This window comes from Zea mays, chromosome 3 (assembly GCF_902167145.1).
Source record: "Zea mays cultivar B73 chromosome 3, Zm-B73-REFERENCE-NAM-5.0, whole genome shotgun sequence".
Lineage (NCBI taxonomy): Eukaryota > Viridiplantae > Streptophyta > Magnoliopsida > Poales > Poaceae > Zea > Zea mays.
In genome coordinates, this window is record NC_050098.1 from 15,121,747 (window position 1) to 15,264,400 (window position 142,654).

At 46.1% G+C, this 142,654-nt stretch overlaps 8 protein-coding genes, 2 long non-coding RNA genes and 2 pseudogenes across 21 annotated transcripts; 5 read left to right on the forward strand and 7 right to left on the reverse strand.

The window, feature by feature from the left end:
* Nucleotides 1–20,332: 20,332 nt before the first annotated feature.
* Nucleotides 20,333–35,567, reverse strand: LOC100284309 (uncharacterized). Its single transcript, NM_001397564.1, has 9 exons — nt 35,009–35,567; nt 34,791–34,886; nt 22,960–23,052; nt 22,758–22,843; nt 22,400–22,663; nt 21,274–21,401; nt 21,044–21,139; nt 20,831–20,936; nt 20,333–20,699 (listed from the first exon to the last, which is right to left on the reverse strand). The coding sequence occupies exons 1-9, from the start codon at nt 35,427–35,429 to the stop codon at nt 20,535–20,537; spliced, it is 1,455 nt and encodes a 484-aa protein (NP_001384493.1). The 5' UTR covers nt 35,430–35,567; the 3' UTR covers nt 20,333–20,534.
* LOC103649731 (26S proteasome non-ATPase regulatory subunit pseudogene) lies at nt 24,908–33,880 on the reverse strand (annotated as a pseudogene). 2 transcript variants are annotated; one of them, NR_173994.1, is made up of 6 exons: nt 33,666–33,871; nt 33,315–33,585; nt 27,506–27,579; nt 26,154–26,312; nt 25,900–25,968; nt 24,908–25,065 (listed from the first exon to the last, which is right to left on the reverse strand). The product of NR_173994.1 is annotated as a 26S proteasome non-ATPase regulatory subunit pseudogene, transcript variant 1 (transcript). The 2 variants fall into 2 exon arrangements; NR_173995.1 differs by lacking the exon at nt 33,315–33,585 and having other exon boundaries at nt 33,666–33,880.
* A 3,905-nt stretch (nt 35,568–39,472) lies between the features above and the next one.
* Nucleotides 39,473–40,156, forward strand: LOC103637387 (uncharacterized). The gene is made up of 3 exons (XR_002268309.1): nt 39,473–39,595; nt 39,671–40,011; nt 40,093–40,156. It is a non-coding gene; the product is annotated as an uncharacterized lncRNA (long non-coding RNA).
* Nucleotides 40,157–40,449: 293 nt separating this feature from the next.
* On the forward strand, nt 40,450–40,858 carry LOC109944925 (uncharacterized). The gene is made up of 2 exons (XR_002268310.1): nt 40,450–40,482; nt 40,558–40,858. It is a non-coding gene; the product is annotated as an uncharacterized lncRNA (long non-coding RNA).
* Nucleotides 40,859–51,475: 10,617 nt separating this feature from the next.
* LOC103649733 (zinc finger protein 4-like) lies at nt 51,476–52,090 on the reverse strand (annotated as a pseudogene).
* On the forward strand, nt 51,926–58,941 carry LOC103654164 (peptide chain release factor PrfB1, chloroplastic). Of its 10 annotated transcripts, none has more exons than XM_020550106.2 (14): nt 51,926–52,033; nt 52,120–52,321; nt 52,389–52,448; nt 52,694–52,916; nt 53,633–53,725; nt 54,060–54,107; nt 54,815–54,912; nt 55,006–55,183; nt 55,734–55,765; nt 56,593–56,673; nt 56,767–56,914; nt 57,589–57,804; nt 57,920–58,106; nt 58,491–58,941. In XM_020550106.2, the coding sequence occupies exons 8-14, from the start codon at nt 55,157–55,159 to the stop codon at nt 58,781–58,783; spliced, it is 984 nt and encodes a 327-aa protein (XP_020405695.1). In that variant the 5' UTR covers nt 51,926–52,033; nt 52,120–52,321; nt 52,389–52,448; nt 52,694–52,916; nt 53,633–53,725; nt 54,060–54,107; nt 54,815–54,912; nt 55,006–55,156; the 3' UTR covers nt 58,784–58,941. The 10 variants fall into 10 exon arrangements, with proteins under 10 accessions (XP_020405695.1, XP_020405696.1, XP_035822044.1 ...); XM_020550107.2 differs by having other exon boundaries at nt 52,721–52,916; XM_035966151.1 differs by adding an exon at nt 56,223–56,421 and having other exon boundaries at nt 52,120–52,916.
* Nucleotides 58,942–65,012: 6,071 nt separating this feature from the next.
* LOC100194102 (cell number regulator 8) lies at nt 65,013–68,567 on the reverse strand. The gene is made up of 3 exons (NM_001352979.1): nt 68,142–68,567; nt 65,690–65,892; nt 65,013–65,447 (listed from the first exon to the last, which is right to left on the reverse strand). The coding sequence occupies exons 1-3, from the start codon at nt 68,395–68,397 to the stop codon at nt 65,205–65,207; spliced, it is 702 nt and encodes a 233-aa protein (NP_001339908.1). The 5' UTR covers nt 68,398–68,567; the 3' UTR covers nt 65,013–65,204.
* Nucleotides 68,568–69,507: 940 nt separating this feature from the next.
* LOC103651775 (2,3-bisphosphoglycerate-independent phosphoglycerate mutase) lies at nt 69,508–73,678 on the reverse strand. Its single transcript, XM_020550719.1, has 7 exons — nt 73,610–73,678; nt 73,363–73,479; nt 72,097–72,177; nt 71,919–71,992; nt 70,352–70,481; nt 70,067–70,270; nt 69,508–69,981 (listed from the first exon to the last, which is right to left on the reverse strand). The coding sequence occupies exons 1-7, from the start codon at nt 73,676–73,678 to the stop codon at nt 69,523–69,525; spliced, it is 1,134 nt and encodes a 377-aa protein (XP_020406308.1). The 3' UTR covers nt 69,508–69,522.
* A 7,728-nt stretch (nt 73,679–81,406) lies between these two features.
* On the forward strand, nt 81,407–86,646 carry LOC100280541 (mitochondrial import inner membrane translocase subunit TIM14). The gene is made up of 3 exons (NM_001153460.2): nt 81,407–81,653; nt 84,007–84,185; nt 86,277–86,646. The coding sequence occupies exons 1-3, from the start codon at nt 81,651–81,653 to the stop codon at nt 86,431–86,433; spliced, it is 339 nt and encodes a 112-aa protein (NP_001146932.2). The 5' UTR covers nt 81,407–81,650; the 3' UTR covers nt 86,434–86,646.
* LOC103649736 (probable glucuronosyltransferase Os01g0157700) lies at nt 86,573–88,199 on the reverse strand. The gene is made up of 3 exons (XM_008675467.3): nt 87,311–88,199; nt 86,963–87,131; nt 86,573–86,873 (listed from the first exon to the last, which is right to left on the reverse strand). Exons 1-3 carry the CDS (start codon nt 87,889–87,891, stop codon nt 86,679–86,681), a joined length of 945 nt encoding a protein of 314 aa, XP_008673689.1. The 5' UTR covers nt 87,892–88,199; the 3' UTR covers nt 86,573–86,678.
* Nucleotides 88,200–88,452: 253 nt separating this feature from the next.
* Nucleotides 88,453–89,391, reverse strand: LOC100278548 (uncharacterized). The gene has a single exon (NM_001151788.2). It carries the CDS (start codon nt 89,349–89,351, stop codon nt 88,581–88,583), a length of 771 nt encoding a protein of 256 aa, NP_001145260.2. The 5' UTR covers nt 89,352–89,391; the 3' UTR covers nt 88,453–88,580.
* A 323-nt stretch (nt 89,392–89,714) lies between these two features.
* Nucleotides 89,715–90,534, forward strand: LOC100276897 (uncharacterized). The gene has a single exon (NM_001150596.2). It carries the CDS (start codon nt 89,727–89,729, stop codon nt 90,309–90,311), a length of 585 nt encoding a protein of 194 aa, NP_001144068.2. The 5' UTR covers nt 89,715–89,726; the 3' UTR covers nt 90,312–90,534.
* The last annotated feature ends 52,120 nt before the right edge of the window (nt 90,535–142,654 follow it).

A 142,654-nucleotide genomic window follows, 5' to 3' on the forward strand; every position in this document is an offset into this window, starting at 1 on the left:
TTCTTATACTCGGCGGCGGCGACAAGGTCCGCGTTGGTGGCGTCGCGTTTCGCTTGCGACTTCTTCTTGCCTTTCTTCTTGGCGCCGCGCGGAGTAGACGCCTCGGGAGCATCTTCCGATGGGCGGCCCTGGGGCTGCTTGTCCTTTCGGAAGATAGCTTCGACCGCCTCCTGGCCAGAGGCGAACTTGGTGGCAATGTCCATCAGCTCGCTCGCCCTGGTGGGGGTCTTGCGACCCAACTTACTCACCAGGTCGCGGCAGGTGGTGCCGGCAAGGAACGCGCCGATGACATCCGAGTCGATGATGTTGGGCAGCTCGGTGCGCTGCTTCGAGAATCGCCGGATGTAGTCCCGGAGAGACTCTCCCGGCTGCTGTCGGCAGCTTCGGAGGTCCCAGGAATTCCCGGGGCGCACGTACGTGCCCTGGAAATTGCCGGCGAAGGCTTGGACCAGGTCATCCCAGTTGGAGATCTGCCCCAGAGGCAGGTGCTCCAACCAGGCGCGAGCGGTGTCGGAGAGGAACAGGGGGAGGTTGCGGATGATGAGGTTGTCGTCGTCCGTTCCACCCAGTTGGCAGGCCAGGCGGTAGTCCGCGAGCCACAGTTCCGGTCTCGTTTCGCCCGAGTACTTTGTGATAGTAGTCGGGGGTCTGAACCGGGTCGGGAACGGTGCCCGTCGGATGGCCTGGCTGAAGGCCTGCGGACCGGGTGGTTCGGGCGAGGGACTCCGATCCTCCCCGCTGTCGTAGCGTCCCCCACGCCTGGGGTGGTAACCTCGGCGCACCCTCTCGTCGAGGTGGGCCCGACGGTCACGATGATGGTGCTCGTTGCCGAGGTGGCCCGGGGCCACAGGCGCGGTGTTGCGCGTGCGCCCGGTGTAGACCGAGGCTTCCCGCATGAATCGGGAAGTCGCGACATGAGGTTCCGAGGGGTATCCCTGCCTTCGAGAGGCAGAGCTCTCGGCCCGTCGGATCGCAGCGCCTTCCAGGAGATTCTTGAGCTCTCCCTGGATTCGCCAACCCTCGGTGGTTGATGGCTCCGGCATCGCGCGGAGAAGCATCGCTGCTGCAGCCAGGTTCTGACCGACCCCACTGGATGCGGGTGGCGGCCTGACCCTGACGCCGCCGGCGACGCGGTGTTGGAGACCCTGGGGCAGGTGACATATTTCTCCGGCCAGGGGTTGGCCCGCCCATGCCTGCCCGACATCCCGGTGGATCGGCTCAAGCGCTCCTGCTCCCTCGTCGAGCCTGGCCTGCGCCCCGCGGACTTGCTCGAGCTGTGGGTCGTGACCCCCCGCCGGAACGGGGACCACAACTAGCTCCCGTGGGATGTCAGCGCGAGGCACCGGGCTAGGGAGATCACCGTCCTCCGGCATGCCGAGATGATTGCCTTCGGAGGGATCCCCTAGATCGACGTGGAAACATTCGCGGCTTGGGCCACAGTCCTCGTCGTCGAGGCTGCGGCTCCCGTCGGAACAGTCGGAGAGGCAGTAGTCACATGCGGTCATGAAGTCCCGCATGGCACTGGGGTTGCCAAATCCAGAGAAATCCCAACAGATGTTGGGGTCGTCATCTTCCTCGGACCCAGAGGGCCCGTAGGTCGAGACGTCCGTCAGCCGGTCCCAAGGCGACCGCATGCGAAACCCCAGAGGGTTTGATCTCGCCTTTACGAGAGCGCCCGCCAAAGCAAGGTCGCTAGGCGGGTTGAGGCTGAGTCCAAATGACGTAGGATGGGAATCGGTCGGTACCTTTCGGTCAACGAGCAGCGACATAGTCACGTCGGGGACTGATTGCACCGCCGTCCCAGGTACGAGGGCGACGTCCTGCAAGCTCTCCGCGAGCGCACTGGCGTCGTCCACTTGCTCGGGATTGGCGTGTCGCGGGGGGATGGCGCTCGCCTTCGTCTCAAACGCGAGGTCGATGCCCGACGCGCCCCCCGTTGGGGCGCTGGGGACGTCGACTCGCTCGACAGCCGACGAGGCGCGGCCTCCCGCTTGGCCTTAGTTGCCCCGCCTCCTCCTCCGTTGGCGGGGGAGAGGACGGGGCGAGCTCGAATGTTGTTCTTCCACCACGCGGGGAAGACGTCGTCGATTCCGCCGCCGGCGGGCGGGCTGTCGGCCGCCTTTGTCGTTGTCACGCGGCGGTGGAAGGAGTATCATGTCGTAGCTGCCGTCGAAGGACATGAACTCAAGACTCCCGAAACGGAGCACCGTCCCGGGCCGGAGAGGTTGCTGGAGACTGCCCATCTGGAGCTTGACAGGAAGCTGTTCGTCAACACGCAGCAGGCCCCTACCTGGCGCGCCAACTGTCGGCGTTTCGAGACCGGGGGGTCCCTCGGGCCGACGAGTGAGTGTCGCTGTGTGCCCCAGCCCAGATGGGTCGAGCGCGTGGGCGAGCGCGAAGGGGGGAAGGAGCGAGGCGGCCGGTGACCGGCGTGAGAGAGGTAGGAATCCCGCGGCCTTCGTGTTCGTCCCGCGCCCAGGTCGGGTGCGCTTGCAGTAGGGGGTTACAAGCGTCCACGCGGGAGAGGGAAGCGAGCGGCCCCAAGAGAGCGCCTGTCCCGTCCTCGTCCCCGCGCGGCCAACCCTCTCTGAGAGGGCCCTGGTCCTTCCTTTTATAGGCGTAAGGAGAGGATCCAGGTGTACAATGGGGGTGTAGCAGAGTGCTACGTGTCTAGCGGGGGAGAGCTAGCGCCCTAAGTACATGCCGATGTGGCAGCCGGAGAGATTTTGGCACCCAGCTGGTGTGATGTCGTGGCCGTCGGAGGAGCGACGGAGCCTGGCGGAGGGACAGCTGTCGGAGCGGTTGAGTCCTTGCTGACGTCCTCCTGCTTCCGTAAGAGAGCTGAGAGCCGCCGTAGTCACAGAGCATGCGGGGCGCCATCATTGCATATCTGGCGGAGCTAGCCAGATGGGACACCGGTCTTGTTCTCTGCGGCCCGAGTCGGCTCGGGGTAGGGTGATGATGGCGCTTCCTGTTGACGTGGCTGGCCTGCGCCCTAGGTTGGGCGACGTGGAGGCTCCTCCGAAGCCGAGGTCGAGTCTGTCTTCCATGGCCGAGGCCGAGCCCGAGCCCCTGGGTCGGGCGAGGCGGAGGTCGTTCGGCAGAGGCCAGGGCGGAGTCCGAGCCCTGGGGTCAGGCGAAGCGGAGTTCGTCGTCTTCCGGGGCTGAGCCCAAGTCCGAGCCCTGGGTCGGGCGGAGCGGAGTTCGTCGTCTTCTGGGACTTAGCCCGAGTCCGAGCCCTGGGTCGGGCGGAGCGGAGTTCGCCGTCTTCCGGGACCTAGCCCGAGTCCGAGCCCTGGGGTCGGGCGGAGCGGAGTTCGCCGTCTTCCGGGACTTAGCCCGAGTGCGAGCCCTGGGGTCGGGCGGAGCGGAGTTCGCCGTCTTCCGGGACTTAGCCCGAGTCCGAGCCCTGGGGTCGGGCGGAGCGGAGTTCGCCGTCTTCCGGGACTTAGTCCGAGTCCGAGCCCTGGGTCGGGCGGAGCGGAGTTCGCTGTCTTCCAGGACCTAGCCCGAGTCCGAGCCCTGGGTCGGGCGGAGCGGAGTTCGCCGTCTTCTAGGACCTAGCCCGAGTCCGAGCCCTGGGTCGGGCGGAGCGGAGCTTCCTATGGTGCCTTTGGCAGGGCCTGACTGTCTGTCAGTCTCACTCTGTCAAGTGGCACTGCAGTCGGAGTGACGCAGGCGGCACTGTCCTTTTGTCAGGCTGGTCAGTGGAGCGGCGAGGTGACGGTGGTCACTTCGGCTCTGCCGGGGGGCGTGCGTCAGGATAAAGGTGTCAGGCCACCTTTGCGTTAAATGCTCCTGCGATTCGGTCGGTCGGTGCAGCGATTTAGTCAGGGTTGCTTCTTAGCGAAGGCAGGGCCTCGGGCGAGCCGGAGATGTGTCCGCCGTTGGAGGGGGGCCTCGGGCGAGACGGAAATCCTCCGGGGTCGGCTGCCCTTGTCCGAGGCTAGGCTCGGGCGAGGCATGATCGAGTCGCTCGAATGGACTGATCCCTGACTTAATCGCACCCATCAGGCCTTTGCAGCTTTATGCTGATGGGGGTTACCAGCCGAGAATTAGGAGTCTTGAGGGTACCCCTAATTATGGTCCCCGACAGTGGTAGACTCAACAGAAGAAGATGAGTAATTTGCCATTTTATTAGGTTTGTAGGATGAGTGTACTTCTAGGCCAAGTACTCGGGATGATGTGGTCAAGGATGAGTACATGTATGGGCATAGTATTGAGGCCATTAGTGGCTCAGATGTGGTAGGGTTTACAGAGTCATTTTGATGCCTAAGTGATGAGCTACTAATAATGAAGTACAACAACATGGAATTGAATCAATTGAAGGTTGTCATTGTCCATGTGGAGGTACCCTTAGTACCAAATTCCATGGACAGTAGTTTGGTTGACCATGCAATTTGTGACATCGATTTGACATTGTTGGTCGATGCAATACTAGGGAGCTAGGAGGTGGATATTAAGAAGGGAATGGTATTTGATACTGAGAGCACCTAGAGGGGGGGTGAATAGGTGATCCTGTAAAACTTAAAACTTAAGCCACAAAACTTGGTTAAGTGTTAGCACAATATTCACCAAGTGGATAGAGAGGAGTCTTAACAAAACACAATAACCACAAAGATATCAATCACAGAGATGGCACGGTGGTTATTGTGACACCTCAGGTGTCTATTTCGCGTTATGACGGGAGATTTATCCTAATCTCGGATGCTCAGTGAAAATTTCTATTTCTCGATCGAATCTATCTCTGTCTATCAGGCTTTCTCATGGAAGTTCACCGAATTCAGAGTTAATCGATCGCGAGAAACAGCCAATTTTTGAGCGTATTAAAACTTTTAATTCTTGGCACGAATGCAAAACTCGATACTCAATCTCGATTTATAAATCTCATCTAAAGCTCATGTAATCAAACGCTCGACAGTTGCTAGTCGAGCTGTGCCCAAATCCAAATTCCTCGGACTTCGACTGATGCCCGACTATTTTATCTGGATCCGTACTCTCAGACGGAATACTCAATATGTCGTCCTCTAATCAATTTTATCTGACTCGGCCAAATATCTCATGTCTGGACCGAACTCAAAACCCCGTATCGACAGCGATTTTAAAAATATCACGATTCGCCTTCTCTGACTAAAATCCAAAGCCGATCGAATCTCAGGACGATTTATTTTCGAATCACGCGTAGGTAATTATTTTCGAGCCAAATCAAATTAGACTCTCGGTCGAATTAATCGCTCAATCTTCCGTTCGTCCGAACTCCAGCTCGCTCTGTTTTTACACAGGCGACTTCCGCGAGAGCATTTTATTCCGGAAAATAAATTTAGCGCAGCCCGATTACGTGTTTGGGCCAGCCCGACCCAGCCCATTAGGCCCACTAAGAAACTCTAAACCTAGGGCTCCATCTATAAATACAAACCCCTCTCCCTTGCACTTGGCTATTTTTCACTCCCACCCCTAGCCGCCACTTCCATTTCTCCCTGGCTGCTTCCTCCCACGCGCAGCAGCAAGCGCCCTTCTTCCTCCCTGCCTTCTTCCTCGCTGCTCACGGCAGCAGCAGCCAGCGCAGGGAACTTCCTCCCTCCTCCACGCAGGATGGCCGAGCCTCTGCTCTAGCCGAGCTCCCACCCAGGGCGCCCCTCTCCCTTCTTCCCCCTACTTGGAGCTTCCCATGGCGCCCCCTGCTCTCTCCTTTTCCATGGCAGCCGAGTCCAGCCATGGCCGAGTTCCCTGGGAGCACGCCGACGCCCTACTCTCCTCCATGGCCGGCGCTCGAGCTCCACTCCTCCCCATGGCGCCACCCCCCTGCAGTTTCCCCTCTGCCTCGGCGCCCTCCCTGCTCCATTTCTTTTTTTTCCCCTGCTGTTCCCCTGCGTGCAGGGAGCACTAGGGCCGGCGCCCAGCAACAGCAACCGGGTCTTCTTCCTCCCCTGCTGTCCACGGCGCGCAGCAAACAGGGAGCTCAGCTCCATCTCCCCTCACGGCAGGACACAGCAGCAGCTCGCCCCGCCTCTCCTCGCAGGCGCAGCCCTCTCCCATGGCGCGCTGCAGTAGATGCCGTGGAGCATTCCCTCCATGCCTTGCGACTCGGTTTCCTTCCTGCGTGTGTGCTGCTGCGCCTGCGCCGTTGATGCTTGCTAGGCGCTCGACAAAATGTGCAGCAGCCCCAACGTCTCCGCGCGGCTCGCTGCTTTTTGCTGCGCAGTGAACAGCACGCCGTCGACGCTCGTCGGGTGTTTGCTGTTTTTGCGCAGTGAAGAGCACGCCGTCGACGCTCGTCGAGTGTTTGCTGTTTTTGCGCAGCCCCAACATCATCGTCGTTCACCCCGGTGAGACCGCGACGCTCCTTGTTCGATTCCGCATTGACGTTATTTTCCTATGATTAATTATGTATGTGTGCTGCTTTGTTTTATTTTTGTGGAGGAGAGAAACCCCGTGTTTGCGTGGAGGAGGCAAGTCGTTCAACGCTCGTCGATGTGCGAAGCTATGCACAAATCGGAATCACCGTCGTTCTTGCAAACGCCGTTTGGGTTTGTTTATGGTGAGCCGATGCATGTCACTCTCGATCGACTCGATTAATTATTTTGAATGGATATGTGTAAAATGTTTTGGTTATATGTTGTAGCAAGTTCGCCTTCACGTTTTGGTAAGCAAACGTGTCGTGCTTGTTTTATGTGATGAGTAAGTTTGGAAATATATGTGATGTGAGGATTGAATTAGTACACGTATATGTGTGTGTGCCGTGGTGTATTATAGTGGTAGTGGCGTAAGGTATTTGATTGAGGTGTGCGGGTATATGCCGTAATGTGGTTATACTCGCAACGAGGAAAGATGCCTGTATGGTGTAACACGATGCTTAGGCCGCTATTATATAAACGTGTGAAGGATGCTCGTGATGGGTGTGTGATTGAGGAGTGATGTGATGGCAAGCGAGGAGTAAGTTTAATTTTTCAAACGATTAGTGGATAGTATCTCAGTGTTGTCTTGATTTTTGTTGTATGGCAATGTGATGCTTCGCTTTGTCAATCATCACATTCCATGCCCCTTTGGATAAATAAATATCTTGTTGATCGATTAGAGGTCTTATACGAGTGTTATCGCAGCCAAATAATTATTGGGGCAAGTAGCGTTCATAAGTCAATCCTTGTTAAAATTGAAGAACAATCTGATAACATATGCACCTAAGTGCTTTAGGTCCTTCAGTAGCAAATGTAAGACTTATGGAGTTTTACGCCGTATGTAGATGCCTCTATGTTAGACCCCAACAACATGCTATCTTAGGTGACTGATGTGTTAACTAAATTAAGTTGAGAAAAGGTTAAGAAACGTTAATTAACCTGCTCCCACCCATGTTTTGAGTTGCAATGTCTAAATGGGTTGCTAAGTCTTATGATGTGATTAGCCAACTAATGTTGAGGAGTCAAATTCGTTAAGTGATTGTTATATATGTGTTGTCTCGGATTGCGATAATAATATGCAAGCCGACGTGTTGGATGTGTAGCGGCCTAGATTGTTACTCTGGCTAGCCGACTTGTTAGATGGCTTTGGTTAAGTTTGTAGTCACGATGAATTGCTTGTTGTGGTCTAAATGTGTATGGTTATGGTTGCGAATGAAAAGTAGTAGTGCTCAGGTGATGTCTAAATTAAAATGCAAACTATTGGTGAAAAGCGCTTCGATATTGATTGTTATAGATAATGCATTGTTAATTGAGTATGGTACTTTTAGTGCGCAAAATAACTTGTATAAAAATTAGTAAGTCCACATGTTAGTTCTCACTTAGTTATTTTAACTCTAACAATTGTCAAAGTGTTAGAATGATTTAAGTCTCTAGAACATGGCAATTCTTGAATTGTATAGGAGCTGAAATTTATAAATTTCTGTTTTGGGCTGCCCACACTGTTTTAGTTGTGCTGTATGTTTGATGAACCAAATTGTGTTTTCTGTAGATATGTGCTATAGAAAAGTGGTAGATAACTTCATTATCTTGATGGTGTTAAAATTTGACAGCCATAGGTCTGACAGTTTAGGAGTTATGCTTTTTACAAATTCAGTAACTGAATCTGTCCAATTTCTGTACAGATTTCAGAGACTGTACTGTTTGCTTGAGTTAATGTTTGAATCAGTCCTTGTAGATTATAAGAAAGTTGTAGATGCTTTTCTGATCTTGCTTGTGTTAAAATTTCATAACTAAAGGCCTGACGGTTTAAGAGTTATGAATTTTACAACTTGGTTGCTGTGTTCTGTCTACTGTCAGAACAGATTTCGAAAACTGTAATGTTTGGTTTGATTAAACCTGGAATCACTTTTTGGTGATTATAGAAGTTATGTAGTACTTTTTCCAAGCTTTCCAAAAAGTCTTGGATCACTCTAATTGGTGGTCTGAAGATTAAGTTCTGAATGTTTGAAGTATAAAATCTGAATCTGTCCAAATCTGGACAGCAACACCTTATAGTGTCTTTTATCCTTAATTGCATATTGAATCACCTTGAGATGTTTATAAATGATATGTAGACAATTTTATTACCTTTCCAGAAAGTCTAGGATCACCTTGTTTGGATGTCTGAATCTTCAGTTATGAATTTTTAAAGTCACAAGTCTGAATCTGTCCAAATCTGGACAGCGCTGTTGTATTAGCACGTTTTGACCTTGCTAAGTGCTGAATCTTGTTGATGTGAAAATACCAAAGTTGTAGCTCACTTTTTAGGCTTTCCAGAAAATCTTAGTTTGCTAGTTTTGGATTAATATTTGAAGAGTTATGGTTAAAACAAGTAACTATTGTACTGCTGTCCTAAAAATCTGCATGTGCTCAATTGATTGTTAGTTCACCCTTTTTGGCTAAAAATGGTTGGTTAACACTAAATTCATATAGAATTACCATGGCTAAGCTTGAGATAACATATGTGTCATGTTTTTATACGTTTCTTTCTCTAGTAAATTATGATGTAGTATTGTGTTGCGTAAATGTCCAAAATGTTTGTCGTCTTTTTAGTGGTGCTAATGTTGTGCGCTCGACGATATGTAGTTAGCTAACGCTAGTGTGTGTGGTTATTTGTGTTGCCTCGCGACTTAGTGTTTAATTCACTAGTGTGTACTTAAAGTATCATGTGCTATTTCATTATATTCACACATATGCATCTTGCATCTCATTTAGGACCGCGAGATGATGATCGTGCAAGTGATGTGGTGCCAACAACAAGATGCAGTTGGTGGACGACCTGAAGAATGGACTTAACCAATGGATGCTCGCCAAGCGAGTACCTCCCCCAGCACACACTACCCAAGTGTTAAATTAAAGGCAAGCCCCGGTTTTATGCATAACCGTTTATATATGCTATTTTACTGCACTTAATGTTTGTAGGCTTGTATTGTGCACTTAAGTGTAGGAGTTGACTGAAACCCTAGTTGCATGAACTCAGGATTCCCTTTGAGATGGATACTAGTATGCTAGGTCGAGTAGCTGCTTTACTAATCAGGGATCTCGGTAGAAGTCGAGTGATTTTTCTAGCACTCGCGCGAGGTCAGGAATTGGTTGTATCCATTTTGATATCGTAATGATGATTGATTGTGGACAACAATCCATGGGGATTGGTTGTCTACGGGATAAAAATTGGAATAAGGATTAAGGTGTGGTACCGTGAGTCAAGCGTTTGAACGTACTAAGCACATGCCGAGAAATATGGTAAATCGGTAAGCCTAGTACCTGATTGAACCTGGCAGTGGACTTTACCCCTCACGCGACCTGAGACGTAGTCTCCCATTCCGGTTATGGTGGGTACAAGTGCGGTCACTGCACGACGGCCAGTCGGGGTCAGTGAGGCATTGTACGCCAAGGCGGTGAGCCCTGATCTGCTGACGGGGAATCGATGGGGACGGTTGATATGTGTGGGGACGGAGTGCCTCGCCATGTCGTGTGTTTAGGTTTACCTTGCAAGGATAAAAACTCGATTTGAATCGTCTGCTTCTCGCAGCTAATGAGACTGCTTGATCCATGCTGCTACATTGAGTAACAAGTGGAACTGTGTTGAGATGATACAAGATGTTGATTGCTAAAAATGCTTGCTACTATGTATGAGTAGATAGTACACTTTTAGCCTTAAGAGAGTCACACTTAATTTTGACAAAGTTAAAATCTTGATTTAGAAACTCAGCTAGTGCTTTTGGCAACCAAACCCCACAGCCAAACAGCTGCATGTCTAGAGGTAGAGGAGTAGACTCCTCACACCGGGTAAGTCTAGCTGAGTATTAGTATACTCAGCCTTGCTTGTGGCATAATTTTTGCAGGTACCCTTTAGGATGATTGGTTGCTGGTGTGACTTGGCCTTCATCCCTGCCACCGGGATAGATGGTCGAGTGGGTTACTGCTTCCGCAGGAGAGGACCAGGAGGAGTAGTGTGGCCAGGCTTCGCCATGTTACTCGGTTCTTCTCCGTTAGTTATTTTCGCTGCATTAAAATTTATGGTTATTATTTCTGAAACTCCGATAATGTAATCACTATTGATACTTATTAAATTTGTGGTATTATGCTTTATTGTCTTTCTCTGTGCCTCACCTTCGAGTGAGCTAGTGGTATTCGATCCTGGATAAGTGGCTTTATCGGACTAGATCCGAGGGACTGACGGGTTATTCCTGTTTAAGTGTGTTGCTGCCCTTAAGGGTGCGACTTGGGCACTTAAGCTGGAATAATTCGGGCGGTTCCGCCACAGCTGGTATCGGAGCGAGTACCATCACAACTTGGAGCCTCTCGCCCTTACACTTGAAGTTCACAAAGAAGCACGGAGCAAGGGAGGGATTAGCAACTCACACAAGACACAAAGATCACAGCAAATACGCACACACAAGACCCAGACTTGAGCTCAAGAGACTAGCACACTAGAACGGAGCTCAAATCACTAGAATGTCGAACAAGTGCGCAGGAATGGAGTGTGAGTGATCAAGAGTTCTCAAGGAATGCTTGGTGTACTCCTCCATGCGCCTAGGGGTCCCTTTTATAGCCCCAAGGCAGCTAGGAGCCGTTGAGAGCAATCTGGGAAGGCAATTCTTGCCTTCTGTCGTCTGGCGCACCGGACAGTCCGGTGCACACCGGACAGTGTCCGGTGCCCGATTTCTTTCCTTCTACGGCGAAGCCGACCGTTGGCAGCCAGAGAGCCGTTGGCGCACCGGACATGTCCGGTGCACACCGGACAGTCCGGTGCCCCCTTCTAGTCGTTGGCTCGGCCACGTGTCCCGCGTAGATCGCGCGGCCGACCGTTGGCCCGGCCGACCGTTGGCTCACCGGACAGTCCGGTGAATTATAGCCGTACGTCGCCGGTGAATTCCCGAGAGCGGCCAGTTCGCTCGAGCCAGCCTGGCGCACCGGACAGTGTCTGGTGCACCACCGGACAGTCCAGTGCTCCCAGACTGAGCAGACTTTGGCTGAACAAAGCCATCTCATTTCCAATTCGATTTTTCCTGTTTCCAGCACTTAGACACAATACACTAGTCTCTAAAACAATGTACTAAGTCTGAGAAACATACCTTTTGACATGATTTGCACTTTGTCCACCACTTTGCATATATTAACACTTAAGCACTTATGTTGGACTCTAAATCACCAAAACACTTAGAAATGGTCCAAGGGCACATTTCCCTTTCAATCTCCCCCTTTTTGGTGATTTATGCCAACACAACATAAAGCAACTAGAACAAGTGCAATATCACTGCAAATGAAAACTCAAATTTGTTTTGAATCAAATTTGGCATATATGGATCATTCTTTGCCACCACTTGGTTTGTTTTTGCAAATCAACCTCAAATTCCTATCTCTAAATCAAACACACTTGTAGAGACATAAAGAGAGGTATTCCAAAAGAAATAGATCAAGGATTTCAAAAACTCCCCCTTTTTCCCATAATCAATACTTCTCCCCACAAGAGGTCAACTTTTGACAAAAGAGACAATCAAAGAGTTTTGACAAACCAATTTTCAAAATTCTCAAGTGGTAGCTGATCCATTTATTGCTTTGGCCCTTTATTTTCTCCCCCTTTGGCATCAAGCACCAAAACGGGATCAATCTTGGCCCTTAAACCCCATTGCCTCACCAAATCTTCAAATAAGAGTGCAAAGGCAATAAGGTCATAAAGATGAACTTGGAATAAGTTACCCTCTCATCGGAGTGCAGTGGAAGTCTTGCATGGTCCAAGTCCACCTTTTCCCTTTCAATCCTCCTTTGAGACTAAATCAAGCAAACTCAAGCACATGGTCAGTCTCAAAGGGTCAAGTTGTAACACATCTCCCCCTAAACATGTGCATCACTTTGCAACGGACTTGTGAGGTCCAGGGAGTGTTTGTACAACTTGAGCACCATTATTAAGCAACAAAATGCATAAGGAACATGATCAAGGGCATAAACACATGTATGCTATAAATCAATCCAAGTTCCGCGAATCTAAGACATTTAGCTCACTACGCAACTTGCAAAAGGTCTGCTCATCTAGAGGCTTGGTAAAGATATCGGCTAGCTGGTTCTCGGAGCTAACATGAAACACTTCGATATCTCCCTTTTGCTGGTGATCTCTCAAAAAGTGATGCCGGATGTCTATGTGCTTTGTGCGGCTGTGCTCAACAGGATTTTCCGCCATGCGGATAGCACTCTCATTATCACATAGGAGTGGGACTTTGCTCAGATTGTAGCCAAAGTCCCTGAGGATTTGCCTCATCCAAAGTAGTTGTGCGCAACACTTTCCTGCGACAACATACTCGGCCTCAACGGTGGATAGGGCAACGGAGGTTTGTTTCTTAGAATTCCATGACACCAGGGACCTTCCTAAGAATTGGCACGTCCCCGATGTACTCTTCCTATCGACCTTACATCCAGCATAGTCGGAATCTGAATATCCAATCAGGTCAAAGGTAGACCCTTTTGGATACCAGAGCCCGAAGCAAGGCGTAGCAACTAAATATCTAAGGATTCGCTTCACTGCCACTAAGTGACACTCCTTAGGATCGGATTGAAATCTAGCACACATGCATACGCTAAGCATAATATCCGGTCTACTAGCACATAAGTAAAGTAATGACCCTATCATTGACCGGTATGCCTTTTGATCAACGGACTTACCTCCTTTGTTGAGATCGGTGTGTCCGTCGGTCCCCATCGGAGTTTTTGCGGGCTTGGCATCCTTCATCCCAAACCGCTTCAGCAAGTATTGCGTGTACTTCGTTTGAGAGATGAAGGTGTCGTCCTTGAGTTGCTTCACTTGGAACCCAAGGAAGTAGTTCAACTCGCCCATCATTGACATCTCGAATTTCTGCGTCATCACCCTGCTAAACTCTTCACAAGACTTTTTATTAGTAGAACCAAATATTATGTCATCGACATAAATTTGGCACACAAAAAGATCACCGTCAGAAGTCTTAGTGAAAAGAGTTGGATCGGCTTTCCCAACCTTGAAAGCATTAGCAATTAGAAAGTCTCTAAGACATTCATACCATGCTCTTGGGGCTTGCTTAAGTCCATAGAGCGCCTTAGAGAGCTTACACAGGTGGTCGGGGTACCGTTCATCCTCAAAGCCAGGGGGTTGCTCTACGTACACCTCCTCCTTGATTGGCCCGTTGAGGAAAGCGCTCTTCACATCCATTTGGAACAATCTGAAAGAATGGTGAGCGGCATATGCTAGCAAAATACGAATGGACTCTAGCCTAGCCACAGGAGCAAAAGTCTCCTCAAAGTCCAAACCTGCGACTTGGGCATAACCTTTTGCCACAAGTCGAGCCTTGTTCCTTGTCACCACTCCGTGCTCGTCTTGTTTGTTGCGGAACACCCACTTGGTTCCCACAACATTTTGCTTAGGACGAGGCACCAGTGTCCAAACTTCATTCCTCTTGAAGTTGTTGAGCTCCTCTTGCATGGCCAACACCCAGTCCGGATCTAGCAAGGCCTCTTCTACCCTGAAAGGCTCAATAGAAGAGACAAAGGAGTAATGCTCACAGAAATTAACTAATCGTGATCGAGTAGTTACTCCCTTACTAATATCACCCAAAATTTGGTCGACGGGATGATCCCTTTGAATCATCGCTCGAACTTGGGTTGGAGGTGCCGGTTGCGCTTCTTCCTCCATCACATGATCATCTTGTGCTCCCCCTTGATCACACGCCTCCTTTTGATGAACCTATTCATCGTCTTGAGTTGGGGGATGCACCATAGTTGAGGAGGAAGGTTGATCTTGTTCATGTTGTTCCTGTGGCCGCACATCTCCAATCGCCATGGTGCGTATTGCGGCCGTTGGAACTTCTTCTTTGTCTACATCATCAAAATCAACAACTTGCTCTCTTGGAGAGCCATTAGTCTCATCAAATACAACGTCGCTAGAGACTTCAACCAAACCCGATGATTTGTTGAAGACCCTATACGCCTTTGTATTTGAATCATAACCTAACAAGAACCCTTCTACAGCCTTGGGAGCAAACTTAGAATGTCTACCCTTCTTCACTAGAATGTAGCATTTGCTCCCAAATACACGAAAGTAAGATACATTGGGTTTGTTACTGGTTAGAAGCTCATATGACGTCTTCTTGAGGAGACGATGAAGGTATACCCTGTTGATGGCGTGGCAAGCCGTGTTCACAGCTTCCGACCAAAAGCACTCGGGGGTCTTGAACTCTCCAAGCATCGTCCTCGCCATATCGATGAGCGTCCTATTCTTCCTCTCTACCACACCATTTTGTTGTGGTGTGTAGGGAGCGGAGAACTCGTGCTTGATCCCTTCCTCCTCAAGAAACTCCTCCACTTGAAGGTTCTTGAATTCGGACCCGTTGTCGCTTCTTATCTTCTTCACTTTGAGCTTAAACTCATTTTGAGCTCTCCTTAGGAAGCGCTTGAGGGTCCCTTGGGTTTCAGACTTATCCTGCAGAAAGAATACCCAAGTGAAGCGGGAAAAGTCATCAACAATAACTAGACCATACTTACTTCCTCCTATGCTTAGATAGGCGATGGGTCCGAAGAGATCCATATGTAGCAGCTCCAGGGGTCTTGATGTGGTCATCACATTCTTGCTGTGATGCGCTCCTCCCACTTGTTTACCTGCTTGACAAGCTGCACAAGGTCTATCTTTTTCGAATTGCACGTTAGTCAAACCTATCATGTGTTCTCCCTTTAGAAGCTTGTGAAGGTTCTTCATCCCTACATGTGCTAAGCGGCGATGCCACAGCCAGCCCATGCTAGTCTTACCTATTAAGCATGCATCTAGACCGGCCTCCTCTTTTGCAAAATCAACTAAATAAAGTTTACCGTCTAATACACCCTTAAAAGCTAATGAACCATCACTTCTTCTAAAGACAGACACATCTACATTTGTAAATAGACAATTATATCCCATATTACATAATTGACTAACAGATAGCAAATTATATCCAAGGGACTCAACTAAAAACACATTAGAGATAGAGTGCTCATTTGAAATTGCAATCTTGCCTAAGCCTTTCACCTTGCCTTGGTTCCCATCACCAAATATGATTGAATCTTAGGAATCCTTGTTTTTGACGTAGGAGGTGAACATCTTCTTCTCCCCCGTCATATGGTTTGTGCATCCGTTGTCGATAATCCAGCTCGAACCCCCGGATGCATAAACCTACAAGGCAAATTTGGGCTTGGGACTTAGGTACCCAACTCTTGTTGGGTCCTACAAGGTTAGTCACAATTGTCTTAGGGACCCAAATGCAAGTTTTATCACCCTTGCATTTTGCCCCTAATTTCCTAGCAACTATCTTCCTATCCTTTCTACAAATAGCAAAGGAAGCATTTAAAGCATGATATATTGTAGAAGGACCATCCATAACTTTCCTAGAAACATGAACAATATTCTTTCTAGGCATATGATGAACATATCTCCTAGACATACCTCTATCATGCATATAAGAAGAACTAGAAGCAAACATAGCATGTGAATCATAAGCATGTGAATCATAACTTCTATAGTCATTTCTAGCATGTCTCCTATTATGATACATAAAAGCATGGTTCTTTTTAGTACTACTTGTCATAGGAGCCTTCCCTTTCTCCTTGGCGGGGATGGGAACCTTATGACTTGTTAAGTTCTTGGCTTCCCTCTTGAAGCCAAGTCCATCCATAATTGAGGGGTGTCTACCAATCGTGTAGGCATCCCTCGCAAATTTTAGCTTATCAAATTCGCTCTTGCTAGTCTTAAGTTGAGCATTAAGACTAGCCAATTCATCATTAAGTTTGGAAATTGAAACTAGGTGTTCACTACAAGCATCAATGTCAAAATCTTTACACCTATTACAAGTTGCAACAATTTCTACACAAGATGTTGATTTACTAGCTACTTCTAACTTAGCATTCAAATCATCATTAATGCTCCTTAAGTTAGAAATTGTCTCATGGCAAGAAGATAATTCACAAGAAAGCATTTCATTTCTTTTAACTTCTAAAGCATGAGATTTTTGTGCTTCTACAAATTTGTCATGTTCTTCATAGAACAAATCTTCTTGCTTTTCTAAAAGCCTATTCTTATCATTCAAGGCATCAATCAATTCATTAATTTTATCTACCTTGGTTCTATCTAGGCCCTTAAATAAACATGAATAATCTATTTCATCCTCATCACTAGATTCGTCCTCACTTGAAGAAGCATAAGTAGAGTTTCGAGTACATACCTTCTTCTCCCTTGCCATAAGGCATGTGTGACGCTCGTTGGGGAAGAGGGATGACTTGTTGAAGGCGGTGGCGGCGAGTCCTTCATTGTCGGAGTCGGAAGAGGAGCAATCCGAATCCCACTCCTTGCCTAGATGCGCCTCGCCCTTTGCCTTCTTATAGTTCTTCTTCTTCTCCCTCTTGTTCCCTTGATCCTGATCACTATCATTGTCGGGACAGTTAGCAATAAAATGACCAAGCTTACCACATTTGAAGCATGAGCGCTTCCCCTTTGTCTTGGTCTTGCTTGGCTGCCCCTTGCGACTTTTAGCGTCGTCTTGAATCTCTTGATGATGAGAGCCATCTCTTCATCATTAAGTCTGGTCGCCTCAATTTGTGCCACCTTGCTAGGTAGCGTCTCATTGCTTCTTGTTGCCTTGAGAGCAAGAGGTTGAGGCTCATTGATTGGACAATTCAATGCGTCGTCCACGTATCTTGCTTCCTTGATCATCATTCGCCCGCTCACGAACTTTCCAAGTATCTCTTCGGGCGTCATCTTGGTGTACATAGGATTCTCACGAATATTGTTTACAAGATGAGGATCAAGGACAGTAAAAGACCTTAGCATTAGGCGGACGACGTCGTGGTCCGTCCATCGCGTGCTTCCATAGCTTCTTATCTTGTTGACAAGGGTCTTGAGCCAGTTGTACGTTTGGGTTGGCTCTTCTCCCCTTATCATAGCGAATCTCCCGAGTTCGCCCTCCACCAACTCCATCTTGGTGAGCATTGTGACGTCATTCCCCTCATGAGAGATCTTAAGGGTGTCCCAAATTTGCTTGGCGTTATCCAAGCCGCTCACTTTGTGGTATTCATCCCTGCATAATGAAGCTAGAAGAACAGTAGTAGCTTGTGCATTTTTATGAATTTGCTCATTAATGAACATGGGACTATCCGTACTATCAAAGTGCATTCCACTCTCTACAATCTCCCATATACTAGGATGGAGAGAGAACAAGTGACTACGCATTTTGTGACTCCAAAATCCGTAGTCCTCTCCATCAAAATGAGGAGGTTTGCCAAGTGGAATAAATAAGAAATGAGCATTTGTACTTTGAGGAATATGAGAGTAATCAAAAGAAAAGTTTGAATTGACCGTTTTCTTTTTCTCGTAGTCGTCGTCATCCTTTTGGGAAGAGAAAGATTTGTCGCTGTCATAGTAGACGATCTCCTTGATGCGCCTTGTCTTCTTCTTCTTCCCGTCTTTGCGCTTGTGGCCCGAGCCCGAGTCGGTAGGCTTGTCATCCTTTGGCTCGTTGAAGATAGACTCCTTCTCGTTGTTGTTGACCACCATCCCCTTTCCCTTAGGATCCATCTCTTCGGGTGATTAGTCCCTTCTTGAAGAGAACGGCTCTGATACCAATTGAGAGCACCTAGAGGGGGGGTGAATAGGTGATCCTGTAAAACTTAAAACTTAAGCCACAAAACTTGGTTAAGTGTTAGCACAATATTCACCAAGTGGCTAGAGAGGAGTCTTAACAAAACACAATAACCACAAAGATATCAATCACAGAGATGGCACGGTGGTTATCCCGTGGTTCGACCAAGACCAACGCTTGCCTACTCCACGTTGTGGCGTCCCAATGGACGAGGATTGCAATCAACCCCTCTCAAGCGGTCCAAAGACCCACTTGAATACCACGGTGTTTTGCTTTGCTTTTCTTAATCCCGTTTGCGAGGAATCTCCACAACTTGGAGCCTCTCGCCCTTACACTTGAAGTTCACAAAGAAGCATGGAGCAAGGGAGGGATTAGCAACTCACACAAGACACAAAGATCACAGCAAATATGCACACACAAGACCCAGACTTGTGCTCAAGAGACTAGCACACTAGAACGGAGCTCAAATCACTAGAATGTCGAACAAGTGCGCAGGAATGGAGTGTGAGTGATCAAGAGTGCTCAAGGAATGCTTGGTGTACTCCTCCATGCGCCTAGGGGTCCCTTTTATAGCCCCAAGGCAGCTAGGAGCCGTTGAGAGCAATCTGGGAAGGCAATTCTTGTCTTCTGTCGTCTGGCGCACCGGACAGTGTCCGGTGCCCGATTTCTTTCCTTCTACGGTGAAGCCGACCGTTGGCAGCCAGAGAGCCGTTGGCGCACCGGACAGTCCGGTGCCCCCTTCTAGTCGTTGGCTCGGCCACGTGTCCCGCGTAGATCGCGCGGCCGACCGTTGGCTCACCGGACAGTCCGGTGCACACCGGACAGTCCGGTGAATTATAGATGTACGTCGCCGGTGAATTCCCGAGAGCGGCCAGTTCGCTCGAGCCAGCCTGGCGCACCGGACACTGTCCGGTGCACCACCGGACAGTCTGGTGCTCCCAGACTGAGCAGACTTTGGCTGAACAAAGCCATCTCATTTCCAATTCAATTTTTCCTGTTTCCAGCACTTAGACACAATAAACTACTCTCTAAAACAATGTACTAAGTCTGAGAAACATACCTTTTGACATGATTTGCACTTTGTCCACCACTTTGCATATATTAACACTTAAGCACTTGTGTTGGACTCTAAATCACCAAAACACTTAGAAATGGCCCAAGGGCACATTTCCCTTTCAGATACCTTGGAGTATCTCTAGTATGTTCTGATGGATTATGCTGTTAGGTTTTATAGGCCACATTATGTAAGCCGCTCCGATAGGAACAAGAGGTACACCATGCTTTGCAACAAGGATGTATATGTGGGCTATGGGCTCGTAGGCAAGAGAGGAGATAATGGAAGAATCATAATGTGAGGCAATCTCATACATGTCGAATATGTAAGGCCAAGGGTGTGCATGCCCGGAACACGTCCCATTACCTTGGATGTCGTCTTGTTGGCATTGTTAGGGATGATAGAAACACATCGATTTCTATGATTTACCGAATTCATATTTGGATTCAATGGCTATAGAGTGAAGTACTCCAAGGGATGTCGAGTGAAGCAACATGATGTTGAGTTTCTATGGGTGATTGGAAGAGGCGTATAATCAAGTTATTAGGATTTTGAGTGCCATGAAACACTCCAGTCCTAGGATTAGGTATTCCCGTCGCATTGTGACATATGTGAACATTGTTTTGAAGTTTGTTCTTCACTGAGTTTGTTGGTTGTTCCCACTGTCGGTAGAAACATTGTTGTCCCTTAGTACTCGTTGATGGCACCTTCCTGACAGTAACCCTTTGAAGCGTATAGTAGGCTAGAAAAGCTATCAGGTCACCCCGCAACTAGGTTACACCATCTAGATGCCCCTGTATGATGCATTTAGAGCAATGCCCATTTTTCTGGCCGTGGCCGGGGGATGTTCTCGGAGCCTCGAGACGAGTGTTTTCTTTTAAGGTAGGCACCAAAGCTAGTCTCTCTCGAGTTGGTATTCCTTAGGCCAGGGGTTGTTCGCTTCAGATTAAAACAAGTTATTTAAACTATTGCAGTTGTAATCTACAGACACAAAAACACATTAGAAGCAACAGAAGCCGATACGGATTAAAACTAAACACACTTTTCGGACGATGACAATGGATCTTGACGGTCGCAGAAGGTATAGCCTTTCCCGGTGACAGTATGTCAGTACCCATATGAATTTAGCATGGAGTATAGCTTTGCCAAACTTATCCAGTTATCCTTGGAACTTTTGTAGCGACCACTATCGATTTTCCAACGTGAAAGTGTGTAGGTGGTATATAAAAATAACTCGAAAGCAAACACGCACAGCCAGATCATTCTAGCGAGCGGCATTTTATTCGTTCTGCTCTTATTATTTCGGCCAGCGCCAGTTATTGAAAACGTGGTGAAGAAATGTGGAGTGGAGATGGCTTGCCACATGTCCGGCCTTACTATTCATCAAAGCCAACTAGCCAAGCGCGGCAGCAAGCTCATCTAGAACGACTGGACGCTCTCGACAGGCTTGGGCATGGGCTCGCCCCGCAGGAAGTGCTCGAACAGCTTGAGGCCCTGCGGCGGACGGTGGAGGGGGACCTCGTGCCCCGCGCCTCGGACCGTCACCAGCGTCAGGCCCTCGTACACCTGGCACCATCCACCAACCTACAGTGCAGGCAATAAGCAAGAACCACACCATTGCAGATGCAGACACGGTTAGCTAGCGTACGTCTAGCGGAACGAAAGAGTGAAGGGACTGTCAGTCTAATTTGATGCAGCAGGCAGGCAGGGCTCACCTCTTCGTCGTAGTACCAAGGGTACCACTTGGTGATCGTTGGCAGAGACAGCGCGTCGATGGAGTACCTCGTCGCCGTGAGGGGCACGACGGAGTCGGTGTCGCCGCTGCCAAATTGTACAGTCCGATGTAATTGAAGAAGATTTTTTTTATAGGATTCAGAGAGTAATTAAGCCATTAATTGCTCTCGACGACAGAGACTCGGCGGACGTACCTGAAGACCCATATCCTTAGGCCTGCCGAGATGAGTTCACGGTAGATCGGAAGCATGGACCTCGGCGAATCCTTCCAGTACTCATATATTGGGTCACTGCATGCAAACATTTGTTTCCAGTCGAGTTCAGTGCAGAGTATCACGAACGGCCGGCTTTACGCTGGTGCTCTATGGAATGCTATTCCAGTGGCCAAAAACCAAACAAACAAGATGGAAGCAGTCGAGCAGACCTGCAGCCCACCCAGGCGTATGGTATTCCAGTAACATTGGCATGGAAGGCGTCCTGCACCTCGGGCAAGTTGCAGTACTTCGTGATGTACAGCTCGGTGCAAGGATCGTATCCTCTCGGCAGCCAGGGCTACATTTGAGCAGATGCGTATAGTAGTCAGTATGCGTGCATGAGCTGATAGATCCTAGCGAATATCGTCGTCACAATAATCAGAAATGTCTGGCATTTATTTTGCTACACTCTAATACTAATAACCATCGGCTAATCTCTACTTTTTTTTAATACAAAAAAAACATTGCCCACTTTAAAAAGAAATACCGATAACTCATTTTAAAAAGTTTATCAACTATGGAAAAGAATTATTCTCTTAACAAACAATATACCAATGACACTGATAACTCATTTTAAATCATATTATTAATAATATATGACAATAACTTTTGCAAGCCGTCACTTATAAGTTAGTTGTATATATATATATATGAGTTTTCACTAGAACATTATGACATATCAAATACTGCTGATGTAAGTCTAGGCACTCTATTTTTATACAGTAATATTACCATAATTTTGTTTCTTCATTCTAGCAAATTCAATGTATTGAGTGTCATGATGTAGGCTAAAATGGTTGTTTATGCCATGTAGTAACAAAGAATAAACTCCTTTCATTCTAAATTATAAGTCGATTTGATCTTGTTATGTGTCTAGCTTTACTATGTACCTAGATATAGTCCGTAGCTCTAATATTTTTTTCCATAAATTATAACATTTTTTCGAATAAAAATGCAATAATAAGCATTAGAGCCACAACTTAACATATGGAAAATTTGCTAGAACTAACAAGATCATAAGTGAAAGCCAACAAGACCATATATAACTTAAGCTTACTCATAGAGGTGCAATACAAAAGCTAACACCATATATCTCAATATTGCGAACTAAGGTCCACAAAATATTCAATACTCATATAACTTAACATTCTAGGTCATACAAGAGCACTTGCTGATGAGCTACTTTTAATAACATAATAGATAGCAACATAGTCAAAATAAACTTAGAAAGAAGTAATATACAATGCTACTATTTGCTATAGGGAAACCATAATTCTTTTAGCAACTCGAACATACCATTCTTCCCCTTATTAGTCTGCGCTTTTGCAATGAAGTCTTCTTACAAGTAGGTGTGTAGATGCTATACAAATCAATATTCCCTTGCTCAGCCTCAGCAACCTCATAAATCTTTTGGCATTCCTCGGAGGGGTTCTCAGACACATCATTTTTACAATCCTCCCACAACTTTGCATAAGTTTCATCGGAGATAAGCCCATGTGTCCACCAATACTCAAATGTGCCCATGTAGTCATGGTAATCGTCAATTACCGCATTTCCAACCTACAGCATTTACCAAGCAATTGGTTATTATTAACGAGAAATGAGCAATCTAATTAAGGGAACATGACACAATACAGGCTCAACAAGTTCTAACCATGAAGCCTTTGAAGTTTAAGGTTGGATTCTTAATTCCTTTGTTGTTTTGGTACACTAACCAAGACAATTGAGGGACATAGTGGCCTGAAAAGAACCATTGCACCAAATTATGCTAGAGTTACATACATCTAATCTCTAGATATCATTAACTGTGTAATCACTATCACATATAGAATTAACAACTTGTTATGGTACTTCACCTCCATAGCTCTCTCCAGTGATGTAGAAATCACGATGCTTGTACTGTGGGAACCGTTCCAACCAATTTATCAAGAAAGCATATGAGTCATGAGCTGCATAATAACATTGGAAAGAACAACCATAAGAGCAAGAACAACAACACTTGTGAAAGTAGAAATTGTTTTGGAAAATCAAATTCATTTCTCATTGATACTCGAACATGTATATATACACAATGTATAGATGTGATTATAGGTTGTTGATATATCAATATCATAGAACATGACACAATAGACTTATGCAAGGAAGACTAGCATCTAGGCTATCAGCAGGTCTATTTCCATGTGTGCATTGATTGTGTCTGGTAGGGAACAATAACATGTAGGTATAAAATTGAGTTGGTATGCACTAGAGAATTTGTATTGACAATTATCTTGATATGTTAGTCAGTTTTAAAGCTAACATGCAACATACTAATATTGGATGAAAACAAAGTATGTATCAAAGTTGTAAGCTCTAAGAGATTTACAACTTTGCAGTTGGTGCCTTTTTATTTTAAAACATGTAAAATCCAAAAAAATATGTTTTAATTTCTCAAACTGTGAAATCAAAATTTTAATATTTTCCAAATATCCCTACATGAAGATTTGATAAGCCAAAGGTATAGTACTAAATACGATCTAAAACTTCTTAGTTTAATTTTTTCAATTAAAATTAGGATATCAAATATCCATTACAAGATTCATAAAATGAATACAAAGGCAAAGAAACTTGTTGCCATCGTCATTTCGATCACAATTAAGGGAGGTCGAACGGGTTCAAGGCATTAGGCAGAATGAACGCTTTTTCCTCTCCTTTCTCCAATCACCATTTAGCCATAAGTAACTTTGGGTTCTAGTGGTAGGTGAGGTTCACACAAAATCTTTGGTTGCAAAGTTTGATTCTCATGTGAACATATGCATGAAAATCGTGTTATTGGATTCTTCTGTAGGAGTTTATTTTGCTTGGAGATCGATACAAATAATCTAGATGTTGGTCCCCAAGAAAATATATATCCTTTGTGGTTGTTATATTTCCTTAGCTTGATGCATGGAAGATCTGATCTTGTCTTTATTTCGTTCATCTTACGAAAAATATATCGTTTGTTGCCACTAGCCGTCAAGGTAAATGAGTTTTCTCTTGATCTACTTTTAGTGACCCTTCCTTGAGGGTTGCTATCCAGGGATAGTATCCTAGTTTGTATTAATAGTTTATTTGAGTTTTTTTTGGCTCTTAAGGCTATTCCGTCTTATGGTAGTGACTCTTGTTTGGAACATGTACATGCAACTTATAAATATGGGTACATGTTGTTGGATATCAATTTTCTAAAATATGCCTCTAAAGTCTTTTTTTGCTGCACTCTAATCCACCTTAATTAGTTTGGAATAAAGGGCGGTAAGTCATTGTTAGTAATTAGTTGGTCCGGTGCCAAGTGACTGTGTGTCATATGGTGAATAGTACCATGATAGATGACTACGTACACTACACGACGGTTCACTTACAGCGACCTACGGTTGGTTGCTAAAACGGCCTTCAGCGACCTACGGTTGGTCGCTAAAAACTTTTAGCGACCCATAAGGATGGTCGCTGTAAGTGCCGTCGCTAAAGGCTTTAGCGACCGACATCTTTTTAGCGACCAACCATCCGTTGCTAATATTGTATATTTAGCGACCAACCGTGGGTTGTTGTACTATAGATTTAGCAACCAACCGTAAGTCGTCATACTATACATTTAGCAACCAACAGAAAGTCGCCCTTTTATAGTTGTTATTAATAAAAAATATACATTTAATTAAGCACCACAAATCACAGATTTTTATACACAAATCATAAAGACATACACAGTTAATCAGTATACCACAGTCATAAATCCATCACATAAACACAAAAGCACCACAATTATATATTCACAAAAGTATCACAATTATAATATCATTCACAACTAGATCATTTACAAATAGCTAGCTAGATCATTCACAAAAGCTCCAGAGATGATCAGTCACAAAAGCACCACAGCGACATCACTCCAGCTTGAAGCAGTTCTTCTCGTCTTCTGTTTTGTCTTACTTGTCTTCCTTCTTCTCTTGCTGTTTAAGAAGAGAAATAAAGAAACCTTCATATTTCCACATACATACATTACTAGACTAGTCAAGATTCGTAAATACAGGATAGCAGTTCATGTGAACTGGGTTTTGTTGCTTTGGGCATATTTCATTTTCACCAAACCAGTGTATCCAGACCACAAATGGGTACACAACAATTTGACTCAATACCTGCTTTGTATAAAGTATTTGTGTGCTCTCACCAGGTAATGTTCTACTATTTCCATTCCATAAGATCAATTGTGCTTGTGGAACATAAAGAACTCCATATGCTATCCTAAACAGCAGGGGCAGAGCTCAGAAATCGGTGGATCCTAGAGCTGTGGTTTGTTTAGTTGAGTTGTTTTCTTTCTATTCTACACAGAAGACAGCATAGCAAGATCCTTCATTGGAGCATACAAACTCCAGATAAGGTGGAGCTCAGAGCTGGGGCTAAACGTGGGCCTTATGCCCTGTTTGGATCCATCAGCTACTAATAGTTTGCTAGCTAATAGTTCATAGCTAATATTAGCTAGTTTGGTCCAACTAGTGAAATAGTTGTTAGTTGGGTATTCAGATAACAATTAGCTAGACCTGTTTGGATCCAAAGAGCTAATTATTAACATCTAATTATTAAATCTTGCAATGGTTTTTTTGTAGCTGTGCATAGCCATTGCTTGCATATACTAACTGTGTATTTGCATGAAGATTTGGTGATAGATAATATATTTATTCTTATTTAATCAAGGTGAAGCTGAACAATGCTATAGCCTAGAGGCAACATGAATTTCATTGCATCACAATACAGAGACCTTCACTGGAACCCATAAAAGAACATACCTCTCCCTGGTTGTGCAATGATGCCAACAAATCTTTAACAGATGGATCATTGGGATCAACACCAGGAAGCTGTTATTTTACACATAAAAGGGCCAATAAATTATTGAAGCTACAACTAAAATGTATGCGCTAGAAACATATCAGTGTCACTATAAAGCAGTGGTTTTTCATTTGTCACTACTAGAATTAATTGATAGCAACAAATACTGTATGCGCTAGAACTGTAGAAGCTGCAAACATAAGAGAAAACACACCCAACGCTAAGTCAGGGTCAACTGCACTAGCTTCTGCCATAGCAGAGTCAGTCACAGCTGCAGATCCTGAAGCACCACCCTCCATTGACATTGCAAGTGCCTGCTGTAGTAAATCGTCATCATCATGTGGTCACAGCTATGTTTGCAGCTATGGGCGCCCTATCAAAAGAATGTAAGCTGACATAAGTATTTCTAATGTAACCATATACATAATATGGCATAGCAAAGATATATATATGTACAATAGAGTAGCATCGCTGGATTACACAGCAACCACCAAGGCTATTATTTAGCCCCACGCAAAGATATATATATTGGCGAGGCAGATGTGAGCTCATAAATGTGTTTAGGTAGAAAAGGAGTGGATTCAAAACTGAATGATTACATTAGTTCGCATAGGAGTTCAGTGAAAAATTTATGTATGTCCTATAGCCATCTAAAACATTCAGGTAGCAGTATGAAACTTTTGACCATAGCGAGGACACATCTTTTATTATTTATTTTTGCATCAATCATGTATCCACAATCTATGGAGCACAAAGTCCACCACAAGATCATTACACAGCTAAAAAATGAAGGAGATGTTTACAACAGCACACAATTATAGAATGAGATGAAAAGATCTTGAATTTATTAGCCCTTCCTTTTTTGCAAGAAATTGATACTATTAACACTTAAGCATACCCCAGAGAGCACTCTTAAGCTTTTCAACTCATATTGGAGGACTCGATGAACCTAGTGTCTGGAAGCCACCCACAATAATAGGATGTGTGCTAGAAATATGCGGAAACTATCCATACTGAATAATGTGTAATAAAAGATAATCGTTAATGATTAAACTGTATTGATCTCGCAACAATTGAGGAGTTGATTTGCACCTTCTAACAAGTAATTAAGTACCAAATGGAGGATAGGGAAATGCAGGGAATAAATCGTACAATGGGAAAATGATAAGTAAATATGTAAGAAAAACAGATACAGTTAAGTTAACAATATAAAATCGGGATGGCAAGGTCATAAGCTATATATTAAAAGAGAAAGTTTGCACTAAATATATAGGGTAAGCACTATATGGGTGATCAGGAATCAGGTTAGGAGTAATAGTAGAAGAAGATATTACTCGGAGCTTGACAACACACTCCACGACTGAAAAAATGAAAATCTTGCAACGAACGACTGGAAACTCGGTGAACAGATACCGCACACCCCCACCATCATCCCAAAATTCTTACTTTGGCAAGTTCTCAATAACAAATGTCATGTAGCCAATATGAAATGTGGTCTGTCCTTTCACATAATTTTTTCATAAACCAAAAGAGGGGTAGGTAGGAGAGAAGATGAGCATAGCATACCTTTCAATAACCAACTTCACGTTGTAATGTGCAGTTTGCAGGCCTGAGAGTAGTCATTTGTCAAATGCAACATTCTGTAAAATTCAAGTATTAGATCGCAAGCTCATTCTATCTAGGTGCAGAAACATAGTTTATGACACTGAAGTGGTACACACCTAGAGACCAAATATTGGATTTAGTACCATATGGTATATCAGCAAGAAGTTCTAGGCACATATAACTCGGTGTTACTACCACCTTTGTTGGAGAAAATACGGTAACAAGAAACACCAGCAAATAAATGCAAGACTAAAAATTTTTCAAGTATACTTATAGAAGACACAAGATCATCTGATGTCAATACATTGGCAAGACCAAAGTTACCTGCATTTGCACATATTCAGAATGAATATCATTGGGATTTCTGAATTCATACATAAAGTATTGTACTTTTTCTAAGCTTAAGTCACTGACCAAGGCATATGCTTTTATCTCTGGCAATAAATATACTGGAGCACTGAAATAAACCAAGAAGTTTCAATTGGGGCTAATTACATGCCTTAGGACGGAGGGGAAATACCATGTACTTGAAATCAATCGAGCACTGCTACTGACCTTGAAATTTCCAATAACAATTCAAATGTAACAACCTTGAAATTTTATAAGCGCAGAACAATTGGCAGCAGCGACCAACTAACCGCTCCACATTGGCTCTGTGATGACCCAAGGTGGCGGTGCTTAGGCACAGGTATGGAGTATTAGGGGGTCTTTCGAGTATTAGGGTTTGGGCCATAATAGGGCCGTATTAATCTTCTTTGGGCTGTAATAAGTGATTAGCCAAGTCATTAGTCGTTCTGTTAGTTGGATTTCAGATCTATAAATACTGTAACTGGTTGATTGAGATGGAATAGAAAAACAGATAACCGAAATCCAACTCACCGGTGTCCTTGGCTTCGTTCTTTTCGCCGGTCTGCTACCGACTCACGCCCGGCGAACCCTAGCCGCGGCCACGGGTCATCACAAGTGGTATCAGAGCTGTTGATCCTCGGAGGGTGGGCATCACGGCGCCTTCCACGAAGCCATCCGTTCAGACGCGGCTGATCCTGGAAGCAATGGCGGGGACCGAGCAAAAAGGGGAGGAGCGCTGGGAGCGGATGATGCTGGCGGTGGAACGGTTGACCGGGAAGATGGAAGCGATGGAGATCGGGCAGAAGAAGGCAGAGGAAGATCGAGCACTGTTGGCTCGACACATGGAGGAGAACGAGAGAACTATTGCGCAGCTGCGATTGGATTTGCAAGCGAAGGAGCAGGAAGGTAATGACACAAACTCTGAGCGCGAGCTGCGTGTTCCTCGAGGGGATGATCGGGGTGGAGGAATGGAGCGTGGAAGAGATCGTAGAGAGCAGTGGGGTGGAGGAAGAGAGAATAGGACAGGCCCATTTCCGAAGTGGACATTTCCCAAGTTTCAGGGCAGTGATCCGGGAGTCTGGTTTGATCGGTGTGTTGATTATTTCACTGTTTACCAGGTGCCGGAGTGGTTGTGGGCGAGTTCAGCTTCTATGCACATGGAGGGGAATGCGTCGAAGTGGTTACAAGTGTATAAGCTGAAACATGGATTGGGTGATTGGGGGCAGTTTACACAAGCAGTTAGGGAGCAGTTTGGAGTGGATGAATACCCTCAAGCTATGAGAGATTTGGTTAATGTGACTCAGCAGCAAGGAGTGGAGGAGTACTCTCAAGCTTTTGATGATATTAGATATGTTGCTACCCTGCATAATCCTGAGTTAGGTGAGACCCTGTTTGTGACACACTATATTAAAGGGTTGAAACCTGAAATTCAGAATCAAGTCATGGCTCGGATGCCTAAGACAGTGGATAAGGCGAAGAGGTTGGCCAAGGTGTATCAGGAGATTGCAGAGAAGAATAGAGTTAGAAACCAAAAGGGACAAGTTCTTAAAACTCAGGTTGCAGGAGTAAGGGGGGAGAATAGGGCAGGAATATTGTATCCTGAGTTGAGCAAGGAAAGACAGTTGAGAGAATATAGAAGAGCGAATGGGTTGTGTTTTATTTGTGGAGATAAATTTGAGCCAGGCCATCAAGCAAAATGTCCCAAGAGGGTGGTAACTCAACTGCATAATCTGACCGTGGAAGATATGGGCCTGGTTTTGACTGATGAGGTATTGCAGAAGTTGGAAGATGAGGAGAAGTGTGTGGAGGAGTTACATCAGTTGTCCTGGAATGCTATTAGTGGCACGGAATGTGATGGATGTATGAGGGTCCAAGCTCTGGTTCAGGATCAGATGTTGGTCATGCTCATTGATTCTGGTAGCTCTGCAACTTTTATCAGCCAGAGAATTGTAGCAAAATTGGGGTTGATCACTGAAGATTGTTCCACTGTGCGGGTTAAGGTGGCAAATGGAGCAGCTATGATCAGTGACAAAAGAGTTAAGGAAGTAGTGTGGAGTTCTGGGGGGCACCTGTACAACACTGCTATGAGGGTGTTAGACTTGGAAGCATATGATGTGATCCTGGGGTATGATTGGCTGAAGGCTCACAGTCCTATGGAGTGTGACTGGAATAACAAGGTATTAACCTTTACTGATCAAGGGAAGAAGGTCAGGTTACAGGGTGGTGCTAGAGAAGTGCAGGAAGTGCGACAAGTATCTGTGTTGCAGCTGGAGAAATGGATGAAGGGAGAGGAAGTCTGGGTATTTGTGCTTTTAGAGCAGGTTTCAGAAGAAACAATTGGGAAAAATGATGCAGTTCTACAGGAGATTTTAAAGGAATTCGAAGATGTTTTTGCTGTGCCTTCGAAATTGCCTCCAATCAGACCTTATGATCATCACATTCCTCTGTTGCCAGGGTCTATTCCAGTAAACTCAAGGCCTTATCGATATTCTCCAGCTCACAAAACTGAGATTGAAAAGCAAATTACTGAACTGCTAGCAGCAGGGTTGATAGTTCCTAGTGTAAGTCCGTTTGCTTCTCCAGTTTTACTTGTGCAAAAAAAAGATGGCAGCTGGAGGTTCTGTATAGATTACAGGAAGTTAAATGGAATGACTATAAAGAACAGGTTTCCTATGCCTATGGTGGATGAGATCCTGGATGAATTAGCTGGTGCACAGTATTTTACCAGTCTTGACATGACAGCAGGATATCATCAAATTCGAATGGGAACTGAGGATGAATACAAGACTGCTTTTAAAACACATCATGGCCATTATCAGTTTCGAGTGATGCCTTTTGGTCTCACTAATGCACCAGCTAGTTTCCAGTGTGCCATGAACTCAGTGTTGGAGACTTTTCTCAGAAAATTTGTTATGGTTTTCTTGGATGATATTCTCATTTACAGCCCTAGTTTGGAAGTGCATTATCAACATATTAGGATGGTGTTGGCCAAGCTGAGAGAGCACCAGTTTTTCTTAAAGATGAAGAAATGCTCCTTTGTGAAGCATGAACTCAAATATTTGGGTCATGTGATTTCAAGAGATGGGGTGGCCACAGATTCTAGTAAAACTGAAGCTATGTTGTCCTGGCCACAACCTAAGAATGTGACGGAGTTGAGGGGATTCTTAGGTTTAACAGGCTATTACAGGAAATTTGTGAAAGATTATGGTATTATTGCTCGACCTCTTACTAAGCTGTTGCAGAAACAACAGGTGTTTCAGTGGTCTGAAGATGCTCAGGTTGCTTTTCATAAGTTGAAACAGGCTATGGCTTCAACACCGGTTCTTGCTCTGCCCAGGTTTGATCTGCCTTTTACAGTCGAGACAGATGCATCAGATGTGGGTCTCGGAGCGGTGTTGATGCAACAGGGCAGACCCATTGCCTTTCTTAGTAAAGCTTTGGGAGAAAAGAACAAACATATTTCTATATATGAGAAGGAGTTTTTGGCTTTGATTATGGCTGTAGATAAGTGGAGGCAATATTTGCAGAGGGGTGCATTTGTGATTAAGACAGATCACAAATCTTTGACATTCTTGGGAGACCAGCAATTGCAGTCAGATCTTCAAAAGAAGGCTATGACCAAGTTAATGGGATTGCAATTTCAGATTGTATATAAAAAGGGGGCAGAGAATGTCGTTGCTGATGCATTGTCAAGGAGGAGTTCAGTACTGGACTTGGCTGCCATTTCTGAAGTGCAACCAGTTTGGGTACAGGAGGTGCTGAATTCTTATGCTACTGATGCTGAAGCTCAACAGTTGATAGCTCAATTGTTGGTGCGCAGTCCTGATGAGAATGGGTTTTCATTGTATCAAGGCATTATTCGTAAGGCAGGCAGGATTTGGATTGGTGCTAATTCTGCTCTGAGAACCAAGTTGGTGGCAGCTTTGCATGATAGTGCCATTGGTGGTCATTCTGGTACTCAGGCAACTTATCAACGAGTAAAGAAAGTGTTTTATTGGAGGGGATTAAAGGCAGATGTGGTCCAGTTTGTGCAACAGTGTGCAATTTGTCAAAAGGCTAAGAGTGAAAGAACTCATCCAGCTGGGTTATTACAACCTTTGCCGGTACCACAGGGTGTGTGGGAAGATGTGACTATGGATTTCATTGAAGGTTTGCCTAAGTCGGAAGGGTTTGATACAATATTAGTGGTGGTGGACAGATTTTCGAAATATAGCCATTTCTTTCCTTTGAAACATCCTTTTACTGCAAAGGGTGTTGCACAAGTCTTTCTGGACAATGTGGTTAAGCTACATGGAGTACCCAAATCGCTGGTATCTGACAGGGATAAAGTGTTCACTAGCAGTTTTTGGAAGAACCTGTTTCAGTTGATGGAGGTCAAGCTGTTGATGTCTACAGCCTATCACCCACAGACTGATGGCCAAAGTGAACGTGTGAACCAATGCTTGGAGATGTATCTCCGGTGTGCTGTCAATTCTCAGCCCACCAAATGGAAGAGTTGGTTGGCTCTCGCGGAGTATTGGTACAATACCACTTATCATGCTGTTTTGGGTTGTACACCATTCAGGGTGTTATATGGTTATGATGCTCCTATGCTAGCCCTTCCTAGACTCATCAATATTGAGGACCCGGATGTCACTACGTGGGTCAAGGAAAGGAGTGCTTTTTCTGCCATGTTGAAGGAACAGTTGGCTAGAGCACAGTTGCGTATGAAGCAATATGCTGATAAGGGCAGAACACCAAGAGAGTTTCAAGTAGGAGAATTGGTGCTGTTAAAACTTCAACCATATGCACAGAAGACAGTGGTGAATCGGCCTTGTCCTAAATTGTCTTTTAAGTTTTTTGGGCCTTACAAGATTATAGCTCGAGTTGGGGCAGTGGCATATAAGTTGGAATTGCCACCCGATGCTCAGGTGCATCCAGTGTTTCATGTGTCTCAACTTAAGCCGTTTCACCCGTGTTATTCTCCAGTTTACACTGAACTTCCTCTCTTGGTTGATCTGTCCCAAGGGGATGTTGAGCCTGACCAAATTCTGAATCGAAGGATGGTACGTAAAGGAAACAATGCTATTGTCCAGGTGCTGGTCAAATGGACAGGTCTTCCAGCAGATGCGGCTACCTGGGAAGACTATGAAGTGGTGAAAGTAAGGTTTCCTACAGCGCACGCTTGGGGACAAGCGTCTTTTGACGCTGGGGGAGATGTGATGACCCAAGGTGGCGGTGCTTAGGCACAGGTATGGAGTATTAGGGGGTCTTTCGAGTATTAGGGTTTGGGCCATAATAGGGCCGTATTAATCTTCTTTGGGCTGTAATAAGTGATTAGCCAAGTCATTAGTCGTTCTGTTAGTTGGATTTCAGATCTATAAATACTGTAACTGGTTGATTGAGATGGAATAGAAAAACAGATAACCGAAATCCAACTCACCGGTGTCCTTGGCTTCGTTCTTTTCGCCGGTCTGCTACCGACTCACGCCCGGCGAACCCTAGCCGCGGCCACGGGTCATCACAGGCTCGCGCTCTCCCGTCGCCGTGAGGAGACCTGGACCCCTGGGGCGGCCGCGGGCGGTTTCCTTGATCTGCTGACTCGCCGCACCTGGCACTAGCGCACCTCTGCATGTTGCAGGCTTGCACTGCATCAGCAAGCGTGCAAACTCTAAGGGAATGCTTGGTCCCCTATTTGGGTCCGTCCCTGCAACCTGCTTCCAAGAACCACAACAAATGCAGGAGGGAGCAGGGAGATGGGGGTGGATTCACAGACCGAGAAAAAGGGCGGTACCATGGCGAGAGCGGATCCTGGATAGGCGCGAGCGAGAAGTTGTAGTTTGCGTCGAGGTCGGCGGAGCAAGGAGTTACAAATGGCGAGAGCTTGACGACGAAGTGTCAGTCGGAATCCGCGTCCCTGCTCTGCCACCTACGCCCTGCGGTGCTACTGTTGTTGCCCTGGCGGCTAGGGTTGAGGGCGGAGGCGGCATGGTGGCGCCGTCGAGAGAAGGGGAGAAGAGGGGGTAGGGTTTGCTTTTTTCAATAGAAGTGATTTTGATTTGGACGAGTTGCTGAGTTGGGCCTGTTCGGGCCAAATTTTTTTAGCCACCAACAGTCACATGTCAATCAATAGCAACCAACCGCCGGATGTCCACCTGTCTCTATAGCGACCAACCTTGAGTAGTTAAATTTCTAGACTTTTAGCGACCGATGGCCCGTCGCTACAAATGCATTTAGCGACCAACTGTCGGTACATAACTTTTAGCGACCAACCGTCTGTCCCTAATAAGGGTCGCTAAAGATCAACCGTCGTATAGTGGTAGTAGTCTCGCCGTCGTTGTCTGACAACATAATTGAGAACATGTGCTCATTTATTTTGAAAGAAGTCATTTCGTGTGAAATAAAATATCACGATGATACCAATATCTTAACTAGGACATAGTTTAGAGTACTAACCGAAATTAGTATATTAAATCTTAGCCGAGATAGTTATTAGAGGTTAGGTGAAAACTTTGATGTATAGAATGTTTGATACATATAAGTGAATCTTTATAGTTGTAAACACAAAATTTGATATATAATGTATGATAGAATTTAATTTTGTATTGTTTTCAATATTAATATAATATGTATATATATATAGTTGTGTGTAAATATATAAAAATTCAGTTTTGGTGGAAAATTTGAAAAGGGCGAGAAACTACCACTGCCGGCTAATTTTAGAAAACCCAAAAAGTATTTGCAGTGGCGATTATTCACGAGAACGACAAGTAGAAATAATTTTCCACTAGCGGTTACTTTAAAAGAACCGTAAGTGATAAATGACATTGAAAACGTGTTATAAACCGTCTGGTGAAAAAAAAAATGAACAGATGCAGTAAAGAACTAGACAGATATCTACTCCGGCCATATAATTCACCTGTCTTGTTGTCACCAGCAGCGTACAGGTCGTCGGTGGTGTTGGTGTAGGAGTAGCCAACGCCGGCCGGCGAGTCCAAGAACAGCACATTCGCCACTGCAAGCAAACCAATCCATCCGTCGTCGACACTAGACACCATGAGTCCATGACAAACATATATATAACAAGCTAGCTTTACTGGGTGAAAAAAAAAGAGGCATCGAAACTGGCCGCCGGACCATTGTTCCAGGCGTAGGGATTCAAGGAGAGCGTGGCGCCGTCGGGGTTGACGCGGAAGGCGCCGAGCTCCTCCATAGCGCCGTAGCCAAGAGAGGAGCACCCGGGCCCGCCGTTGAGCCAGAGCACGAGCGGCGCGGAGCCCGCCGGCACGCCGGAGGCCACCATGAGCCAGTAGAAGAGCGCCCGACCCGCGGCGGCGTCGACGGTGACGTAGCCGGAGTACATAGAGAAGTTGACTGGGGGCTGGCCCGGCAGCCTGTCGATGCGGTCCAGCTCTGCCGCGGCCGTGATCACGTCGGTGGCGGCGGCGGCGGACGCGGCAGCGGCACAGCAGCCGAACAGCGCGACTAGTATGGCGGCCAGCACGACCGTGGCGGCGGCCGCCGCCATTGGCGCCGCTCCCGCTCGCAGGGGAGCCATCCAATATTCCAATCCAAGTGCTGGACGTACACGTACTAGTTACGTTACGTAGTTGGAGAAGAGCTACGTACAGAGCAACGAACAGCATGGTATGGTATGGTTGTACGTGAGGAGTGGACAGTGGAGGCCTTGAGGCATGGATTTATGGAGGCTTTCGGGGATTATTATGCAAGTTGGCCAATGGGGCCGCACTGGGCCGGGGACTGGCTGCTTCCTGCTTCGTGGAAAACATGCACTGCACTGGTGGTTTGTTGGGTCTTGTGGCCTATAATATACTGCTGCCGTTTCGTTATCTCGGTTGTCAGTGATCGCCACGATATTTTTCTTCCCCCCCAACTCCTGCCCTTCATATGCTTGAAAAAAAACAGGGTTTTCTCTACAGATATTTTAATTTGAATCTCGGCGATCATCGATAAAACAAGAATATCGGTATATCGAAAATTTCAAATTCGGACGTGCGTGAAAGAGATAGGATATACGGGGATGCATGAGAGCCGATGAGGCCGAACGAAGGTTGGCGACGACGACGACTTGCGGCGTCGCGGGGCGGTTACGTACGCGCGCTCTCTTCTTCTTCGTCCCTCATCTATCTACGCGAATGCAACGCGCGTGGATTTGTGGGGGGTCGTCTGAAACAAGCCTGCTCGTACGTGGCGATCGAGTGTGCCGCCATTGCATCGTTAATAATATGGTAGCTTTAATTATTTGTGGTCGACGCACAGCGCGTTCATTCAATCGTCGTCTCCCTGATCAGCTGATAAAGTGACGTCCGCTAGCTCCTCCTTGAGTTGATGATGCCGGATGACCTTTTCACCTTCGATCTGTTAGGGTTCTTCTGAAGCTGATTTTCCATCTGTGCTCCTTCTTCAGTATATAATGTATCCACCATGGCACATTGCCATCCATATGTTGTATAACCGGCCCATTGAACATGATTCTGAGTGGAACACAAACTCGGTTTTATATCTACAATGTCAGACCATCTCCACCGGTTTACTCGTACTCATGCTTATATTTAAACTACACTCTACAAACCATGCAAATCTACAGTGCAAAATGTGTTTTTTTAATCATATGGTTGAACCATTGTACATTGCACGCACTTATATGGTTACTAAAAACACCGTCTTACATCGTTTTATATTGTAGATTGCACTGTTTATAGAGTATAGTTTAAATATATATATATATATATATATATATATATATATATATATATATATATATATATATATATATATATATATAGGGCGTTGGTAATGGAAGCCCTGGGCTTCATATAGGTGCGCGGAGCCCCAGCCGGACGAGCCGAACGTGGTCGAACCGAATGGATCGATCCAGGCGGCCCTTTTTAATGCAGTACAGTTATGCAAGTATAATTGCTTGTACAAATATGCGTAAACCAACGTGGGCGACGTGTTCGTACGTGGATCGGTGACGTGTAACCCGTAAAAGGTGGAAGCGCATTTAAACAGACAGTTACGACACCGTAAATGTATTCATAACATTGCATAGATGTCTGTTACTCCCCCGAACAGATCGCCCACGATCAGCGCGGCCACGATCCTAAAATTAAGCGGGTAATGGATATGCGCCGTGAAATATGCGTCCACGATATTGGATATACGTTTGGTACAGGGAAAAAAATCATAATCTTCCAGAAAAGTGGTGAGTACGCATCATTTGATAGTCCACTGCTGGGTGAACGGCGATTTGGATCTGGAAGATGGCGGCGCCATGGGGAAACAAGACCATAAGTGAGTATGCGACGCCGACGTCTGTTCATAGACAAAATCAATGCTTGGATATCGTAACAATGGTGCAGGAAGAAGAACAAGGAGGGTACCAGTTAGCGTCAGATGGAATTAAGCATACAGAATCAGCTACTGCTGTAAACGCAATTACTCCACCGGCAGCTTTGAGGGCCCCAGGGGTTGATGAACAGACCATATTTGAGGCATCAAGGATGACAGTAACTGAAGGAGGGCAGCACCTTAATACTATGCGTACTATTGGTGATCATGAACAGGACACACCAGTGATTCTGCAGAGACATGTAAGTATTATTGAACTGATTTGAATTTTCAGTATTGAACGTTGAATTGTATACAGTATAAGGCAGCTAGAGATGGTGTGACATTAAGTATTTATATTGTGCATACACTGTGAAACTTTTGGCTGAAAATTGTTATGATCTACATACAACATAAAAATATATAGGGTACCATAGATGATACAATTTATATTTTTTGCACAGGAAGTTACAATTGATCCGAGATTAGTACCTAAGGTTGGTATGACATTCAGTGGGGTGGATGAAGCATATAAATTTTATAGTAGGTATGCATATGAAGTTGGATTTCCATTGAAAAAGTATAGGGAACGGAAAAATTGTAAGTGGTTGAATTGCTCGATGGAAGGCAAAAGATCAGTAAGGGGAATATCAAACCCAAAGGTACGTAGTACCAGTTCGAAACGGACACAATGCAAGGCCGGTATGAAACTTAAAAAAATTTATGATGATGCAAAAGAGAAAGTTATATCAGTGCGTATTGATCTGTTGCACTTGGATCATAATCATGAATTTTTTAAAAAGGATACCGAAAAGAATCAATTACAATGCAACAAGACGCATGATCCTGAATACATGGAGTTCATAAGTTCAATGCAAGAGAGTCGAATCCCGCAACATTGTATTATGGATTATGTATCAGAAATGCACGGTGGTCCTGAGAGTGTGCCTGTAACAGCACAGGACATGTATAACCTGTAAGTTTATGATATGTTCCGATTGATATACATAATGATATATGATGGTTGTTGTTTCTGCCTAATGCTAAATTCTCACAATAATTTCAGGAAAAAGGCAAAGCAACGAGAAAGAAATGCAAATGATGTGGCAAAGCTACTATCCTTTTTTGCATCCTACAAAAAGGATAATCCACAATTTTTCTCTGACTTCCAATTGGATAAAGAAGGCAAGATTTTAAGCATATTTTGGTCACATGCAAGCCAGCAAGGGGATTACATTGATTTTGGTGATGCGGTTACATTTGACACAACACATAAGACTAATCTGTATGAAAAACCACTAGGTATGTTTGTTGGTTCAAATCACCACCTACATTGCACTATATTTGCTTTCGCATTGTTGGGGGATGAAACTGTTGATACATTTGAATGGGTATTCAACGCCTTCAAAACATGCATGGGAACCGAAGGTCCACGAGTGATGCTGACAGGTACGACTGATAATAATGAATTAAATGTATATACATCAACTATGGCTTAAATTAGATATTATTTTCTTTATATAACATGGAATAAGATTCGTACAATTGTGTCATATATGTTTGCAGATCAAGATCCTGCAATGCCAGTAGCCCTCGAGAGGGTTTTCCCGCATACAATACATCGTTTATGTCTATGGCATGTGCAAAATAGGTATATGCCTTTTCTAAATGAGTTGTATGCAAGATTTGAGGAAATGGACTTTAAGAAACGGTTTCAATCTATAATACATCATCCTTTGACTGAGTTGGAGTTTGAGACTGCATGGTCAATGCTACTTGAAGATTTTGATCTGCACGATAACAGTACTCTGGATAAGCTGTATGGAATACGTAAGGATTGGGTGCCTGCTTTTTTTAAAAATCATTATTGTGGTCTAATGTTGTCTACACAGCGTAGCGAAAGCATGAACAGGCTTGTCAAAAGTGCACATGTTGATGCAAATACTCCGCTTCATCAATTCGCCAAGCAAATGATGAAACTTCTACACAGTAGAAAGATGAAAGAGTCAAAAGAAGCAGTGGGAAGCATGGTGAGGATAAAATTGTTATGTCGTATATTGATACTTTAATATAAGTGTAACTAATTTGCATTATATATGCCACAGGGTCAAAAGGAAACGAACACGCTATACATGTTTGAGATAAGGGTTGCAAGAGCATACACAAGGGCTGTGATGTGTAGATTCCAGGAATCTTTGAAATATGCAACCGCATTCAAGATAATGCATGACGAAGAAGGGGGTGCAAATGATTGGGTAGTGCAACATACAACTAGATCGAATAAAATTGTTTGGGGACAGCACCAATTCAAAGTCACAGCTGATGAAGATGCAGGAAAGTATACTTGTGAATGCAAACATTGGGAACATACAGGTATGGAGTACTACAAAGTAAATATATACATTGAAAACATATGAACAAAATCTTAAGATCATTATTGTTTTATAGGGCTATTCTGTGTACATGTACTACGCGCGTTTATGCATCTTCAGATTGACCGGATACCGAAAGAATATATTTTACAAAGATACACCACCTCTGCAAGGCAAGATGTTCCGTTTTCAAGAGATGATAGGAATTTGAAGGGGAAGGATGGAGAAACTAAGTCATATAGACAGAAGATGTTGCTTAAAAAGGCAATGAAAGTAGTGCATCATGCTAGTTTATCCAAAGCAGGAAATGATAGAGCCCTAACAGTAATGGATGAGCTTCTCGAAGTACTTTCGCGTTTGGAAACAGATATAGACGTTGAGGAAACTTGTGGAACTAGTGGAGGAGATGGTATACAGGTATGTAATGTTTTAATATGTATGTTGCAACATATTATTAATCATATTATATTGATGAGGTGTGAAACAATAAAATCTCAGGACGATGATGAAGCCAATAGAGACAACGAAAAGGATGATGAATTTGACGAAAGGAATAACAAGGTTTGAATCGTTCTGTTGTTAATGTTTATTTGTAAAGGATGTATAATGATCTTTCATCCAAATTTTCAGGAAATTCAAGACGTATCTATTATACTTGAACAAGGTGTGGTCAATGATCAAATACATATACCAGTACGTCCATTAGAAGAGGTAATATCTTTAACAACTTTACTGATTTGCAGTTATACATATACATGATTTATACGTTTGAGTTATTGGGTTATGATTGAGCTTAACAAAATGTGTTGTCAATTACAGATTAATTTGCATGATCACGCAATAATGGATGTTAGTGGTGTCAGTGAACAAAATGATAATGCCAGAAAGGTAATAATGGTATAAATACTGTATGTTGTACTACATAATATTATATGCTGAGAAGTATTTACTTTTGAATTGCAGAAACTGGAATTTGCAGTCGATGGGATAAGCTTGGCAAGACCAAATAACTCAAGACCCAAAGGAAGAACAATAAAGGGGAGTGAAGAAAGGGTTATTAAATTGGGAGCTAAAGGTACAAAGAAAATGACCAGGAAATGTCAGAAGTGTGGAATTGCTGATGGTCACAACAGTAGGACATGTTTGTCAATGGAGGAAAATAGACAAAGGTTGGCAAGCCTTGCTGGACGTAAGAGAGGACGACCTCCAGGATCTAGGAACAAGGGTGGCAGTAAAGCTCCTGATTGGAATGAGACAACAACATCTAAAAAACACGCAAATGAATTCGATAGTAGTGAGTCAGACAGTGATTAGAATGTTGTATGAGATACGATTAATTTGTTTTTACAATAAACCTTGCTTGTTTGGCAACTGATTTATATAGAGGTGGATATTGAAATCTAATGAATGGTGCGTATATTGCTTAATAATGTTGCGTAACTGGAACTACAAAACAGCGTATATAACTTGTGGGATGATCGTATAATGTGTAAAATATATACCAGTACTGTTGATAAAACGACAGCAGTGAGTCAGGCGCGCGAGTAGTCTGTTGTATCTGATAGAAATAATCTAAGATATAAAGTTGTTGAAATCTGATAAATATAGCGTATATTGCTTACTAATGTTGCATAATTGGAAGTAGGAAATATCGTATATGGCCTGGATGATACTCGCATATAAATAGATGGTAGTATTAAGCAATGAGGTATACATATAACATCTTCAGAACATAAAAACAGATCATATTTAAAGCACACAGAAGTGAAAACATCTGATGTTCACATATTCGCGACATAACCATAAGTATCCAGCCAACTAAAGTTCACAGAAAGAACCTGGGTAACACCCCTAACACAAAGTAGCATGACAATTGTTCTGAAAACAGCACATATAAGGAAGCTTCCTACAATTGTTAACTGAACAAAATGGCCAAAATACCACAATACGGTACATTGCCCACACCATTGCTTAGATCTGACATAGTTCACTAATTGCGCGCAAACATAAATCTCTGGATATCTAATGGAAGTGGCAACGCCTTGTTGATGCGATGGAATGTGAGTTGATGAAGGGCATGAGCACGTAGATCTCGGGAATTGTCCTGCAATAAAAGCATAGCTTGCATCAGCCACATCTATAGCTAACATGAACAACTCATGGCAACCGGACTATAGAAACAGTTAGCACAGACACTTACTGGTTGATTGAAAGAAGATATGACACCTGCATTGTGATCATAAGATTTCATGTAACTCATCACAAAAAATCCACAGTCATTTGACCCTGTCCTCATTGTTGGGCAGTTAGATGGCATATCCAATGGAAAATTACCAAACTTAGGAAATTCTGCGTTGGGGCAAACGTGTTGTAACGCTTTGCTCAGTCTACTCATTATCACCCTAGCCCATGGGAATTTCCTGCCACCTAAATAAATTGGATCATAATGATAGTCCTTCCATTCGGTGCCACCAAGTTGTATACCATAGGGATTCGAATCTAAAATGTGGATAACCCGGTGGTGTAGATTGATCACATAGAGTGTCCAATGACCCCTGCTAAGCATAGGTACCATTATCTGTTGATGAGAAAAGTAAATATAGGTTACATGTTGCTGTTGTAAAGTCATGATAATTAAAATGTACAGTTAATGAGCTGATGAAACTGTGAACAAAATGTTAATGGGACTTACCGACTTGCATTTATCCAGATTCACAAAAGCAGGCAATGTGTTGTGCAAGCAATTCTGTAGGACATTTTGATCAAACGGCTGAGGATTCTTGCTGTGACGTTCCTGTTCTTCAAAATTTAACAGAGCCTATAAAAAAAATAGAGTGTGTAAGTATATTATGTGTATAGTTACAATAACTGTGAAGAAGAACCTACCCCAACGTTGACATCAAGTATTAATCTGTTAGATGTCAGAGTTCGACGATGATTTTTAGAATCATCACGAACACACTCTATGAAACACTGCATGAAGACATCCTCAAGACATTTACCCTCCGCGAAAGATTCATAAATATCCATACAGTTTGCACTGTAATCACCGTAATCAATAACTACCCTGTATGATGAACAAAGGTATAGATTCTTATTTCATAAATGAACCAACTTATAAATACGTTATTCGTAATTTGGGTTACATGTACCTGCTTTGGTCAATGTCCTTGGAACAAATTAAATCCCACAGAGAACGGATACACTCTTGCTCTGTAAGTGGTGGATCAGATCCAGAGATTGTAGTACCTTTGAGTGTATCAACCTGAAATGCAACATGGTTGTAAGTGGTTGAACATTAAAAAAATCAGTTTAATATCATAAAAAGCATTATGTAATATGTATGTTATCATACTGACATGAGGAGTTGGGGTCTGGTCAAAAACTGGCCCACTGTCATTTTGTTCCATCTCCTCTGTTGCCATTGCACCTCTCTACACAAAGGTATACAATTAGGATAACTGTGTTGTATGTATAGTAAAATGTAATTATAACATGAGACATGGACTGCTAACAAACATTTTTTTCCGGTGTCACGTCAAATTTGGGCAAGCATGTGCAAGCTGATGTGGTTTGAGGTGTGATATTTGTGTTCCTCAAACTTATGTTTCGAACATCAAAACAGAACTCCTGTTGACAAAAAAAGTGTGGTTCGCATACTGCTAAAAAGAAGTATGCATACATGTACGTATAATGAGTAAAAATAGTATTGTCGTTGGACAAATTACCTGTTGATCTGAAACCACATCCGATTCGTCGGGAAAGGTCTCAAGGACTGTACGGATATGCTGTTGTCTTTCGTGGATTTCTTCAAACTGAGTAGCACCCAGTTGGGTCTCAAGCTGCGAAGCTTGGGATGGCATATCGGGTGTGGGCTGGGTGGCATCAACTGTGTGTCCTTGTACACAATTATATTGAAAATAATATATGTCAAAATTTGAATTATAAATCAAATGTTGATGTGTATACGTGACAAAAACATAAGCTGTTAACTGTACTCAAAAAACGTATACACATGTCAAAAGATAAAATGTTCTGAATAGTGAATACCTGCTGAATCAGCCGAATTCACCGGTTGCTGTGGCTCATCCGTCTCGTTTTCCAAATTTTCAGACCCGGCACGTAGTACCTCGTCTATCAATTCTATAAACTTGTCTGCTATGTCATATTGCTTGACAATAATTTTGTCGATGCTGTCTTTTATGGCTACGCATGACTTGTCAACCTCCAAGTCATATGCAGCAAGAATATCTGTGAATTTAGATCGATGACGATGGGGGAGATCGTTGATCTTACTTGACATCATCTCTTTGATAGATGGAAGTTTGATGTTAAAAGTTGGCCGAGGCATGGGGCCAGGGCGCGGTGCATCAAAAATATTGGTCCTGCACTCCGGCTGGTTGTTCAGCAAAAAATAGTAAGAATCCATGTCCACCTTCGTATTCTATTTGTTCAATAAATAATCATAAACAGTGGATATAGTACATCATAAACTTGCCTCAGATTGGCGATCAATCTTAGGTCCAACTGCATAGCATGTCTCCGTCGAGCTTCGGAACTAGAAATAAAATTGTAGTTACTATGAGTAACCAACTGTGTAACTATGCATAACCAACTGTGAAAATATGAATAACTTACTTCACAGTGTCCGAAAGATTCAGCCCCATGGCGAACCTTCCTCTTGTCAGCTTTGGTCAAAGCTTTTATGCTATTCTTATCAAAAAATTTAATGCGAGGTGTGCCACTCTTATTATGGGGGGCAGCGGCTGTATGCAGGTGATCCAAGTAGTACAACTACATTAAAAAAAATTACAATGTTCAATAGCAATGTAAGTAGACATAACAAACATCGTAAAACATGTTACATAACTAACAAAGTTAGGAACTAATAATGAAATAAATGTGCATACGGAAAAACGCTATACTTACAAGGACAACAATGGAGCATCCATAGATAGTCGTGGAGACATTTGTGGTGATCCGGTTGTGCCACTTCTTGGCAGCTTCACATAGATCATTAAAAATCAACTGGCACCAGTCGATCTCATGGAAACGGTGCATTTCTTCTGTGAGAAGCACCTCATGATATGTGATGCCCCAGCTAGCAGTTGGAAACAGCAATCTGTTGAATAGAATGAGGAAGAAACATCTGATTGAAAGGTCATCATCCTCGCCTTTCCTTAATCGATCCTGTAGAAATGCCACATTGAACTCATCTTTGGCCACACCAAGCTCTGCCCTCAAGTTGCTTGCTGCAACTGCTTCATCAATACCCAAAGGTTTACCACCTCCATGATTTGGCACGCCAAGAATAAGATGAACAATATCCTTTGTGATCTTGAGTTCCTTTCCTGGACCAGGACGTATTGTCATATCCTTGGGGTCTAGCTTGTCCATCAACCATTGGAGGTGTGATCTACTGCACAGCGCATCTACTGTCATATCAAGAATGGAAGAGAAGCCTTTGCGTCTTATAGCCTCACGTTGTCTTTCATTCAAAATGTTAATGCTTGCAATGACATCTTGGGGGTTGCACCTCACATTAAGCCTCTGTTAAACAATATACAACATGAAATAATTTTGTTATTATGAAAAAAATAATCAAAACATTACAAATATGAAATTGTTTGTTGGGTATGCATAACATTAACCTGTCGGGGTAGCTCCTCATGTTTAACCCTCTTTGTCACGACTTTTCTTAACACTCTTGTGTGGCTTTCAGAAACATTGCGCTTCTTCATAGCTGGCATGAAGTCATCTTCATCAGAATCAATCTGAACTGTTTCATTGGTCACATTTTGACTGTCAGCAATTGAAGGATTTTCAACTTCTGGACATGGGTTATGATGTTCTGCAGAGGGAATGTCTACACTGAAGCACTCCTGGCTTGACTGGATTGTTATACGCTTGGGGTTATTTGGAGGACGGTCGACTTGCTTCATTTTTTTAAATTAACAGCTGCATACATAATATACAATGTTGTAAAAAATAAAAGGTTATATATGCATATGTAGTTATGGTGTGGTATGATTGAATCAATTAACCTAATTGTTTTAAATACCAAACCTAAAACATCTGAATATACTGTTCTCTATTTACATTTGCATACACATACTGAACTGTTTCAATTATTAGGAAAACTGAATATGTTTCAATAAAAACAACCCTTGCTATGACCAAATAATGTGTTAGCTGTAATGCTCTGAAATAAATTAATGTATGCACTAAACAGATATGAAATTTTAAATAAAAAATATACTCTAGGAATAACAACTAGTTGACTGCTCATTTACTAAACACATTTACATAAATAATCTGAATATGTTTGAGCAAAACAAAAGTTGCTATAACCAAACTGTATTGTCTGTGACCTAGTGTAATAAATAATGTCTGTTTTGTAATAATACAAAACTGTATATGATTCAATAAAACATGTACTGAACTGTTCAAAAAGTAAGTGAATAACAGACCTTGCTGTAACCAAATAATGCATTAGCTGCAATCATCTGAAAATACATAAATGTATGCACTAAACAGAAATGAAGTTTTATATAAAACATATACTCTATGAAAAACAACTAGTTGGCTGATCATTTACTATACACAGATGCATACATATTCTGAACTGATATACCATCATAACAAACTGAATATGTTACATACAGATGCATACATGAAACACATTAGCATATATGTTCTGTCCTGTTATACGTTCATAAAAATCTGAATATGTTGCATACCATTGCATACAGTTGCAATTATAAAACACAATTTGCCTGCAACCTGATATGTTTGAGCAAAACAAAAATTGCTATAAACAATCTGTATTAACTGTGAACTGGTTTAATAAATAATGTCTGTTTTAAAATAATAAAAAACTGGATACGATCCAATAAAACAATACATGCTGTCACACAATGTATTAACTATAACAGTAATGGAATAAATAAGTGTATGCAGTCACAAAAATGATTCAATTGTGTACATGAGCGTAACCTAATGTGCATAACCAACTGTGTACATGAGCGTAACCGACTGTGTAATTGTGCGTAACCAAATGTGTAAATGTGCGTAAATGTAATACATCAACTGCATAACTAATGTCAACCCTAGCCGTGATCCACACAATGCAAAATGAACAAAAAACAACTAGTTTGTTGACGGTCAAACACGATCAAATGAAATGCGCGCGAGCTAGGGTTGGGAAGAACACACCGATTGGAGCGGTACCCGTTGGCGGCGGCGAATGTTGAGGATGGCGGAGAACGTGGGAGCAGTCGGGTCGGCGGAGGGCGAAGGAGCAGAACCGTCGCCGGAGAAGGTAGGGTTTTCGCCGGTCGCCGAATGCAGCGGCGCGAATGTTGGAGCGACGATTGGGGAAACCGAGGGCGCGCCGCTCAAATGCCGCTTGCGACTGGCTCGACAGCGAGCGGCGAGGGGTTGGAAAAGTCGTCGGAAATGGGAGCGGAGTCGCCGGGAAGGAAGAATCGCCGGAGATTCCTGGAGTCGTGCGGGGGTTGGGGTTTTGCGGTTATGGAAACTGAGCCGGGAGCAAAGGAGCTAATCGCGGGAGTCACGTAGGTATTTATATGGAAACCGAAAGGTCAGTCGGCTGTGAAATGCACGTGCGTTCATACTTGGCTGGGGCTTCCTCTAGCTAAACAGAGCCCAGGGCTCTAAATACATATAGTATATATATATATATATATATATATATATATATATATAGTATATGTATTTAGAGCCCTAGGCTCTATTTAACTATAGGAAGCCCCGACCACGTACCGACCAGGTGCGCGACCGCACCGGACCCTTTTTGGCTTATTGTACCTAACTGCTTACGCCAAAATATAATACGAGTTATGCTGATGTGTGTATCAGTTTATGCAAATATAGTCTGCGCATATTACGTGCATCGGGCCCACGATCCGGCCCACGCCACCACTATAAAAACACCCCCACGCCGCCAGGAATTAGGTTTTAGCGGCGGCGGCGGTGATCCTGGGGGCCAGCAGCGGTGTCACCTCGAGGCAGGCGACCGACGGCGGCGCTCCACTAGAAACGAGCAACAACGACGCTCCGAGGCAGGCGAGCAAGCGGTGACGACGCTCTTGAAGCGGACGGACGACGGCAGCGCACCCTAGGCCCGGTGACAACGGCGGTTGTCCCGTCCGTCTCTGCGATGGCCACCGCCACCGCCGCTCCAGCATCTGTGGCGCGACGACGGATCTGGGGACACGCTCGCGACGGCGGATCCCTGAGGTGCGACGGCGGATCTGGGGACACGCTCGCGATGGCGGATTCCTGTGGCGCGACGGCGAATCTAGGGACACGCTGCGGCATCGGATCCCGAGGGCACGCACGCGGCGGCGGCCCCATGAGGTGCGCACGACGGCGATGTGCCAGCGGTCGCGACGGCGGATTTCCCTAGGCGCTAGCGACGACGGCATCCTCCCCTAGGCACGAAGTGGTGGCGCATCCCAGATGCGAGGCGCTGGTTCCGCAGGACGGCGATCCTATTTTTATGCTATTTTGTATACATATTTATGCCAATGTCAATAGGATTTTATGACCTATATTTCAGTTCATGGATCCGCTTCCATCTATTTGTCTGTTTCTGATATTTCTATTCATTTACGCTAAAATTTATACTCATTTACGTTATTTTGGTTCACGATTTACACTTAAATCCGCTCGAGCCAGAACCCGTCATTTACGCTGTTTTGGTTCACGATTTACACTTAAATCCGCTCGAGCCAGAACCCGCGCACGATTTTTACGTCGTAATTTGTCCCCATTTGCCGTTACGAAATCAATCGATGATTTACGCTAAAATTCATACTCATTTACGCTGTTTTGGTTCACGTTTTATGCCAAATTCCGCCCGAGACAGCGCCTGTGGCGATTTTCATGCCGTAATTCGAGACCCATTTGTCGTTACGAAACAGATCGATGATTTACGATAAAATTTGTACTCATTTACGCTGTTTTGGTTCACGTTTTACGCTAGAATCCACCCGATCCAGAACCCACGCACGATCGGGTGCACACGATTTTTACGCCGTAATTTTAGGCTCCGTTTGCTGTTACAAAACAGATTTTGGAATTACGCTAAATTTCGTACTCATTTACGCTGTTTTAGCTCACGTTTTACGCTGGAATCCGCCCGAGCCAGAACCCGCGCACGATCGGCTGCATGCGATTTTTACGCCGTAATTTTAGGCCTCGTTTGCTGTTACAAAACAGATATAAGATTTACGCTAAATTTCGTACTCATTTACGCTGTTTTAGGTCACGTTTTACGCTGCAATCCGCTCGAGCCAGAACCAGAACCAGAACCAGATCGAGCGCGCGTAGATATACCTGATTGGGGCTTCCTATACTAATGGAAGCCCAGGGCTCCAATTACCATCACCCTATATATAGTATATGTATTTAGAGCCCTAGGCTCTATTTAACTATAGGAAGCCCCGACCACGTACCGACCAGGTGCGCGACCGCACCGGACCCTTTTTGGCTTATTGTACCTAACTGCTTACGCCAAAATATAATACGAGTTATGCTGATGTGTGTATCAGTTTATGCAAATATAGTCTGCGCATATTACGTGCATCGGGCCCACGATCCGGCCCACGCCACCACTATAAAAACACCCCCACGCCGCCAGGAATTAGGTTTTAGCGGCGGCGGCGGTGATCCTGGGGGCCAGCAGCGGTGTCACCTCGAGGCAGGCGACCGACGGCGGCGCTCCACTAGAAACGAGCAACAACGACGCTCCGAGGCAGGCGAGCAAGCGGTGACGACGCTCTTGAAGCGGACGGACGACGGCAGCGCACCCTAGGCCCGGTGACAACGGCGGTTGTCCCGTCCGTCTCTGCGATGGCCACCGCCACCGCCGCTCCAGCATCTGTGGCGCGACGACGGATCTGGGGACACGCTCGCGACGGCGGATCCCTGAGGTGCGACGGCGGATCTGGGGACACGCTCGCGATGGCGGATTCCTGTGGCGCGACGGCGAATCTAGGGACACGCTGCGGCATCGGATCCCGAGGGCACGCACGCGGCGGCGGCCCCATGAGGTGCGCACGACGGCGATGTGCCAGCGGTCGCGACGGCGGATTTCCCTAGGCGCTAGCGACGACGGCATCCTCCCCTAGGCACGAAGTGGTGGCGCATCCCAGATGCGAGGCGCTGGTTCCGCAGGACGGCGATCCTATTTTTATGCTATTTTGTATACATATTTATGCCAATGTCAATAGGATTTTATGACCTATATTTCAGTTCATGGATCCGCTTCCATCTATTTGTCTGTTTCTGATATTTCTATTCATTTACGCTAAAATTTATACTCATTTACGTTATTTTGGTTCACGATTTACACTTAAATCCGCTCGAGCCAGAACCCGTCATTTACGCTGTTTTGGTTCACGATTTACACTTAAATCCGCTCGAGCCAGAACCCACGCACGATTTTTACGCCGTAATTTGTCCCCATTTGCCGTTACGAAATCAATCGATGATTTACGCTAAAATTCATACTCATTTACGCTGTTTTGGTTCACGTTTTATGCCAAAATCCGCCCGAGACAGCGCCTGTGGCGATTTTCATGCCGTAATTCGAGACCCATTTGTCGTTACGAAACAGATCGATGATTTACGATAAAATTTGTACTCATTTACGCTGTTTTGGTTCACGTTTTACGCTAGAATCCACCCGATCCAGAACCCACGCACGATCGGGTGCACACGATTTTTACGCCGTAATTTTAGGCTCCGTTTGCTGTTACAAAACAGATTTTGGAATTACGCTAAATTTCGTACTCATTTACGCTGTTTTAGCTCACGTTTTACGCTGGAATCCGCCCGAGCCAGAACCCGCGCACGATCGGCTGCATGCGATTTTTACGCCGTAATTTTAGGCCTCGTTTGCTGTTACAAAACAGATATAAGATTTACGCTAAATTTCGTACTCATTTACGCTGTTTTAGGTCACGTTTTACGCTGCAATCCGCTCGAGCCAGAACCAGAACCAGAACCAGATCGAGCGCGCGTAGATATACCTGATTGGGGCTTCCTATACTAATGGAAGCCCAGGGCTCCAATTACCATCACCCTATATATATATATATATATCTATACTACCTATTAAGGCTCTAAGGGGTAGGCTGCCTCCCCTGTTCTGCCTTCAGCCAATCTACACCGTCCATCTATATGCGTCAAATCATCACCGTTCGTCCGTCGCCTCTGCTTGCGGGCCGTGCGCGTCGCGACCACTTCCACCACCTCCTCCACTCCCCTCCCGCTCCAACTCCTTCCCTAACGTAGGCGTCTCTGCGCTCGGCGCCCTCACCGCCTCTCCCTCCGCCTCTGCTCCACCTCCCCAGCCGCCCACAACCACGCGTCCTCGCCTCCCCGACCAGCCTCCACCGTGACATGGTTGCCGCCTCCTCTCACCTCCTCATCTCCCACTCCTCCTAGCGCAACCGACGGTGACAGGGATGAGGTTGGGTGCGGTGTGGTGCCGCTCGATGCGCTATGCTCCTCGCCCACGCTCGCGCAACGCAGGACCTTCCCCAACCGCGACGACAGATCCTCATCCACACACCCGCGGGCGCCTCCACCTCCCTGGGTTCCCCTCTGCTCCTCGTGCCCCGCAGTAGAGCAGCCACATAATTAGGGTTCTTCAGTCTGATTGACAAAATGTCCACCTAGGGCTTTTCTCAATCTCAAATGCTGCGGAGGCAGGGAAATTTGTTGGCTTCCGTTGTGTTTTTTTGCTGTGAAATTACGGCCGACTGCGCGAGACCGCGAGTGACCGCCGGTCGAGCCCCGAGTGGTTCTCCTGCAGGCCTTCCCTCGTCTGGTCGAATCATAAAATGCTTACATATGATGACCTACTTCTTATTACAGTTTAATTTACAAACGTAGGGTTAGGTCAAGATTTTTCTCCATTTGCTTCTTGGACTCATCTGAACTTGCTGTGAAGCTTCCTGGCCATACTAACCCTCCAGGTTCTTCAACTGCAAAAGGCATCCAGCCACTCATTCGGCCTCCGTCGAATCTTGCTACGGGAACCGCAGCTCTTTCACCATGACCCTTCAGAATCGTGGAGTGCGAGTTCACTCTCGAAGGATGGAGAAAGGAAGCGGATGGAGGAAGGCCCATCATCATCTGAAGTCTGTATGTCTTTCTTGCTGCACACCTCCCCTCTTGTGCGCATTCTGGTGCCCACCGAGAGCCTGCGAACTGAAAAACTTTCTCATGCAGTAGTTGCAGGAGAAAGTCCTATGTGGAGTGCCCACTGGTTTCACCTCTTGAGGCTTGACTTCTTCACTTTTTGGCGCATCAAGACCCAACTTCAGCCACGGTACTGTGGTACTCTCATCAGCTAGACCAGCTTGGTTAACTTGGTCTGCTGACTTCTGCTCTTCCACCCCAGGTACTCTCTCCATTGCTCTGTTTAGATAGGGTTTTCTGAAGTTTGTGTTGTCATGCCTCCCCCTGCTTTGCTATTGCTATAAAAAGAAGCAGGGGTCTTCGGGCAGCAATAATTCAGCAGAAAAGGCGAGCCATCGGTACTTTGAAGTGGACCAGAGGATATGCTAGCTTCAGTAGTGGCAAACATGTTGGTCCTTGTTATTCTTCGAGATGATATACCTGTCATCAGTACTCAGTAGTGACCGGCTTCAACAAACTTCAGTTTCCTGTCCAGCTCACTCCCTATCAGGTTAGCACCTGCTCTAGATAGCAGCGTTATACATTTCTATCAGGTACAGTCCTGAAACCTCATGCAGGTGTTGTGCGCCTATCATCCGGGGAGCTACTGCTCACAATTATAATTTGTCTTTGTCGAGGTAAGTCTTTACTACTCCTTAAGACCCTAACGTAGGCGTCCACACTCATGCTTAAGTCGTGCAATTATGAATTAGTAAGCATATTTAATACTAGAATAGTTACTCTAGCCCTGTTCAAAAACCTGAGACTTAAATCACAATGCAGTGAGTTATATTCAACTTATTGCTCGACCTGCCATCCTATCGCTTTGCAAATTCGTGAGCGACCCGTCGTTGCAATCCAAATGTCGCCATGTTCCTTCCAGGATAACATGACGTGCTCCACCTCGTAGACGGACCTGTGCCACTACTCATCGTCAGCACGCCATGACAGCCGCAGCAACAAGGTCACCTCCTCTCGGAACGGTGGCCGGTTCCTCGCCTCCCGCCACAGGAAAATATCACTCTCAGATTTCTTCATCTATGGGTCGGCGCAATCCAAGAGTGACACACACCAGCAATGAATGGCTCTGGTATTGACCAAGATGAGTGAGTCTACAAACCCCTCGATCTAAAAATTCATGGCATATTTATTTTGACGAATACTAAAGAATTGCAACTACCATTCACTATACTTCAAAATGGAGAAGTTTCTACTAGCAAACATGGATGCAATTATGCGTCTTAACAAGCATGATGTGAAGTAACAATATACGGGCACCTGACTATAGTAGAGTTAAAGGTAGTTGATCATTTGATAGCAATGGTAATGCGGTATCCTCCCTGACTGGTATAATAACTCCCTCACGGGATGGAGTGTCTTTTAGATTGTGGTCGTCGTTCATTGGCCTACGTGCCGCCCTGTACGTATGCTAATGTAGTCTACTTTGCCACTCAGAGAGTCAAATGAAGGTTGCACCATGCAGGCATAGAAGGCAGAAATCAGAGATCCTTCGTGCCCAGTATGTTGACGTTAGAGAGCTCTGGTACAGACACCATGCATACAGATTTAGTCGGTCTAATAACATCGTTTCTTCTCCCATAATTTCTTTGGACTGAATTCGCATTCCTGCTACTCACTTACTCCTGAATCCGGAATTCCTGATATGGTGGTGACATGCCAGTAGCAGCAATCAGACTCAGCTGCTACTTGTTGGCCAGCTGAAATATGTAAAAGCATGCTACTTATTATTCTGTAGTTTGTAGTTTGGAGTGATGTTCTATCATTTAATCCGCAAAGTCTTGATAATACATGATTTGTGTAGGAACATGGAACATTGAGACGTATGTCAACCCAATGAATTGGATATTGAAGAATGGCTGGATATAGATGAACCAGCTGATATTTATGTTCTTAGGTAATTTTTTCACTCAGATAAACCTTCATTCTTTCATGTGAGTTAAACATGCTCTCGAATTTAAAAGGGGAAAAACAATAACGTAAACCTTTTATATATATTCTACTGATATTTGTGTCGTGCAATTGTGAATTAGTAAGCATATTTAATACTAGAATAGTTACTCTAGCCCTGTTCAAAAATCTGAGACTTAAATCACATTGCAGTGAGTTATATTCAAATCAGCACTAAATTTTTTCTTGCGATGTACTCATAGCAGTAGCACTAAATCTTTTAAGTGACTCATTCCATGACTTAAATGCATTTTTACTGATTACTTCCCATTTCTTGCTAGCTGTTTACGTGCATCTGTTCGATCTATGGCTTCTCGGCGCTCTCCCAGGTAATTTTCTCGTCTCTTCATTCGAACTCATAGCAGTATCACACAAGTTTTTCTTGATTAGTGGTATACTCAGACCAGTGGTATATTTAGAACAAGTTTTTCCTGATTAGTGTTATACTCAGATCAGCGCTTAAAAGTATAACAGACTTAAATCACATTGCAGAGAATTATATTCAGATCAGCACTTAAAAGTATCACAGACTTAAATCACAATGCAGAGAGTTAAACCCTAATGTCTCTTTATTTTTATTTTTGTATGCTTGATTATTTATTCTCTTGGTGTAATTTTCTTTTTTGTTTGCCTTCATCTGTAGTGAGACATGTGGCCTGCAGTGAGTTATATTCACTGCATCACTAGATTTTTACATGCAGCGTACTCTTAAAAGTTATTATTGTTATGTCTTGACCATTTGGTTTTATCATACTCTTAAGATGAATTCGATTGTTGTTAGATATAACCATTGAATAAACTTATTATTATGCCTTGACCATTTGGTTTTATCATACTCTTAAAAGCTACCTTTAGTGGATGTTTTTTGAAGCCACAATTATATTGAATTCATCTGTTTCTATATTGTTTGGCAGTCAAGTCAATGCCACAATTATGAGATATTGAAATCGATGGTAATATATGTTTTTTATCGACTAATTTATGTGTCTAACCGCACACACCACTTCTACGGTCGGCCTTATGGCTTCTCCAATAGGGAAGAATGTGCGCCTTCAAAGGAAGGTGAACTTAAGAGTAAAAGCAGCTAATGAGTTATAGTTTAACAAGGATGGCTCAGCTATCAAGAAGCTCCAGGTGAGCTCCACATTTTTTTTATTTATGATGATACAATGATGTGTTGTTGACCCTCAACCAGTCGCTAATCGTTTCTTTTTCCCTACATTTTAGACTGGAGTCAATAAGCTTGTTACTGCTACTTCCTAACTGGTGCATAGATAATTTAACGCCGCTTGTGCGGCAATCTCCATCTATATGTGACCTGCAAAAGATAAATCCTTAAATAGTAGGTCAATTGCGAAGCTTTGTTAGTGATGATCCGATGATCAAGAACCGAAGCACCTTCAAGGTACAGTTTCCTTTATTTGCTAAACTGTGTTAATTGTTTTGTTTTAGAAAAATAGTGTAGTCATGGCATATGTATGCATGCGGTGTATTAGGAAACCATGACTACAAAACAGTTATGGTTAAGTCCATATAACTTTTCTATGTGCTTGTTATCTGTTTTCTTATAGTGATCTTCTAATCTTTTTGTCGAACTCTACTGTAGAGAAAATAGAACTTTGATGTAAGTTACAAACAGGTGAACTAGACAAACCATTCTGTTGTAGTTGACAATCATGATATTTGAAAAACGAGCTCACAACTATATTTCACACAATTGATGCTCCAAATTATTTTTCTGTAATTGAAACCTAATGTAGGAATGTGTAGGATATTTGATTTGCCTATTAGAGAAAGATTTGATAGGATGTTTGCTTTGCTTGGTAGGGAAATATTTGATAGGATGTTTGCTTTGACTGATAGGAAAATACCAACATTCTCATCTTCTTATGGCCCTGTGCTTTTACTTCATGTGCTATCTGAATATAGAGTATAATGTAAAGCTATTTTTGCAGATTGGAACTGCAGAGTGGTCGGGTTCTCAGATGTAAGCTGCACAACATTAAGCTATCTCCCCATCGATATTGCACACTTTAACTTGTTACCATATTTAGTTCTTTTGTATGCCTTTATAGTGGCTTGTTAATTTACACTGCTGGTTCCTGCAACCTTTTACAAATTGGTAAAAATGAAAATTGAGAGAGGAAAATTTGTGCTGAAGCTTTATTCGTCCTTTGGTTAAGTGATTACTGAATGAAAACAAATTTAAAAATAGTAATAAGGTTTTTGTTCTATCAAACACAATCAAGATTTGTTAGCTTGCTTGCTGCTGCTTAGATCAATATTGGTTTCTCACATCAACTATGCTAATGTTGAGGTGATAATCAGTCTTTCACTAGCATAAGGATGTATATGCAGACTAATTTTTGTCTCCGTTGCATGGCATTTGTGTTGTTGTATACTGCTCAAGTACTGCTTATGAGATTGCTTGAACTTTATCCTAGAGCCTCAAGAGTTGTCGTTGGCCAAAGCTACATCTATCTTTCTTTCAGTGTTTTGCTGGAACTGATAACGTTTCGAGTCTGCAGAAGAATGAATCATAGAAAGTTAATGTGTGCATCCATGGTTGTGGTCTTGACACGGCGGAGCGGACCTCGCTCGGGAAGCTGCTGCAGCCGGTAGACTATTGATTGGAACTTTTAGGTACATAAGTTCTCCACATGTAGATGAGCGTTATCATCATAGATATGGGGTTTGTCATCAATCTTTGTTTATAAACATCCTATTAGTTATTATTTTTTATGTGCATTGTAATAATATGCTTGGAACTTATTACTTGTTTCTTTTCTTTATTTATTTATTTATTTATTATAGGTCAATCCCTGTTTTGTTCCCATGCTTGAAATTGATGGTCTTCATTTTGTTGGTTGTGACAAAAGTCAAAACCGGATGGAGGTACTAAGCAAACAACCTATGTTATTCTTGGGTTTTGAATTTCTTTTCCAAAAGAACCTGCTTGCACATATTAGCTGATTGTGGAGCTACAAGATCCCTTCTATTTAGGTGTTTAGTTGTGGAGCAGATTGCGGGTTTTGAATTTCTTTTCCAAATGTCGTCTTCACGCCCACCGCGGAGGGGTGGTGACCGAAGAGATAGTGGCAAAGGCGTCCCTTGTGGGCTCTGCTCCTATCTCGCGGTATGAAGCCTTTAACTTATGAGATGAGATAGGAGTCTGTGTTCTTATCCCAATATAAGGTCTACAATGGCACAATGCTTGTACCATCTGTTTTTGCGGTAACTTATTTTTATCATGCAGTGCATGTGATTTGAAACTTTGTGTTAGCCTTTATTGCTTTCTACCTTATGGCACCTGTAGTAGTGAACTGATGATATTATTGTGGACTCTGAAGCTTTGTTTGCTTAGAATGGTAATTTTGTTGTATTCTATTTCACAGGATAAAACCGAGTTGAGCAATTGTCGTTCATCTTAGTGCTAATTTATGGGTATTGCTACTTAACAATAACATTTCGTTATTGTTGTACGAAACCAGTGCTTCATGGTAACATATAGTATATTGCTACTTAAAAATGATTGCCAGTTTTCCACAACACCCATTTAAACAAGATCGACATATGTGATATATAGAAACCATAGCAACACACGTATATGGCTGCAATGTAGCGGTTCCGTTGCAACGCACGGGCACTCACCTATTAATTATATGGATCTGTCTGGCATGGTTGTGAAAAAATATAGTTATGTACTGACCTCATGAAAGAATGTCGATGACCAAAATTTTCATTTAAAAGCATTTGTTTGCTTACTCTGTGTGCTTGTATCCTACTAAAAAAATTGTTTGATCTATGCAGGATTGGGCTGACATGTTACTAAGGATGTATGTAAGATGGGGAGAGAAGCAGCGTTATAAGACACGAGTAGTTGAGAAATCACCTGGTGAACAGGCCGGTATAAAATCAGCAACTGTTGAACTAGAGGGGAGATATGCTTATGGCTATCTCTCTGGCGAGAAAGGGACACACAGGATTGTTCGTCAATCACCATTTAATGCTAAAGGGCTTCGGCAGGTAATATTTGCATTGCACTGTTCTAATTCTGTAAATTTATCAACATTTTGTCTAAGTTAAAGATATTGTACCTTTCTAATTTTCAGTTTTCTGCTATATGTGCTACTTTATGCAGACAAGCTTTGCTGGTGTTGAGGTTATGCCTCTTCTACCAGAGGAATCCATGGCTGTGGACATACCTGAAGAGGACCTGGAGATAAGCTTCACAAGAGCTGGAGGTAAAGGAGGCCAGAACGTGAACAAGGTGGAAACGGTTGTTCGCATGGTTCATATTCCAACTGGAATTGCAGTTCGCTGCTCAGGTATAATTTCACACCAGTTTGCATTTGCATTGTGGTGAACAACACATACTCAGTCTTCTCTATGTACATTGGATCTTAGGCAATCGATTACAAAAAAAGCAAAAAAAAGTAGTAAATGAATTGGTGGTAAGCAAAAGATGTGAAAAACTAATTGATGCCCTCCTGAAAGTACCAGAACTTCCTACCCCTGAATCGTGACCATAGTTGATAGGTAAAATCTTAGCTTTTACCAATGCTGGATTGCCACTCTTGCAGAAAAGCTATTTACAACTTTGTGTAGCCAGGATGTCTGAAATATCTTTGAAAATTGAAATCAAGAAGTCAAAGTAACTGCAGGTAATACGAGATAAATCTGGCATTTGTTTTTAATGTCCAACTTTGCAGAGGAGAGGAGCCAGCTGGCCAACAAAATAAAGGCCCTCAGCCGGCTCAAAGCGAAGCTGCTGGTGATCGCCCTGGAGCAGCGTGCATCAGAAATCAAGCAGATCCGTGGAGACATTGTGAAGGCAGAGTGGGGGCAGCAGATACGCAACTACGTCTTCCACCCCTACAAGCTCGTCAAGGATGTCAGGACAGGGTGTGAGACGTCGGACATCACTGGCGTAATGGATGGAGAGCTAGATCCCTTTATCAGAGCATACCTTAAGTACAAGCTAACTGCGGCAGCTACCAGCTGATTTTTGTTGAGGAGCATAGCGATGAGTGATACCTACATCCATTGTATTATGTTGTAGTATGAGGTTTTCATCTCTCTCTTGATTTAGTATAATTTCATAGCACTAGCAATCTAGCATTGTATTTATTGATCTAGGAATCGAAGTGGAAACATGGCAAACATGGGTTGCCATTCTGTGTTCTGTCATTCTCATTCCCCCTCCCCGCACTGTCTTTCTCATTCCCCCCTCCCCGCAAAGCCCATTCCCATTCCTTGCTGCCATTCCGTGTTCTGCCAATTCTCATTCCCGGCTGCCATTCCATGTTCTGCCATTCTCATTACCCCCTCCCCGTAAATCTCATTCTCATTCCCACGTGCACCTTACGCCTAGCTAAAATCTATACTACCTATTAAGGCTCTAAGGGGTAGGCTGCCTCTGCTTGTTCTGCCTTCTGACGATCTCAACCGTCCAATACACTTTAGAGTCTCTCAGCCGTCTGATGCGTCCGATGCGCGCACTCTCACCCCCACGCATCGCCCCGCCCCCATCGTCCAACCGTGCGAGCACCCCATCGTCCCGCCGCCTCCTGCCCCCCCCTCCTCCGCACGAGCCGCAGCCGGCCCCCGCAGATCGCGATTACCTCCCTGCACCCTCGCCGTTGTCGTGGCGTCGACCTCAGCCGCACCCCCGCGATCTCCATCCCGGCACCCTCCCCTCTCCCTCATGCTTGCTCTTCGGATCTCGGGAGTCGGGACTCGCCCCTCGCGCGGCCCCCGCTCGTCTGCCTCGTCCCCGACTTCTCCGACCGCGTCGTTAAGGCGCTCAACCTCTCCATCATCGTCCGCGACTGCCTACGAACTTCTCCGAACTAACTGCTCACAACCAAACTCTTATCTCAAACAAACAGGCGCTTAGAAGGCGCGCTGGCCGGTGGATGACGATGGCGGGTGGCGGGGGACTGAACCGGTCTTCATCGAGGGGGCAGCTGCCGCCGTAAGAGCTGCTTGACGATCTCTGCAGGTATTTCACAACAATCCTGTGTGCTGAAAACAATGTAGATTACTTTTCAATTCTTTGGCTAGGAGTAACTTGTTGGTTGCTGAGGATGATGCTTTTAACCGTAACCGCAGGGAATGCGCTAGGCGGCTTATCAGCTTCCATACCCTGGCTCTGGAAAGCAAGCAGAAGGCGGTGTACAGGAAGTACTCCAAGCCCAAGCTCGGCTTCGTCGCGCTTCAATCCCCTGACAAGAAGCTATTGTCAGGTTGAGGCTCGCTGCTGCTCATTGTTTTGTATCATCGCTTCGATGGTACCATTTGTTTGGGTCGTGTGCTCTTTGCTTTTCTACTGAAGCAGATCCTGTGTTGGTTAGTCAGTTTGCTTAAACGACTACTGAACTCTATTTCTACTGAAGCAGAGCCTGTGTTGTATGTGTGTTGGGAGAACGTTGAATATGTGATGTCAAGCTCAAACTTCTTCTCATCCTTTCATGTCTTTAATATATATATATATATATTTTAAAAAAATCCAGTAGTTTCTAAATCTTTACTTAAAACAATAGATATATGGAAAGCGTTACAACATTTCTATTTTTGAATTGTTCAATTCATCCAGTAAAGCAACATAAGGTTGATCCGAATTCAGGTTCACAAGAAGTTCTATAAAGCAATACAATCCATGGGAAGAACACTGAAGTGCCCTGAGGTCTGTAGACCATGTGCATATATTTTTGTTTCTCTCAATTTATGCCTGGATATTCAAGGAGGAATGTTCTATTGGTACAAGGATCCTATTGTTGGACCAGGATTTTCCAAGGTACACACACTTACTAGATATCATTATATCACTAAACAGATTAAAAGCCTGAAATTACAAACCCTTATTAATTGTTAAATCTTGACTGAGAGGTTTCGTTTCAGCCATATCATTTTTTGTAATTTTGTTCATATGTTAATTATGAAACGTTTGTCTGATTATCCAGTAAAATGATCCGGTCGTAAAATGGCAAGGCGTGCAAGTTACATTTTGCAGCTTCTCTATGTAAATGAACATGATATTATCTGCTTATTGTTATTATCTGCTTATGGCCAGACCAATATATATTGAGTTTGAAAAAGAAGCTTGACAAAAAGGCTTTCAGATTTATGCTATAAACGTTCACATCGAAGCTACTTTTTATGCTCAATGAAATGCCCTGATCATACTCACCATAGGGATAGAGTGAAACTTATGCTTGAGTCTGCCCACTTGTGTTGTTTATCCTGTCTTTCCACTTTCCAGTGTTGCATACTGATGAATATATATCTAGCAGGTAACAAAGCATCAGCTACTGTTCAACCCTGCCTACTGCTCCATCATGATATAATTCCTAAATGATGTTCAGACACTTAATGATGCACTTCGTCTGTTCTCTACTCCCAAATCTTTGTAAGGACACAAAACAATTGATGAAAAGGTACATACCTTGTCACCTTTTTGTTTAGTATATTTTTACATTTAGTTTCATCACCACACAATACAAGTGGATTATGCAATACATTGTGGTTTGTTTTATCTTCAGATGCATTTTATCTTCAGATGCATTTTTAGAAGGTATTGGAATCTAACCTGCACCTCTTGATGTGCCCTAGATCTAACTTGCACCTCTTGTGATATATAAAACCTAACCTCTTGGGGACCTCTTGCAGATTCTTGTGCGGAGGGCCAAGAATTGGTATACATGCTTGGATTCAGGGAGTTCCTGCTGCGCTGAAAGAACTTAATGTCTGTATTCAATCCCGCAATTCTAAATCCCACCAATCTGATTGGTGAACTTTATTATTTTTAAAAAAACAGTGAACTTAAGTGTTGACTAAGTAGGTGCCCGTGCGATGCCACAGAACATAAATTGCTTCTCGATTTGTATATCAGCTATGCTTCCTGTGGAGCAAGGAAGCGAACGCAAGCCAGCCTTTTGTATTAGTGCATTCTGTTCAGTTCTTACTTGATCATCCCGTGTTCTCGCGTGTGCCATGGCCGAGTGGCAAGCTCAACACTGGTATTGTTGTCTTGTCTCAAATGAAGTCCGGTTCCACAAGTTAACCAAAAATCTTCATGGGTGATAGCTGTGTCAGATTCTTCCGCGCATAGGGCAAGTAATGCAAGTGATAGCTGTGTCAATTTACCCCCATTTTTTTGGGCATCACTTGTCTCAAATGAAGTCCATTGGAGGTTCGCAATTTATGTTCCGTGGCATCGCACGGGCACCTACCTAGTATATATATATATAAGCTGTTGGAGATGGTCTTACGGCCTTATGTTAGTTTGAATACTTAAATTCTCTTTATTACTTATTCGGTTAGAAGTGAGACTAAACCCCTTACTAGTTAAACTTAAATAGATAGAAATTAATGGTTCGGTTGCCCTCTAGCTGCAGCTGCTGCCGCTGTAAACAAAATACCGTAGAGCCGCAGCCGATTAAAGCCGCAGACAAACCCTTCAGATTGAAGAGGACGAGGAAGAAATTAGATCCTTCTTTTCGTTTCGATCCGGAGGGGATCTGAGTTCCGTTCAGCTTACGTCCCCTCTTCTAGCATATACGACCCATCCATCCATCCTCGCCGAAGATTGAAGATCGCGGATTGTTTCATGTGCGTGGCGGCGCCGGTGCGGACGGAGCAGACTACAGGCCACCTCGGGGCGCCCGCCCGTGGCTTGTCGCGGCTCCGCCGGCTAGCTCACGTAGTTGCAGGCGATTTTCTTCAATCGTATCATCGCACGAAAACCCTCCCCGTACTCCTCTATAAAAAGGCAGGCATCGCAACTCACCAGAATCCGTCCATGCAAATACAGTGAAGCAGAAACCAGAACCAGAAGGCAGAAATAAAAGAAGCAACATGCAGGTCTCCAACTTCCTAGTGGTGGTTCTCGTGTGCGTCCTCATCTCCGGCAGCGCCGAGACAAGCGCTGGCGCCGCGGCCGTGCCGCGAGCTCTGCTGAGAGCCAGCGTGCTCCCGGCGGCTCTGCCACACGCGGTGGCGGCGGCGGCTGCCGGGGCCGCCATGGACGATTGCTGCAGGCCGGGGCCGAGCTGCTGCGGGGACGACGACGCTGCCCGGGCGTCGTCGGACTCCGGTGACTCCCCGTAGTACTTCGCACAGCTCGTGGCATCGTCGAACCTGATGATGAGTCGCTGTTACCACTGCTCATCGCAGCTGTCCTGTGTGCATCGCGTCTTCTTCAGTAATGTTGGATGAATAATGTTGCATCGCGTCTTCTGCATCGCGTCTTCTATAGTATTAGTAAATGAAGTAAATGAATAATGTTGGATCCTATGCAGGGAGCGACTGAGTGGATCCCTCCATGACACTCAGATTGTGTATTCGGTCGTCAAGGGATTAAAACTCTGTCACGTACTGCTTCACACGTTTAAACGCAGATCATATATAATACTGCAGCTCGACACCAGAAATCTGAACATCAAGTCACACATTTCCCAGTACATATGGTCTGGTCCTCCTCTGTTCAAGTTAAGCACAGATTTTTGAAGCGCGACAGATTCCTAACAGTAATTGAAGCTAGTGTATACTCCCTCCATTAGGATTTATAATTTGTTTTAACTATTTTACACCAAATCTAGTCCTACTCGTTTTATTAAAAAATCATAATTACTATTATTTTTACTAGGATACCGTTCGGCATATAATGTTTTTTAAGTATGGTTTTAATTTTTTATTTTTTTTGAAAAATCCGAATAAGGCGAGCTAGTCAAATTTGGAACAAAAAATTCAAACGAACTATAAATTGTGACATAGGAGTATAATAGAATCTCAGAAGACCTGACTAGAGCAAAACGAGTTACTACTGGTCATGCATAATAAGATTCACAGAGGTTTACCAGGGAGCACAAAGTGCTAAAACAAAATCCAAAAGCATAATTTACGTAACCGGTTTGAAATCACAAATATTGATGTAGATGATAAGTTAATTTAAGATAGATTTAATCTATTATGTGAATATTTTTTATTTGTTTTTTTATGTAGTGATTGCTTTAGGAATTAATTTAATTTAAAAGTTTATATTTTTCTAACACAAGGTAGCAAGAAATAGACACAGCTAAACAGCTTTATGGACTACGTTGGGAGTTCCAGCAACGTGCAGAGACGGATCACCGCTCGACGATGACACCGTCAAAGGCACGAGCAAGACCAACGAAGGAAGACGATTCTATATGGTTAATTGCCTTGTCTAGTTGTTTCAAGGAGGTTAAGGATTGGTTTGACGACAAGAAAATTAGAAATGGTTTATGGAGTAGAAAATTTCTTGCTATTCAAAATAAAATAGTAAAAATCTGCTTGGTTTAAGTACTGAAGAGTATTGAATCCCCTCCAATTCAGATGCAACCAAACAAGATCTAAGAGATTTTCTTCTCTATAAATCTCCTCCAATTATGTTATCACCAAACCAGCGTTAAGGAATGTTGCGTCTGGATCAGAGGAGATTAAATCCCTTCCTAATTAAAATTGAATAAATGAGATTTAATCTCGTTCAATCCTCTTCAATCTAGACACAACTAAACACCCCTCAATCTACTTTAATCTAAAGAGATTAAATCCGTTCCTATTTAAAATTGAATAGAATGAGATTTAATCCCGTTCAATTCTCTTCAATCTAGACACAACTGAACACCCCGCAGGGCGCGTTCGTATCGGCCGGATTGGCATGTTTCAAGCCTCCTTCCAGGTTGAATAAATTGGCCTGGATTGGAATCCAATCTAGTTGTTCGTTTTAACCCGGATCGAGAACAAATCCATCTAATTTTGACTCCCCATTCTCACTTCTCCACACAAATCCAAGTGTCCTCTCACGTGGATCGATTCCTGACCAAGAATGAGTGTTCCACTCAATCCTATGTTCTCACTTCTCCACCTAAAACAAATTCAAGTGTCCTCTCACGTGGATCAATTCCTGGCCAAGAATGAGTGTTCCACTCGATCCTATGCTGGCTGGCTTCCTGGCCTGGCTTTGATGTAGGTTTAACGAACGGACCCTCAATCTACTTTAATCCAGACATAACCGAACATACCTAAGACACCCGATTTTTCTTTCCACGCACAAACGCTGCTGTATCCGAGGGTTTGTGACGAGAGCTACCGCCATATTAGTGTATGGGGCTCATATTTTGGAGGGAAAAACATTCAGAATAAGGTACGACGAAATGCATTTCACATTGACAGGCCCATCGAGGACCACCGTACAAACACAGTAACACAGGAGATAAGTGACTGTCCAGAATCCAAACTGCAGTCGATAAGAAGCAAACAATCCAAAGTTCCCAGCACGACCTCATATCACAAACTCGTATTTACTGACGGCGACACATCACACATCAAGGCCAACAGCAGCAGATGATAAACCACGGGAAGCACAGATAAAACTAGGGTAGGGAAGGTGGTGGAATAGCTCACATGCCACGCCCCATGGTCTGCTCCATGGGCGGCATCATGACAAAGACGGAGTGCCCATTGTTGAATCCAGGGTGGGGAACCCTGCGGCGCAGCTCGCGACCCTCCTGGCAGAGGGCGCAGGGGTGGCAGAGGTAGTGGGTCGCAAGGTCACAGGCGGCCTCTAGGTGCTCACGCCTCTCCTCGTCCTCGACCAGATCGCCGCAGCACCCACATTGCCTGGTGAAAGCCTCAAAGCTACCCTGAACAGAGAAGGATTCAAAGAACCGTGTCATAATTTACTTTGACACAGAGCTAGAGCAAGTCCTAGAAGCAAACATAGATAGAGGATGAAAATCGATATAAACTCAAAAATCAATACAAACTGATGCAAATATGCTAGTCTCAATTCAATTACTACCATGTACAAATTTCAAACAGAGATGGATACCCACATACTGACGAATGAAAACCGTACAAAAAGCTGGGTGCACAGAACACTTGCCTCAAGATTGTAGCGTTGTCGAATAGCAGTACGAGTGGGATGAGAGAACCATGGGGCAAGGCAGTTCCACCCAAAGAGAGAGTTCCCAAGCAAATACAGCCCAGTGTAAGGCAAACAGCTGTTTGCAAATGTGCCTTGTCCAGCAGCAAGCCTCTCAACATTGCTACCATAGAGCACACATGGTGCTACCGTTCCAAGAAGACCTGATACATCCAAACAATATGTAGTTAGTTCTTGGTTCAACATCTAAATTAAAAAAATGAAGTAATTCAAGATCATCTGTGAAATTGCGAATTACAAGGGAAAAAAAGCAAAATCCACCTTCCCAGAATTTCACAGGCTGATATTGTGTTAAGTGTGTATGCTATAAGCAAAGTAGTTCAACTGATAAATTCAGTTAACAAGTTCGGCAATCATAAATTCATGGTAAAAGTTTGCAAAATGCTATGGTTAACAAAGGCACCCGCTCCTTCTATTCCTAGATCATGCACTTTTAGCTTTTTATGGAGCAGATCAAGAGCATCATGTGCCGTTGTATACATAAAAGTACAATTGTGATCAATAAAATAGGTGTTGGATCTCAGCTAATTCATGGTATCAGGGCACTACATTTAGGCATGGTATCTAAATCTGGAAATGAACAATTTAGTGGATAACCTTCAGGGAATAGTCCACATACAAACATGGCTATTACTCAACAAATATACAGCAAGACTCTGGCCCTGGAGTATGAAACAGAGCTAGAAGAAACAAACTAAACAGTAGGTAGATGGAGAAACTAATGATCAGGATGAGTAAACCTGTGTGTGCAATGTGATTTGCAGCGATTTATTGGGCTATCTGGCGCACTAGAAATGCTGTGTGTTTTGATGATAAGAGAGTCAAATCTCCTGCTGAGATTGTTTGTATGACCTGTTCCTTCAATTATTGGGCAGGTTTACAGAAGGCAGAGGTGGAGAAGCAGGTAATCCAGGGAGCGGAGAGTGTGAAGACGATCGCTCTCTATTTCCACAAGGGCATTGAGACTAGATCAGGATGGATGCCAGACCAGTCCGTACTGCTCAGGACACTAGCCTGTAAATGACTCATATTGTTGCTTTTGCTGGAAGACAACGCTGGATGCAGGCTGGCGTGTTTAGTTTGGTAGCACACTTCGTGTCATCAATGGCTCATCCCTTGGTGATCAGAATTGTGGAGCTGGGTTGTAAGGTTAATGTGCTGTCTCTTTAAATTATTGAACTTTGTAATTTCGTTACTATCATAACGAAATTCAGTTTTACAGTCGTGGAAAAAATGAAGAGGAAATTGCCAATCCTTCAACGTGGATCAAACAAGAGCAATCACAATTAATCAACTATTACATCAACTTTTAGAAGAACAAACCAGCTGTCGTTGGCTGGTTAGAACTTAGAACAGCACTTTCAAGAGACAACTCTAGCACATCATTTAATTGAGCCATTTAAGACAGCAGTGCCTAAATATAACATTTAATTCATCAAATACTGTACATGTTAAATATGATAGCTCTGTAGAAAGTTCAGCTCATCCTGAACAAGCCAATAATTAGAGCTAAGATGTAAAGCTTGTCTAGACTGCCTTTGGAATGATGACGAATTTCAGGCTAGAGATATCATACATTTTTTTACAAGTTCCTGAAAGATTGTACAAGAGGGAATACAAAAATGAATCATACAGAGTCTAGTAGTCATAGCACCTTTACAGGAAACAATTTGCTAGCTAGAAAGGATAATTCCAACAAGAAAAGACTTAGGTCTGTCTATTATCATGAAATTTATGTATACACAAATTCATACTCCGCGTGTTTGGTTACCGCGACAGCAGCGTTCAGACTCATCAGATGCGTTGACCGCATATGTGTTTGTGATTGGTTACGTGCATGCAATGATCCGAGCTCGCACACGCACATGCAGCCCAGTTACATTTCTCACCCTTCAGCCTGCATACGTGGAGATTGAGGGAAAGAGCTTCTCTGCTCCACCAGGCTGGCTCGGGCCAGGCGCTTCATAGTACACCAACCAATCACGTGGACTATGACTCTATGAGGCCTTGTTGTGCCATGATTTCATATTAATAAGCGAGACACTTCAAATTAACAGAAATTCACAGCAACCCAATCCGATTACGTGCAGCATCCTAACTTCAATTTAGTGAAGAAATCAGGCGATAAAATTCAGACGAACTGATCAGAAGTTCTAACAATTCAGTTGCGCACCAAACCTAACACCGACTAGGCCTCCCATTGCGAAGGCTACCGAAATTTTTACAAGATCTAGCCATTTCCGAAGATATCTAACTCAAAATTCGTGGTAATACAACCACCTATTCCTCCTCGAGATCCCCAAGCGCAAAACCACGCATATCTCTACCCCCAAGATTACGCACGACTCGAACAAAGAGTATCGATTTCGAGGACAAGGGGCACGGCACGTACACACTTCGACGTCGCTGCTGCAGAACTCGTCGTTGCGGCCGAGGCAGGAGAGGATCCCGGAGTTCCAGCTCTCCCGCGGGACGCCGCCGAAGGCGTGGGCCGACACGGGCTCGCCCATCACGACCGGGACCCCGTCGGCATAGTAATTGGCGGCCTCCGGCGCCGGAGCCTGCGGGGGCTTCTCGTACGCGGGGGCGGCGACCGCAGCTGGGATGAGGGGGCTCGACTCCTCGTGGTTGTTGGCGCCGGCGCCCATGGCGAGAACCGGAGGGAGATGTGCGGGTCGGAAGCAGGCTACTAACGCGAGGCGAGGGAAGGGGACTTGGCGATATGGGATGTCAGTGGCCGGTGGCGTGTCGAGCAGACTAAAATAGGGCGGAGGAAGCGCGTGGGAGGATGAACGCGTTGTCTTCCCTGGCTGAGGCCATCAGACCTAAAGTAATCGCACTTCACAAATATATGATACTAGATGAGTGCCCGTGCGTTGCATCGGTAACGTATAATAACACGATAACTTATGTATATATAAATGCATTTGTGATCCTACCCATACATAAATTTTGTTATTTTAATCTAGCTATTTCACCATTACATTGCAATCATCAGTAACATATAGACTTCTATATATGATTTTAATAATGTCATTGAGTTATAATGATAGCACGATTGGAGAAGTGTTATTTACAACTCAAATCTCAGAAAAGGTACTAAGAAAGCATGGAAATAAGGTAATTAACTCTATCACATCCTGCAATTTTTTCCACTTGACAGCAAAAACTACAAGCAGCAAAAACAACAAACTCCATACCACTTGACAACAATACTGCATTTTCCCACAAAACGTGCAAAAACAACAAACAATTCAAATTATTTGAGAGCACCATCTTTATAATATGAAATAAATATTGGATTGCAATTACCAGCTGGACAAATATCAAACACCAAAACCAATGTTGCAGCATAAGTAAAAATGAGAAGGAAAAATGTAGAAATGTCGTTGCAAGCACAAGGATGATACATCAATGAGTCAATCCGAAAATACCATTATGCAGCCATAATATACAGTATTAAGGTCGTATGGACAGAACAATGCAAGCAAGTATCAGTCTAAGTTAGCACAATGTCAGCATACTCCTCTGCAGCTAGAAGACTACTCTAGAAAAAAAAACTCGTTTATGCAAATGTCAAATATCCTAGTACCTATGCAGTATAAAATAGTGGAGATAGCTTGCGACATTATCTTTCCAGAAGGCAAGTGCCCCTAACAGGTATGTACAAGATTGAATTGAGTACACTTGGTAATGTTGATTCGAAACAAATGAACGATGCTGGCTTAGATGACTCAAGAGATTTACGATATTGAAGTGAGCAAAAAAAGGTATCAAGAGAAGGGCTGAAAGACATATAGTACTTGCCTGCAAGCAAAGGTGCGGATGCCATTCTTCACCAAGTACTCCCCAGATGTTCTATTTATCTCTGGTGTGGAAACAAGGTAGCGATTTGGAAGCTTCAACTCACCATCATATTGAAGCATCCCAGCATATCGAATTTCGGGGACAGGTACACGGTCAAAGTTGTTAAAATCTGCATACTCTAGTGCTTTCGCAAGCATAACCATGCGATCGGCTCGGAAGTTGATAGTGACAACTGCATCACCATCTAATACAGGTCCAACAGCTTTGCCGCTGTCATCAACTATCACAAATGGGGGCAAGTATTGATCATTAGCCTTGGGTTGTGCTCTCAGTGTTTTCACAGCCTCAAGTGCACTTTTGAATTTGTAGGGTGCTTCTTCGAGCACCTGAGCATCCCAGTCACGTTTAACCACATCCCAGTCATTCTGGAAGGTATTAAACACAACAAAACTATAAGCCAAGATGCTAGACAATGAACACTGATGCTTGAATACGACAAGAAACATTCACCTCATAACGGTCCATGGTAACATACATCCTTCCACCACCAGATGCAATCTGTGCATCAATACCCTTGCCTCGAAGCTCCAAAAGATCATTCTCTAGGGTCTCCACGAAACCAACCCTGCTTCCATCCAAAACGTCACGCCCATCGGTAAGGTTGTGCACACGAATTTTTTTTGCTCCTCTCTCACTAACACCTTTCAGAAGTAACTGGATAGAGCAAATAAAAGTAAATCTTGTGGTACGCTTGTAACTTAACTAATATAAATTGAAGAAATATTATTAGCAAACCTGTACACCACCATCACTCAACAACCCAATAAGGTGAAGAGTACCATTTTCAAAAGATTCTTTGATGTAATTGAACCCATCTCCATCATAAATCTTTCCTGGGGTAAGAGATTGGTCAATAATCTTAGCACTATAGACAAAAAGAATGCAGTACTCAGTCAAATCAGAGAACATCTAGTATGAACTCTTAAGGACTAAAGGTTTTATTTAAGACTAACATGACAGATGTGTACATGGCAGATGTGGAGGTTTTCTCTTCAAAAAAGCTGCAGAGAGCTCTGACCTTCATCGATGCAGAGGCTGAGGAACAGCTCTCCTTCGAGGAAGACTGTGCATCTGGAATATACAACCTTGGACTATATGAAAGTTCAAGGTAATCTTGGACACACATTGAAACAGAAAAAATTGCTACTATGACATAATAACCTTATGGTCTACAATTCAAAAATTGCTCTCTGCAGTCACAAAACGTGCAAAAACAACAAATAATTCAAATTATTTGAATATGTCATAGTGCTAGTTTCTCATGTCTCAACATTGTATCAAAACTTGCAGAATAAAGTTGCACTGACCTTTCTACTGCAATATCTCATTGTCTTAGATAAGTTGCTTCTTCCTTTTTCATTTTTCAAAATTATGAAAAACGAAAATAAAAAGAGTTAGAGATTATCACCCCAGGTGAACAACCATTTACAGAATCGGATTTAGAAGAACTCCAGGTGACTACTACCCTATTGATATTGAAATATTCTCTAGTTTTAAAACCTTTGCTAGACTTTCAGATAAGGAACACCTCTTCTGTTTTGTGAGCCCAAATTGTTGTTGCAGAAAACCTCACAGATGATCATTGTTACCCAAACATGATGAGGCTCTTTTCAGCTGTTGGCAGGTAAACGTTCATGTAGGTCTATATCAAGCAGACCACTTTCTACTTATGAAAATGGAAAGAAAAATAAATTGTATTTATAACTTACTTTGTTTTGTCATTACCAGTGTGAGGACAATTATAACTTGTTATCCTCAGACCCCAAATGGCACCGGTCTAGCTACTAACAGATCTGCAAAGCTAGATATGCTTTTTGCCAACAAAGTTTATGATTCTTGTCACAGAAAAATATTTTGTACAGGTCGTGGACATCATCTAGATATCCACTTTATGCTAAGACACATCCTATCAGATTATGGTACCTAATGTTTATTTGTCTGCAAGATGCAAATTTGGCACACCAAAAACTATAATACAAACAAAACACTGATGCAATATTGCTAGTAGAGGATGTGAGTACGACATATACTTCCTAGATAACTTTTAATGGTACCCCTTAGCTGCAAGTTTGCTATGCGGTAGAACCCTGAGAACAACCATACAAGGTTAATGAATCAAATAGCTAATTGGTGTTTCAATCACTAAGCAATGATTGAAACAATATGCTTGGATTAACATCAAAGCAAACTAAAGGAACAACCCTATGTTCTAGGTTCTAAATTCTAAGTTAGACTCAACCAAAATTGGCATATGAGTTAAGAACAGTCAAAAAATCATTATCACTGATGCGAGAAGCCTCACCTTTGGCGCGCATTGTCAAGGGCAATAACGCCAACCCTTCCATAGATCATAGGGATTTTAGGGACACCTACTTCCTAAAATGAAAGAACCAGAGGAACCAGTCAGACAGTCATCATTAACAAGAAGAAATTTATGAATGACCATCACTTGATCAGTAAGCTGGAGCGTTTTAGGGGACCTCAATAGCTGTGGCGCTGGCAAGCTGAAACAGATCTGCATAGGTAACACTTGAAAACTTGTCCTTGATAGGTTGGACCAGCTTCAGAGCATTCACAAGATCTGTCATGAAACAAAATGTTGAGTAACCCATCATCATGAAGTTATAGGTGATAATAAGCTGAGAAGAGTGTTACCAGCATTGGCCCCATGCTTATAATATTGATTACCCCGTTTATTTCTTTTACAACATATAAAATTGTACAGAAACATTGATGTGAGACTAACGAGTCTGTTTCTTTTAGTACTGATGAAGATGATCATCTACAAACTTCACTCAATGCAACTAAAGTATGTCCAGTCTTAACATGCTATCACGTCTTGAGAAAAAAAGTTCTCTGTATGTGAGGATGAAGGGGCCAATAACATAGAGCGGGTTGTTGCTGGAGCAATCCTAGCTGTCAAGTTAATCTACAAAAAACAAACAGTTTGTTTTCTATACTTGTTTCAAATGTATTCGTTCGTCAGATTTACATGCACACTGAGAATAAAAGATATCTTATAACTTGTTACTAAATCAAGATTTGTCACAATTCCCAGAAGTATATTAAAGTTTAGCCATTAAAAGGTTGATATTTCCTTTCCATGCATGTTGCTTCATGAAAAAACAAAACCAGCACCCACCTCGCCGAAGGAAGAACATACCTTCTATCTGAAAACGTACTCTAGTAAAGAATTGAATACTCGGAACTTAATCTTGAAATATCATAGATACTTCACATCTCCAGAGCACAAGTTTCATGATTCTGAGTATATTATCACAGTAAAAAACATATATTCCAGGTTCTATGTTTACGTATCTCAAAAAATAGTAGATTAAAGTTACATTTGGCATTAAGGTGAGATGCAATAATCTTGTTTGCTAGAACTGTTTTTCATAAACTTACTTGACTTAGTTATTTTGGTTAATTTAGATTGCAAAAATAGATACAATGGGTTTCATAAAGTGTAACAGAAACAACACTGGTATAACTGAATTTAGAAGTTAGTTTCGTCTCCTAAACAAGGTATGATTTTTTATGACGGTTGTTCATGGCACCTTTAAAAATAGACAGTACTGCACAGCACAGCAGCCACAAACTGACTGTAAATAAGATCAGGTGATTTAAGTTCTAGGGTGATGCACATTTCAGTTATCAGGAATAAAAATAACAGATATACTTCTTTATTCCTTTTTATTTGAATGGCTGCTCAAATTGGAGATAAAGAAAACAAGTTTGCAGCATACCTGAATAGGGGCTTTAACACATTCAATAAAGTTATCAAGGCGGCCAACTTTGGAGTCAACAGCTTGTTGTCGCTTGTTCTTCCAGCGCACAATGTTTGACTCGTTGGTGAATATGACCTAAAAACAACATACAGTATATAAGCCACTGAAATCAAAGCAATACATAATTAAATATACTAAATAAGATATATATGTAAAACGAGAAGTGAATGATTTAAAAAGAACTGGTGAAAAGAAACCTACTAACCAGCTTGTAACCATCATCGTACAGTCTTTGCAATTTTTCTTGAAATATCATAGATACTTCACATCCCATGGAGGCATCGTTGGCTGGCGCCGAGGGAGAAGCAGACGTCCTCGATGAGCTGTGGCGCGCCAAGTGGGGGGCAATGGTCGATGCCGACCTAGAACAGCCACCCCTCCGACGAGAAGGTGTTCACCCAGCGGTCATACTCTGTCCTGCAAGAACCAACCTGTAGAGAAATCTCATCCCCATTAGAGTTTCTACAACCTTTCCAAGCATGTCAGTGTGGTATACCCCTTGGAGAAGGGCCCGTCAAGGCCAGCAACCTTGGCAACTCCGTCACCATATCCCGCGAGAAGACCACCATGATCTTGTCCTCCACTGGCTTGCTACAATCGATCGTGAAGGAAACCGACCCCTTCTTGCCAGCGCGACGCTCTTCACCGACACCACGTCGCGCACCATCGACCCCCTCCCTCAGCTTGCTGCTCGAGTGGATCCTAAGATATGGCGGCTAGGGTTTCCCGACACAAGAGGGGCCACCGATGCGGCCGACGAGCAACCATGGCGAGGAGACGACGAAGGCGGGGACGACCATTTCCAGATGGCGAGGAAGCAGTGAATTGGAGTCGCAGTGGCCGCCGGCAAGGAGAATGATCTTCGCTGCACCCTGTTCATGACAGGGGGTTCGACATCGGCACTGGCGCGAGGGAGAATGGCTCTGCGGCAAGGCGTGAGGCGCGTAGCGGTGGGGAATAGGGGAGCGGGATTGGAGGCAGAGATCGGCGGGGCTAGGAATTCCTGCCTGTGGGGGGAGGGCGTCGTTCCTGCCTGTGGGGGGAGGGCATCGGGGATCGCGAGCAGAACTGGGTAGCGCCAGGCGGGGGCTGCGCCGTGGATGGCGAGCGGGACTGGGGACGGGGCATGGCGGCAGACACAGGCGAGTGCTGGGGCACACGAAGGCGGTAGGGGCGGATGCGAGACCGTAGGACGGCAACAAGCAACCGACATACTCACATCGGCAAGGTCTCGGCCGCCCGCGATCCCTTCCTCCCACCTCTGCACATCTCCATCGGCGCCCGCACCTGCACTCGCGTCGCCGTGGCCGAGCCCCGCGATGGCGGCCATCGGCAAGGTCTCGGCCGCCCGCGATCCCTTCCTCCCACCTCTGCACATCTCCATCGGCGCCCGCGGCTGCGCTCGCGTCGCCGTGGCCGAGCCCCGCGACGGCGGCCGTCGGCAAGGTCTCGGCCGCCCGTGATCCCTTCCTCCCACCTCTGCACATCTCCATCGGCGCCCGCGCCTGCGCTCGCGTCGCCGTGGCCGAGCCCCGCGACGGCAGCGTCGAGCTCGGCGTGTAGGAGGCCGCCGCCAATGATGAAGCCCATGTCAAGCGCGTGGATCTGCACGAGGATCCTTGGGAGGTGGTGTCGAGGGCGCGACAGCGAAAATGGCAGAGGCACTGCGCGACAATCCTGGGAAGTGGAGGGCGGGTGGGCGGGCGGGGCCGATGGAGATGTGCAGAGGGCGCGGCGGCGAAAATGGCGGAGGCGCTGCGCGACAATCCTGGGAAGCGGGCGGGCGGGCGGGGTAGGGAGGCGGGGGCAGTCTACACTCCTCTCTTAATAGTTAGTAGAGACTAGGTGGATGCCCGTGCGTTGCAACGGGAAGATAAAATATCACGATAACTCATGTACAAATGTGTTATAATATTATAGAAAAAGGTTACAAATGTGTTATAATGTTTAGGAAAGAAAACAAAGCCACAGCCTGTGCATTCACTGGGACCTGAAAACATTAGGTGGACTAACCTCTCCACATGACGAAAAGGCAATAGAGTTGCAATTGCAAGCACACAAAAAAGTGGTCTGCACAAGAAAGTGTATATCATGGCAGATGTTCTTCGGACTTGGAAAATAATACACGAGAAAAAGAAGACATGGAAAATATGTAATTCTACACGCATATTGTTGATGCACTATCGGTATTGCACGAATCAACTTGTCTTACAATTTCTAATAATAGTCAAATATGTCGACAATCGTACATTAATCTAATCTTTTTTTGCGATACTGATAAGTCGTTGTTGTCAATCAACTGACATACATGTTATAAACCAGATACATACATGTGCACAGCATTTTCCGCTGTCAATCAACTGACATCCAAAATAAACAAGAATGCAATCACATTTCCCAATAACCAATGCAGTTATCAGTGTTTATTATATGCAAAGCTAAACCTACTCTTACATGCATGCATAGTTTTTGGCCACGGTGATATTACAAAGATCCATTTCTAGAACCATACAGCAAGTTCTTCTTGCAGTAGTGTCATGACACATCAACACCGCAAGGGACTCTACACCAGGATGCTAATTGATCAAACCTTCATGGTTTTCCCTAACAGCCATGCATTGTGCTCTATGCATCTATCTGTCTCCACATAAGATGGATCTCAGTGCAAGCATTGAAGTATAGGTTTATTGCGCTATGAAAATTCAGGAACTGGCAAGTATAACATTGAAAGAGGAGATAGAACATTCCATTGAATAAAGGTATACCATCATGATATAATGAACAAAAACATTAAAAATAGATGGGAGATTTGTCACATTTGCTATCACAACAAACCACATGATAAACACACATATTAAGTCATAAACAGTAAAGCCAAATTTTCAGCGTGTATTCTCCTAGATATCATGGGGAGGAGAGAAAATCATTGCTAAAGCACAAATAAAAGTGTACGACAGAGAAATATCTAGGACATGATATGTTTTCCATCACCAGAAATAGAATCAGTTACATATGGTGTGATAGCAAATGTGATTTTGACATATCACATGTGTGTGGTCATAATCATTAAAACTTCGATTAGAGTAGGTTGGCTGTGTAATGATTAACACGCTTCTTCTCTTGGGGACATTATGTAAATCTATTTTTCTGCTTCACATATAAGCATTTTATGTGCCATTTTGAATGAATGGCTGACTGCTTGCTTGGGTGAGGGAGTTAAGGATGGATTAGCCTTTAGCTGCCTGGGTGGGATTAATATAACTCGCAAAATAATGTAGCTGATTAGTCAATTAGTGAGTTGTGTCAACAGTCTGTCTTTTTTGGAACACCCTGTTCAAAACTCGGGGGAATTCAAATTTGGATAATGATGATGATTTTGTATGTTTAGTAGGTGTGCTGCTATCAATCAAAATGCATGGAACACATGAGTCTGCTAACAAATTTGATGCTTATTGTAGTGTGAATTGGGCCAACATCTTAATACACGATCAAATTCTTAATTTCAGGACAGATGAAGACGGAGACATAGCATGGACAGTCGTCTGAAATTTGACCGTATGTTCTTCTCATAGATGTTTTGGTCTATTATATATGCTGTTTAGGATCTTGGTGCTGCAACTATGGTGAGCCAGACAGGCAAACATCCAGGGCAACTGAAATGATCGATGTCAAAGAATATTTTGAAATGCTGCCACCTAATTATACTTTTTCATATGAACATCATAAGGAAGAAGTGATATTTGCATAATGTGTTATGCCCTCGGAAAAGGCCATGGTTCCCAATCTGCTCAGTTTCTTGATCCACATGTGAACTATTGCAGCGATGACAATTTGTGCAAGGACCTATACTTGCGGCAACACATGGATGGCCAAGGTTGGGTGCCATTACCCCTTATCGCTGGTTTTCGCCAAGTAAGTTTGCAGGCCTCTTGAGTTTATTTCCCATTTAAAATCTACTCTGAATTTTTGTTTCGTTTCTTAGTCAGCTGTCTAGCGAGCTTGTGTGCATGTTCTGTGTCTGTAATTACTTGCACTACTGAATTAGAGGGGCTGCATATAGTGACATAGATTAATTTAACTGAACAACAAGATAGCCCTTACACAATTAATAAAAATTGGATTATATTACTGACATGGTTGATAACATTGATGGCACAGCTGCACTAAATTGTTGCATCATAATCTGTTATATTACATTAATTTGCTTGTTGTAAATAGCAGACATGTCAGCGCATGTTTACTATTTCCCAGCACCCACCTCGGAAGGCATTCAAGGCCTGCCTTTTGTGCCTCTTCCAGCAAGCCCCCAAGATGTTCTAATTGACCCTTCTCGAAAGAACCTTCTGGAGCAGATAGAATACTATTTCAGGTAGTAGTTCATCTACATTTTGGGAACCCTTTTTGTAATAAAAACTTTGAAGCTGCTCAGTTTCTTGATCCACATGTGAACTATTGCAGCGATGACAATTTGTGCAAGGACCTATACTTGCGGCAACACATGGATGGGCAAGGTTGGGTGCCATTACCCCTTATCGCTGGTTTTCGCCAAGTAAGTTTGCAGGCCTCTTGAGTTTATTTCCCATTTAAAATCTACTCTGAATTTTTGTTTCGTTTCTTAGTCAGCTGTCTAGCGAGCTTGTGTGCATGTTCTGTGTCTGTAATTACTTGCACTACTGAATTAGAGGGGCTGCATATAGTGACATAGATTAATTTAACTGAACAACAAGATAGCCCTTACACAATTAATAAAAATTGGATTATATTACTGACATGGTTGATAACATTAATGGCACAACTGTACTGAATTGTTGCATCATAATCTCTTAGTAGTATCTGCATTTAAAAAATTAAACTCCACAGTTATGTTTGCAAGTGGTAATGTTAGTGTGGAACATTCACCATATGATTAGGATAGCGATATGTATCGAACACAGAGGGGGCACTATTTTTATTTTCTGGCACTTTTTGCAGTGGTATTAGCATATGACTTAAGCTCCAATTTAGTGAACGAGCTGTTGACCAGGTTATGTGGTTACATTTACTTGAGTCGTGAGTTACTCAAAACAGGGGTCAGTAACTCCAAGGCGCATTTTTTTCAAGGTTCGTTGCAAGCTGAGTTCATCCCAACCAACAGCAGTGGTACCTCCATTTTTAGTGTATTCAGCTACACATTTGTACAGGTTGTTTGATGATGCATTTACTTCTTATTTCTTATTGCTGGCATAGCTTTGTATGACCCAAGCCACAAACCTTATTTCACTTCCATTTGTTGAGCTGCTACAGATATTTTGTATGGACCAAGTTCTGTGCCCATATGCATGTTCATTCTAGCTTTACTGGATAAGGGTGAACTCTTGAATTGAAAGCGATGCATAAGGGGAACGCGAAGACATGGCTGATGAGGTAAGGTGTGCCAAAGCTTATGCTCATGCATGTGTTGGAGGTTTTAGCTAAATGTGTATCTTCACACAACCTTCGGCTTGTTGCACTTTGTGTGACAGGAAAATGGAAGGTTTCTGTGTAAACCAGTGCTACAAGTGATGAATTTGGCAGCTTACCATACGAGAGAATACAAGAATTGCGGTGTGTACACTGCTGCCTCAGAAAGGAATTGCATTTCATGTTGGCATAGTGTACCATTGCAATACTGCAGTTCCCATTAATTCTGTATTTGGGAATGTCTTTGTTGGATTACTTGCACAATATATATAGGGAATAAAAATGATGTGACATATGTAATTTAGTTTCAGTGATATTGTTTGTGTACAACTTGATATATATCTGAAATATGGACATATGTAATTTAGTTCATTGTTCTTTTGAAGGTGAATATGGAATATGGCCTTGATCCAACAATAGGGAAGCCGAAATAATGCTTATCGTTCTTGAAGGTGAATATGGACTATGGCCTTGTTCATGTGTATTTTTATCGTGAACCTAGCATGTTTAGGCCAGCTGTGCTATAATGTCTGTCATCAAAGATCTTAATATTTCTGCATTGATCCAACCCTTCTGATTAAATTCAGAGCAAGTCAACATTTATCCAATCCTTTATCCAATCCATGGGACATACTAATAACCGAACAAGGCCTACATTTGGGGCTGCTACCTTCTGACCGATTAAGGCTTTCACCTATACGATACCTAGCTTCTGCTTTAGGGTCAAATCCACCTATGACCTATACTCGAAATTTATTAGCTTCAGCTCAATAGTGATCAATAACATCATAACCATGGAGTACTGAAACGAACTATATCGCACAAGTTCAATCAGCTCTGATTGTGCCTAGTCTATACTAAGTGTGCTTGAGCAATTCACTATCAAGTGACCAGGAAGTATTAGGTTCCTTTAAACGGATGTCTAGGCAATTTAGAGGACTTCAGACTTCAACTATGATCCTTTGTTGCTTTGGTTCATTAGTTTGCATGCTTCCGCTATTATTATTATCATGTTAAGAATCCAAGGAATTACAATTAAATTGCACTTATATTTGAGGGTGAGATTCAAACTGAGAGCTCAACATGTGATAGTTAACCTAGAATTATCATGAAACACATGACTGATTAACAGAACACCTAGGATAGTGATAATCCCATACAAGGGTAGCCTACTGGTATTTGTAGAGGTTGTTTTACTGTGTATGCATTATTCCGAAATGCAATTCACATGAGAATTAAGTTCTCAGAATCAAGCAACACAATGCATAGTATAATTGCATACCTTGGTCTTGGCCTGCGCGGCTGATATCGTTCCTCTCCGGATGGCGGGGGCAAGATCCTTTCCTTCGTCCGTACTCTCCAGCGGCACACTGGCGTGCGAATGAAGGGGGCGTGGCGGGGGAATGAAGGGGGCAGGGTGGGGGAATGAAGTGGAGCGGGATTTGAGCAGGGATGAACTAATTAATGACGACGAATTGATGCGGGCAGTTGTTGGCGGATAGCTCGGGGCGAATAGCGCGCGGGTGTGCGGGCGTTTGCGGTGGCTGTTCGTGGAGAGGTCTTGGCATGGGCGGCGAGCGTGCGCGTAGTGAGCGGCATGGCGGCGGGATGTGCGGGCGGTAGGAGATGGCGACGGGATCCCCGGAGGCAGGGCGTGCGCGCGCGGGATTCCGCGAGATCCGCGGGTGGTAGCGCGCGGGGCAGGGATCGGGTCGCGCACGTCGCGCACGCCGGCGGAATCGCGGCGACGAGCGCGGGATCCGGCGGGAGGTGGTGGTGTGCGGCGCGAGATCCGCGGGAGGTAGCGCGCGGGGGCAGGGATCGGGAGCCGCACGTCACGCACGCCGGCGGAATCGCGGCGACGAGCGCGGGATCCGCGGGAGGTGGTGGTGGGCGACCGAGCGCGCGCCGGGGTGGGGGTGAGCGGCCGAGCGCCGAGGGCGCGGGGGATGCGCCGAGGTACGCCACACGCGCGGGGGATCCGCGGGAGGCACGTCGCGCACGCCGGGAATCGTGGCGGGGTTGGAGCGGCCGAGCGTGTAGGGAGACAGGGGAGCGGGGGCAGTCTACATTTGACCCTTAATAGTTAGTAGAGATTCTTGATTTTTTTTTGAGACTTTGGACACTCGTCGTATTTAAAATATTTATTAAAAATATAAAATTTTAAGTCAATCACAAAATACTTTAAGTAATAAAATAATTCACAAAAGATAAACGATAATTTATTATTATTTTAAATAAAACGAGTGATTAAATTTTTTTAAAAAATTAACGATATCATATATTTATGAACTATTTATGAACGGGAGAGTACATGTTTGTAAAATAAAGTTTAAAATAGAAGTAATATTAAAAGTGGGATAAGAAGTCTTATAAAACTTAAAACAGACACCAGCGCAACGGATGGAACGGCCGGCGAAACGCTCTTCGAACGGAAGTCCGGACGCCAGAAACTCCGTTAATTCTGTTAAGGCAAGCGGATTTCATTCTAGTTCTAGCGCTTTGTCTTGCTGGCGGTCGTGCTCGTGCACCTAGCTAATGGACCCTGTGCCATTAGCCGGTTGGGTCTTTGTGGTAGAGGACTTCCGCTTTGGCAGGAGGCCCAGCCCGACTAGGGTTCTGTCCACCTTCCAGGTCCTTCGAACTTCCACGCATTCCTACTACTCCTGGCTCCCGCGACCTGACGCCGCCACTCCTGACTTCGCCATCCGGCGATCACCAGAGCCCTAGCTCCGGCGTCTCTAGCGATCCCCAAAACCCACTCCGCCGCATTTCTGCCGACTTGGCCGGATTGGTCGCTTATTGAGATGGTACGTTGTACTCTTTTCCTCTTCCTTGTATTGCTCGCCCCCCTCTTTCCTCGTTAGTTTTTTTTTTCATCTGCCGAAGGCCTTGCCAGAAGCTTACTTTCCTATAGGCATGGGTTCCGCGACCAACGGCCGCGAGTACGGGCCCCTCCCCGTGCTTCAGCTGAGACCTCTAAAAGTATCTTCTTGGAAGCACAGCACCATATGGTGTCGTGTGGCAGTAGTGTCGCTATAGAACTCCAGCAGGGCGCTCTACTCGAATCCTCTCCGTATAGGTTCGTTCATGGTTGCATAAGGTAAGATTTCGTGAAATTATGTTGGAATAATGTTCCATCCTTGAGAGGAGCAAGGCATCTAGGCCTATCAGACTTGAAATTTCCACCACCCTATTTTAAGAGAGCTTTATTCCCCAGTCTTAGAGTTTGTTTGGATACCAAGAGCTATTTGTTAGCTGGCTAAAATTAGTCAAAATTAGCATTTGCACATCCAAACAGGAGGGCTAATAAATATTTTTTTTATCCAAGACTTCAATTAGTTGTTAACCAACTAGCTAGCGAACCACAACATAGTTAAAGCTAATTTTTAGCACAACTAGTATCTAGCTCTAGCTGATTCAAACATGCCTGCCAAGCCATGACCACCATGTCCATACAACATAATGGTGGGTTTTTCACCTAACAGCTCACAAGCAAGTCTTTACCAGTCCCCAAAGGACTACCAAACCATAAAAGCAGAAACAAGTTTGAGGTGGAACACGGTAATTAGCGCACTCTCCTACGCTAATAAGCTTGTTAACTTGTCGCCTATCGGCATTCCTTTGTCTTCCATCTTGTCTTTCGAGCCACCAGAAAACCAGCTCGCCTGTTGAATGCTTGACTTGATGCCAGTTTCTTCATGTCTTCCTCTGAGATCAGTCCATTAGCCTGACCAGGGCTGAACCCAGCGTTTCTTTACACAGCTACAGTTTTGTCCAACTTTGGTTTTTTGTTCACTGGGCAGTGAACACAGGATTATCCAATTCTGTGTTATTCCAGTAATCTTTTCCAGCAGCTTCTTCAAGCTGCTCCAGGAAGAGTTCTGAAAACATCTAGCCTTTCTTAGCTTTCAAATACCCAATAAGGCCGCACAACTGATCACATTGACTACTTAAAACTTTGATTACTCAGACAGCATTTGCCAGTGGATTCAAAATCACTACCGATTTCAATAGGTAAATCCTAATAACCGGAGACTAAAATTTCCAAAGCTGCTCTGCAACAAGACATTCAAAAAACAGGTTGTGCTACTCATTCTTTCTCACATCAAAATAAACAACATTCATCCTCTACCTTTCTCCTCTTACTCAGATTATCTCTAGTAAGAACTTTATTTTTTGGGAGAAAATACACAGTAAAAAATGAACTCTAGGGGATATTTTAATAGACCATAGGCTTGGGATATAAATAAGAAAATACCTCTAAATTTAACTTTTTTATGCTTTTTTAGTATGTAAGGGCCTAAGGGGTTCAAATAGTATTTGACATATGGTAAGGAAACTTTCTTAAATAAAAGATTGGAACTGTGCTCATAAGTTTGTGTGATTTTCACACTGTTTTTTCTTATTTTGTGATGCTCTGCAGATTTGTTTACATTTTTTCCGGAGGCACAAAAGCTTTGTGTGTCATTTTTTATAGAAATATAAGGAGGGAATGCAAATAAGTCTAAGTACATAGTGTGTAAGCCTAAGTGTCATAGGCCATTATTTCAATCATGAGCATAACAGCATATTGCATGAAGGATTATCTTGATCCAATAAGAATAGGACCGAAGAGGGAAAAGTAGGTTGCATATGCTTTGTTTTTTTAACACAAGTGTTTGATAGCCCCGATGTGTTGTTTGCTGGACATTAGTACTGCTAATGGGATCAAATTAGTAAACCCCTAGAATTTCAATTGCTTACTGGCTAAAGAAGGGTTTTTACATGCTTATCTTTCTGCTGGTTTTTTTTTATTATATGATTCTTCAGTTCATTGGGTCTGCGGATTGTAGCTAGCATAATGATGGAATGAGTCCGATTTGAAAAGAATGCATGCTCCTTGTTTTATTTTAAATATTACTTAGGAACTCTGTAATTTTCAACTAATAACTGCCGTGTAATCTATAAGCTATTTCTTGTTGCCATTTAATGCATCTTATCAATATTTGCTAATATAGTTTTATAGGTTCTGGTACTTTGACGATCCAATTGATGGTAATATTTTCATTTTGATGCATGAATAGTGAGTAGACCAAAACAGGAAGAGCTAAAAGGTTGGCTATGTAATAACTAATAAGACAAAGTTGTAGATATGTTATTTATTTGTATTATTTTCTGCAGGCTACGCCACTTATAGCGGGACTTGCAATTGCAGCAACTGCCCTTGCTGGCCGATATGGCGTCCAAGCTTGGCAAGCTTATAAGGCAAGGCCTATAGTTCCAAGGATGCGGAAATTCTATGAAGGTGGCTTTCAACCTACAATGAACCGAAGGGAAGCTGCATTAATCCTTGGTGTCAGGTACACAATACATACAAGTTACATAATATCTGCAGTTCTTCACCATAATCGAACATTGTTTATGTTTCTGTTTACATAAAATCTGCATAATTGATATCTTGCCTATGAATACTCAATTATATAGTTCCTTTTGAATTATTTAAGCTGGCTACAAGGAAAATAAACACAAGGATCTTTCCCCAAATACGTCTTGCATCTTGCTATCTGCTATCCCTGATTAGTTGGCTAAATCCTGGGGGAATGCATGTAATGGGTCATTTGACATAAGTGCTGCAGTGCATGTTTAATGAAGACAGCATATGTTAAAAAGTATGAATATAAAAAGGTTCTTGATACACTCTAAACCACAGTAGACAGAATCTTTAGCTGCAAGTTACCATTGTACGCATAAAAAATCTGTTTAATTGTTGGGCGCTTCAGTAATTTCCAACTAGACAAATTACAAATAAGACAAAGGGAACTCCACTCCTTCCAAATAAGGAGTAATTCTGATAGGAGAGATTTATTCAAACAAATGAAACAGCTATGTTTTGAAGGTTATGAATTGAGATACTAGATTCAACCGCTTAGATCTGTAAGGCTATGGCCAATAGATCATGCATATGGCTGTGCAAAACACTGTTTTGCATTGTAGACTGCACTGTTTACAAAGTGGAGTTTGAAATGACAGATAAGGATGAGTAAGCTGTTGGAGATAGCCTAATGGAGTAGGGGGCTTGATCAGCTATTGCAGAAATAATTACTGTATAAGTAGAAGAGCTGGAGTAAAGTTACAGAACAGATTTGTCAAGTGAGATAGGATAGGTAGCACCTCAGTGGTATGTGGATGAGGAAATATCTAATGGCAAGGTCTTACTCTTAATTTAACACCATATTTAAATAAGACACTGCCCCCACATTTTGGATACCAAATCACATAAATCGTATAACCCCACGGGTACAGGGGTAGAATATATGGTTATTAAAGCGGTAAAACATTAAAACGTTATCACCTCCGCTGCCACCCCTAATCCTCTAAATGAAATTTTAGAGTTCAAATATCATAGATCCAAGATTGAAATTTGTCTCGTATCAGGTAATTGCTTATATCAAATAGTTGATCTGCCCCTCTTGTAGTGCAAGCAAGTGTGCAGTGTTGGGAGTACATAGCTTCAGAGTAACTACATTGGTGTTCTTTTGTTCGTTTTTCTGTAATTTCCCATTCCTATAATAAAGAGCGGGGAGCAAAACGTGGGTTGTGAGCACGTCCACGTCATCACCTTCATTCTCAGCCATTTGATCTCCTGCCAACGGCCACGAAACGCAAGAAATGGCTGCAGCAGCTTCCTCTGTATAATGTTGCCTTTCCACCAGACAACAGGATTCTTCCAGAGAGGAAACAAAAGGGTGGTGGTAAAGGAAAACAAACGCATCACGTGTCTTCGTCTCTCTGAAGAGACGACACCGTCGAGGTCGGCAATAGTGAGTCAACGGTTGTGGGGACAAGTTGTCCTCTGTGTTCTCTCCTCTATGCTCCTGCACAATCGAGGTGCGACGCCACATGAGGCTTCCATGGAGAACTCAGGCTAGGGCTTGGACTCGCACCACCCACCACTCAGCCGTGGCTGCTGGCCCTCCGCTGGAGCACCATGCACTGGGCTTGGCCAAACGGCGCGACGCGTCCGCCTCCTCCTGCTCCCGCGTGCTGCAGGCCTCAGTTGGAATATGGAACCCATTACCCATTTGGTGGCGGCGGCAGCGCACAGGGACGCTCGGCAGCTACTAGTTCCTAAAATAATTAAATATAACTGAGCCTGACTCAAAACATTCCCCTACAAATTCAGTCTCTCCTTGCAATGGTTTTGGTCCGTTTTCTACTTTGTCCAAAAATAAATACTATGGTTTTTTTTCAGTTTCTGACAAATATATGAAATATTTCAGATATTCAATCAGTTGTTCTTCATTCCAGCATACTGAATCAAATCTTGTACTAACTCTTCAAATTTGCATCTGTACTAGTGTGGTCAGTCATTCTTGAGTTTTTATAAGTGTCGCTGCTTAGTGATTAAACGTTTTTTTTTCATGCTAGCTTATAATTATTGATGTTTCCAGGGAAACTGCCAACGCAGAGAAGGTAAAAGAGGCGCACAAGAGGGTTATGGTCGCCAACCATCCAGATGCTGGTGGAAGTCATTACCTTGCGTCAAAGATTAATGAGGCGAAGGATGTGTTGTCAGGGAAAACAAAAGGAGGTGGGTCGGCCTTCTGATTGTAGAATTAAGAATGCACTCTCTGCTAGAAGGATAATTTTGTGCCTCTAAATTTAGCATTAGAAGATACTGTAGACCGCAGTTTAGTCTTGGTATTGCGAAAATTTCTGGGCAAAGCATATTGGGCCTTCTGTGAAGTAGTTATCCAGTGCTTATTATTTATTAATACTCTCAGCTGTGCCTGCTTCTATAAAGATATACATGATGAAGGTTACATCACAACATGTTTCTTCACAACTAAGTCTCATGTCGTGGGATCTTCATTGCTCTTCGTTAGATTCTGCTGCTGTTGAATCTTTTTTTCTTCAGCAGTTTTTAGAGTAAATGTTGGCATATCCATGTGCCACAGCATTATCTGGGACTCGAAGCATTCAGAGGGGATGCCCTTAAGCTTGTTTTCATCAAGGGTCACTATTTCTTGTACAATGTGCATGAAGTCCTGAAATTACCATAACCATCATCAGGTTGATTATTTTGGGTACATCACAACTCTAAATCCTGTCATATTGTGGGGTTAAAATGACAAACCCGTGTTGCTCCTGATGAGTTCCTCCTGATGAGTGATCTATCTGAATTCCAAAGCAGCGAGCTTCTGAACCCAATTCCAGAGGTGTTTATTGTGGGATGGTCATAGCTGGAGTTCTTGCTTGCACCCATGGAGTTGGAGATAGTTGCTACTGGCCATGCTGAAAAATCTCTGGATCAAATTTAGACAACCAGTGTTATTTTGCTGCATTCTGCAAAACTGCATGGCCAGTACTGCTATAAGAACTATTCAATTCTTCTTGAAAGTTTTCATGAGAAAATAGACTTAAAAAGGGAGACGGCATTGCAATAGAAATACTGCAAGAGAGGAGTGATGGGAGCCGGACATACCGAGTTTGCCTGAGCGTTTGAAAGAAGCGGAGGTCATAGACGCTGGAAGCGCCGGCGAAATGGACGACCCCGTTCAGCCGATGGCGGTCGATGTGGCTGAGCGCCACGTTCCTCTGGTGGTCCACCTCATCGCCGGCACCGTCACCGGAGAAGTTCGTGGCATCATAGGTGAGGTGCCGGAACATGAGTCCGGTGCCACGCAGCAGCTGGACCGTCCTCGCCGTCGCGGTCCTGTTCTTGGCCCCGACCACGATCCACAGCAGCGGCGGCGCCACGTGCCGCAGCGTGTGCGCGAGCCTCGCCACCGACGCGTCCTGCGCCATGCCATCGTCGGGCCGCGTGACCGTGACGATCAGGAGGAGGCCGAGGTCTTGGGCTGCGGGCGGCGGCGCGGCCACGGCTCGGTGAACATCGCCAAACGGACCGAGAAACGCGGAGCGGATGCTGGAGGCCGACGAGGCTCCGGTGGCGGCAAGCGGCGCGACTGCGAGGAGGGCGCCAACTGCGAAGCAGAGCAAGAAGTGCACGCTGGCATTGATCCATGGATGCACCATCTTCTTGGACCTCTCTGTTGGCTCCATCTCCAGCAGCTAGCGAGCTTGTTTCTCTGCAAAGATGGAAGGGAAAGCAAAGACAGTGCAGGAACATAATGTCGAAGCAGCTTTTCGGATTAAATTTGTCTGAATGGAGATGAAATGCTTGTGGCTTATAGTTTATTTATACATAATCGTCTCAAGGCGAGGAACCGTGGTACTGAAAAGGTTGACTACAGACGGGTTTGTGGCTGACACGAATGCTTTTGACAACCACTAGAATGCCAACCATCAGAAGTCAACAAAAATGTCGGTGAACAGCATGTTGCATCTTATGAAAAAGAAGGAAAGGTTTACCTACGATTAAAATGTATAGAACAGTATAAACACTTTTCAAACAAGAACAAAATGGCATACGAGGGAGGTATAACCACTAGAATGCCTGGTGTTTAGGGTTTGATGATGGATCACGCGTTTCAGTTCAGGCACTCTTTCTTGTTACTTTTACCTTTGCGAGGAGACAAGAAGAACAACCGTCAAAGAATGAAATTGGAGCAAAGAACCACTTATTACAATCTTATCGACACAGGCGGATCAGGTCATTTCCATTTGTACCAGCAAAGAACCACTTATTCAAATGTGCACACAGAAATCGAATGAAATTGGAGCACAAGTACTGGAGTAATAACGAGTTGCAAAAGGACGCAGGGGCGTCGCCATCAGCAATGCGCCTTCAGTTAAGCGCGCGTCAGAATCATCCAGGTGGTGAAGAACTCGCAGAGCACGGCGTTGTCCATGAGCCTCGCCGCGTTCTTGGCCTCGCCGAGGCTGCGCCAGGCGTCTTCCACGAGCTGCCGCGCCGCCGACCACCACCCTTTCCCGCGCGGGGACTCGGGGAACTGCCACCGGAGGAAGTCCTCGGCTGCCGTGGCTGCCGCCGCGGCGGAGCTCAGCGCCAGCAGCGCGTCGTGGGCGTGGCAGACGGCCGCCTCCCGGAGGTCCATCCACCGCTCCCACGGCGCGGCGGGGTGGGGCTTGAGGCCGAGGCCCTCGGCGCAGTTGACGAAGACGTGGCCGGCCTCGGCGTGGAGCGAGACGAGGCGCGTGATCTCACGGTAGGCGACGGGGAGGTGGCCCTCTACGGGGGACAGCGCGAAGGCGAGGATGTTGGCCCAGTAGCCGCCGTGTTGCACCACGGCCCAAGATGGAAGCCTCGTCTGGGACTGGCTGCCGCGGGTGGTCTTCCAGGGTACGGCGCTGCCGTTGTGATCGTCGTCTCCTCCGGTGGACGTCTCCATGGGTTCGCCGACGCTGCAGTTTCCGCCTCGGTCGGTGTTGGAGGGCGGAGACTCGGGGTCGTCGGAGTCATCGAAGCCCCACTGCTTCCCGGCGAACAGCTCGCGGGCGCACTTGATGCTCGCGACGGCCTTTCCCGAGGTGCCGACGAGCAGGAGGATCGCCGGCACAGTCCGTGCCAGATCCATTAATCGCCGCTCCTCCGTTGCCATTGAGCGCGTGCATGTGCAATGGACAAACAAGAGAATGCCGAGGCGGGCGGCGGCGGCGGCCTATCCTATTTATGCCAGGTGGAATGGGAACGACGCCACCGGCATTTTATTTTAACTGCCTCCTTGCGTCGGAATGCGGGACCCACGGTTTCTAGCCGCCCTGCAATGAGAACTAGGGAACCACGGTTTTGGTCCCACTTGTCATGGAGGTCCATAGAGTTACCGTACTGTATCAGGTGTGGAACCTAACAAGGCGGTGGTGGGCTCGCCATTCGCCAAGGCGGTGCGTGGCTGCGTGCTGCGGCTATTTAAACCGCTACCCGCTGCCGAGAGGGACGGACCTTCCATTCCAGAAACGAGCGCCGAGAGCAAAAGATGGAAATGGAAATGGAGTCCACTTGGAAGACCCTGTTCCAGCGGAGGGTGGTGTTGGCGGCCAAGCACTGCTACAACGTCCACGAGCGACTCCTCAAGGTGCTCGTGCCCTTGAACGCCGACTTGCAGGACAGGCGCCGCTACCCGGGGCCCTTCGCGGAGGCGACGCGGCGCGAGCTCGAGGGCGCCTCGATGGAGCTCGGCCTCGCCGTCGCCAGCATGGGCGCGGCCCGCCACCTGGCGCTCCGGGGCGGCGCGCCGTGCCCGAGCGCGCCGTTCGACTCCGTGGACGACCTCGCCGGGGACCCCGGCGTGTGGTGCGCGCTGGAGAAGCTCGCGAACGCCGCGGCGCTCGCCACCCGCGTACACGACGCCCTGGAGCTTGCCTGCGGCCACCTGCGCGCTGGCGAGGTCCTGCTGGCTCTGGACGAGGCCGGCGACGGCGACGAGCAGAGCCCCAGCAGCGAGCAGCTTATCGGCGTTATGGTGCTCTCGGAAGCGATGTTGAAGGCGGCGGACCTCGCCACGGAGACCGCCGAAGCGCGCGAGGCGGCGTTCGGCTTCATCGGCCGCCGCGTCAAGTGAGGTCCTCCGGTGTCAGGAATCCGCAGGACTCGGTGGTTCGATTCGTCACCCGATCGCCTGTTTGAGTTTAGTAATTCTTGGAATGGTGGAATAACGAACGTGCCTGTTTAGTAATTCTTGGAATAACGAATCGAACGTGACTTTTTTTTTGTTGTGATTTGGTAAAATCTTGGAATGATGAATGGTCCATCCACCATGTGCCTTGCGGCTAATGTGGGTATTTTTCCCATTGATCTGATTTGAGTTTGGTTCTGCTATTGCGATGCACAATGGTATGTAATTTCGGGATGGGCTAAGGCCAATGTAATTTTCCACGCCGGCTATGTATGCAGAACACACAACTGGTTGCAGGAACGGGAGGATTTTGAGTTGCCAGCTAGGATGAATACTAATATTATTGTGTGCACTGCATAGCAACAATTGAATCCTTGCTATAACCGTAAGTTGTTCGCTAACCATTAGCAATGCGACAGTTAATATAATTCGTCGATGATGTTTAAGACTGTTTGAATGTTCTCTAATTTTCAGAGCTCTACAAAGTATTATATCTCACTTTTAAAATTCTGAAACTCTGATATAAAATGGACCAAATACTAACTTTAGATGATTTATTTGGAGCTAAAGTTTAAGGGGGTGTTTGGTTCTAGGGACTAAATTTTAGTTTATGTCACACCAAATGTTTGAATGTCATTTCTTCATATTAAATATATAGTCTAATTATAAAATTAATTACACAGCTAAAGACTAAACAATCACATTATTAGCAAATATTTACGGTAATATCACATGATCGAATAATTCATTAATAAGACATAAAAGATTCGTCCTACGGTTTACTTCTTTATTTCTTGTCTTTGCAATTAGTTTTATAAGGTCTCTAGGACCCTCACGCTTGGAGGCACCTATTGGTGTGTTTGGCACCAAAAAGAGCACGCGGACGGTCCGGCCCTGAGGCCGGACAGTCCGCGGTCCGGACAGGCGAGTCCGTGCCTGTGGGCCGGACGGTCCGCGCGTGCGCATAGTAGAATAGGGTTCCGAGTTTTGTGCTATGTTTGTTAGCTAGATCCGCGGAATTAGCTCGGAATTCAGTTGTGTAAAGGGTCCAGCCCCCCTCCTCTATAAATAGAGATGTATACGACCGATTTGTAACAATCAATCGAATCAATACAACTTCTATTTCGCATTTATTTCCTGTACAATTAGGAGTAGTTCTAGTCTAGTTCCAGTTTAGCCTCTCGATCCCCAAATTCTCCGCCTCTCCTCGACTCTACGTCGATTAGAGGAGTCTAGGTCGGCCTGCCCGAGCCTAGACACCACCTAGGATCTCTCCTCCCCGACGGGGTCCCTCCCGGGAGCGAGATCCAGGCGCCGCCGGCGATCTTCCGTCGCCCCTGCGTACGCGCGGACCGTCCGACCCTAGGGTGCGGACCGTCCGGCCGTCAGGCAGGGAACCCGAGCTCCTGCATCAGGTCGCGGACCGTCCGGCCCTGTGCCACGGACCGTCCGCGCCTGACCAAAGAGCACCGCCGCCTCGCGTCAGGTCGCGGACCGTCCGGCCCTGTGCCGCGGACCGTCCGCGCCTGACCAGAGAGCACTGCCGCTGGTTCTTTTGAGTGATTGACGCCTCTAAAAAGGTGTCAACATACTTTTTGGCGACTCCGCTGGGGAAGACAAATATAGACGCATCAAATCGGCCCTCAATGGCCGGTTCAAGGGATAGCTCTGATATTTCCCCAAGCAACATCATAGAGCCAACTTGGGAAACCTTGCCGGCTGACGAACAACTCCAGTTTGAGGAGCACAAGGAGCGTATGATCCAGGAGGCAAAAGCAAAATTCTTGGCCAACTTCAAAGTGGACAGGAACAACAAGGTCGTCCGACATCGGGCGACGGATCCGGCTTCGCTCCAACCCACACCAGATATCCCCAATGTAAGTAATACCAACGAGCTACAATCTCTTAGAAATTATGTAGAAGAGCAACGTGAACAAATGCAGAACATCATAGGGGGTATCCAAAGCGATTTTAAGAGACTAGTACGTGCATTTGATAAATCTAATATCGCAAATTTTCCTTCGCACGAGGTTGAGTTAGGGGGTAACACGCGTAATACATCGGCTACAGGTTGTCACGACCAGTCACAACCCCTTTATGGGATGCCGATGGACACATACCCTGAGCAACCGCAAATCGGCAGCAAATCAGCCGATCTGCACATACCCGGACCGTCCGCACGAGAGCGCGGACCGTCCGGGCCAGCAACAGTCGGGCCTATTTTTAATGAGTTACCTAGATATGCGCCCGAGCCACCACATACGACACAGAATCTAAACTACCCAGTCGGACCGTTCGCATACAACGACGGACGGTCTGCTTATAATCACGGACGGTCCGGGCCAATGTCCGGATAGTCCACGCATGACCTTTTTGAGGATGATCGTTACCTGAATCCTCACCCGTCCCAGCAACACTTCCAATCGCACTATGCAATGCATCAACCCATTAATCCGAGGTCTAGAGCCCAGGAAAGCTTTCCGGCCCCACCTAGAAGGCCGGAAAGGAACGATCAAACATATGAACCATATAGGGCAAGTGGCAATGCTCCACGTAGCTCAAACCAATGGGGGGAAAGACAACATGCTAATATCCAGCCAACCCCACCTATATTTGACCAGAGAGCCGGTGGTCTCGCACCGGCTGCCATTGATATAGTGAGGGAAGAAATAGCTGGGGTGTTCCGAGACAAGCTCGGAGTAAGCATGGTCCCTGGGGGGCAATCATATCGGAAACCTTATGACAGCCGATTTGATCACCACCCATACCCACAGGGAACCAGGATACCCGAATTCGCAAAATTTTCGGGTGATCAAGGAAAGAACACACGTGAACACATAGGCCAATTTTTAGCATAATTAGGAGAGTTGGCCGACACAGAGGCATTTCGCGTACATTTATTTTCATTATCTTTAACAGGAATTGCGTTTGCATGGTACGCCACTTTACCTCCTAATTCCATTTTATCACGGGGGGATCTAGAACAAAAATTTCATGATCATTTTTTCTCTCGTGACTATGAGTTGGATTTGGTAGATTTAGTGTCATTGCGACAAGCAAAAGATGAATCGGTTAATGATTACATCCGGAGATTCTGAGATACAAGAAACCGATGCTTCCAAATTCATTTAGCAGAAAAACAGCTAGCAGGATTAGCCTTTAATGGTCTACGATATTATGTAAAAGAAAGATTAGAAGGCATCCAATTCTTTACACTAGCACAGATACACCAGAGAGCTTTGGCTTGTGAAAGCCGAAGCAAAGAAACTGCTAAAACAATTCGTCACAACGTACATATAGTAGAATGCGAACAAAGTAGCTCAGATGACGAGTCAGCAGAAGTGTATGCTGCGGAAATGGTTTGGCCAAAACAGGCCAAATCTTCAGCTTGTTCCTCCTTACAGCCGGTTCAAAAGAAACGGCAAGAGGAGGTTAAGTTTACGTTTAATGTTGGTAAGTGTGATAAAATATTTGATGAATTACTCAAAAATGGCAACATTAAAATAAACCACATTGTTCCATCTGCCGACGAGCTAAAACGTTGTGCAGGCATAACTCATTTTCTCATGCCACTAATGATTGTAATGTGTTTCGGCGACAGATTCAATCGGCCATTAACGAGGGACGATTAAAATTTCAGGAAATGCAGGTGGATACAGAGCCCTTTCCGATGAACATGATTGACTTCGAGGGCAAGAAAGTCCTGGTTCGGCCAAACACAGCCGATAAAGGCAAAGGCAAAGAGACAATCATCGGCAATGCTAAAGAGGCCGATGGGGATCGTAAAGTTTCTTGCAGGAAAGTGGTAGCCGAGAAGACTCCTGATGGAGGGGAGACCCTGAAGGTGACCATCACAGCCTCTAGCACTGGGGGGCAAGCGCAGACAGGGAGACATGTGTAGGAACCCGTGCTGCGCATCCCGGACGGTCCGACACATAGGCGCGGATGGTCCGGAGAACTCCAGCGGACGGTCCGACCGTACTCAGGACTCACAACGGCCACGTACTTTCAAACCACGACGACCAGAGATAGGTACGTGGAAAACAAATACATTCAAGGCAGCTGGTCGGTTGGTTAAAGCCGGCCCAACTTTTGATCAATTATTGTCTAAATACGTAAAAAAGAAGGCCGGCCCCAGTGACCGGCCAGCAAAGCGACCCCGCTCACCCATTCATGAGCAACGTCAGGTCAGGCCGATTGGGCCACCCCACCAATCGGAAGAAATGAAAGGTCATACTGTACAATTGAGACCTAACATATCGACATGGGCACCTCCACCCCCTTATCCGCCTATGCCATATTCATACACATATTTACCACCACCATATGTCCCAAATCAAATGTGGGGCATGCCACCATATCCATTTGGGATGCCACAGTACCCCGCCTGGGGGGCACCCCAAACATCTGTTTTTGACAGGTTGACGCCACCAGTACAAGACCGATTGAGCACTGCTCAATCCGGTCACCAGGCACAGACCCAACAGGATTGTCGGACTACTCGGCCTCCAAGGCCGACCAATCCGACAGGGGGGCATGTACCTGCAGCAACCAAAAGGACAACAAAGAAGGACATCATCAAAATAGGTACTGCAGACGTTGTCATACAGGAAGATAATAAAGGGCCGATGATTTTTGGTGAATCGGCCAACATAACCAAAAAAGAAGATACGGCTACCATCAAAACAGCCGATCCAAAATACTCCATGCCTCGATGGTGCCCAGCGGGATTGACACGGTCCCAAAAGCGGAAATTACAACGCCTAAGAGCGAAGGAGAGCCAGGAAAAGGAGGTAGAAAAGATATTCAATGACACACATCCACAGTACCCGCCACCGCAAAATAAATGGAGACCAAAGGCCGTTGAGGAAAATCAAACGGCCACAAAAATAGAAAATGAAACAACACTTGTACAGCACCCTGCACGTATGGCAGGTAGCCTAGCCAGCAAGACTGGGCAATCTGCACCAGGCGTGGACCGTCCGCCCCCGGAGTCCGGACCGTTCGCACCGCACCAGGAAGCCTCCAACGACACGCCAACATCAATGGAAGAAGATGACATGCTGGGAGAAGACTTGGTCGACTATGAGGCTTCTCCAGAACGCCCAGGTATGGATGTAAATGTTATTACATTTTCTGCCGATTGTACTATTATCGGCGACGATGAACCTGTTGTTGCCCAGTTCGATTTCGGTCCTAAAGAAGCCGCCTTTGCTAAACCAAAGGAATCGGTAAATCATTTAAAGCCGCTCTTCGTGCGCGGTCACATTGATGGAATACCGATTGCTAAGATGTTGGTAGATGGAGGGGCGGCTGTAAATCTAATGCCTTATTCATTATACAGAAAATTAGGTAAACAAGATGACGAACTTGTCAAGACCAACATGACCCTCAGCGGTGTTGGGGATAGTTCGATTAAGGCCAGGGGAGTCACGTCCGTTGAATTAACCATCGGGACTAAGACCCTTGCTGCTGCATTCTTCGTCGCTGATGTAGAAGGAAATTACAGTTTGATTCTGGGCAGAGATTGGATTCATGCCAATCAATGTATACCTTCTACATTACATCAAATGCTAATACAATGGGTAGGCGATGAGGTAGAACAAGTACATGCTGATGTATCTGCCTGCATCGCTGTGGCCGATGCCCCTGTACTCTGGACTTATGAGACTGCTACATGTCTCACAGGAGTAGATTTTTCTGATTATCAGTTCATAAGTATAGATAAGAAAGGTTTCATTCCTGTAATGCTAGAGCCGATGGAGAATCGGCTAAATCCTAAATAGAGTTTAAGTGATGAATACACACAAAGTTTATGAGTCTTTGGTCACGGACAGTTCGGATCCCAAAGCCGGATGGTCTGGTCTTTCCCAAAACAGTTCGGACTTTAAGATCGAACATCTACCGCAGCGAAAAGACATTATTATGGATGATCCGGTCCCCGAGACCGGAAAGTCCGCCATCACACAAAGACCATCTGATTCCTCTATAGGGGACATGATAGAGGAATTCAGAGATCTTGATAAACTAGGACGGGGATTTACATCGGCCGATCCTTTGGAGGAGATTGACATAGGAGATGGTAACACTCCAAGGCCGACTTTTCTAAACAAGACCCTGGAGACCGATCCTAGAAATGAGATGATCAGTCTATTGAAGGAATATTCAGATTGTTTTGCTTAGGATTACACTAAGATGCCTGGACTAAGCCGAGAGATCGTCGAACTTCGACTGCCTATTAAGTCTGGTTTCAGACCTTTCAAGCAGAAAGCTAGAACCTTTCATCCAGATCTTCTCCCATGAATCAAGGACGAAATCCACCGGCTGCTAGAAGCTAATTTTATTAGACCTTGCAGATACGCAGAGTGGGTCTCCAATATTGTGCCGGTAGAGAAGAAAGAGTCAGGTAAGCTTAGGGTATGCATTGATTTTCGCAATTTAAATAGAGCAACTCCTAAAGATGAATATCCTATGCCCATAGCCGACACATTAATCAATAATGCATCAGGAAATAAAATTATTAGCTTTCTTGATGGTAATGCCGGATATAACCAGATTTTCATGGCCGAAGAGGATGCGTCTAAAACGGCCTTTATATGTCCAGGCTTCATTGGTTTATTTGAATGGGTTGTCATGACATTCGGTCTTAAAAATGCTGGTGCTACTTATCAGAGGGCTATGAATATGATCTTTCATGAGTTGTTAGAAAACACTGTGGAAGTCTACATTGATGATATTGTAGTCAAATCGGCTGAGTTTGGTCCTCATATAGCTGATTTGCGCAAAGCCTTTGATAAAATGCGTCGGTATGGTTTGAAAATGAACCCACGTAAATGTGCTTTTGGAGTGTCGGCTGGTAAGTTTTTAGGATTTGTCATCCATGAACATGGTATAGAAATAGACCCTGACCGAATCAAGTCTATTCGGAATGTGGGGCCTCCGACTTGTAAGGTCGAAGTGCAGAAGTTTCTCGGCAAGGTGAATTATTTACGAAGGTTTATTTCTAACCTAGCCGGGAAGATTGATGCCTTCACCCCTATCCTTCGGCTTAAGAATGATGACGAATTCGCTTGGGGGGCAGAACAACAAGAAGCATTTGATCTCATCAAAAAATACTTATCTTCGGCTCCCGTATTAAAAGCGCCACGAGCAGGAGTACCATTCCGATTATACATTGTAGCTGAAGATAAGGTCATTGGGGCTGTTCTAACACAAGAAACTGAGGGGAAGCAGCATGTGGTGACATATCTAAGCCAAAGGTTGGTGGATGCTGAAACAAGGTACACTTTTATTGAGAAATTATGCTTATGCTTGTTTTATGCATGCACCAAATGTAGATGTTATTTACTGTCTAGTCATTGCACTGTTTCTGGTCAAGCCGATGTGATCAAATACATGTTGCATAACCCAATTATGAGTGGTAGAATTGGTAAGTGGGCTTATGCACTCATAGAATATGACTTGGCCTATGAACCATTGAAATCTATGAAAGGCCAAGTCATAGCGGATTTTATTGTAGAACATCGGATTAATGATATTCATAAACTAGACATGTCATACCTTACTATTACTCCTTGGACTTTATATTTTGATGGATCGGTTTGCAATGAAGGGCAAGGAATTGGCATCGTACTTGTTTCACCAAGTAATGTCTCCTTCGACTTCTCTAGCCGATTGAAAACTTATTGCACTAATAATCAAGCCGAATATGAGGCCCTTTTATTCGGCTTAGAACTTTTAAATTGTATGGGAGTAAAACATGTGAAGGCATTTGGTGATTCTCAGCTGGTTGTCCAACAAGTGTTAGAAGAATATCAATGCTTTGATGGTACTCTGAATAGTTACCTTGAAAAATGTTGGAGCATAATCCATTCTTTTGACGATTTCAGTATTCGGCATATTTCTAGAGTTGAGAATCATAGAGCTAACAATTTGGCACAAGATGCATCAGGTTATCGGATAAAACGAGGGAGGTTTCACGACACTGAAAATCTGATAACCGGTGTAGGGCCAATTCCCCAGGTTGCGGATCGTCCGCGTCGAGACGCCGGACCGTCCGGGGTTACCAGAAATGTTCTCTTAATTGAATCGGCTGATAATAAAGCCGATGCAAGTGATTGGAGGACGCCTATACTTAATTATTTACGAAATCCCAATATCAAGACAGATAAGAACATTCGGCGTACATCTTTCAAGTATGTCTTGATGAGTGATGAACTCTACCGCCGAACAGTCAATGACGTCTTGCTTAAGTGCTTGGGCCCAGATGATGCTATATTAGCCATGGCCGAAGTACATGAGGGGATTTGTGGTACCCATCAATCGGCTCCAAAGATGAAGTGGTTGTTGCGAAGGTCTGGTTTTTATTGGCCTAACATGATAGCTGATTGTTTCAAATACTATAAGGGTTGCCAAGTGTGCCAAAAATTCGGCGACCTGCAGTTGGTCCCTACAGCCGAATTACATCCTATCATCAAGCCTTGGCCTTTCAGAGGATGGGTGTTGGGACAATGCTTCGTCGCCGAAGGTCTTGTAAGAAGAAGCAGTTTTCGGCTGAAGCTGTCCGCATGTGATGACCGAAGGTTCCTCTTCATGAAGCTTCGGAATTACAAACCGACATAAAAGTAGAATGACCTTTTAGTCCATAAATGTTTGAGTCGCTGTTGTAATCCCTTATGAGGGGCATGATTGTAATTCCTCACAGGCTGTGTCCCGTGTCTATAAATAGTGAACAGTATTCCTTTACTGTTCACGGATTCCTGTAAGAGCAATCGCACCATTCAGGAATTAATCTTTTGTCAAGGCAAAGGTATAATTGTACTCAATGCTTAAATATGTCAAATCAATATAATATGATATTGTTCGTTTATAATTCATTCACCTTTGACACTTCATATCTTATATTACTTTATTTAATCTATTAAAATCCAGTTACGAAGATTTAACCTTCGTAGTCATCTTGTCTTTAACCTTCGTCCACGGCTCATTAATCCTTAAGGGAATAATGCTTCGTTGGACGAAGGGTAATAACATTTAAAATTTTATGTTGCCTTGTTCTTAATTCATAGCATTTGAGAACAAGTCTCCAACATTGGCGCCCACCTCCGGTGAATTCACTTCCACTTTCCTGAAACAATGGCTTTGTTCAAGAACCAGGCTGGAGCTGCTTCGGCTTCGAAGCTGATTCTCCCGATAACAGGCGGTTCATGCTTAGAGCCGGCTAACAAGAAACAGAAGAAGGAGGCACAGAAAAGAGTACAGCATGTTGGAGTGCAGGGACCCTTCATCAAGTCAAGATGGTCTCACATTCCAATCACCTTCTCCCAAGAGGATCTTCAGCTCAAGGATTTTCCTCATAACGATGCTATGGTTATTTCTTGCGTTATCAAAGGGTTTCTGGTCCACAATGTTTTGGTTGATACAGGCAGTGCAGCTGACATTATATTTGCTAAGGCCTTCAGACAAATGCAAGAGCCAGAAGATAAGATTCATGATGCTACACACCCTCTCTGTGGCTTCGGAGGAAGACAGATTGTAGCACTGGGTAAGATCACCATGCCAGTGACCTTCGGATTCATCAACAACACCAGAACTGAGCAAGTTGTGTTTGACATTGTTGACATGGAATACCCTTACAATGCAATTATTGGTCGTGGCACCCTCAATGCTTTCGAAGCAATTCTTCATCCTGCTTACCTTTGCATGAAGATACCTTCGGATCAAGGACCCATTGCTATTCATGGAAGTCAGGAAGCTGCCAGAAGGGCCGAGGGAAACTGGACTGACTCAAAAGCAATCCATAATATAGATGGAGCTGAAGCTTGTGAACAGTACAAATTCAGAAGGGAGAAAGCAGCTTCGGCAGATCAGCCGAAGCCCATGCTCTTATGTGAGGATATAGCAGAGCAGAAGGTGCTGTTGGGCTCCCAATTATCCGAAGAACAGGAGAAAACCTTGATAAGGTTTTTGTTCAACAACAAAGATGTTTTTGCATGGTCAGCCAATGATCTTTGCGGAGTTAACAGGGATGTTATTGAACACTCGCTCAATGTTGACCCGTCCTTCAGACCCAGAAAGCAGAGGCTTCGGAAAATGTCTGAAGACAAGGCTGAAGGAGCTCGGAATGAAGTCAAAAGACTCCTCAGTGCAGGAGTTATCAGAGAAGTAAAGTACCCAGAATGGCTAGCTAACACTGTTATGGTAAAAAAGGCCAATGGCAAATGGCGAATGTGTATCGATTTTACGGATCTCAACAAGGCCTGTCCGAAGGACGAATTTCCATTGCCAAGGATAGACTCCTTAGTTGATGCAGCAGCTTCGTCAGAGCTTATGAGTCTTCTAGATTGTTATTCAGGCTATCATCAAATTTGGATGAAGAAGGAGGATGAGCCGAAAACTAGTTTCATAACCCCTAATGGAACATATTGTTACCTTCGGATGCCTGAGGGGCTCAAGAACGCTGGAGGAAGTTTCAGCAGAATGACTTCGAAGGTTCTTCAGTCTCAGATAGGCAGAAATGTGCTAACTTATGTTGATGATATCATTGTAAAAAGCACGAAACAAGAAAATCACATTGCTGATTTGCAGGAGACCTTCGCCAGTTTTAGACAAGCTGGTCTAAAGCTAAATCCAGAAAAATGTGTCTTCGGAGTAAAGAAGGGGAAATTTCTTGGATGCTTGGTTTCAACAAAGGGAATTGAAGCTAATCCTAGTAAAATTGAAGCTATACTTCGAATGGAGCCACCAAATACAAAAAAGGGGGCCCAAAGACTGACAGGGAGGCTGGCATCTCTCAATAGATTCATATCCAGATCAGCAGAGAGAAATTTACCATTCTTCGAAGTGCTGAAATCAGCCGAAGTCTTTCAATGGGGATCAAGCCAACAAAAAGCCTTCGAGGAACTGAAGCAATATTTGATAGATTTAACAACATTAACTCCACCAACACCAGGGGCTCCTTTGTTATTATATGTGGCAGCTTCGCACTCAGCAGTAAGTGCAGCACTTGTCCAGGAGAAGCTTGATGGCCAAGTCAAGAAGCAGGTCCCAGTATATTTTGTATCTGAGGTTCTTAGTTTATCGAAGAAAAACTATACAGAATTGGAGAAGGTGTTATATGCTGTTTTGATGGCATCCAGGAAGCTTCGGCATTACTTTCAAGCATACAATATTGTTGTTCCTTCTTCGCAACTGTTGAAGGATATTATGAGAAATAGAGAAGCTACTGGACGGATTGGAAAATGGGCTGCAGAGCTCAATGAATTTTTGCATTGATTATGTGCATAGATCTTCGATCCAGTCTCAAGCGTTGGCAGATTTCATTGCTGACTGGACGCCAGGGGCTCAGGATGAAGAAACAAATAAAGATGCCGAAGTATGGACAATGTTTTACGATGGGTCTTGGGGAACCTTCGGAGCAGGAGCAGCCGCTGTGTTGGTCTCACCATCCAAAGTTAAAACTTGTTATGCGGCCAGACTCGATTTTAGTTGTACAAACAATATTACTGAGTACGAAGCCCTGCTTTTGGGCCTTCGGAAGTTAAAAGCAATGGGAATCAGAAGGGCCATTCTTAAAACTGATTCCCAGGTTGTTTCGGGTCATATCGACAAGAGTTGTAAGGCTAAAGATCCGAAGCTTGAAAAATATCTAGATACGGTCCGAAGAATTGAAGCTTCCTTCGAAGGATTTTCTGTCAAAAATATCCCTCGAGGACAAAATGAGCATGCTGATTTGCTAGCTAAGTCAGCAGCACAGGGGCTGCCCTTACCTTCGGATGTGTTCTTCGAAACAATAAAAGCACCTTCAGTGGAACTTCTTGAAAGAGCAGTCCTCAATATATCTCCTGTTTATAGTGAAGACTGTAGAACTGAGATCATCTCTTACCTTCAGGGTAACTTCCTTTCAGATGACGAAACTTATAACAGGAGGATAGAGGCAAGAGCTCGTCCATATGTCATGATAGAAGGAGAGTTGTACAAGCATGGAGTTTGTGCTCCATTACTCAAATGTTTATCTAGAGCCGAAGGCATAGAATTGATGAAAGAGATACATGCAGGCCTGTGTGGATCTCACATTGGATCTAGGCCGTTACTTGGAAAAGTTTTCCGTCAAGGATTTTATTGGCCGAAGGCAGCTTCGGATGCAGCGGAATTAGTTCAAAAGTGCGAAGGTTGTCAGAAATGTGCAAGAGATCAAAAACAACCTTCGTCTCTAACTCAACTGATACAACCCATCTGGCCATTGCAAAGGTGGGGCCTTGATTTGTTAGGTCCGTTACCACCGGCTCAAGGAAACTTAAGATATGTTGTAGTGGCTGTGGAATATTTTTCTAAATGGATTGAGGCAAAGCCTTTAGCCACAATAACTTTGGCCACCATTCAAAAGTTTTTCTGGCAGAATATTGTTTGTCGTTTCGGAGTACCAAAGGCCATCACTGTAGATAATGGAACACAGTTCGACTCCGAAGCTTTCAGAGAATTCTGTGATCAAATTGGCACGAAGATCCATTTTGCATCAGTCAGGCATCCGGAGTCAAATGGACTTGTTGAAAGAGCCAATGGCATCATAATGACAGGAATAATGAAGTTAATCTTCAATCAACCCAGGGGAAAGTGGCCAGATCAATTAATCAAAGTGGTATGGAGTCACAACACAACAACATCAAGATCAACAGGTTTTACTCCATTCAAATTATTGTTTGGTGACGAAGCAATAACCCTGGAGGAAGCTAAAACTGGATCAATAAGAGTAGTAGCTTCGGCACAATCAGATTCTGAAGCTGATCATTCTGTGGAAAAAGATGCTATAGAAGGGATCAGGCTTCAAGCTGTGGAGAACATCAATAAATATCAAGCCGAAACAATCAAATGGTGTGTTAGAAAGGTTCAGTTAAAGAATATTGAGCCAGGACATTTGGTGCTTCGGAGAGTGGCTAACTCAGATACAGTGGGCAAATTGTAGTTAAAATGGGAGGGACCTTTTTTGGTGGTATCTTCGTCAAGACCCGGTTCATACAGATTGAAGGATATGGACGGCAACGACATTCCTAGATCTTGGAATGCGGATGAGCTTCGGCGATATTATGTATAACTCGATGTAATTTTTTATATTTTTTATATTTTTTATTTTTCTTTCATGGCACCCTTTTCCTTTCTGAAGGGGGAGAAAGGTTTTTAATGGGGCCATCACATGTAATTTCCTTTTTTAGCTCTATAAGAGCAAAATCCCCCAAAGATGTAAATGTAAAAACTGAGAACGCACCATCGAGTGCCGAAAAGAAACAGGGAAGAAGCTCAAAAGCCGTCCCTAAGGGGATACGGAGCACGACGAAGCTACTAAAGAAGTCGCCCCAAAGGGAGCGTAGTGTAAGTTTTCTGCTCAAAAGTCGTTCCAAAGGGAATGCAGAGCTTACAGCGAAAAGTCAACGCTGATACCGCCGAAAGTAAAAGGCGAAGAAGCTCCCAAGGGAGACTTACAGCGAAAAGTCAACGCTGATTCCGCTGAAGTAAAAGGCGAAGAAGCTCCTAAGGGAGGCTTACAGCGAAAAGTCAGCACTGATATGTGATTGTTTCTAAGGAAATAACGGTTGTGATTATGGCTTCGGATATGTGTTTGGACATTCATTTGCACACCACATTACATCATAACATTTGCATTCATAAACATTCATCCAGGCATATGTAGGATAATCATCACCATTGCATAAGTGGTTGCTTCGGCAAAAAGGAAAAAACTGTCTTTGGTACTTCGTTGTGTACGAAAAGAAGAGCTTCGGCAAAAAGAAAAAGCTGTTTTTTATGCTTCGCTGTGTACGAAAAGAAGGGAAGGTGTTTTTTTTCGCCTTCGTTTCAAAAAGATAATTTCGTCCACATCAAAGCACCTCATACATTAATGGAAGGGTAAGAGCATATTACAAGGTATGAACAAAATTCATTACGAACTGTTTAGCCGTATTTACAAAAGTTATTTTAAAAAGTTTCTTGAGTTTTTCTGCAGTCTACTCCTACTGATCTTCACGGGGCCTCAGCTTCGGCTCATACTCTTTAAGCATCGATCTCGGCTTCGTCACCCTACATGAATTAAGTTGTTGTGAGTCAAAACTAAGTTTGAAGGAAAAGGTAAACACAAGGTATGATTTTTTACTGGTTCAAGATGACTCCGAGCTTCGTCTCCAGCCTTTTCTCGCCCGCCTTTTGTCCATATCATCTTTACAAATCTATTAGAAATGCTTCGGGCGAGGTCAGGAATGTCATCTAAAATTGATGGTGATAGAGTGAAATTGGGCCTATTAACAATTTTTCCATGGTCACAACCAGCTTTCAGGAAAGTTGCAGCAGTGCCCCGAGAAGCTACCCAGGCACAGAAGTCACCGTGCCCGGCTATAACTTCGTCAAGCTCATCAATTTCACCCTCAATATGTTCGAAGGTTTTTTGTAAATCTTCAGTTGACGGGGTGAATTTTTCACTGCTAGCCCCAACTGAATGGAATATCTTTCTCAGTCGTTGAATACAATTATTGCTAAACTCCAAACATTTGTCTTGAAGGCTTGTCAATAATTTCTTCAAATCGGAATTTTGTTGGACTTCGGCTTCAAGTTTCGCATTAAGTTCTTTCTTTTTTTGTTCAAACTGTTCAGATTGGCAGAGAAGCTTCGTATTCAATTCTGCTATTTTAGCTTCGGCTTCTGCCAATAAGCCTTCAGTTGTCCGAAGCTCAAAGTTTTTCTTTTCAATAATAGTTGATTGCTCTTTTATTTTGCTCTCTAAATTTCCAATTATAACCTCGTGTTTTTTGTCTTCCAGATCCTGCTGCATTTTCAAAGCCTTACTCAACAGCATACTCTGCGCATAAATAACCTTCGTTAGAAATGTCTTCATTATTAAAAATAATAAAAGTCAAGGGAAAAGTAGTTCACCTTGAAATTGGAGTAAAATAAACTACCAACGATATGTTGTCGTCGATAGCGGCTAATATCCGTTTCCAGCTTCGGAAAACCGATACTCTTTGATAGAGTACCGATAATTTTAGCTCCAGTTTGATCCCGGATACAGTCTAATTTTTCATCGTCAATACCTCCGAAGAGGAGTGCTCCTGGTTTATATCCGCAAGATTTGGCATATTCTTTGAGCTCTTCTATTTCGGTTTTTGACAATTCTTGTCCAACTAAATTTTGAAACATGAAGGTTTCGGCCTCCGAAGTTTCGTCAGCTATTTCCTTCCCTTTCTCAGACGCTGCGGCCGCGGTTTCTTCGGCGGCAGTAGTAGCTTCTTCTGTGGCCATGTCTAGCAGTATTTTGTCAATATGTTCGATTGTGGTTTCCAAGTTCAAATCTTCGGCTGAGGTAGCTTCGGTAGCCGCGATTTCCGAAGGTGCGACTTCAACATTTGATATTTCCTCAGCCGCTGGCGTCTTCCGAGCTGAAGCTCTCGGTGGTGTCTTGTCAATGACTTCGGTCACTGCGATGATTCTTTGTCTCTTTGTTTTAATTGTTTTCTTCGTTTTTTCGGGCTCCTTTTCCTTCTGAAAAAACTTTGTCAGTTGAGGTCCTAATGGACTTAGCTTCACAGGCAGGGATTCAGTCATTACCTTCAAAATCTCCTCCACGTCAGTGGCAGAGTGTGATGCGGGAGTCTCTTCTTCGTCAGATACTTTTCGCTTCGGAGATGTTACTTTTCTCTTCTTCGGAATTTTCTTCTCTTTTGGTGGTTCTTTCTCATCTTCATTTAAAGCTTCGGCTACCCTTTTCCTTTTCTGGCCTTCGACACCTTTATTCAGTTGTTCGTAGTCAGGGTATTCAAAACCCAAGGCGTCCAGCACTCGATTCAGTCTTCGCTTCGGACGGGTACCGAAGGCCGCGGTCATCAACTGATCTTCTTTTTTGGAGTAATTACCGAGTATTTCATTGCATATTATTTCAATTGTGTCCAGCCATTCTTGGCAAGGTGTTTTAAAGTATTTCTTAAACTTGTAATAGTAAGGTAACCGCACAAGCTCCCCTTCTTTCTTCTCCCCCTCTAGCTTCGGCATTTCCCATTCTTTTAAAGTAGGAAAAACCCTGAAGGCCAAGAACTCTTGAACCAGGTCTCTTGTGCCGATATGCTCTGAAATAATTTTAAACTCAGCCAGTGCAGCCCAAGTGGGACCTTCTAGTGACATTTGGCATCGCGGTCTTGTTTCTCCGAAGATCAATTTAAGAGGGCTTTGTACCAGCTTCTCTTTGTCTTCGTCAACTTTCATATAAAACCATTCTGACTTCCAGCCTGCCGGCCATTTGCCTCGGTAGCTGATTACAGGAAACTTTGTGGTTTTCCGATAGGCAAAATTATAGCAACCAAAGTTATCATGCAATCCATCTTTTCTAGCCTTCGTCTGGTAATGCAACTCATGAACTCGACAAAAGTTGTCGGCAAACGGCTCCACCGCTTGGCTTCGGAGGGCCCAGATATAAACACTAAGCCTAACGATAGCGTTAGGAGTCAGCTGATGAAAGTAAATCCCAAACTTCTTCAATACATCTGCAATAATCCCATGGAGGGGGAATCTCAATCCAGCCTTTAGAAAGCTCTTGAAAATGACTATTTCATCCTTCTCCGGCTTCGGGGTAGTTTCTTCCCCCCCGAAGCGAAGTAGCTTCTTCTGATTCTCACTGAAATAACCCGACTTCACCATCTTCGAAAGATCAGCCTTAGAGACAGTCGACTTTCCGAAGTCCAAGTGGCTGGGCTTACTGGGCATGGCAATATGATAATCATCTTCGGAATCAGTTTCCTCAACGACTCCTTCTTCCACTTCGGCAGTTGCCTGTTCTGTTTCAGCAGTGGGGATTTCTTCCGAGATTACCAGTCCGGATCGTTGCATCGCTTCGGAGATGGGAACAGTCTCCGGTCCTTCAGCGTCGCCTCCCTCACGGTCAACCCTAGCGGTAGAACGCACTCTGGCCATTTAAATCTGAATTTTTTGGGAACTAAGTACTTTTTCTTCCGAAGCTTTTTCTTCTGACGAAGTAAGCTTCAAACTGGAGCTTCGTTTGATTCCGAGAGTCAAGCTTCGGCTATGGTTAAAAATTTTGGCAGCAAAACAGTGCAAATAGCAATGAATGCTGTGGTAACTTCACATCTACTCGTCTGTTTATATAGTGATGCAGGTAAGAAGGTGAATCGCCGGGATTTTTACACCAGGCGAACAGCTGCTTACACCCGCTGCGCGGTGGACCGCAGAGACCAAATAGTAACTCTGCATGGTGGGACCGCTACGCGCTCGGAAACTGAATCGTTTCTCGGCAACGAGCTCAAGGAAGGTGTTTTTTGGACCTTCGGCTTCCCGAAGCCTAAGATACTTTTTTCACGGATCAAGCTCGTTACGAAAAACGATCTAGCACCGCGAAGGGGCTACTGTTGGGACAATGCTTCGTCACCGAAGGTCTTGTAAGAAGAAGCAGTTTTCGGCTGAAGCTGTCCGCATGTGATGACCGAAGGTTCCTCTTCATGAAGCTTCAGAATTACAAATCGACATAAAATTAGAATGACCTTTTAGTCCATAAATGTTTGAGTCGCTGTTGTAATCCCTTATGAGGGGCATGATTGTAATTCCTCACAGGCTGTGTCCCGTGTCTATAAATAGTGAACAGTATTCCTTTACTGTTCATGGATTCCTGTAAGAGCAATCGCACCATTCAGGAATTAATCTTTTGTCAAGGCAAAGGTATAATTGTACTCAATGCTTAAATATGTCAAATCAATATAATATGATATTGTTCGTTTATAATTCATTCACCTTTGACACTTCATATCTTATATTACTTTATTTAATCTATTAAAATCCAGTTACGAAGATTTAACCTTCGTAGTCATCTTGTCTTTAACCTTCGTCCACGACTCATTAATCCTTAAGGGAATAATGCTTCGTTGGACGAAGGGTAATAACATTTAACATTTTATGTTGCCTTGTTCTTAATTCATAGCATTTGAGAACAAGTCTCCAACAATGGGGATTAGACTTTATTGGAGAAATCCATCCTTCATCATCAAAGGGGCATCGGTTCGTGTTAGTTGCCACTGACTACTTTACCAAATGGACTGAAGCCGTTGCTCTGAAGAACATGACACACAAGGAGGTAATTGAGTTCATAACTGAGCATATCATTCATAGATTCGGCATTCCCCAGACCTTGACTACAGATCAAGGAACTTCTTTTATGTCAAAGGAGGTACGTGAATTTGCTGAATTATATAGGATTAAGTTGCTTAATTCATCCCCATATTATGCTCAGGCCAATGGACAGACCGAGTCTAGTAATAGGACGTTGATTAATTTGATAAAAAGAAGATATCTGATAATCCTAAGCATTGGCATAAGATTTTGTCCGAAGCCTTATGGGCTCATAGAATATCTAAACATAGTACGACTAAAGTATCTCCTTTTGAGCTTGTCTATGGGCAGGAAGCAGTGTTGCCTATTGAAATAAGTTTGAATGCTGTCAGGTTTGCCAGACAAAATGATCTAACCGTCACTGATTATTATGATTCAATGATGGATAATATTGATGAGGTAACCGACAAGAGGGTGATAGCTTTGGGAGCAATAGAGAAGGACAAGATCATGGTAGCCAGGGCCTACAACAAGAAGGTCAAAGCAAAGTCATTTCAAGTAGGGGATCTGGTGTGGAAGACCATCTTGCCTCTAAGGAATAAAGACCGGAAGTTTGGGAAATGGTCGCCAAGCTGGGAGGGTCCTTATAAAGTAAAACAGGTAATGTCTGGTAACGCCTATTTGCTACAAACATTACAAGGCAAGGATTTGCCTAAAGCTTTGAATGGGCGTTTCCTCAAGCAGTACCATCCTAGTATGTGGCAAGATGCTTAAGAAAGCCGATGTGATCACATCGGATTAAGGTGCTTTTGGTTTGCCTAGCTCCACCAAAAGGCAGGGGCATATGTTTGGCACCAAAAGGAGCATGTGGACGGTCCAGCCCTGAGGCCGGACAGTCCGCACGTGCGCATAGTAGAATAGGGTTTCGAGTTTTGTGCTATGTTTGTTAGCTAGATCCGCGGAATTAGCTCGGAATTCAGTTGTGTAAAGGGTCCAGCCCCCCTCCTCTATAAATAGAGAGGTATACGACCGATTTGTAACAATCAATCGAATCAATACAACTTCTATTTCGCATTTATTTCCTGTAGAATTAGGAGTAGTTCTAGTCTAGTTCCAGTTTAGCCTCTCGATCCCCAAATTCTCCGCCTCTCCTTGACTCTACGTCGATTAGAGGAGTCTAGGTCGGCCTGCCCGAGCCTAGACACCACCTAGGATCTCTCCTCCCCGACGGGGTCCCTTCCGGGAGCGAGATCCAGGCGCCGCCGGCGATCTTCCGCCGCCCCTGCGTACGCGCGGACCGTCCGACCCTAGGGCGTGGACCGTCCGATCGTCAGGCAGGGAACCCGAGCTCCTGCACCAGGTCGCAGATCATCCGACCCTGTACCGCGGACCGTCCGCGCCTGACCAGAGAGCACCACCGCCTCGCGCCAGGTCGCGGACCATCCAGCCCTGTGCCACGGACCGTCCGCGCCTGACCAGAGAGCATCGCCGCTGGTTCCTTTGAGTGATTGACGCCTCTAAAAAGGTGTCAACATGGTGCAAGTCCCCGGGGCCCCTCATGCCATGGGACACCTATTGGTATAAGGTTTCGGAGCCCCTTTCATCTCTGGTCACTTTGTGTAAGTCCCCAAAGCCTCTCGCGTCATAGGGCACATATTGGTATAAATCCCTAGGGTCCCTCGCACCATGAGGCACTTATCGATGTAAGTCCTCGAAGTCCCTTGCATCTCAAAAAAATAAGGAGTTCTCAGGGTAGACTGGCCCCCGAACTTTTGTAGCAGTTATTCGCTCGGAGCACTTCTTTGGGTCCAATGCAATGCTCCTAAATTTCCCAACCTAATACTCTTAGGGCGGTTAGGACCCATGCCTTCTAGGACCTAAGGTTCCCACATGGGAGTTGAGGGCTCAAGATAACTAAGACTAATCTGGTCTCATGATAGAAGGAGGTAGTTGGCCCACCGAGGGTAGTATAGCCCCTAAACCCTAAACCCTAAATCCCAAAAACCTTCAAACTATTCATTAGCGAAAGCTTAATAGATAAGTATCAGATACAACACATTAATTTTGTGTGAAGGGTAACATTATAGGCCTTGCTAAGTAAGCTGACACATGACTTAGGATGTAGGGCACTTGAAACCTCTACGTAGTATGTACATTGGTTCTATAGCCACGTGTGCTCATGCTATACCATAAAACATAATGAACTACAAAGGGTTACACTAGCATCCAAATATATTGTGCCAGATGGCACTAGGACTGCACGAAATGCTCGTGGCTCGTTGGCTCGCTCGACTCATGATCAGCTTGGCTCGGATCGGCTCGTTTGAATTTTTTATGAGCTGAGTTGACATCCTAGCTTAGTTTGTTCATGAGCCAGCTCGATTCGTTAACGAGCTAGTTCGCGAGCTAAACGAGCTACCACATTCAAGAAAAATGAAACTATATGTATATCATTTACGGAATAATTGATGAACATGTTATATGTATGTGAGGTGTCTATGGCCTATGAGTTAAACTAATGATTAATGAACTATGTCTATGTGTTAACTTGGTCTATGCAAATATAATTATGGGTTAAACTGATGAACATGTGTGTGATTTATGAATTGATGTGTGATGAATTGTGCTAATTTGGTGTTACATTAACGTGGTTTGTGAAACTATGAGTATAACTACTATTTTCTATTGTTAAATTAGTTTGAAATTAACTAAAAATAATTACTATGTATATATCATTTTTTTCTGCTCTGGCTCGCGAGCTAAACGTGTCAGCTCGAGCTCGTAAATGAGCCGAGCCGAGCTGACTCTGTCGCTCGTTAGCTTAACGAGCCAACTCGGATGAGCCGAGCTGGCTCGTTATCCAGCCCTAGGTGGCACAAGTTATCTTACTTGCCACTGTAGCTGATATGGCAGTCACCCTAGAAGGGGACGACTATACTCATGGCCTACCACGTGATGAGCTCAGAGATCTCCATTGTTCGGAGTCATTGAAAGGATCACGATGCCCAAGAGGGGAGGTGAATTGGGCTTTTCTAAAAACCAACACTAATTAAAACCTAAACAAGAGCCCAACTTCACCCCAACAACTAGCACTTAAGAGAATAATACTAGAAATACAATAGTGCTAAGACAATACTTCAAATACTTGCTAAACAAATACACAATGTAAAATACTTGAATTAAGTGCGGAATGTAAAGCAAGGTTTAGAAGACTCCTCCAATTTTTCTCGAGGTATCGAAGAGTCGGCACTCTCCACTAGTCCTCGTTGGAGCACCCGCGCAAGGGTATCGCTCCCCCTTGATCCTCGCAAGAACCAAGTGCTTACTACGAGATGATCCTTTGCCACTTCGGCGCGGTGGATCCCTCACGACCGCTTACAAACTTGAGTCGGGTCACCAACAAGATCTCCACGGTGATCACTGAGCTCCCAACGCCACCAAGCCGTCTAGGTGATGCCGATCACCAAGAGTAACAAGCCGTAGACTTTCGCTTGACCAAGAGAAGCCTAATGCAAGTGGTGTGTGCTCTAGGTGGCTCTCGCTAGCGCTAATGAGGTCCAAATGCGGGATTAAGATTCTCTAATCACCTCACTAGGCTTTTGGTGCTTGCAATGCTCTACCAATGTGCAGGAATAAATGTGGGCAGCAAGACAATGAATATGGTGGGTGGAGGGGGTGTAAATAGCCCTCACCCACCAACTAGTTGTTACCAGCAATCTTCTGCACATGGGCGCACTGGACAGCGCCACCGGTGCACCAACGGTGCGCCACCAGTTTGCCAACGGTCGACTCCAACGACTAGTTCTGACAGCTAGCCGTTGGGTAGATGGCACACCAGACAGTGAACAGTCACTGTCCGGTGCGCCACTAAAATTCAACTCATGAACCTTACGCTCTCGGGTTTCTGCACGGGGGAAACCTGAGAGCACCTAGAGGGGGGGGTGAATAGGTGATCCAGTCAATTTAAAACTTAAGCCACAAAGCTTGGTTAAGTGTTAGCACAATAATTGCCAAGTGGCTGGAGAGGAGTCTCAACAAAACACAATAACCACAAGAAATCAATCACAGAGATGGCACGGTGGTTATCCCGTGGTTCGGCCAAGACCAACGCTTGCCTACTCCATGTTGTGGCGTCCCAACGGATGAGGGTTACAATCAACCCCTCTCAAGCGGTCCAAAGACCCACTTGAATACCACGGTGTTTTGCTTGCTTTTCTTAATCCCGTTTGCGAGGAATCTCCACAACTTGGAGCCTCTCGCCCTTACACTTGAAGTTCACAAAGAAGCACGGAGCAAGGGAGGGATTAGCAACGCACACAAGACACAAGAATCAGAGTGTCAACACGCACACAAGTCGCAACAAGAGCTCGCAACACAACCCAATGAGTTCACAACTCCACTAGAGCTCTATATGCTATCACAAAGAAACAAATGCGTGGAATCGAGATCTTGGTGCTTAGGAATGTTGTAGGAATGCTTGGTGTACTCCTCCATGCGCCTAGGGGTCCCTTTTATAGTCCCAAGGCAGCTAGGAGCCGTTGAGAACATTCCTGGAAGGCAAATCTTGCCTTTTGTCGACTGGCGCACCGGACAGTCCGGTGCACCACCGGACACTGTCCGGTGCAGATCTCCTTCCTTATTTGGCGAAGCCGACCGTTGGAGTCTGAGAGCCGTTGGCGCACCAGACACTGTCCGGTGCACACCGGACAGTCCGGTGCACCAATGTGACCGTTGGCTCGCCCACACGTCACGCGCGGAATCCTCGGCCGACCGTTGCCCCGGCTGACCGTTGACTCACCGGACAGTCCGGTGCACCACCAGACAGACCGGTGAATTTTAGCCGTACGCCGTTGATGGTTTCCCGAGAGCGACGAGTTCGCCTGTGAACGGCTCACCGGACAGTCCGGTGCACCACCGGACAGACCGGTGAATTTTAGCCGTACACCGCCGTCGAAGTCCCGAGAGCAGCCTGTTTGCCAGAGCTAGCCTGGCGCACCGGACACTGTCCGGTGCACCCAGACTGAGCAGACTTTGGCTGAACAAAGCCATCTCATTTCCAATTCAACTTTTCCTGTTTCTAGCACTTAGACACAATACATTAGTCCATAAAAACAATGTACTAAGTCTAGAAACATACCTTTTGACAAGATTTTCACTTTGTCCACCACTTTGCATAGATTAGCATAAAAGCACTTGTGTTGGCACTCAATCACCAAAATACTTAGAAATGACCCAAGGGCACATTTCCCTTTCAATCTCCCCCTTTTTGGTGATTTATGCCAACACAACATAAAGCAACTAGAACAAGTGCAAAATCAATGCAAATGAAAACTCAAAGTTGTTTTGAATCAAATTTGACATATATGGATCACTCTTTGCCACCACTTGGTTTGTTTTTTGTAAATCAAACTCAAATTCCTATCTCTAAGTAAAATCCACTTGTAGAGACATAGAGAGAGGTATTCCAAAGGAAATTTAGCAAGGATTTCAAAAACTCCCCCTTTTTCCCATAATCAACACTTCTCCCCACAAGAGGCCAACTTTTGACAAAAGAGACAATAAAAGAGTTTTGACAAACCAAAAGCTCTAATCTACTATTTTCAAAATTTCTCAAGTGGTAGCTGATCCATCTATTGCTTTGGCCTTTATTTTCTCCCCCTTTGGCATCAAGCACCAAAACGGGATCATTCTTGGCCCTTTTAACCCCATTGCCTCACCAAAATCTTCAAATAAGAATACAAAGGCAATAAGAGTAGATGAACTTGGAATAAATTACCCTATCATCGGAGTGCAGTGGAAGTCTTTCATGGTCCAAGTCCACCGTTTCCATTTCAAATCTCCTTTGAGACTAAAACAAGCAAACTCAAGCACACGGTTAGTCTCAAAGGGTCAAGTTGTAGCACAGCTCCCCCTAAATATGTGCATCACTTGCAAAAGGACTTGTGAGGTCTAGGGAGTGTTTGTACAACTTGAGCACCATACATAAGCAACAAATGCAGAAGGAACATGACCAAAGGCATAAATACATGTATGCTATTAATCAATCCAAGTTCCGCGAATCTAGGATATTTAGCTCACTACGCAGCCTGCAAAAGGTCTTTTCATCTAAAGGCTTAGTGAAGATATCGGCTAGCTGGTTCTCGGTGCTAACATGAAACACTTCGATATCTCCCTTTTGCTGGTGGTCTCTCAAAAAGTGATGCCAGATGTCAATGTGCTTTGTGCGGCTGTGCTCAACAGGATTTTCCGCTATTCAGATAGCACTCTCATTGTCACATAGGAGTGGGACTTTGCTCAGATTGTAGCCAAAGTCCCGAAGGGTTTGCCTCATCCAAAGTAGTTGCGCACAACACTGTCCTGCGGCAATGTACTCGGCCTCAGCGGTGGATAGGGCAACGAAAGTTTGTTTCTTAGAGTTCCATGACACCAGGGACCTTCCTAAGAATTGGCACGTCCCTGATGTACTCTTCCTATCGACCTTACATCCAGCATAGTCGGAATCTGAGTATCCAATCAAGTCAAAGTTAGACCCCTATGGATACCAGATCCCAAAGCAAGGCGTAGCGACTAAATATCGAAGAATTCGCTTCACAACCACTAAGTGACACTCCTTAGGATCAGATTGAAATCTAGCACACATGCATACGCTAAGCATAATATCCGGTCTACTAGCACATAAATAAAGCAAAGAACCTATCATGGACCGGTATGCTTTTTGATCAACGAACTTACCACCTTTGTTGAGGTCGGTGTGTCCGTCGGTTCCCATCGGCGTCTTTGCGGGCTTGGCGTCCTTCATCCCAAACCGCTTTAGCAAATCTTGCGTGTACTTCGTTTGGGAGATGAAGGTGTCGTCCTTGAGTTGCTTCACTTGGAACCCAAGGAAGTAGTTCAACTCGCCCATCATCGACATCTCGAATTTCTGCGTCATCACCCTGCTAAACTCTTCACAAGACTTTTGGTTAGTAGAACCAAATATTATGTCATCGACATAAATTTGGCACACAAAAAGATTACCATCGCAAGTCTTAGTGAAAAGAGTTGGATCGGCTTTCCCAACCTTGAAAGCATTAGCAATTAAAAAGTCTCTAAGGCATTCATACCATGCTCTTGGGGCTTGCTTAAGTCCATAGAGCGCCTTAGAGAGCTTACACACGTGGTCGGGGTATCGTTCATCCTCGAAGCCAGGGGGTTGCTCCACGTACACCTCTTCCTTGATTGGCCCGTTGAGGAAAGCGCTTTTCACATCCATTTGGTACAACCTGAAAGAATGGTGAGCGGCATATGCTAGCAATATGCGAATTGATTCTAGCCTAGCCACAGGAGCGAACGTCTCCTCAAAGTCCAAACCTGCGACTTGGGCATAACCTTTTGCCACAAGTCGAGCCTTGTTCCTCGTCACCACCTCATGCTCGTCCTGTTTGTTGCGGAACACCCACTTGGTTCCCACAACATTTTGCTTGGGACGAGGCACCAGTGTCCAAACTTCATTGCGCTTGAAGTTGTTGAGTTCCTCCTGCATGGCCAACACCCAGTCCGGATCTAGCAAGGCCTCTTCTACCCTGAAAGGCTCAATAGAAGAGACAAAGGAGTAATGTTCACAAAAATTAACTAATCTTGAACGAGTAGTTACTCCCTTGCTAATATCACCCAATATTTGGTCGACGGGATGATCCCTTTGAATCGTCGCTCGAACTTGGGTTGGAGGTTCCTGAGGTGCTTCTTCCTTCTCAACTTGAATATCTTGTGCTCCCCCTTGATCATGCGCCTCCACTTGAGGTACATGTTCGTCATCTTGTGTTGGGGGATACACCATAGTTGAGGAAGACGGTTGATCTTGATCCAATTGTTCCTGAGGCCGCACATCTCCAATCGCCATGGTGCGTATCGCGGCCGTTGGAACGTCTTCTTCATCTACATCATCAAGATCAACAACTTGCTCTCTTGGAGAGCCATTAGTCTCATCAAATACAACGTCGCTAGAGACTTCAACCAAACCCGATGATTTGTTGAAGACCCTATACGCCTTTGTATTTGATTCATAACCTAATAAAAACCCTTCTACAGCTTTGGGAGCAAATTTAGAGGTTCTACCTTTCTTCACAAGAATATAACACTTGCTCCCAAATACACGAAAATAAGACACATTGGGTTTGTTACCAGTTAGCAGCTCATATGAAGTCTTCTTGAGGAGGCGGTGAAGATAGACCCGGTTGATGGCGTGGCAAGCCGTGTTCACGGCTTCCGACCAAAAGCGCTCGGGGGTCTTGAACTCTCCAAGCATAGTCCTCGCCATATCAATGAGCGTCTTGTTCTTCCTGTCTACCACACCATTTTGCTGTGGTGTGTAGGGAGCGGAGAACTCGTGCTTGATCCCCTCCTCCTCAAGGAACTCTTCCACTTGAAGGTTCTTGAACTCAGACCCGTTGTCGCTCCTTATCTTCTTCACCTTGAGCTCAAACTCATTTTGAGCTCTCCTGAGGAAGCGCTTGAGGGTCCCTTGGGTTTCAGATTTATCCTGCAAAAAGAATACCCAAGTGAAGCAGGAAAAATCATCAACTATAACAAGACCATACTTACTTCCTCCTATGCTTAGATAGGCGACGGGTCCGAAGAGGTCCATATGAAGCATCTCCAAGGGTCTTGATGTGGTCATCACATTTTTGGTGTGTTGAGAGCCTCCTACCTGTTTCCCTGCTTGACAAGCTGCACAAGGTCTATCTTTTTCGAAATGTACATTGGTTAGACCTATCACGTGTTCTCCCTTTAGAAGCTTGTGGAGGTTCTTCATCCCCACATGTGCTAAGCGGCGATGCCACAACCAGCCCATGCAAGTCTTAGCCATTAAACATGCATCTAGACCGGCCTCTTCTTTTGCAAAATCAACCAAATAAAGTTTGCCGTCTAGTACACCCTTAAAAGCTAGTGAACCATCACACCTTCTAAAGACAGACACATCTACATTTGTGAATAGACAATTATATCCCATATTGCATAATTGACTAACGGATAACAGATTATATCCAAGCGACTCAACTAAAAACACATTAGAAATAGAGTGCTCGGACGAAATAGCAATTTACCTAACCCTTTTACCTTGCCTTGGTTCCCATCACCGAATATTATTGAATCTTGGGGATCCTTGTTCTTGACGTAGGAAGAGAACATCCTCTTCTCTCCCGTCATGTGGTTTGTGCATCCGTTGTCGATAATCCAGCTTGAGCCCTCGGATGCATAAACCTGCAAGGCAAATTTAGGCTTGGGTCTTAGGTACCCAACTCTTGTTGGGTCCTACAAGGTTAGTTACAATAGTCTTAGGGACCCAAATGCAAGTTTTGTCACCCTTGCATTTGGCCCCTAACTTCCTAGCCAATACCTTCTTACCCATTCTACAAATGGCAAATGAAGCATTGCAAGCATGATATATTGTAGATGGTTCATTAACTTTCCTAGGAACATTAACAACATTTCTCCTAGGCATATTATGAACAACATTTCTCCTACCAACATTTCTATCATGCACATAGGAAGAACTAGAAGCAAACATGGCATGAGAATCAAAAGCATCATATGCATTATAACTCCTATAAGCATTTCTATATTGTCTCTTGTCATGATACATAAAAGCATGGTTCTTTTTAGCACTACTAGCCATAGGGGCCTTCCCTTTCTCCTTGGTGGAGATGGGAGCCTTATGGCTTGTTAAGTCCTTGGCTTCCCTCTTGAAGCCAAGTCCATCCTTAATTGAGGGGTGTCTACCAATCGTGTAGGCATCCCTTGCAAATTTTAGCTTATCGAAATCACTTTTGCTAGTCTTAAGTTGGGCATTAAGACTAGCTACTTCATCATTTAATCTAGAAATTGAAACTAGGTGTTCACTACAAGCATCAATATCAACATCCTTACACCTAGTGCAAATCATAACATGTTCTACACAAGAATTAGATTTATTTGCTACCTCTAATTTAGCATTTAAATCATTGTTAACACCTTTTAAAGTAGAAATGGTTTCATGACAAGTAGATAGTTCATAAGAAAGCATTTCATTTCTTTTAACTTCTAAAGCATAGGATTTTTGTGCTTCTACAAATTTATCATGTTCTTCATACAACAAATCCTCTTGCTTTTCTAAAAGCCTATCCTTTTCATTCAAGGCATCAATCAATTCATTGATTTTATCAATTTTATTTCTATCCAATCCCTTGAATAAGCTAGAGTAATCTATTTCCTCATCGCTAGAATCATCATCACTTGAAGAAGAGTAAGTGGTATCCCGAGTACATACCTTCTTCTCCTTCGCCATGAGGCATGTGTGATGCTCGTTGGGGAAGAGGAATGACTTGTTGAAGGCAGTGGCGGCGAGTCCTTCATTGTCGGAGTCGGAGGAGGAGCAATCTGAATCCCACTCCTTTCCGATATGTGCCTCACCCTTGGCCTTCTTGTAACTCTTCTTCTTCTCCTTCTTGTTTCCCTTTTCCTGGTCACTATCATTGTCGGGACAGTTAGCAATAAAATGACCAAGCTTACCACATTTGAAGCATGAGCGCTTCCCCTTTGACTTGGTCTTGCTTGGCTGTCCCTTGCGACCCTTAAGCGCCATCTTGAAACGCTTGATGATGAGGGCCATCTCTTCATCATTGAGACCTGCCGCCTCAACTTGCGCCACCTTGCTAGGTAACGCTTCCTTGCTCCTTGTTGCCTTGAGAGCAACGGGTTGAGGCTCATTGATTGGACCGTTCAATGCATCGTCCACGTACCTCGCCTCCTTGATCATCATTCGCCCGCTTACGAATTTTCCAAGAACTTCTTCGGGCGACATTTTGGTGTACCTGGGATTCTCACGAATATTATTCACCAAATGTGGATCAAGAACGGTAAATGACCTTAGCATTAGGCGGACGACGTCGTGGTCCGTCCATCGCGTGCTTCCGTAGCTCCTTATTTTGTTGATAAGGGTCTTGAGCCGGTTGTATGTTTGGGTTGGCTCCTCACCCCTTATCATCGCGAATCTTCCAAGCTCTCCCTCTATTAACTCCATTTTGGTGAGCAAGGTGACATCATTCCCCTCATGAGAGATCCTGAGGGTGTCCCAGATTTGCTTGGCATTGTCCAAGCCGCTCACCTTATGATATTCGTCCCTGCACAGAGAGGCTAACAACACAGTAGTAGCTTGTGCATTTCTATGAATTTGTTCATTTATAAACGTAGGACTATCCAAGCTATCAAATTTCATTCCACTTTCCACAATCTCCCAAATGCTCGGATGGAGAGAGAACAGGTGACTACGCATTTTGTGGCTCCAAAATCCGTAGTCCTCTCCATCAAAGTGAGGAGGTTTGCCAAGTGGAATGGAGAGCAAATGAGTATTTGTACTTTGCGGAATACGAGAGTAGTCAAAAGAAAAGTTTGAATTAACCGGTTTCCTTCTCTCGTAGTCGTTGTCGTCGTTGTCCTTTTGGGAAGAAGATGACTCGTTGCTGTCGTCGTAGTAGACAATCTCCTTGATGCGCCTTGTCTTCTTCTTCTTCTCATCTTTCCGTCTATGGCCCGAGCTCGAGTCGGTAGGCTTGTCATCCTTCGGCTCATTGACGAAAGATTCCTTCTCTTTATCGTTGATCACGATACCCTTCCCCTTAGGATCCATCTCTTCGGGCGGTTAGTCCCTTTGTGAAGAGAACGGCTCTGATACCAATTGAGAGCACCTAGAGGGGGCGGGGTGAATAGGTGATCCTGTCAATTTAAAACTTAAGCCACAAAGCTTGGTTAAGTGTTAGCACAATAATTGCCAAGTGGCTAGAGAGGAGTATCAACAAAACACAATAACCACAAGAAATCAATCACAGAGATGGCACGGTGGTTATCCTGTGGTTCGGCCAAGACCAACGCTTGCCTACTCCACGTTGTGGCGTCCCAACGGACGAGGGTTGCAATCAACCCCTCTCAAGCGGTCCAAAGACCCACTTGAATACCACGGTGTTTTGCTTGCTTTTCTTAATCCTGTTTGCGAGGAATCTCCACAACTTGGAGCCTCTCGCCCTTACACTTGAAGTTCACAAAGAAGCACGGAGCAAGGGAGGGATTAGCAACGCACACAAGACACAAGAATCAAAGTGTCAACACGCACACAAGTCGCAACAAGAGCTCGCAACACAACCCAATGAGTTCACAACTCCACTAGAGCTCTATATGCTATCACAAAGAAACAAATGCGCGGAATCGAGATCTTGGTGCTTAGGAATGTTGTAGGAATGCTTGGTGTACTCCTCCATGCGCCTAGGGGTCCCTTTTATAGTCCCAAGGCAGCTAGGAGCCGTTGAGAACATTCCTGGAAGGTAGATCTTGCCTTCTGTCGACTGGCGCACCAGACAGTCCGGTGCACCACCGGACACTGTCCGGTGCAGATCTCCTTCCTTATTTGGCGAAGCCGACCGTTGGAGTCTGAGAGCCGTTGGCGCACCGGACATTGTCCGGTGCACACCGGACAGTCCGGTGCACCAATGTGACCGTTGGCTCGCCCACGCGTCACGCGCGGAATCCTCGGCCGACCGTTGCCCCGGCTGACCGTTGACTCACCGGACAGTCCGGTGCACCACCGGACAGACCGGTGAATTTTAGCCGTACGCCGTTGATGGTTTCCCGAGAGCGACGAGTTCGCCTGTGAACGCTCACCGGACAGTCCGGTGCACCACCGGACAGACCGGTGAATTTTAGCCGTACACCGCCGTCGAAGTCCCGAGAGCAGCCTGTTTGCCAGAGCTAGCCTGGCGCACCGGACACTGTCCGGTGCACCACCGGACAGTCCGGTGCACCCAAACTGAGCAGACTTTGGCTGAACAAAGCCATCTCATTTCCAATTCAACTTTTCCTGTTTCCAACACTTAGACATAATACATTAGTCCATAAAAACAATGTACTAAGTCTAGAAACATACCTTTTGACAAGATTTTCACTTTGTCCACCACTTTGCATAGATTAGCATAAAAGCACTTGTGTTGGCACTCAATTACCAAAATACTTAGAAATGGCCCAAGGGCACATTTCCCTTTCAAAACCCTTCCCTGGGCCATCCTGGCCCCACCTGACAGAGGGCGCACCGGATAGTCCGGTGCCCCAAAGCCAGAAACCCTAACTTCTATTTTTTGCTGTTTTTCAAATCAGTTTTTGTTCTAACTTGTGAGTTTGTTCTAGAGTGTCACCTAGCACTATATGTGAGTGTGAATATGCACCAACACTACACTAGAACTCTCTTGGTCAAACTACTCATCGACAACCCCTCTTTATAGTACGGCTAAAACAAAATAAAAGACCTAATTATATCACGAGTGTTCGCAACTCCTTGACACTCGGACTATGTAGACCTTCACTTTTTGTTTCGTCGCTTTAGCCGTCGCTTCAAGTTCTTATTGCCGAGATTGTTTTTCATTGTTGTAGTACTTCTACCTGTAATGCGACCTAACTTACCATTTGTCTCTGCAAAACACACGTTAGTCACATATAACATTACTGTCGGGTACCGAAATTAGGGGTACCCCCAATGCTCCTTAATCCGGCTGGATAACATCTTCAGAACAAACCATAAACGACTGATAAAGCGCAGGCCTCGTCTAACCAAGGGACGCGACCTCATCCGAGCCTAGCCTCGGGCAAGGACGGTAGTCCTGGACGGATTCATGCCTCGACCGAGGGTCCCCTCAGTCGGCAGACGCACCCTCGGCTCGCCCGAAGCCCAGCTCGGGCAGACTTTGTCGTGCAGCGACCTCGCCCAAATCGCCTTACCAACCGACCGTATCGCATGCGCATTTAATGCGGGGATCGCCTGACACCTTATCCTGACACGTGCGCCTCAGTCGGCAAGGTCGAAATGACCACAGTCACTTCGCCCCTTTACTGACTGATTCTGATAGGAAAACAACACTATTCATCCCGTCTCGACTACTGTGCCATCCACCAGGGAAAGACTAACAACAGTCGCGGCCACTCCCGAGTTCAGCCTCGGGCGCAACAAGGAGCTCCGGCTCGCCCGACCCCAGGTCTCGACCTCAGCCTCGGCCTCGGGAGGAGGTCTCCACTTCGCCCGACTCCGGGCCTCGACCTCAGCCTCGGTCTCGGGAGGAGGTCTCCGCCTCGCCCGACCTCAGTCTCGGCCTCAGGAGGAGTCGCCGCCTCGCCCGACCTCGGCCTCGGAATCAGCTACGCTACAGGGGATACATCATGACCCTACCCCTGGCTAGTCGCCTCAGGCTACGAGGGAACAAGACCAGTGTCCCATCTAAGTTACTCCGGTAACAGGTAATGATGGTTCCCCGCGTGCGCCCATGACGTCGGTTGCTCTCGAACCCCCTACGGAAGCAAGCAAACGTCAGCGGGATCCATGCCGCACCGCCAGCTATGCTTCTACAGGGCTCAAGGCACTTCTCCGACAGCCACGTTAGCACACGTACAGGGCCCAAGGTGCTTCTCCGCCAGCCACGTTAGCACATAGCTACACCCCATTGTACAGCTAGGCATCTCCTTGTATCTATAAAAGGGGATGTCCAGGGCCTTCCTAAGGCATGTTGACACACGTTGACCCACGCCGACGACATGGACACACGTTGACATCGAGATAGAGGAATGCGGGGCAGACGAGATAGGCAGAGACGGACGCACGCAGGGACTCTCTCCCTCTGTCTCGCTCTCGCCCTCGCTCTCTCGCAACGCTTGTAACCCCTACTGCAAGCATCCCCCCGGTGCAAGATAACATAAGCCTCGTTTCCCTCTTGTATTCCATCTTGCATCAACCCATCTGGACAGGGGCACGCGACACTAAAATTCACTAGTCGGTCCGGTTGAGGGCCCCCGGGTCCGAAACACCGACAGTTGGCGCGCCAGGTAGGGGCCTACTGCGTGTTAACAAATACTTTCCCGTTGAGTTCCAGATGGGTAGCTTTCAGCAGCCTCTTCAGCCCGGGACGGTGCTCCGCTTTGGGAGTCTTGAGTTCATGTCCCTCAACGGCAGCTACGACATGATGGTCCTCCCCTCGTAGCACGGCAACAACGACGGTCGTCGGCTCGCCCGGCGGAGGCGAACTCGACGACGACTTCCTCCCGCGGCGGAAGAGGAACACCCGGGTTTGCCCCGCTACCCTCCTCGCCGAAGGAGGAGGAGACAGGGCAATTGTGGCCAGGCAGGAGGCGGCACCTCGTCGGCTGTCGGACCAGAGCGAGTCGACAATGCCGGCACCCCTGCGGGGGACATGTCGGGTGTTGTCCTCGCACCTGAGACAATGGCAGGTGTCTCTTCCCTGCAACGTGCCAACCCCAAGCGGACTGATGACGCCAGCACCCTCACGAAGGATTTGTTGGGTGTTAGCCTCGTACCTGAGATAACGGTGCAGTCTGTCCCCGATGCGACTTTGCCACCGTCCATCAACCAAGAGGTACCATCCGTTTTTCATCCTGTTCCCTTTAGATTCAGCTTCGATCCACCAAGTGACCCCGCTTCGGTGAGCGCTTTCGCTAGGGCGTATCCTGACCTTCCGGGGTACCATATGTGGTCAACTTGGGACCGACTGACGGCCGTCTCAACCTCCGGACCCGCGGGTTCCGAGGAAGAGGACGACCCCGACGTCAGTTGGGATTTCTCCAGACTCTGTGATCCTGGTGCCGTGCGTGACTTCATGTCTGCATGTGACCACTGCCTCTCCGGCTGCTCTGATGATGGCCACAGCCTTGACGACGAGGGTTGCGACCCAACTTGCGAGTGCTACCACATCGATCAGGAGGATCACGGCGGAGAAAACCACCTTGGTATGCCAGGAAGTGACGGCGCCCTTGCACCTGCGTCTCGCGCTAAGATCCTGCGGGAGCTAGCTGTGGTCCAAGTCCCTGCGGGGGGTCAGGACACACAGCTTGAGCAACTCCGCGAGATGCAGGCCAAGCTCGACAAAGAAGCAGCGCGGCTTGTGCAGCTCCGACAAAACATTGAGCAGGAGTGGGCAGGCCGGGCACTCGCTGAGGGAGCACATCATCGGGCCCGGGACGTCCAGCGCCGCATTGTTGATAATGCAGGGTGATGCCGCCCCCGGCCTTCAACGGGGCCGGCCAGAGCCTAGCCGCAGCAGCAATGTTGCTTCGAACAATACTGGAGCCATCCACCACCGAAGGGCGACGTATCTAGGGCGAGCTCAAGGGCCTCCTGGAAGACGCCGCTGTCCGACAAGCCAAGAGCTCTGCCTCCCGGAGGCAAGGAGACCCCTCGGAGCATCGCGCAACGCCCTCCTGACGCATGCGGGAGGCCTCGGTCCACACCGAGCGCACATGGGACGGGACGCCTGCAGCCCCGGATCGCCTAGGCACCGAGCAACACCGCTGCGACCGTCGAGCCCAACTCGAGGAGAAGGTGCGCCGAGGCTACCACCCAGGCGTGGAGGACGCTATGACAGTGAAGAGGATCGGAGTCCCTCGCCCGAGCCAACAGGTCTACGAGTCTTCAGCCGGGCCATACGACGAGCGCCGTTCCTGGCCCGGTTCCGAGCCCCGACTACCATCACCAAGTACTCAGGGGAGACAAGGCCGGAGTGGTGGCTTGCGGACTACCGGCTGACATGCCAGTTGGGAGGGGCGAACGACGACAACCTCATCATCCGCAACCTCCCCTTTTCCTCTCCGACGCTGCCCGAGCCTGGCTGGAGCATCTGCCTCCTGCGCAGATCTCCGACTGGGACGACCTGGTCAAGGCTTTCGCTAGAAATTTCCAGGGTACGTACGTACGCCCTAGGAACTCATGGGATCTCCGAAGCTGCCGCCAGCAGCCAGGGGAATCCCTGCGAGAGTACATCCGGTGGTTTTCAAAGCAGCACACCGAATTGCCCAACATCACCGACTCAGACGTTATCGGGGCATTCCTCGCTGGCACTACTTGTCGAGACCTGGTGAGCAAACTGGGACGCAAGACTCCCACCAAGGCGAGCGAGCTGATGGGCATCACCACTAAGTTCGCCTCTAGTCAGGAGGTGGTCAAAGCCATCTTCTGGAAGGACAAGCAGCCTCAGGGAGGGCAGAAGGAAGACGCCCCCGAGGCATCCGCCCAGCGTGGCACGAAGAAGAAGGCCAGAAAGAAGGCGCAAGCGAAGCGCAACGCCGTCGACGCGGATCTCGTCGCTGCTGCAGAGCACAGGAACCCTCGGAAGCCTCCCGGAGGGGCCAGCGCGTTTGACAAGATGCTCAAGGAGTCATGCCCCTATCACAGCGGTCCCATCAAGCACACCCTTGAGGAATGCGACATGTTCCGGCGCTACTTCAACAAGGCTAGACCCTCGGCAGAAGGTGGCAAGGACCAAGGCAACAACAAGAAGGGGGGCGACAAGGAAGAGGAGTTCCCGGAGGTCCACAACTGCTTCATGATCTACGGCGGACAAGTGGCGAACGCCTCGGCTCAGCACCGCAAGCAGGAGCGCCGGGAGGTCTGCTCAGTGAAGGTAGCGGCGCCGGTCTACCTAGACTGGTCTGACAAGCCTATCACCTTTGACTAAGGCGACCACCCCGACTTCGTGCCGAGCCCAGGAAGGTACCCGCTCGTCGTTGACCCGATCATCGGCAACGTTAGGCTCTCCAAAGTCCTCATGGACGGAGGCAGCAGCCTCAACATCATCTACACCGAGACCCTGGAGCTCTTGGGGGTTAATCGATCCGAGATCCGGGCTGGTGCAGCACCCTTTCACAGGATCGCACCCAGAAAGCGTATCCTACCCCTCGGATAGATTGACTTACCGTCTGCTTCGGAACTCCCTCCAACTTCCGAAAGGAAACCCTCACCTTCGAAGTAGTTGGGTTCCGAGGGACCTATCATGCGGTGCTGGGAAGACCGTACTACGCCAAGTTCATGGCCATCCCCAACTACACCTACCTCAAGCTCAAGATGCCTGGCCCCAAGGGAGTCATCACCATCGGACCCACGTACCGCGACGCTTACGAGTGCGACGTGGAATGCGTGGAGTACGCTGAAGCCCTCGCCGAGTCCAAAGCCCTCATTGCCGACCTAGATTGCCTCTCCAAAGAGGCGCCCAACGCGAAGCGGCACGACGGCAACTTCGAGCCAGCCGAGGCAGTTAAGTCTGTCCCTCTCGACCCCAGCAACGATGCCGGCAAGAAAGTCAGGATCGGCTCTAAGCTCGACCCCAAATAGGAAGAAGTGCTCGTCGACTTTCTCCGCGCAAACGCCGAAGTTTTTGCGTGGAGTCCCTCGGACATGCCCGGCATACCGAGGGATGTCGCCGAGCACTCACTGGACATCCGAGCCGATGCCCGACCCGTGAAGCAGTCCCTGTGCCGTTTTGATGAAGAAAAGCACAGGGCCATAGGCAAGGAGGTCCACAAGCTGATGGCTGCAGGGTTCATCAAAGAGGTATTCCATCCCGAATGGTTAGCTAACCCTGTGCTTGTAAGGAAAAAAGGTGGGAAATGGAGGATGTGCGTAGACTACACTGGTCTAAACAAAGCATGTCCAAAGGTTCCCTACCCTCTGCCCCGCATCGATCAAATTATGGACTCCACTGCTGGGTGCAAAACCCTGTCTTTCCTCGATGCCTATTCAGGTTATCACCAAATCAAGATGAAAGAGTCCGACCAGCTCGCGACTTCTTTCATCACACCCTTTGGCATGCATTGTTATACTACTATGCCATTTGGCTTGAGGAATGCAGGTGCGACCTACCAAAGGTGCATGAACCATGTGTTCGGGGAGCACATCGGCAGAACGGTCGAGGCTTACGTCGATGACATCATTGTCAAGACAAGGAAAGCCTCCGACCTCCTCTCTGACCTCGAAGTAACTTTCGGGTGCCTGCGTGCAAACCCGGAGAAGATCGCCCGAGGCATGCTCCTAGGGTTCATCGTCTCCGAACGAGGCATCAAGGCCAACCCGGAGAAGATCGCGGCCATCACCAACATGGGACCCATCAAAGATTTAAAAGGAGTACAAAGGGTCATGGGATGCCTTGCGGCTCTGAGCCGCTTCATCTCGTGCCTCAGCGAGAAAGGATTGCCCTTGTATCGCCTCTTAAGGAAGGCCGAGCGCTTCACTTGGACTCCCGAGGCTGAGGAAGCCCTCGAAAACTTAAAGGCGCTCCTTACTAATGCGCCCATCTTGGTGCCCCCCGCTGAGGGAGAAGCTCTCTTGGTCTACGTAGCCGCAACCACTCAGGTGGTCAGCGTCGATCGTAGTCGAGAGACAAGAAGAAGGGCATGCACTGCTCATCCAGAGGTCGGTCTACTTCATCAGCGAGGTGCTATCCAAGACCAAGATCCGCTACCCACAAATCTAGAAGCTACTGTACGCAGTAATTCTGACACGACGAAAGTTGCGACACTACTTCGAGTCTCATCCGGTGACTGTGGTGTCATCCTTCCCCCTGGGAGAGATCATCCAGTGCCGAGAGGCCTCGGGTAGGATAGCAAAATGGGCAGTGGAACTCATGGGCGAAACACTTTCATTTGCCCCTCGGAAGGCCATAAAATCCCAAATCTTGGCCGACTTCCTGGCTGAATGGACTGACACCCAGTTGCCAACGGCCCCTATCTAGCCCGAACTTTGGACCATGTACTTCGATGGGTCGCTTATGAAAATAGGAGCAGGTGCTGGCTTGCTCTTCATTTCACCCCTCGGGAAACATGTGCGCTACGTACTGCGCCTCCATTTTTCGGCGTCAAACAACGTGGCCGAGTACGAGGCCTTAGTTAATGGACTACGCATCGCCGTCGAGCTAGGGGTTCGGCGCCTCGACGCTCGTGGCGACTCGCAGCTCGTTATTGACCAGGTCATGAAGAACTCCGCTGCCGCGATTGGAAAATGGAGGCCTACTGCGACGAAGTTTGGCGCTTGGAAGACAAGTTCTATGGGCTGGAGCTCAACCATGTTGCTCGACGGTACAACGAAACCGCGGATGAGCTGGCGAAAATAGCCTCGGGGCGAACGACGGTTCCCCCGGACGTCTTCTCCAGGGACATATATCAACCATCCGTCAAACTCGACGACGCGCCCGAACCTGAGGAGACCTCAGCCCAGCCCGAGGTACCCTCGACCGCCGAGGGTGAGGCCCTGCGCATTGAAGGAGAACAGAACGGGGTTGTGCCAAACCAAAACTGGCAGACCCCGTACCTGGAATATCTCCTCCGAGGAGAGCTGCCCCTCGACAAGGCCAAAACTCGGCGACTGGCTCGGCGCGCCAAGTCGTTCGTTTTGCTGGGTGACGAAAAAGAGTTATACCACCGCAACCCCTTGGGTATCCTCCAACGATGCATATCCATTGCCCAAGGACAAGAGCTGTTACAAGAAATACACTCGGGGGCTTGCGGTCACCATGCAGCACCTCGAGCCCTCATGGGAAACGCTTTCTGACAAGGGTTCTATTGGCCAACCGCGGTGGCCGACGCCATTAGGATTGTACGCTCCTGCCGAGGGTGTCAATTCTACGCGAGACAGATGCACCTGCCCGCTCAGGCCCTCCAGACGATACCAATCACTTGGTCGTTTGTCGTGTGGGGTATGGACCTCGTCGGTCCCTTGCAGAAGGCACCCGGGGGCTTCACGCACCTGCTGGTTGCCATCGACAAATTCTCCAAGTGGATCGAGGTCCGACCCTTAACCAGCATCGGGTCCGAGCAGGCGGTGGTGTTCTTCACAAATATCATCCATCGCTTTAGGGTCCCAAACTCAATCATCACCGACAATGGCACGCAGTTCACTGGGAAAAGTTCCTGGACTTCTGCGAGGACCACCACATCCGTGTGGACTGGGCCGCTGTAGCTCACCAGACGACAAATGGGCAGGTGGAGCGCGCCAACGGTATGATTTTGCAGGGACTAAAACCGAGGATCTACAACGACGTCAACAAGTTTGGCAAGCGGTGGATAAAAGAACTACCCTCGGTGGTTTGGAGTCTGAGGACGACGCTGAGCCGGGCCACAAGTTTCTCGCCATTTTTCCTAGTCTATGGGGCCGAGGCCATCTTACCCACGGACTTGGAATACGGTTCCCCGAGGACAAAGGCTTACGACGACCAAGGCAACCAGACCAGCCGAGAGGATTCATTGGACCAGCTGGAAGAGGCTCGGGACGTGGCCTTACCCAGCGACGCTGCCACGCCCGAAGGGTTCGGCCCCGAGACTTCCGAGTGGGAGACTTGGTACTTCGGCTGCGACAAGACGCCCGAGGGCACCACAAGCTTACCCCTCCCTGGGAAGGGCCGTTCATCATCGCCAAAGTTTTGAAGCCCGGGACATACAAGCTGGCCAACGATCAAGGCGAGGTCTACAACAACGCTTGGAACATCGAACAGCTACGTCGCTGTTTCAAGTCATTCATGTATCTCGCTTTCTTTACATGCATAAATAAAGTCTAGCTATCAAGGAAGGATTAGCCTTTGAGCAAGAGACTTTGAGCGGCAAGGTCGACCGAGCCGAGGGACTCCTACGCCTCCGGGATACAGATACCTCACTCATCACCTTCTGCGAAAAGTAACTCGCGCTTGGATAAGCGATTCTGCTACCGACGAACAAGTCCTAACGCACGAAACGAGAGGAAAGAAAACGACTTTCGTACTTTTCGACTACATCGATAATGGAATCCTGAAAACAACGAGAGGACACGTAAGCGGCAAGGCCGACCGAGCCGAGGGACTCCTACGCCTCCGGGATACGGATACCTCACTCATCACCTTCCGCGAAAAGTAACTCACGCTCGGATAAGCGATTCCGCTACCGAACAAGTCCTAAGGCTCGAAACAAGAGGAAAGGAAACGCAGCTTTAAACTTCAACAATGAAAATGTCTAGGCCTCAGCGGCCGCAAAAGACATACGCATACTTAGAACAAACTGTTCCTGCAGGCTCAGACATCGACAGGGGGAGGAGCAGCACGCTTGGCGTCAATTCCACCCTCGGCAAAATCTAGCCCGGCCTCGGACGGCAACACAGGCGGAAGGACCTCCACCTCGAAGGAGGAAGCCAGCACCGCGCTTGGGCCCTCGACAGCCGCGTCAAGCCTCTGGACCTCGGCTAAGGCAACCTCCTCTTCGTCGGGTAAGCAGTACCCCTCGTTGACCCGCTCTAGATCCACGTTGTAGTGGGAAGCGAGCACGGCGAAAGCCCACCTAACGCCGTGGTGCAGCGCCCCATGGAGTCTGCTGCGCACATGGCCGCCCAAGGCCCGCAGGTGACTCTGGGGGGAGCTACCTGAGGGGACGTCGTCGAGGCCAAAGGCCTAGCAGAAAGCCGAGATAGCCTCGGACATGGCCACGCAGTCGGCCTCCTTCTGCCCAGCCGCCTCGGCAAGCGCCTTGCAGTTCTTAACGGACTCGTTAAGAGCCGTCTCAAACCCTGCAGACAGTCGGACAACATTCTTCAGACGCAAGGAGAAGAATGGAGACAGAAACAAAGTCACAAAGCGGGTGAAACAACCTTCGGCCCGGATGCGCTGCTACGAGGCCTTAGCTTGGGCGGACCAAGCAGACCCGACGGCCACGGCCAGACCCTCCGCAAGGGTCCCGGCCTGGGCGGTCGCCTCGGGGTCTAGAAAGGAGGAACCCCCTCTGCGCCAAAAACTTTCCTCGGAAAAGTTTTTCCACCAAAACGACTTTCGTGCCTTTCGACTATATCGATGGCGGAGTCCTAAAGACGAGCAAGAGTGACCTTGAGCGGCAAGGCCGACCGAGCCGAGGGACTCCTACGCCTCCGGGATACGGATACCTTACTCGTCACCTTCCACGAAAGGTAACTCACGCTCGGATAAGTGATTATGCTACCAACGAACAGGTCTTAATGCTCGAAACAAGAGGAAAGAAGCACGACTTTATACCCGAATGTTCAGGCCTCAGCAGCCACAAAGAACAAACACACGTACTTGGGATAACTATGCTACGTAGATGTCGGCAGTACCCTCGGTGGCTTTCCTGACCTACAGCAGATATCTCTGTACCAAGCAATTACATTTTGCTCTTACATTCCCATACAAACGGGACCCAGCTCCGTTCCCACAGGAATGAGCTACCTCCACACCGGAGGGGTTGCAAGATAACAAGCTCCAAGCGGCTCGCCAGCGACCACTGCACCAGCAGCGCGACAACAACCCCTGCCTCGGGTGGCTAGACAGCAGCAGCGATGGCCTCAGGGCAAACGCAACTGTGACAAGGTCCTCGTTCACGTCCCCTCACGGGGGATGAGAACCAGCCATTAAAGCCAAAGAGCAGGAGGTCCGGAGCGCAGGTGGCACTGACGGTCTCGTCGGTGGAGGCAACCGCTGCGGTGGGAAGCCTCACCAGCGGCGGCCACCACTTCAGCACCGGCAACAGCAGCCACCTGCGCACGGCACGACCGTTGCCCGGGTGGAGGACGGACAGCTACACCCTGACCAGGCAGTAGCAGTTCGCCATCCCCCGCATAGCTGGAGTACGTCTCCTCCGCAGGGCTGGAGGATGCCCTTCTCCCCCGAATGCTGGAGGAAGAAGCGAGTCACCGGCCCACGCGGGAGGCAGGACCCAACTCGGCGCGCCCTCCTCCCCAGCCCGGATGATGAACATCCTTGAAGCTGAGGGCGGGGCAGAGGCTGTAGCCCGGCTTGCTTCTCCCCACCACAAGGCTGGTGATCATCCCTACGGATGACCATTGGTGAGGGACTGCAGCCGGGCTGCATGATGAAAATCCTTGAAGCCGAGCGATGACTACAGAGCGCCAACCCCCATGGGGTCACGCTCCTCCAACAGCAGCAAGAAGAAGGCGACATAGGTGCACCCCATCTGGGGGCTCGGAAGGGGGAAAGACGCGATGAATGTGAGGAGTGTGAAGGCATGGCTATCGCCCGGGGAGTCGATCCCTTTTTAAAGGCAGATCTCCTCACTCGCACCCCCAAGCGTCACGGGCAAAGTCTCCGCCGACGTGCTCCAGGGTTCCCACCCCATGACACGGGGGCTGGGTCCCACACGTCATGCGAGCTGACCCGAAACACGAAGAAGGCAAACTGTCGCACGCGAAGCACGTAACCGCCCCACAGTTATAAGCATTCCCTCATCCTCGCCGAAACCAGCGGTCGAAAGGGCGGACCGCCGCGCAAGAAGCATGCAACCACGCTACGGTTGTGCACCCTTTCAGCTTCGTCGCATCTGACGGTCCAGCATGGAGACCTGGGCCCACATGCATGTAACCGGCGCAACGGTTACTACGTGCAAGGAAATCGCACCACCACTCGCGCCAATGCTGCGTCTTCTCAACTGCAGAACCAGCGCAACGACTCAAGGCAGCCCTGCGCGTGACCCAACAGTGCCCGTTAAGTGCGACGATCACGGGTCACTCAGCCGCGGAGATAGACACGACGGTCGATATGATCAGAGGCGAGCCGACAGTAATTGCAGCGACAGGTGTGCGGAAGTAGCGGTCCAATCACCTACAGGTTCGCATCCTCTCCCGAAACGGCAGGGGAGCCCTCTCCCGTAGCATAAAAAACGACGCACCCGTGTTCCGTTCCTCGAACGACTCGCGCACGCGCAACAAATGCCCCGCGAATCGCCCATCCCGTCGCATTAACTCTTTGGCAGGGCAAGCGACACCTCCGGCAGGCGAAGCGGGCGCCATTTCACCTCCATCATGATGACCGCGTCAAAAAGGTGCGCCACATTATTTAAATTTATATCCTTTTCCTTTTTCCTCTCTCTCTCTCGCCACAGGGACTGGAAAAGGGGATATTGCGAAAAGGATCCTTCTCGTCGAAGGAAACGGGCCTCGAGCCCTCCTACTGATCAGGGGTTCGAAGGTTGCGTCCTCCGGGGTTCGGCAACCGCCCTAGAGCACTCGGGCTCCGAGCCCTTTACTGATCAGGGGTTCGAAGGCTGGCCCCTCGAAAGGGTTCGACAGCCACCCCAGAGCACGCAGAGTCAGGGATGACCCTGGGTACGTTCGTTACATGGCCGAGGCTCGGGCTATGCTCCCGAGGTACCCTAGGACATTTCCGAGACCAGCGGGAACGATTTGTAACGGAATCCCACCGGAGGGAGGCATCGAGCCCTCGGACCCTATCGAATGGGTCCGGGTCCGGCAAATCACCTGCAGGTACTTTTGGAGCGCGCCTCTGGGCCACTAGCCGACCCTTATCGAACGGGGCTCGGGTGTCCACTCGGATCACCCGCTAGCAACTCACTGGAAACACCATGTTCGGTGCCCTCCGAGGGTAACATGGTGCTTTCCCCCCTTCCTCCTCGTGGAGAGGCGACGAAGGGGCGTACAATAAAAGTCGAGACGGTCCTTGATTGTCCTCTCGCTCCGTGCAGAGGCTCGGGGGCTGCTCTCGCGCCAGGCTACGGCCAAACTGTTGACCACGTCAACAAACCAGCTTAAAAACTCGGAGCCTGACCGTGCACCCGGGCTGCGGCCAGGCCACATAAGGGAACAACAAGGCTGACCGAGGCATCACAAAAAGAATTAAGACCTTAGAGGAGTCAAACCACTCCTCCGAGGCCTCGGGGGCTACACCCGGCGGGTGCGCTCGTGCGCACCCACCGGAACAAAACATAACCGAGAAAGGCTGGTCCCCTTGCCAGAAATCCGGCAGAACCTCCAAGCGAGTACATACACTCCCTTGAAGTCTCGGGGGCTACTGTCGGGTACCAAAATTAGGGGTACCTGTGGGGGACAGATATCCCCCGGGTCTACCAGAAGGATAAAAGACCTCATGAAAGGCCCAAGGGCCCCATAATTCATAAGGTCATCCCCTCGTGGGCCTGGGGAGGAACGACCAGTGAAGCGGATTGACGCAAGGCTAGATCGGCGCAAGCCCAGAACGGCCCGATGAATTTGAGCGGTAACCACAACAGTGACCCGACCTTCCCGCGCAGGAGCCCCGTACGACGAAACAAAGCGAGGATGGGTCGGCTGAATTATAGGATGATAAACTCAATTGGTTCACTATTTCTTAGGCAGACGTTGTAATCATATCTGCATGTAACGCCCCACGGTCGAGTATATAAGGCTTAGGGGGCACCCCTTCAGAGCGAGGACCCATTACTTAGCTACCAACACTGGCTCTCTACGTTTCCAACACTAGAGAACCTCCTTGCAACCCACTGCATAGAGTACTCACGCCAGGACGTAGGGTATTACGCATCTCAAAGCGGCCCGAACCTATACACAACTGTCCACTATCTCTCGTGCATTTAGCACGAACCATCGAGCTACAGTCGATAACACCGTCCTACTCCAAAAAGCACCTCGAGGGGCAACCCCGGGTGCGCGGTCGGACCCGAAACACCGACAGCTGGCGCGCCAGGTAGGGGGTGTGTCATCGATCCAAGCTAGCTCAATGGCCGTCACCTTCCAGCACAAGATCATCCTCCGCCCCGGATCCACGTTCTGCTTCGGAACTATCTCATTTGTAGCAGATGAGGAGGGAACTCTACATCGCATCACGGATACGCCGAAGAGAAAGTCTTCCCCAAAGATCTCCGAGAAAATCGAGGCAAAGCAGGGAAAAGTGCAACCTCCGGTGCTCCGAGGAAAGATCACCTTCAACAAGCTAGGAGTTGAGGGTCCGTTAGCCCGGAGGACTCCGTTGTCCACCTCTCCAATGAAAGAATGGACACGGATTACAAGGAAAAAGGAAGCAAATGAGACAAAGGATCGTCAATCTGGTCTCTCTGTGCCTTCGTCCTCAAAGGAGGGCAGAAAGAAGATCGTCATGACAACTGTTCCATTCTACCCCGACGTCCTCTTCATTGGAAGGGTAGAATCGCCCCCATCTCCGACGACGAACCGACCACACCTGGAGAGGAACCTCCTCAGCGGGAATCCCGCCGACGAAGGAACTGACGCCGAAATATCCGGCAACATCACGAGGCCGGAGAACGGGACCCGACGCAACCCGTATCACGAGACGAGGTCTCGGAGATGGGAGAAACTCCGGAAGAACGTGTCTTCAGGGAAAGAAGGAATTCCCGACGATGCGATCGTCGACGGGCTCAAGAACAGGCCAAGCAGGAAACAAGGCAACGCCGGGAAAATCCACTCTTCGGACGCAACCTAAACCCCGATTTCGCCCAAGCTATGAACACACCGAGTGAAGTCGGTGGAGTATTGGCTCGGATAGCTGATGGCCTCCCCTGGACTCCCGACGTCGAGGGCTACCGGCGGTTGTTCACTCAAGCAGCCAATCATCTTCTACCCCTCGCTCACCCACCGAACGATCTACGACATGCAATCAACAGTCGGTGGGACGCACGGAGCTCCATCAATGCCTCGCGCGAACGACGACACGAGAACGAAATCCGTCGCCGAGAAGAGTACGACCGGGATCACGACATCCCAGCACGGAGTCAGGCTACCAAGACCGAGTTGGCCACGGCTTCAACTGGTGGCACCACCCAGGGACGGTCGAGGCACCATGACAACCGCTCCCCTCCCCAGGACAGACAACATCATCGACGACAGGAGGACACGTGTGGAGTATCGGCACTTACACCGCGCCTCAGGGCCATTCAATGGCCCCCTAACTTCAAGGTATCCAACGTCGACAAATATGAACCCAAGCAGGATCCGGGAGGCTGGCTGGCCGTCTACACCACCACTGCCCGAGCTGCTGGGGCGACTGAGGACGTAATGACCGCGTACTTGCCTGTCGTCCTCAGACAAGACACGCTGCATTGGCTGCGACACCTACCCCGACACCACATCGACAACTGGAGCGATTTCAGTCGGCGCTTCACCGCCAACTTTCAGTCTCTCTCCGACAAACAGGCGCAACCATGGGACCCCAAATCCATCAAGCGCTGGGGGGACGAAACTCTTCGGTCATACCTCAAAAGGTTCCAGACCATGAGAAATCGTATCCCCGAGGTCGCGGAGACAGCAGTGATCGAGGATTTCTACAGGGGATCCAACGACTCGGCCTTCGTCCGAACCATACTACAGAAGGCGTCGACCACCTCTGAGCAGCTATTCCAGGAGGCCGACCTCTACATCACGGCCGACGAACGAGCTCAGGACCTCATCGGAGGAACGAAGCCTGCGCCAACGGCGCCGCGACGCGACACGAACCAGCAACCCGACAAGCGCTGGGAGAAGAGGCCTCATGAAGAGGTCCACGCCGCCGGACCACCCGCCTCTCGCGCCCGAGGAGGACCTCGCGGAGGCGAGCGCACGCTGGATGACATCCTCGACGCCCAGTGCCCGTACCACAAGGACATGCGCCACACCCTCCGGAACTATAGGGATTTCAAGCACTCCGTCGGGCACGACCGACCCTTCCAACCTCTACCTCCTCCCCTGCCGCGAGGAGGACCGGGAGAACCGCAACAACCCCAGCAGCAGGAGGAAGGAAGAGGAGGAGCCTTCTCGTGCGTCGACAGAGAAGTCAACGTCATCTTTGGCGGACACGGATCACAAGAAGGCAAGAGACAACAAAAGCTCAACAATCGTCAGATACTGGTGGCGGCCACCGGTCCTCCCGACCCGTATCGATGGTCTGAGCACCCGATCACCTTCACCCGGGCAGATCAGTGGCTCAACTTCGATCACCCAGGCAAATACCCGCTCCTCGTCGATCCGGTGATCCGAGAGAGAAGGGTAAAGAAGGTACTAGTGAATGGGGGAAGCAGCATCAACGTCACCTTCCCCCGGACGCTCCAAGGCCTAGGAGTTCCCCTCAAAGAGCTCCACGAGTCGGACACACCCTTCTTCGGCATCATGCCGACTGAAGGAGAGTACTCGCTGGGCCACATCTACATGTCGGTCACCTTCAGAACTTCGGAAAACTATAGAACCGAGTTCCTGAGGTTCGAGGTGGCAAACTTCGACTGCGGATACAACGCCATCATCGGGAGGCCCGGATTGGCGAAGTTCATGGCTATTCCACATTATACATACATGATATTGAAGATGCCAGGACCACAAGGGATCGTAACTGTGCGCGTTGACTTCCAAGGCACCGCAGAATGTTTCCGAGTGGCCATTCAGGCGGCCCTCACCACCAAACCACCGGCGACTTCTTCTGCACAGGCGAACTCAAAGCCTGAGGAAGACCTCGCGGTACCCGCAAATGAAGCTCAAGTCGTGACCTCTATGCGGTCGGCTGAAGAAACCAAAAGGATCAACCTCGGGTTCGTTGATGAACGCAAAACCGCCATCATCAGCTCCAGCCTAGATGACAAATAGGAAGGCGCGCTCGTCCAGTTTCTGCAAGATAACCGAGACGTATTCGTGTGGCAACCTGTGGATATGCCGGGAGTCCCAAGAGAGCTGGCCGAGCACAAATTGAAGGTCTACCCACAGGCGAGGCCAATACGACAAAAATTACGTCGCTTTACGCCCGACAAGAGAGAAGCCATCCGTGCTGAGCTGACTCGCTTGGTCGCGGCCGGATTCATTAGAGAGGTATTACATCCTGAGTGGTTAGCCAACCCTATTCTTGTACTCAAAAAGAATAAAGTGGATTGGCGCATGTGCGTTGACTATACGGATCTCAACAAACACTATCCGAAAGATCCCTTTGGGCTTCCTAGGATCGACCAGGTGGTGGACTCGACCGCTGGATGCTCTATGCTGTCTTTCTTGGATTGCTACTCTGGGTATCATCAGATTAGCTTGGCAAAGGAAGACGAGGAAAAACAGCATTTATCACCCCGTTTGGAGCCTTCTGCTATACCTCCATGCCGTTCGGCCTCAAAAACGCTGGAGCAACTTATCAGAGGGCTATTCAGACATGCTTAGCTGATCACTGGGGCAAGCGTGTGGAAGCTTATGTAGATGACGTGGTGATCAAGATAGAGGATTCAGAAAATTTCATTGAAGATTTATAGCTGGTCTTCAACAGTCTACGACGATACAGATGGAAGCTTAATCCAGAAAAGTGCGTTTTCAGAGTGCCAGCAGGAAAGTTGCTCGGGTTTATTGTCAGCCACCGAGGAATTGAAGTCAATCCAGAAAAGATAGAGGATATCATGAGGATGGAAGCACCACGATCACAGAAGAAAGTTCAAAGACTCACCGGGTGTATGGCAGCCCTAAGCAGGTTCATATCAAGGCTGGGAGAAAAAGGCTTACCAATCTATAAGTTACTCAAGAAGGTGGATAAATTCCAGTGGACTTTAGAAGCACAGGAAGCTTTAGAGGCGTTGAAAAAGTTCTTGATAACACCACCGGTGCTGAAACCACCGCACCGAGCCACGCCGACTCAACCGGCTGAAGATTTGCTATTATACATCTCTTGCACGACTCACGTGGTGAGCACCGTGTTGGTAGTCGAGTGGGCAGAAGAGGGACATGCATACCCAGTACAACATCCTGTCTATTTTATCAGTGAAGTTCTAGGGTCCTCGAAGAAGAAATACCCTTAAGTCCAGAAGCTATTATATGTAGTACTTCTAACTGCACGCAAGCTCCGTCACTACTTCGACGACCACAAAGTCATAGTAGTCACTGGGTTTCCGATAGGAGATATTCTTCACAACAAAGAAGCTATCGGGAGAATAGCCAAATGGGCCTGCGAGCTGGGATCTCATGACATTGAATTCCGACCTCGCATTGCTATCAAAACTCAAGCACTAGTTGACTTCGTATCAGAGTGGACTAAGCAGCAGGTACCGGATAACCTAGAAACCGCAGAAGTGTGGCGAATGTATTTCGACGGCTCATTGAAGCAGCAGGGAGCAGGTGCAGGGATCCTCTTTATTGCACCTAGAGGTGAACAACTCAAATATGCTCTTCAATTGTTATTCCCGGCATCCAACAATGCGACCGGATACGAAGCTCTGATTCATGGACTGAACATTGCCATGTCACTGAGCATTAAGAGACTGATGGTGTATGGAGATTCTCTAGTGGTCATAAGTCAGATAAACAAAGAATGGGACTGCTCAAATGACTCCATGGGAAAATACTGCATTGCTGTCCGGAAACTAGAAGACAAATTTGAAGATTTGGAATTTCATCATGTGGAGAGAGACCGCAACACAGCAGCTGATGCATTGTCTAAACTAGGATCCAATCGGACTCAGGCCCCGCCTGGAGTTTTCGTCCAAGAAGTATCACGCCCGAGCATTTCAATGGATCAGGTGGAAGAATGCAACGCTCTAAGCCAACCAGAGTCAGATTCTGATGACTGGAGGGAGCCGATCATCAAGTACATAAAAAATGAGGAGGAACCAGACGACAAAAATACAGCAGAACGGATTGCAAGACAGTCAGCTCATTATACTCTCATCGGAGAAACGCTATACAGAAGGGGCGCATCAGGAGTCTTCATGAAATGCATTCTCTCGGCCACCGGAAAGCAACTGCTAGAAGAGGTTCATGCTGGGCAATGTGGGGTACATGCAGCCTCCAGGACCCTGGTTGGGAAGGTATTCAGATCAGGTTTCTACTGGCCAACAGGAAAAAGTGATGCGGCCGAGTTAGTTCAGAGGTGCGAAGCCTACCAGTATTTGTCAAAACAGCAGCATCTACCGGCACAGCAACTACAAACCATACCCGTAACTTGGTCGTTCGCATGCTGGGGATTGGATATGATTGGACCTTTCAAAAAAGCTCAAGGAGGATACACTCATGTACTGGTTGCTATCGACAAATTCACTAAGTGGATAGAGTTCAAACCCATTGCTTCTCTAACTTCAGCTAAGGCATTGGAATTCATACAAGATATAATATTCAGGTTTGGAATACCAAATAACATCATAACCGACCTAGGATCCAACTTCACAAGCTCAGAGTTCTTCGATTTCTGCGAGCAAAAGAGCATTCAGATCAAATATGCCTCGGTGGCGCACCTAAGAGCCAACGGGCAGGTAGAAAGAGCCAACGGGATGATATTGGAGGCGCTCAGAAAGAAAGTCTTCGACAAGAATGAAAAGTTCGCAGGAAAGTGGATCAGAGAGCTGTCGTACGTCGTTTGGAGCCTGAGAACTCAACCTAGTCGAGCCCTGCATGGAAACACTCCTTTCTTCATGGTCTACGGTTCAGAGGCAGTGCTACCTGCTGATCTCAAGTTTGGGGCACCAAGGTTGATTTTTGAAAATATAGCGGAAGCTGAAGCCACTAGACTAGAGGATGTTGATGTACTCGAGGAAGAGCGATTGAACACAGTGATTCAATCAGCACGGTATCAGCAGACTCTGAGGCACTATCACGATAAGGCCATACGGCATCGATCCTTCGCAGTGGGAGATCTCGTCCTCCTTCGAATTCTAATGGGGGAGGGACGGCACAAGCTGTCGCCTCTATGGGAAGGACCATTCATGGTAGCAGAAGTTACTCGGCCTGGATCATATCGTCTGACACAGATGGATGGCACAGAAGTTGGGAACTCATGGAACATAGAACATCTCAGGAAGTTTTACCCCTAGCTATATCCCAAAAGCTATTGGGACGGCGATGTATTCTGTAAACTGGGAAATATATCATCAATAAAAAGACTTCAAGAGCACTCAAGTTGTTCACTATCAACCTACATTCTTACTTAACTCGGGGTGGCCACTATACCCTGCTAACGGAGCAATCGGCTTAAGTCGGCAATGACTTAAGGCGGTGCGACATGCTCACGCTTACTGAACTCGGGGTGACCACTATACCCTGCTAACGGAGCAATCGGCTTAAGTCGGCGATGACTTAAGACGGTGCGACATGCTCACGCTTACTTAACTCGGGGTGACCACTATACCCCGCTAATAGAGCAATCGGCTTAAGTTGGCAATGACTTAAGGCGGTGCGACATGCTCACGCTTACTTAACTCGGGGTGACCACTATACCCTGCTAACGGAGCAATCGGCTTAAGTCGGCGATGACTTAAGACGGTGCGACATGCTCACGCTTACTTAACTCGGGGTGACCACTATACCCTGCTAACGGAGCAATAGGCTTAAGTCGGCGATGACTTAAGACGGTGCGACATGCTCACGCTTACTTAACTCGAGGTGACCACTATACCCCGCTAACGGAGCAATCGGCTTAAGTCGGCGATGACTTAAGATGGTGCGACATGCTCACGCCTACTTGACTCGGGGTGATCACTATACCCCTAATAACGGAGCGATCGATTTAAGTTGGCAACGACCTAAATTGGCGCGGCACATTCGGCGCGTTCGCGATTATTCATCCCAGGGCGATCTCTATGCCCCACGAAAAAATTTTAGAACCATCATAATGCACTTACTTTTACGACTGTAGATACCGTTGAATTCTAACAACGGGAAAACAATAACAGCATCCAGTACCAAAAAGTGTTTTCTAACGAAACATCCGAGCTCATTAACCATATACTCAAGGCATTCAGTGTTTTCTATTTGGAAATATTCTTAGGGGCGACCGACGAAGAGGGATGACTCGAGGAATCAGGAGCTACATTCACGTCCGCAACTATGTCACAAGGAACAACCACGCCGGGTCTTCTCATCAGGATCCGCCCCGCGCGGATGGCTTTGTCCATAGCTCTGTCGCGCTGAGCCCTCAGAGTAGCAGAAGCGTCTTCAGCAGCCTTGACAGCTAATCGAGCGGCCTCTAGCTCCTGCGCGACCGACTTCTTGGAAGCACGCAGATCCTTGATGGCAGTATCCTTGCTCGACACCAATTGCATGAGGCGAATCATATCATCCAGGGACTCTTGCAACTTGTAACGATGGTTATCCAAGTCTTCCTTGGTGAAACGATGGCTCCTCTCCAAGACGGTCAACGAGTTGCTGGCGTCGCGATATAACTTGTCCAGGTTGTCGCGAGAAGTGGCAAGAGCACGCTTCTCCTCCTGCAGACAAGGGCCAATTTCTCCAACGTCAAGCAGGCACTAAAAACATGACAGATGAGGGCAAGTGAAAGTTCAAATCTGTGGCCACCTTTTCAGAATCAAGCTGAGCATGGAGAGTGGAGTTCAGCGTGTTAGCATCATTCAGAGAAGCAGAAACCCGGGCCAGTTCAGCCTGACTAAGAGAATACTTTTCTTCCAGATCCGAATATTGTTGGGCCAGTTCAGCCTGGCCTTGGGAATACTTTTCCTCGAGATCAGAATATCGCCGGGCCATATCTGTCAGGAAACAGTCAAGCAAGGATGTCCAGCCATAAAGCAGAATAGTCAAATAGCCAAAGAAGAAATGAAGGGCACTAACCAGCATTTGCCATCTCCAACTCAGATACACGCCGCTGAAGCAGCACCGGATTCCAATGCATCAGAGACAAAGCTCCTTCTGGGACAGAGGCACCCCG

Bases quoted from the DNA above. Each gene is read 5' to 3' on its own strand.
- LOC100284309 (NM_001397564.1), bottom strand. From the start codon at position 35,429: ATGGCTCCCCTGCGAGCGGGAGCGGCGCCAATGGCGGCGGCCGCCGCC. The intron at 22,664-22,757 runs GTTAGAACTTGT...TAAATGCTGTAG, and splicing joins TAAACTTCAAAGGCTTCATG to GTTGGAAATGCGGTAATTGA. The intron at 20,937-21,043 runs GTACGTCCGCCG...ACAATTTGGCAG, and splicing joins CTAAGGATATGGGTCTTCAG to CGGCGACACCGACTCCGTCG.
- LOC103654164 (XM_020550105.2), top strand. From the start codon at position 55,157: ATGATCAAGAACCGAAGCACCTTCAAG. The intron at 55,766-56,592 runs GTAAGCTGCACA...TATTTATTATAG, and splicing joins GAGTGGTCGGGTTCTCAGAT to GTCAATCCCTGTTTTGTTCC. The intron at 58,107-58,490 runs GTATAATTTCAC...CCAACTTTGCAG, and splicing joins AATTGCAGTTCGCTGCTCAG to AGGAGAGGAGCCAGCTGGCC.
- LOC100194102 (NM_001352979.1), bottom strand. From the start codon at position 68,397: ATGGGCGCCGGCGCCAACAACCACGAGGAGTCGAGCCCCCTCATCCCA. The intron at 65,893-68,141 runs GTACGTGCCGTG...TGGATGTATCAG, and splicing joins CAGCAGCGACGTCGAAGTGT to GTCTTCTTGGAACGGTAGCA. The intron at 65,448-65,689 runs GCAAGTGTTCTG...TTCTCTGTTCAG, and splicing joins GACAACGCTACAATCTTGAG to GGTAGCTTTGAGGCTTTCAC.
- LOC103649736 (XM_008675467.3), bottom strand. From the start codon at position 87,891: ATGGAGCCAACAGAGAGGTCCAAGAAGATGGTGCATCCATGGATCAAT. The intron at 87,132-87,310 runs GTATGTCCGGCT...AATTTGATCCAG, and splicing joins CAAACGCTCAGGCAAACTCG to AGATTTTTCAGCATGGCCAG. The intron at 86,874-86,962 runs GTTTGTCATTTT...TGGTAATTTCAG, and splicing joins ACTCATCAGGAGCAACACGG to GACTTCATGCACATTGTACA.
- LOC103651775 (XM_020550719.1), bottom strand. From the start codon at position 73,678: ATGGGATGTGAAGTATCTATGATATTTCAAGAAAAATTGCAAAGACTG. The intron at 73,480-73,609 runs GTTAGTAGGTTT...TGTTGTTTTTAG, and splicing joins ACGATGATGGTTACAAGCTG to GTCATATTCACCAACGAGTC. The intron at 72,178-73,362 runs GTATGCTGCAAA...AATGCTCTGAAG, and splicing joins GTGTTAAAGCCCCTATTCAG to CTGGTCCAACCTATCAAGGA.
- LOC100278548 (NM_001151788.2), bottom strand. From the start codon at position 89,351: ATGGCAACGGAGGAGCGGCGATTAATGGATCTGGCACGGACTGTGCCG.
- LOC100276897 (NM_001150596.2), top strand. From the start codon at position 89,727: ATGGAAATGGAAATGGAGTCCACTTGGAAGACCCTGTTCCAGCGGAGG.
- LOC100280541 (NM_001153460.2), top strand. The intron at 84,186-86,276 runs GTACACAATACA...TGATGTTTCCAG, and splicing joins GCATTAATCCTTGGTGTCAG to GGAAACTGCCAACGCAGAGA.